Source organism: Colossoma macropomum, unplaced genomic scaffold (genome assembly GCF_904425465.1).
Source record: "Colossoma macropomum unplaced genomic scaffold, Colossoma_macropomum, whole genome shotgun sequence".
In the NCBI taxonomy this organism is placed as follows: Eukaryota; Metazoa; Chordata; class Actinopteri; order Characiformes; family Serrasalmidae; genus Colossoma; species Colossoma macropomum.
The window spans coordinates 230,959-375,137 of record NW_023495386.1 but is presented as its reverse complement, the minus strand read 5'-3'; the positions used below and the strand labels follow the sequence as shown (position 1 = coordinate 375,137).

General features: G+C 38.6%; 2 protein-coding genes and 1 long non-coding RNA gene across 6 annotated transcripts in view; 1 reads left to right on the top strand and 2 right to left on the bottom strand.

The window, feature by feature from the left end:
- The window catches only part of LOC118801963 (myosin-7-like), a 46,224-nt gene extending 9,593 nt beyond the window's left edge, over positions 1-36,631 (bottom strand). The window contains exons 1-28 of one of the 4 annotated variants that reach the window (XM_036562374.1): positions 36,611-36,631; positions 36,403-36,454; positions 36,035-36,242; positions 33,603-33,746; positions 33,360-33,516; positions 31,137-31,164; positions 16,950-17,055; positions 16,690-16,782; positions 16,507-16,570; positions 15,882-15,980; positions 15,690-15,793; positions 15,253-15,391; positions 15,028-15,146; positions 14,797-14,946; positions 14,235-14,405; positions 13,799-14,108; positions 6,234-6,313; positions 5,923-6,128; positions 5,719-5,842; positions 5,493-5,629; positions 5,148-5,403; positions 4,819-5,061; positions 4,559-4,735; positions 4,339-4,484; positions 4,166-4,256; positions 3,697-4,086; positions 2,197-2,323; positions 1,990-2,108 (exon numbers count right to left, since the gene is read on the bottom strand). In XM_036562374.1, coding sequence (XP_036418267.1) covers positions 1,990-2,108; positions 2,197-2,323; positions 3,697-4,086; positions 4,166-4,256; positions 4,339-4,484; positions 4,559-4,735; positions 4,819-5,061; positions 5,148-5,403; positions 5,493-5,629; positions 5,719-5,842; positions 5,923-6,128; positions 6,234-6,313; positions 13,799-14,108; positions 14,235-14,405; positions 14,797-14,946; positions 15,028-15,146; positions 15,253-15,391; positions 15,690-15,793; positions 15,882-15,980; positions 16,507-16,570; positions 16,690-16,782; positions 16,950-17,055; positions 31,137-31,164; positions 33,360-33,516; positions 33,603-33,746; positions 36,035-36,235 — 3,981 coding nt within the window. In that variant the 5' untranslated portion in view covers positions 36,236-36,242; positions 36,403-36,454; positions 36,611-36,631. Of the gene's footprint in view, positions 1-1,989; positions 2,109-2,196; positions 2,324-3,696; positions 4,087-4,165; positions 4,257-4,338; positions 4,485-4,558; positions 4,736-4,818; positions 5,062-5,147; positions 5,404-5,492; positions 5,630-5,718; positions 5,843-5,922; positions 6,129-6,233; positions 6,314-13,798; positions 14,109-14,234; positions 14,406-14,796; positions 14,947-15,027; positions 15,147-15,252; positions 15,392-15,689; positions 15,794-15,881; positions 15,981-16,506; positions 16,571-16,689; positions 16,783-16,949; positions 17,056-31,136; positions 31,165-33,359; positions 33,517-33,602; positions 33,747-36,034; positions 36,243-36,402; positions 36,455-36,610 lie in introns of those variants that run through there. The other 3 variants (XM_036562376.1, XM_036562377.1, XM_036562378.1) reach the window with 3 other exon arrangements.
- LOC118801964 lies at positions 19,104-20,996 on the top strand. The gene is made up of 3 exons (XR_005006600.1): positions 19,104-19,295; positions 20,715-20,818; positions 20,894-20,996. It is a non-coding gene; the product is annotated as an uncharacterized LOC118801964 (long non-coding RNA).
- A 53,629-nt stretch (positions 36,632-90,260) lies between the features above and the next one.
- gorasp1a (golgi reassembly stacking protein 1a) lies at positions 90,261-133,943 on the bottom strand. The gene is made up of 11 exons (XM_036562387.1): positions 133,881-133,943; positions 121,040-121,144; positions 108,140-108,343; positions 107,970-108,038; positions 103,308-103,318; positions 102,732-102,857; positions 102,508-102,583; positions 102,259-102,340; positions 101,682-101,828; positions 90,671-90,807; positions 90,261-90,290 (listed from the first exon to the last, which is right to left on the bottom strand). Exons 1-11 carry the CDS (start codon positions 133,941-133,943, stop codon positions 90,261-90,263), a joined length of 1,050 nt encoding a protein of 349 aa, XP_036418280.1.
- Between the last annotated feature and the right edge of the window lie 10,236 nt (positions 133,944-144,179).

The following is a 144,179-nucleotide window of genomic DNA, read 5'->3' as shown; positions in this document are numbered from 1 at the left end:
TGCCCTCATCCCAACTTTTTTGGAACATTTTTGGACATATATTTTTCAATAAACAATAAAATTTCTCAGTTTCAAGATCTGATATGTTGTCTTTGTACTATTTTCAATGAAATATAGGGTTTAAATGCTCTGGACATCATTGCATTTTTTTTTATTTACATTTTGCACAAATCCATTTCCTTTTTGGAAATGGGGTTGTATGCCAACTTAATGAATCGATTTGGCAAAAAATCTTTTTTTTTTTTTTTTATAGTATGATAAATTTGCATGTTCAAAATGTGGAATGATTGTTTGAGCACCCCCTATTACCATATGCCCACTAAACTTTGCATCTTGTTTCAATGTTAGGCATGGAGCAGGTGTACCAAGTTTGGTGTCAATTGGACAATACCTTATATTTTCATGACAGTAGTGCCATGATAATATCTAAAACACAGTGTTTGATTACTGGTACAATTTAGTCAAACATGTCTAAGAGCAAAGTGGTTCAGTCTGAAGACTTGAGTACCTTGTCAACATTTGCATTGTCTTTAATGTAAATTGGGTGAGAGATATAGTTATTTTACATAATTAATATATGATTACATGTTGTAGCCCCCCTGGAGGTCAGTGTAGACCACAATTGGCGTGCTTCCTCAAAGTATTATTCTATAGGTTTGTACCAATTTTGGTTTCAATCAGATGATGTATGTGTGAATTACAGATAATAGAGTCGTAAAAATTCCACCCAGATGGATTTATTGACAGGTTGCAGACATGCTTTGTGAAAACGTCAACATTTTTTAAAATAATTATTTACTTTCAGACTCCAATCTTTGGTTTATGACCAGACTTGAGATGATGAGTTGTAAACTGTAGGACTAGTTCACTATAGGACATATTCAAAAAATTTGTATCTGTAGAAAAATGGTAATAATTAGTAAATGACTTGCATTTGCAAAGTTGTCAGGTTCACTTTAGAGCATTATTTTAAACTGCATGTTTATAATCTGTACGGTATAAGACTTTTACTCATTTTAGTTTTTTTAAAACATGAGCAGGGTCCCCCCAGTGGCCAATACCTGTCATGCTTCAAAGGGTAGTAGAGAGTCCATACCTAGAGATAACTAGAGGTCAAGTTTCATGGTGATTGGCCAATTTTAAGGTTGTCAAATACCTGCTAAAATCTCATTGGCCGATGGCAGCCACGTTTTTTCAAAAATGACATCAGTGTCATAAATCCTGATCCAGGACAGCACATTGTAGCACCGCGCCAATTTTCATGTAAACCGGACAACCTTTGGTTGCGTAACACTTTTTTGCTTGTTACAGTGCCACCTAGCGATGCAGTTCCACCAAACGCTGAAGATTGTCTACGACTGCCATAGCGTACACGCCTATGAAGTTTCATAACAATCGGTCAAAGCATTTCTGAGTTAGAGCTATATATGCATGATTTTTTAAATTTGAGCTCCACCCACATTTTCGGGTGGGGCCTGGGTGATACACAGAGATGAAATTCCCACATTTTTTTGATAATTATTAAAGTTCAGCTTCTTAGGATTCCATTGATAACAGATTTGTGTGAATTACCTTAAAATTACCATAAAATCTAAAGAGATTTTTGATATGGGCAAAGTAGCTGTTTTGTGGGCCATTACATAACCAATCAGCTGAAAAAAGAACTTTGTTTCTATGACATACAGTACAGAATCGCCAGCCCTAAATGTGCAAAGCTTTGCTACGGCACCACCATCAGGCCGACTGGGCTGAGCTTGAGCACCTGAGTAGCGGGAGGGACTACTACCTACTGACCAAGTTTCATGTCTGTATGACTCATGGTTTGGTCTGCACGATTCATTTTAGTGCAGAAAAAGAAGAAGAACAAGAAGAAGAATCCTAACAATTACAATAGCACTTCGTGCTTGGACCCCTAATAATACCGTTTATAATAAACCACCGCAACACTGTCAGTTACTTGAAATGAATAAGAAATATGCAAAATTTTACCTTGACTTCTTCTTCAAGCTGCCTTTTCAAATCTTCAAGCTGTTGACTGTAGGAGTGTTTTCCCCTTGTAAGTTGAAAGATTAGGGATTCTTTTTCTTCTATCTGTCTTGAAAGTTCATCTGTGGTATTGAACAAATATATTCACATTTTATTGTTTTATGCTAATGTAACAGACTCAAAATAATAATCACAGAATTCTCAGCCTACCATTCTCAGCCTGAAGCTTTGCCTTCTGAGTTGCAAAATCATTGAGAGACCTTTGGTTTTCCTCACACTTGTTTCGAAATTCATTCAGCTGGTCCTCCAGAGTCCTGCTTACCTTCTCCAGGTTAGTCTATCAAAAGTTAATATTATGACGTGTTAATGGGTTGATTATGACATGGTAATGGGTTATGTGGATATAGTTTGTTTGATTAGGGGTCCAAGTGCAAAGATATTTTCTTTTTCTGTTCTTCTAAGAACTTTATCCCAAACGTAGTCAGTGCCCAAACTTTTATTTAGTGGATAACTACTAACCTGAGATGTTCTCTAGCATATACTTTCGTATGCTCTATTCAGCGGAAAGAAATAGGTTTATCTGTTTGATAAGGGCATTGTTTTCAATTCCTGAAAGCTAACTCTTTACAATAACCAAAAAGGATTTTTTGCACCATGCCACAGAAGAACCGCTTTTAGCTTGCTAAAGAACCTTTCAATGGATAGTTTTTAGTAGACAATTTTTGTAAATAGTAGTTCTTCTATGTTATAACTCAAACCTTTTTTAAAAGAGTGTATATGTGGATGAAATAGACACAGTTCAAATGCAATATATTGTGCTTTTTACACATATTCATATATGTTATAATATATGAATATATGTAAATATATGCATATATTTACAAATGTATTTATTTACAAAGCATGTGGGAAAATCACAACTAGTCGTATACAGATGTTAGCCTACGTGGTACAGCTATGATGATTTGGTAACTCTTCTGCAAAACAGTGACATAACCACGCCATAAACATGTCATGGCAAATGTTATATGCTGTCATGAGCTGTCAGACAGATGCCTAGATATATGTGTTATGTTATTACTGTTATTACTGTTAATTGTCAAATATGTCAATGTTTTATGTCATGACTGCTAATTATTAATGTTATGGCACCAGTAATGACAATTACCAGCAATGGTAGCATGACGCTGATACAGTACTGAACATCATCTATCATGACAATTTAAAACAGCATATGCCACCTGCATTGACATGTTTGGGATAGTTATGTCAGTGTTGTCTTGCAGGGTTCAAGTAAAGTGTTACCAGTGGTTCCTTCTGCGATGTGAAGTCTGTGTTTTTTTAAACACAATATTTACCACTTTGTGATTTTTATCTTAATTCCTGCTAAAAAGTTTAGGGATTTGATTTAAATTATATATTGTTTTTTTCAGCATCACACAAAATGCATCATAACTGTTTTGCACCGGCAATGAAATGTATAGACATTTGTGCACTTTAATGTAAATGCAGGGTTACGGCACCAAGATTTTTCAGTTTATGTCTGTATGCAGCCACCATTGTGCGATGTTACCTCACAATGTCATCTAAACCTTAGTCACGAATCCTGTACTTGAGTGAAAATCGAGATACCCTTGGAAAACTGACATTGACTGTCACTGACATGTGAATTTCAAAATTAATGTTGAATACTGTTTAAGGAAAACTTACTTTGGATTTGACAATCTGTTCCATACTGGAGACCACATCATCCAGTTCCAATTTAAGCTCACTCTTCTCTTTCTCCAGTTTTTGTTTGATTCTCTGAAGATTATCTATCTGCTCTCCCAGTTCAGCCACACTGTCAGCTTGTTTCTTTCTCAATGTGGCAGCTGTGGCTTCATGATGTAGAGTGGCCTCTTCAAGGTCTCTGCGTAGTTTCTGGAACTCAGCCTCCCTTTTTTTGTTCATCTCAATCTGAGCAGCAGTAGCTCCTCCAGCCTCTTCCAGTCTCTCACTTATCTCCTCCAGCTCTCTGGCCAAGTCTGCCCTCTGTTTCTCTACCTTGGCCCTGGCAGCTCTTTCTGCCTCAAGTTCTTCTTCAAGTTCTTCAACTCGTGCCTAACACAAAGCAGAATTTACATAGTGCTCTACAACAATACGCATGACATTTTTTCAAATAAAATTTCATTTAAACTACCTGTAGCTCCTTCATTTTTTTCTGTAGTTGGGCAATCACAGCTTGTTCATCCTCAATTTTACTGTTAAGCTGGGTGATTTCAAAGTCTTTCCTGATGAAAACAATTTGTTTCAGATAAGATACTATCAAAATGTACAGTAATATGTGTAGGATGGAGCAACTTTTGATCTTACTTCTTAAGACGTTCCTCCAGTTGTTGTTTGTCATTTTCGAGGTCCATTATACTTTCTTGGGTCAACTTTAAGTCACCTTCTAGTTTTCTCTTTGCCCTTTCAAGATCCATACGAACCTTCTTTTCTTGCTCAAGAGATCCTTCTAACTGTTGGAAAAAAAAACATAACTTACTAGTCTAAGAACCAGTCTAATCGGTAGCTTGCCATTTTATGCACTTACATCATCCACTTGCTGCTCTAATTTAACTTTGGCTTTAGTGAGGGTGTTGACTTTGTCCTCCTCACTCTGTAGGTCATCCAAGGTTTGTTGATGTGCTTCCTGCAGGGCTTTTTTCTCCTTTGTTAGCTTAGCTATGATTTCATCCAGAGCTGCCATTTCTTCAGTCAGATTCTTCACCTGTAATATCACACATATTGAGAAAATTGGCTTGCATTATTGATATCTGTAAACCAAAAACTTTATTTATAAAGTACAGAAACCTTATTTTCTGTAGCATGCTTCTCCTTCTCCACTTTAGCCAGAGTCAACTCAAGATCATCAATGTCTTTTTTGAGCTCAGAACACTCATCCTCCAGCTTTCTCTTTTTGGCTGTTAGCTCTGCATTAATCTCCTCCTCATCCTCCAGCCTCTCAGTTAGTTCTTTAATTTTGGCTTCCATTTGGATCTTGTTTTTTATCAGCCCTTCACACCTTTCCTCAGCATCACAGAGATTGTCTTGCTCCTGTTTACATAACAAGGGTATGTCAAGACATTAAATACAAATGTTTGGAAATAACAGATTTTTCTTGAAGCACGTTTCAAACATACCGCCTGAACTTGAAGCTGGAGATCATTCTTTTCTTGGAGAAGAGAGACCATTTTCTCCTCAAGTTCTTTCTTACGAGCTTCAGACTTTGCAAAAGCCTCTTTGAGTTTCAAAAACTCCTCTTTCATGTTAGCCATTTCCTTCTCTGCTTCAGCAGACCTCAATAATGGTTTAATCTTAAAAAACAGCTTCATCCATGGCCAATTCTTGACAGCCATGAATGCACGCACATTCCACTGGATAACAAGTAAGGCATCCCTTTTGGGATCAAAGAAACAGTAAATAAACAGGAAACCTTTTAAACAAACTGTAAAGTTTCATGGAAAATGTACTGAAAAAAGTCCTACCTGCGTTCCACCATCTTCTGGTATTCAATTCTTGAGAGAAGGCCACGAGACCTAGCTTGAATTCCTGTGATTATTTTAGATAGTCGCTCATCTCTCATTTCCTCTAACTGACCCAACAGACCTGCTTTGAAAAACACCTGAAAAAAAAACAATATGTGTAATATGCTATTTTTTATCATTTTTCTTTTGGAATGATACATTTCAAGTGACTCAACAAAACTCTTACCTTTGTATGCCCAAACCTATATTGTTGGATATCTATATCAAGTGAAGCCAACAGTTTCTCTGCCCCCTTCCTGCTATCTATGAATTGACCTTCTGGGATGGCAGATGGGTTCAGGATGCGATACCTGTGAAATTTGAGGTAAAAGATTAATAAATGTTCTAAGTAAATGTTATACATTAGTATGTCACTTTGGTGATCCTGTACCTCTGTTTGAAATCCCCATACAGGATTCTGTTGGGGAAACCCTTTCTGCAGATTCTGATGCCTTCCAGCACACCATTACAGCGTAGCTGATGCATAACCAGGGGGTTGTCCATTGCACCAGGAGTCTTGGTCTCATTGGGGATGATGCAGCGTACAAAGTGTGGATGGGTTGAGCGCAGGTTTGTCATTAGCTTATTGAGATTTTCCTGGCAGTTAACAATTTCAATATAATCAGTAAGGGCAGCATACCCATCAAGGAGACATACAATACTGTTTTTCTGTTAGCTTTGGACTTGTAGTCTTGAACATACCCTGTGAAGTGCAGACACTGTCTGGAAAGATGATCCTTTCTTCTTCTTTTCTTTTTTGCCACTAGTAGCATCAGACATAGCTGAAATAATAATGGTATGCATCAGAAATACTGTATATCACACTTTTTTTCAAACATACTTTTTGTTGCCAGCTGTAAACATTGTGGGTGATCCATTTATACATGGGCCAACATCCTGTGGGGGCCATAAGGTCCATATTTCTCCATTCTCCCAAAGATATCCCACTCTACAGATTTTCTATGACAGCATTCCACGAAAGGTATTCTTTTTGTCAGACGTGCTGCAGACAGTTCTCAAGATTTGCGTCCAACAACTTTAAAAGTATACCAAAAGCAGGAACTTGGGAGTACCAATGATTTGAGAGTTTGATGTAGTAACTGTGTGCATGGGCTTAATGACCAGTATTAATGACCTGTATTAATTTTTATTTAGTTCATTTCTGATAAAAGAAATATTAATGCAAAAGCAGTATTCTTTGACATATTCAACTTCAGTCTGTCTGTTAAGATAGGAGGAGAACCACAATGTCTCTTAAAGGATAAAAAACCAACAAGTCAATGTGAGATGCCACATAATTCATTAAGTTAAATTCATGCAAAATCCAACCACTATGGATGGCCTGTGGACAGCAGTTCTTTTAAATCATTAAAATATTTTAGGAAACTACGACATAGTAGTGTGCAGTTGTCCTCATGATTAGATGGCCCATGAAATGCTGATAAACACTACACTGTGTAAAAAAATCACCACAATGCCATGTGTACATTGCACATTTCATATCTTCTTTGTGTTTATAGTGTATATTTAATAGATGGATATTTTGTTTTATCTTTTCTACAATATTGTTCTTCTATTTGACTGCTGTTTCTTATTATCTTATTGCTTCATGTGAGTGGGCAGTTATCCAAGCATTTTACTGCTAATTGTACTGTGTAGGAATATCCATAATTTGTTGCGATTTTCCTCCTTTAAGTGAACATACAGCATAACCACAACAAAAACAGTTGCTAAACACAACAAAAACAGTTGCTAAACATCTATGTATGACATACATGCATGTGAGCAATTCTTTTGGACTGCCAGTTTATGACATTGTGGGTAGGTGATGAATATAAATCTCTAGGAACTATTTAACCTAAAATGTTCATTAGGTTGCGTCCTGATTCTCAGACAATCTCTGGGCCAACGTGGTGTAGCAATCTGGAGCGATGTTGACATTGTCAACAACCAATAGGTGAGGTCAGGGGTGTCTCCTGGCCGGGACTTGCCTTGAATATTTTTTAACCAGCCCTAAACTTTATAATTCTCATCATCCCTGATTTCATTCAGGGTTGCATTCACCCACTCCACAGAGACAAAGAGAGAGAGCGAGCGAGAGAGAGAGAGAGAGAGAGAGAGTGCAAAGGAGCGTTCTGTTAGACTGTGCATAAAGAGGAGAAACTGGTGGAACTGTGGCATGAGCAAGAGTGTCTTTTTGACGTGTCTTCCTATTTATACCACAATAGAGCAGAGAAGGTACAGGGTGGGACAGAAATTACAGTGTCTTGTCTTTTTCTTTTTGGCTGTTTTTTCAGAACACACCACTGCACACACAAGGGCAGCTGTGCCCAAAAGCTGTTTCTGTATCTGCTCTTTGGTTATACAGTATAACAGTTATTCAAATGGTCATGTAAACACCACACTCCGATCTAGAAATCCGATAAAGAGAGCTGGATTTTAGCTCAGTAATAAGATTTCTCAGTGCATGTAAACTCATTCTCCGATTTCAACAGGATTTCTCAGTCTACGCATGCACAAGAACAGACAATGGATGTTGTGACATGGCAGCAAAACACTGTTGGAGCGGTGCTGAAACCAAACACGAAATAAAGAATTTGAATATTTTTCATCTTCTAGATGACATAAGTTCATATCTTCAGGTAAAGTGGCATGATGTTTAAAAAAAAAAAGCCGCGGCATGAAGTTTGAGTTTCACATTATGTTTACGTCACATCTTTCTCTCTGAGTCTATTGGCTGGTTGCAAAGCAGGAATCTGATTTCTGCCTGACTCATGTAGACCCGGAGTTTCCCATTCTCTGATTACTCAAGTGCATGTAAACGTGTTGATCGCATTACTGACAAAATCTGATTTCTGCAGTTATCGGATTATTGAGTGCACGTATACGCACGCATTGTCTTTAGATGTGAGAGTGCCAGACTTCAGTGTTTCAGAGTATTTTCAGTCTTTTCAAGGTCTTCTAGCCTACAGTTAGCATAAGTGTGCCAGCTTTTAGGTCATGTATACAGAATACACATAAATGGTGTATTTACAATTACATTTCCCATGTGAGTATGCATTACTTAAGACATAATTCAAACTCAAAAGCACAACGTGTTTGCATTTGTATTTCTGAGTACAAAACAATTGCCAATTTGAAATTACATTTCTTCATCATCTTGCTCCAGCTCTGCCAAAATTATGCCAAAAAATGTATTCACATCTCTGTGTGCAACTGCATTTTTGCTGTCAACAAGGCACTCTTGTCAAGCAAACGCTGCAGAGGGGACACTGGGGAGGACCTTTTAGTTTGGGGCATACTCGTTTTAAAAGGAAGTGACAAAAAGTCTAAACTTTGGCAGTACTGGCAAATTTAACTCTCACCAATCAAGCTGAGCATGTCAAACGAATTTCCTGTTGGTTTGTGGGGAAGTGATTCTTGATGGATTAGGAGAGCTTATGGCTGCATAAGCAACAACTTTAGTGACAATGTGTTTTCAGTCTTGCGTCAAGTGAGTGACCTGCTTTGGGCAGAGGTTTACAGGACTGCTGGAGGACCTAGATGGCCAATTCCTATTAAGGAGATGCGGGGCCACTGTGGGTTAACCCAGTGTTTCCCAAGCCTGGTCCTGGAGGAACACTAAACTGCACATTTTAATGTTTTCACTGCTCCCAACATACCTGATTCAGCTATTCTGGACTGGGTTTCCTGAGAGCATCTTAGCACAGAGATTACTGTTAAATGGTAGCGTGAGCATCACAAAATGTACAGGCCAGTGTTCTGACAGTTCTGTGAGCTTCTGCCTGAAGGCTGTCAAGTTGTCACCAACGTTGGTGTTTGCAACAGCCACAAGCTTTCCTAATCAAGCATATATATTACAATATTACAAATGGGTGATTTTTTTTCTTTACATGTCATACCATTTAAGACAATGCATATATTGAAGGAACTTCTCCTTAATATGGAATAGCTTTCCATGTTAAATTTTTCCAGCCACTGCACAGAGAAATGCAAATGCAAACGGTTTTGCATTTGATTTTGAATTATGTCTTAAATAATGCACACTCGCATGGTTAATGCAATTGTAAATACACTATTTAAATAGCATTTTTAAATTTTCTTCTGCCTGTAGCTGGAAGGCCAGACCTCCCCTCATAGCTGGACTGATGTAGGACTGTGGAACAGGGAGAAGATGGGGTGGCAGTGAAGACTGAGAAAACTTCGTCCTGGAAACAGAAGGTGACGATGTGAATTTGTAGGCCATTAGATTGGAAGACAAGAGGGGTTTCAGACACTTTCCTCCCCCCAAACCTTGATTATTAAATAACTTCAGTTCAGACCGTGCCATCAGCATGTGGCACGCTTGAGGTAGTGGGGACAACTCTGAGAACTTGGGGGAGTTCCATGTGTCTTCTGCCTGTAGCTAGAAGGCCAGACCCCTATTTGAGCTAGGCGTAATGTGCTAAGCTTTGTATGGTTTGGTAGAGAAATTGAGCCTAGACAGAAAAGAGGCCTAGTTAAGTTGATCCTTTGTATGGTGCTTGGAGTGAGTAGTTTTGCTATTAAGGTAGTAAAATGAGAAAAAAAAGAGCAGATGAATTTGATTCACTATAATGTCTTGGTGGCATGGTGGTCTGCTGCTTAACAGACATCCAGTTCTGAACCCATTGAGTAAGCTGAGGTTGACAAGGAAAAACTACCAGTTAGAAAGAAACCTTGAGAGAAGCCAGAATTCGACAGAGAAACCCATCTTCCTCTGGTCGTCACTGGGTTGTGAAGATTCTCTTAAACATAGCAGGTAAAGGGATTTGATCAGAGTGAAGCAAAATTTATCCTCCTGGATGGAATTAACATGAAACAGGAATGGCTGTTAGAAGGTAGTTGCTGCGTATGGGAGTTGATGGTGTTATGACAGAGGCAGCTGGATGATGCTCTGGTCACTGCAGGAGGTAGTTTGGCATGGACTATCCTGTAGGCAACTACACGTTGTTCAGTTATGATGTTGGATGAGAAACACTAGCTTTAAATTTAGGCCCCCAAAAGGCCAGCAATGGCAAAAGGATATGGCTCCCTGGGATTGAGGGCTGAATGGGAGGAGAGAATGAAGTCAATAGCAAGAAGGAAGTCAAATCAGCAGTGGCAAAGGATCATCTGAAATGACTGAGAGAGAGGTAGGTACCTGGGGGCACAGGCAGCATTTTCACAAATTAACCAATATTAATCCAGTCTGAAGGAAAAAGGAAAAAATGGAGCTGAGTCAAGATGTAGCTGGTCCAAGTTGTAGATGATCCAAGGTGAAGCCAAGGTAAGACAGAATTGCAGTTGCAGAGTTGCAGAGCTAACTGTGTTGGAGCTGATCCGAGACGAAGCTGGTCTGAAATGAAGCTCATCTGACAAGAAGCAGAGTTAAGCAAGAAATGGGTAGCAGAACTGAGTTGTGTTGAAGCTGATCAGAGATGGAGCTGGTCTGAGATGGAGCTAAGTGGAGTCTGAAGTGAGTTGCAGAGCTCACTGTACTGGAGCTAATCCAAGATGGAGCTGATCCGAGATGGAGCTGACCTGAGATGGAGTAGATCCGAGATCCGAGATGGAGCTGAGTGGAATCATAACTGAGTTGCAGAGGCAAACTGGAGCTGAACCAAGATAGGAATGAGATGGAGGCATGAGGGTGAGGGAAGAAAGGGGTGGGAAGAAGGCAGGATGAAAGGGGCAGGGAAGGATGTGGGATGAAGAAGCAGAAGAGGACATGGGATGAAATGGGCAGTGGAGGATGCGGGATGAAAGAGGGGAGGATGAAGGAAGAAAAGGGTGCGAGAGAGATGAGCGATGAAAAGATGAAGAAAGGACTGGGATGAGAAGGGATGAGGTGGGATGAAAAAGGGCCAGGGTGGGATGAAAATGAGTGGAACTAGGAAGACAAAAGGGTCTGAGAGTAAGGGGGGTGTGGGGGTGGTGACGTTGCCATGTGGAATAAGCATCAGCGCAGTCATCTTGTAGGGCGAGCCTCAACGTGGTGGCATCATCAAGCGATTTGCACAGCAGCGTGAGCTGAGGCTCGAGCAATGGCCGCAGAGAGCAAGTTTTGTTTACCTTTGGTGGAGCTGAAAAAGAGTGAATTAAGTCAGCACAGGTGACGCGATTCATCCATCAGGTGCATGGTTGCAGTCCAGTCAGGGGTGCAGTTTGGACGAGACTTGCAGGGGGCCGAGGGTAGGAGCAGAGGAGCGTGATCCGCCGACGTTTGAGAATGCCGCAGCCACACTGGAAGAGCTGAAATTGGCACACAGTGGGAGGGTCCTACTGAGGCCACACTAGCCAGGGCAGCAGGTATGATGAAAAAGGATTTCAATGGGATCTTGATTTGTCTGTATGTGCAGAAGTAGCAGGCACGTGGCCGAGGGGAATTCAGGAGAGAGAGTCGAGGTCTGTGGCAGTGTGGCTCATAGCTGCACTGGCGTCTCACAACTGACTGCAAAAACTTTGTCACGAGAAAGGAAGGTGAAGGTGTGAATTTATAGGGTGTTAGATTGGAAGAAGGAGTTTCAGGGATGTTCCTCCCCTCAAACTACAGTTATTACATAACTACATTTCATTCAGAAATTGATTCCTGCAATACATTCCAAAAAAGTTGGGACAGGGCAATTCAAAATTAGAAATGTCTACAGTGCATAATATAATAAAAAATTAAGGGAATTTAGAGAAATCTCTGTGAGTAAAGCACAAGGCCAAAAAAACAAAAACAAAAAAAAGCAACCTAATGCCCGTAGCCTTTGGCCCCTTAGATGGCACTGCATTAACAACCAACACGTTGTGATGGATATAACCACATGGAACACGCTGTCAATAAATATTGTTCACTGTTGTATCCACAAATGCAAGTTAAGACTGCATTCTGCACACTGAAAGCCTTATGTCAACATTATCTAGAAATGTGCTCAAGCTCATTTGAAACTGATGCATAGTGGAAACATGCAATGTGGTCTGACAAGTCAACCTTTCAGATTGTTTCTGGAGATAACAGTTGTTTTTCCTGTGGCCAAAGAAAAAAATGACCATCCAGATTGTCACTAGCGTAAAGTTAAAAAGCCTGAGTCTGTCATGGCATGGAGGCTATTATTTTGGCGCAATATAATTTGCCTTTAGGCACTGTCTTTTTCAGGGACATCCATGCTTATTTCAACATGACCAAGCCAAGCTACATGTTACAACAGCATGGCTGCATAATCAGAGTGTGCACGTGCTAGACTGACCTGCCTGCAGTCCAGACCTGTCTCCAATTGAAAATGTATGTCTTATTAAGCTGTTGTAATGACAACAAAGACTGAAGAAAATTTTCACTTTCAAAACCGGATCATCTGTGCCTTTAGTCTCTAAATGATTTTTTGAAGTGCTGTTAAAAGGAAAGGTGATGTAACACAGTGTTACATGTAAACATGTTCCTGAATTTTTTGGAACAGGTTTCAGGCATGAAATTTGGAATGAGTGCATATTTTCAAAAAACAATGAAATTCATAAAACATCAAATACTGTGCTTTTAGTTCTGTTTTAATTTAATACAGATCAAACAAAATTTACAAATCACTACTTTCTGTTTTTATTAGCTTTTTATATGCTGTCCCAACATTTTTTTGAAATTGGGCTTTATATTAAAATTAATACATCTCTAATTTAGGTAAGATACTCATACTAAGGCCTATAAACTAGCCAAATAAACTGTTCCAAACAATGATGCCTCCCATCTGAAATCAATAACTTTTTGTTTTCTTTTATGCTTGGAGCAGCGGTCCCCAGTTGTCTCCTATTTATAAATGACTGATTCTCAGCAAGGCAGTGATATCAGCAGTGGTATGGTGCTGTGTGTTGTGTTGGTAAAGGCACAGCAGCATTACTCGTGTTGATTTAAGAGGCTTTTAAAACCTTTAAAATGTTTTATGTCTTTTTGTGCTGAAATTGTTGGCATTACTGCAGAATGACAAAAAACACTAAAAAATCACTTGATAGAATTACAAACTATTCTGAGGTTTGAATTTGGCAGAAAATGTCAATGTTTATGGAAGAAATACTATTATTATATAAAACGTTTATTATTAAATAAATGCTATTAACATAATTATTATTACTATCAAAATATTTAATATTATTAGAATTAAAACTAATAGGAAATTAACGTGCATAGTCATTTTGAATGTGGTTGGTTTTTCATGTGGTCAATTCTCCTAAAAAATAATTTATCAAAACCGGAAGAATCTTCTACTCAAAAATAAACATCTTTTTGTTTAACATACCTGAGTCTGCACCAATATAGTTTGCAAACAAGTAAGCCAGTAGCTTCAATGAAGATTTCTGGTATAGTCCAACCACAGTTTCATTTAGTGGATCCTTGTTCTTTACGAGCCAGTTGTTGATGTTGTAGTCTACAGTGCCAGCATAGTGAACCAGGGCAAAGTGAGCCTCTGCCTTGCCCTTTACGATCCTTGGTTTCTGGAAGTTGCTGGATTTCCCTAGGTGGTTGTCATAAAGCTTTGCTTTGAAGGTGGCATCTGTGGCTTTGGGGAACATGCATTCCTCTTCAAGGATGGACATGATACCCATGGGCTGAAAAAATATGAACTGGGTATGTCAGTGGTGATCTCAAACATAATATTTCTACACAAAATCATAGCACAAAGAGTAAAACTACAGTATGGATGCTTCAAGCCTCTGAAATTACTAATGACTCACCTTCTCAATCAGGTCAATACAGGCCTGCAAATCCATGCCAAAGTCAATGAATTCCCACTCTATACCTTCTTTCTTGTACTCCTCTTGTTCCAGCACAAACATGTGATGGTTGAAAAATTGTTGCAGTTTCTCATTCGTAAAGTTAATGCAGAGCTGCTCAAAGGTGTTAAACTGTAAATGAATTAATAAATTACATGATTTTAGAACTTCTTATATGTCATTTGAGTACACAATATGATAATTTACCTAGACAGTACATTTTAAACAGACTACATGAGAGTGACAGCCCAGAATTACAACCACCCTAAAATTTCCAAGCTTTTACTTCCTTTTTGCTCAAATTTAGTCTGGCTTTTCCAGCACAGTATATATTTCCACTATACTCATTTTACATAAATTAAACCTGTTAATTTTGTATTTGTAAGAGTTCAGGTAGCATGGCTGCAATATACAGAATGCTTAAATCATACATTATTACATGGCAACAACATACAATAGCTATACATGTAGCTAAATAACTATAAACATTTTTGAGAGCAAACTGTGTTTTCTAGGCACTCACATCAAAAATCTCAAAGCCAGCAATGTCCAGTACACCAATGAAGTACTGCCGTGGTTGCTTTGTTTCCAGGGACTGGTTGATTCTTGCTACCATCCAGACGAACATTTTCTCATACACGGCTTTGGACAGGGCGCCAACAGCATAATACACCTGAAAGAACCAACATATTCATAGTTAAAAGAGATTAACTATACAGGATTGTACATGTTGAATGATTGTAAAGTGTTTTACCTGTTGGACATTTTGTCCTTTGGTCACCCACTCATTTCCTACTTTCACCCGTGGATGACACAAACCCTTAAGAAGCTCAGCAGAGTTCAGGCCCATTAAATAGGCAGCTTTGTCTGCATCTGGAAAGTTGTGACTCAGTATTTAAAGATTACATATGACGGGTAAGATGGTCTGTTATTATTTGTCTGCTTAAATTTGTGCTCACTCTTGTGAAATGCTTTTTACCTTCAGTTCCATCAGGTTCCGCCTGCTCTTCACGCTGCTTCTGCTTGAATTTCATATTACCATAGTGCATAATAGCTCCAGTTAGTTTGTACACTGAATTTTTTTCCTCTTGTGTGAAGCCTAGTACATCAAAAGCATTCTGTAAATGAAACATTTGAAGGAAATATTAGTGGCCTTCTAGCCCTGAGCATTGAAAAAAGGTAAATAAAATAAATCCAATGTTAGCAAGATTTTTCATCCTATATAAGGTTGTGTCTTTCAAACGGACAGGCAGAGCCATAGTTTCTAAGGGGTTAAGATTAGGATTAGTGCAGATGAAGTAAAATATTTGAAGTACATTAAGGAAGAGAATACTTTTATGCAATTATTGTTAATTAATCTAGTTAGGTGCCTCCAACCCAGTTTCCATTCAGTTGTGCTCAAAACTAGAGACTTACATCTGTTGCCATTAACTCATCAGCATCATTGATAGAAGCAACTGTAGTTTCTCCCTGAGAGATGAATGCATAGTCATAGGGGTTTTGTGTCACCAGTAGCATCTCTATTGGACATAAAGAGGTGATTTATCTTCGTGTAAATAAATACATTGATTTCAATGTTGTGCATCTTTATTTAGTATATATACTAACCAAGTATCTCAGGTTTCTTGTTTGACAAGATTTGATAGAAAATGTGATAGTCTCTCTCTGCCTTGAGCTGAAAGATCACACGAGACTTTTCCAGAAGATCTTAACAATAAAAATAAAACAAACTATGTTGAATTTTCCAGTAAATGCTTCCAACTACATGATACATTTACACACTTTCTAATATTCACCAATTTCCCATCTTTATCCAATGTACGCAGTTTATTTGGTGAAGTACAGCAGCCAGCATGATTTGGTAATAAGCTGAAAAAGACTTGCTTTCTTTGAGATGCAACTATAGGCTACAGTTCATAGATTCATATATTCATACAGTTCATATTAGTCTATAGTTTCTGGCCCTGAATAAAACAAACCCCAAGTATCATTTAGAAAAATCACCTTCAGTATGAATACCACTTGTCTGATATACTGTGAATGAAATGTGAAGTCTATTGACTGTTTCTTATATACATTTTATATCAAAATGAGAGGAAAACACATTGAGTTTTTATACAAACTGTAAAATAAGATGACATTTTAAATAGGTCATCTGAATGCATTTAAGTCATAACAAAAATGAAACTAAAATAAGTATAATATAATTCTGGAGGGGTGAAAAATAACACACATGTTTCAATGTCAGCTGATGCCAGTTTCCCTCTGGTATCAAAGTGGATTCTGATGAACTTACCCTGAGGGGAAAGATTAACAACAGAAAAGCTTTAAGATTTTAAATTTAAACATTTGGATTAGTGCATGTATATTGGTTTATTGTAGACTAGTGCATGTATGTTGGTAAACACTCCCTCACAAATCTGGAAGAATTATCATTTCTGATAGTCTTGGCATTGCCAAAAGCCTCCAGTGCAGGGTTAGCTTGGATGATTTGATCTTCCAGAGTCCCCTAGAAAATGTAAGCATAGCCGTTAAATTGTACAAGAAATCATGAAATTATTATTTTGTACATGCACCTTTCTAGACAATAATAGGTTTTATATAATATTTAATATTTGTTAGTAGTAGTCAGTGTAACATAACTATCCTTTTGTGATTGTTATGATAAATGAAAACCTTATTTTGAGCAGCTGCATCCTTCTTTGTGCCACTTGCTGCAATGCTGGCAAAGTACTGAATGACTCTCTTGGTGTTTACGGTCTTCCCAGCACCAGATTCTCCACTGTAATCCAAGTAAAAAGGATGTTGGGAACAATTTATAAATAATGTTCGTTAATTAGCACTCACCTACACAGTAGCAAATATACTGTTGTTGTTACTGTTGTTGTTTCCTAGTTAAGAGTGTGTATATGTGTTTTGCTTGTGTTTATGTGTTGAGCTGTAGGTTCTTTGGTGTGGGCTCTTAGTCACCACAGGGAGTTCTATGGCTGGGGGTGACTTCCCCGCTACTTCATGCTTCTGTATGTGCCTTTTCTGCTAGTTCAAATAAAGATCACTTCTTGTAGTGGGAATCAATGCCTTTCTCATGTTTACTTCTTTGCCAAAATACTACAATATAACTGGTACATTGACTTTTTAACTGTATGCATATCAACTGAAATATTATAACATACAACAGTAAAGTTTTACAGTTTGTTATTCTCGCCATACGTCAAATACCCTAGTCAAGTGAGATTATTAATAAAGAAGAGTGTTTTGTGGAATGTTAGCTTATGTGAGTTACCGGCATTGTTCTAGAGCTTAAGCAAACTGGGCTATTAAATTTAATCAAGTATCTAAACACATCATACATGCCTACATGTGAAATCAGCTTAAAGCTCTACACCACAGCAAAATCATTCACCTACTTTCTTCTTGCCTCAGAGCAGGTCTATTTAAGACATGTAGGAAGTATATGTTAACAATGCTCCTTTTGTGCATAACCGCTATATAGCTCATGAGCGATACCAGGGGCGGGCTTACAGAGCTTAAGCCCTGAATGTTGCTAGCAAAAATCTTTTTTCACCAGTCACAAGGCATGCCCTTTGCACTCTCAATCAAACCCTTTGTCAAATAAAAATGTTCAGAACCCGATACGTTTTGTCCTATGAACATTCTTCTCTCGAATATCACTGGATCCTCTGAATTACTAGGTCGTTAAAGAGTTGAAATATGAGTATTGCTACTTGTAAGCTAATGCTACTGCACACTGAATTGACATCATTAGCCTGGCAGCCTCCTTAAGCACGCTTTGTCAGTGTACATTTCCATGTACAGACTGAGGGCAGATGAAAAGAATACAGAACAAAAGAAGCAGGTTCTTTGTTCTTCATCTGATACTCACTGAAACACGATAGCTCTTGCCGTTTTGTTTGTAGCTTGATTTGAAAAGCTTTACAAACTTACCTGCACTCAGGCTAATTCAGTACAGATTCAGCTTAATATTACTGCTGACCCCCTGGTAAGCTGATTTAGGCTCTCAAAATATCCTAATTATTATCCTAATCAACTTTTTTCGTTCCACCTTAAATGTGCGGCAGTTACATTCTGAACTGCTGCGGCATTTAAGGTGGAACGGGAAAAATCGAACAAACAGCCAGCAAAAAAGAAGCTTGGAGGGTTGAAAGGCATGGCATGAAAAAGGCATGGCATGGCATATTTCCGCTTGACAGCTAAGTAACATTAACTTATTTTTGCTGTTTCACAGAACCAACAGGTCAGTATTTTGTCTCGTTTGCTAATGTTTGTGATAGCTAGCTAGTCACAGCTGCTGCTCCAAGGTGGAACATTCAAACAAGAAGCTGGCGAGAAAGAAGCTAAATTCAAATTAGTATTTTTTGATGAGGAGTTTTAGCCTATCAAAATATTCTATCCAGAGGTTTTATTTATGGGTATACTTTAATTTATGGGTAAATGTGCGCTACAGTAGAACATTTCGATAAGGTAGCACAACTTGTCAGAGCACCGCCACAGCCTGCCTTAGTTTCTTGTAGCTTTGTGACATCACATTGATGCACAGTAGCTTTAGCTCACATGTAGCAATATTAGTATTAAGGCTCTTTAATAACCTTGTAATTCAGAGGATCCAGTGGTATTCAGGAGAAAAATGTATACAGGACAAAACGTATCGGGTTCTGAACATTTTTATTTAACACAGGGTGCGACAGAGACATTTTTCGAAAACCCTATTCATTCTGGCCATAGAGAAATGGAGCTTAGACCTGGAGTTCCTAACATGGGCATAACAAGGATTACAGAATGACACATGACTACAGTAGTCCATGGAAACAGTTTGCGAACACAGATGCTTTGAGCTACACAGATGGGGTTTCGGGTGTAGTTGCGTGCAAAAATGTGTCACAACGCATTTCATAACACAACATAAGCGCAAGCTGCATTCTAAGCATTACAGCAAAGGGTGGTATAACGACAGCCAAGACTGTCCAAGCGATCTTCTGCCGGTGTGCCGTGGTAGACCAGCAGGTGAGACTCACGCAAAGATGGCTTAAATAGACTTAAAAATATGATACATTATTGCCTTTCCATTACAGGAGACGAGGTAAATCAGCTCACTCTTCTCTACTTGTCCACGTTTAGCTGTTGAGGCTATTGGAATAACAGTAGATCCCTCTCTGATTTGTCCTCTATCTCACCCTTCAGTACTGCTTGTTTTAAACATCACAGTAACACAAGAACACAGGGCACGTTTGTTGAGAAGGACCGAGCGTTTGCAATGCACTGGTCGAGCGCTGTCATTTGCGTTTGTATGATTCTGGCCTTAGCTTTCACTTCTTGTCAGTGTAAGTTCCTTGTTGCTACCTCTAATTTGCTTGGCTGCAAACGATGAAACTGCCGCTCGCTTCCTGAACTAAGCATCAACACAATGAAAGCAGGCTTCATAATAAGAGTGTTTGTATAAACAAACACAGAAAATAACTGCAGCAGAATAGATAATCCAGAATAAACTGGATTAATTTTAAAATTAACTAATGCCTTCCGGGTTTCTCAAACGCCAGAGGGTGCTCCCGAGCGAGTCCAAAATGAATGTGTTAGATAGAGCATTAGAGCAAAATCATAGTTTATAAATGCTTAAACATTTTTAACGTGAAAGAATACAATCATTTCGTGAACACCGAATAGCACAAAACATTTAAACACCGCTATTATATTTTTGAACACTTTTAAACTCGAGTTATAGGAATTTAAAGCGGTGCCTATGTCCATGACGTCAGTGAGAGTGAAGAGCCAAGGAGCTGCTCCACTCGCCAACCAATCAGCGCTCAGTAGCAGTAATGCTAACGGCCTTGCTGCTCAAAACCCATTTGCTGTACAAAAAAAGGAAACATATAGGTAAGTTTTATTTGCTTTTTAGTACAGTAAATCCTTCTACTTTCTAAAATTAAAGGAAAGTCCTGGGCAAGTGATTAAAAAGCATTTTAACTTTTCGTTTTAGCGTTTTAGCTCTATTTACTCACATTCATTGAGGCCTTGCTCACGGGCGCCCTTTTTTGCAGTCATGTGCTGACCTCAGCCTTGTGACTTTTTAGTGTTTGACAGTTTCTCATTGCAGATTAAATGTATCTGGAATCCACCTCAGTGATTACATGCAAATAAGAAAATGTCTACAGTGGTGCTACGGATGCTGACGACCCAGCACGCCCCCCTGCTGGGATGTGCATGTGTTTAGCTTTTTGCCACTTCAACTAGTTTATTGTTATCAAGCTAACATGGCTTATCTATCATTTTGGTTATAGTTATTTTCACTTCCATCAATTTATCACTATATGGATGTTAGCTGATGTTACTGTACTTTGATAGCTGTAAAAGAGCTTTTCCATGAATCAATAATGTCCTTTATTTAGTTTGGACTCCCACATTGTTGTATGTTTGGCTCTCCAACAGCTCTGGACACATCCTCAAATTTCAATCTTGGCAACTATGACACAGATACAGTGACACACCTTTCTGTGGTGAGCTGAAGTGATAGGAATGGCAGTGTTTCTGAGGTTAGTAACTGTCTGTAAAGCAATAGCGGAACTTATTTTACCCAGCATTTATGCACTTCTGTTTCTTGTCAAAAGGGCCTGTTCTCCTCACTGCAAGTTCTCTGAAAAAACGCGTGGCAACGGCTTTGAAAACAGCTTGCAGTCTTAAGTTTCTCCAGCAGGGAGATCACAACGCAAATCACCATGATGATTGACATCTAGCTACAACCAGAAGAAGCTCATGAACGCGTGTGCACGTCTATTATAACGACAGGTAGTTTATTGGGTTATTCAGTATTGTATTGTTTAATATGTGGTTTTATTTAATATTTTCATGCAATAGTTAATGCGCAAAAAGCACATACAGTAAAAATACAACTGAAACTAGGTGAAAGCTAATTTCATTTGTTTCGCTGCAGCGGACTGACGTTACGTGTACTTGATGAGGGGGTTCGATGTTATGGACAATCACGATTTTTAACTAGAAAATATCGTGCTAATTATTTTTAGATTTCAACAAAACATACAGAAATCTGGCTATAACTTAACCTTGGGTAGCTGCTACAAGGCTGCAATTTTAGGTTCAGGAAAAGGATTTTGTTTAGAATCTCCCTCTTCAGGTTCATATAAGTAAGACTGCGTTGACTTAATCCGATTTCCAGCTTGCTCCATACTGAGGTGCCTACACCTTAGATTTCTGTTTGTTAGTTAATCAGAGGTTTTGCATTTCAACTATATCGTTAACGCAAAAGTGAAGTCAGCTTCTTGTTCAAAATTTCCCGTTCCACCTTAAATGGTCCAGCAGGTGTTATGACTGCTGCGCCATTTAAGGTGGAACAGGAACATTCGAACAAGAAGCTGGTGAATAGGAAGCAAACTTCAGCCTCATGACGTGATACTGTGAATTTGGAACTCCAAAATGATCTGAATTCGAGCTGGATGAACATTATAACGTTGCTGGCATGTTATCTCCATTTTTTGGAGGGTGCAGGTGCCCTACAGACAAGGCGGTTAGGGATCTCGGTTAACGTTAGCTAACGTTGACGTAAGATTAGCAAGCTAAATTAGATAACAAAATTAGCTAAAGTTAGCCTGCACATTTTTCTACATTCTCATTGCTAGCTACATTATTGAACAAACTGTCATACGAAAACCGTGAATGTTATTTAAAAATAAAGATTTACCGCCGTGTGATTCACACTGCCTCCAGCAAGCGTCAGGAAAGCTGTTCGTTTCAGCTCGAGTCGGCTGGCAAATCTGGAGCCGTATTAAGCCCTATTCTCAAAGGAGTCGGCAAAGCAATGCCTGCTACAAGCTCTGTGCTGGGTGTCACTTCAACCCCAGGCAGAAATTTGAGCCATTTTGGAATAGAATGTAGAGAGCAACCATTCTCCCTCTTGCATCCAAAAACTTCTGTTAATTCCTAAACGGTGGGTAGGGAGCAGTATGCAAAAAAGTTACAAATGTTGAGGTAATTTGGACTCCTTACGTTAAACTTTCATATGGGGGATGTTTCTAAGGTGGCGGAGTGAGTAGTAAAACTTTTCGCAGGCTCAGAAATCTTTCTAGTTTAAAGCAGTAATTGCAGTCAGAATTTGCGAAAGTTGTGCTAAACTATTACGATCACTTTTTATTCTCACGTTTAAAAGTTAAGACTATTTCCGCTTTAATCCGTTTTTTTTTAAGTTGGTCTAATCAGCATGGCTAAGCAGGCTAATTTAGCGGACACTGGGAAGATGTCCCCTACTCCCCTGACCAGCTTGAAAACACAGCTGACACCGTGCGTCGCTTGGGGAAAAATGGGAAAAGGAAGGCTACCGAAGCAAAGCATTTTCCAAATGCTTTTAAAACGGCCTTGGTGAAGCCTCTGCAAAAAAGAGTAGCATGGATCCTTCCATACTAAATTATTTTAGACCAATTTTAATCCTGCCTTTTTTAAGTAAAGTCTTAGAAAAAGTTGTTTTCAATTAAATGTGTATCTAATATCAAACAAGTTATATAAGAATTTTCAGTCAAGTTTCCGTTCTAACCATAGTACTGAGACAGCATTGGTTTGTGTTGTGAATGACCTCAGGCTCAGCGCTGGTGCGCAAAATCCTTTTATTCAGTTTTAGAATGGTTTAAATCATTTCATATTCACATTAAATCATAAATCAATGGGAAATCATTAATGAAAAAGATTTGGCATTTCTTGTGGAGTCCCTAAGGGTCAGTTTTAGGGCCTTTGTTTTTTTCTTTGTACATGCTATCACTAGGTGATGTCATTAGGAAACATAATACAAATTTTCATAGCTATGCTGATGACACCCAGTTATACATTTTTATTTCTTCTGATGATCAAGACGCTGTAAACAGACAGCTGTGTCAGATATTTCTCGTAAAATTAAATCACGAAAAAACGGAAATACTCGTCATTGGAACAAAAACTCAAAGAAAGCTGCTTTATGAGAAAATAAATGACCTTACATCACAGAGTGTCTGTTTATGTTCCAGCATGTGATCTTAAATCTGCAATACTGGCCTTCTGCTAATACCTTCTATAAAATACAGAAAACATGGAGAGGTCTTGTTCAGTTATTATGCTTCTAAACTGTGGAACTTGATTCCACCTTTTATTAGACAATGAAGCTTGGTGCACACTTTTAAGAAGCATCTAAAAACATATCTCTTTAACTTAGCATTTAAGTAAAACTCTACGTCTCATGGTATTTATTTTTTATTTTTATCTAAATTAATATTTAGGATTTCTTATATTACTGTATTACTGTTAAGCTTTATCACATAATGCTGTTTAAACCTGTTAAATCGTGAGATGATTTTGTTTTTCTTTGAAATATGACTGCATGATTATTTAGGTTAAACTACGAGGTTTAATGATTAACATGCCCTGCGTCTGGTTAGAGATACAGTTCTTTCTTAAATCACTAACTCTAATTCACTAATTTTTTTGTTATTTTTAGAAGCATAAGAAGTATTAGAAATTATGTTAAACGCAAAGCATTTTTTTCTTTGTAAGGAACAATCTAAAGTCAATTCTTTTTTTTTTTTTACTCATTTTACAGTCGCTGAGGTCAAATTTTGGAAGTCTTTTTGGAAGTGGTGTGCAGAAGCATAACTTTGTCATGGTTCGTCACGTTCAGCAGAGGTCACTTTTCCATGCAAGAACTTGGATGGTAAGATCATCAACTTCAAAAGTGATATCGAGGGTCACTGAATCATGGTTATTCTTGAATTTAGCCATGGTAACTCTGTGCTTGTAAATGTCAGTGGTCACACAAACAGGACCAATAATAGTAGATTGTTTCATGATCTGAGTTCCCTAATTGATGTTTGGAAAAACACTTATTGTGTAGATAAAATTATAGTTGGAGGGGATTTTAATGCATTTTAACTCACATTCCTTTAACCCTCTAATATCTAATTTTGCTATGGCCCTGAATTTAGTTGAGGTATGGCAATTTAATAACCCTCATAAAAAGCAGTTTACATGGGATCATTTCTCAGGGCATTCTCATCACTTTAGGCTGGATTTTTGGCTAACAACTAGTAATCTTGTTTCCTTTGTCTTTTGACTGTGGCATTTTTCCCTCTCCTTTAACTGATCACAGTGCTACTTTATCCATTAGAAGGTCCATTGGCTTTAAACCTTCCAGATTCCACTGGACATTTAATAGTAATGTGCTGTCTGTTACCCAACAGTGACCTCTAGTGGTTATTTTTATAGCAGTTTGCCTTAAGTTTGTACTTAAGTTTATTTTGTAAAAAACTTTGTAAGTTTGCCTTTGAGTACAATGCTACAGAGAAGCAACATTTTTCCAAGCTAAACTTCTATTGTTAGGTCGTGAAAGGCTTATGTCTGTGAGTAAATATCTTTATTTTCTTAACAAGATAGTTTTCTTACGTACCTCCTTGTGAAAAAATAGCGAAGTGTGTGAAGTAATCACTAAATTCATGTCGTAGAAAATGGCGCTAATTTGTTAGCATGTCTAGGAGAATTTCCATTCATATTAGCATCAAGCTAAATACTGTTATTTTGATGGCGATTCTTGTGCATTCTTACATCCTAGATCCTTTGTACAAAGTATAGAGTTATTTGGTAATATGTATTGCAAAGCGAACTCGACACATGGGTGTACTGTAATGCATATTTCATTTGTTTCAGTTTTACAGTGCTTCTTCTGAGTAAACATTCCTGTCGTTAAAATTTGGCCTCTTGGAATTCTTTGGAAGAACCTGTTATCTATCTGCCGAGCTAGCAGGCACGAACACTACAACATTTTAGCAGAGGCAGAATAAGTAATTTGTTTAAAAGTAGTTCCTTCTGTAATGATGTTTACTCTCTGATACATGAGGTGAAAAATACAAAAGAATTAGAAAAAAGAATGAAATCACCAGTCAGTAAATGCTAATGATTTAAATTTAAAGTGAAAAGACTGGCAATAAAAGAAGGTAAACTGCTAGCACTGGTGAGAAAAAGTGTATTTAGTGTATTTAGATGAGGAAGAAAATAAAGAGTTCTATCTTTACTTCTTCTCATCTTTCTTCCTCCTTTTGCAGACAGAAATGGACAAACTATACAGAGATAAGGCCTTCACATTATCCAAAGCATTATGGATGGAAGAGGGAGAGAAAAACACATCCTATTTTTATTAATTTAGAAAAACAAAGACAAACCAAGAAACCAAACAATACGTTATTCATAGAAAATTTGTGTAAGTGACAGTGGTGGACAAAGTACACAAACCATGTACTTGAGTTAAAATAGGGATACCCAAGGTAAAATATTACTCCAGTAAAAGTAGAAGTCCTCCCTTTAGACCTCCACTTGAGTAAAAGTACAAAAGTATTTGCTTTCAAATGTACTAAAGTATCGAAAGTAAAAGTACTATAAGATTAATTATGACTCTAATGTCCTATTACCATTTTTGTAAGAAGACTCTTGCTTCATTAACTCATTTTAGGTGAAAATACTCTAGTGTCACTCTTGGTAAACCAGTCTTTTAATAGAATGTCATTAATGAGTCTGTCACTGATGTCTGTTAAAATAATCATAAGCACAAAACACTGAAGGCAAACAATTTCCCTTAGGTAGAACCAAGTGGCTATGAAATAACTTGTTGCGAGCAAGCAAAGTTTCAGTTTAAGATCTCTCAGATCAGGTCTCTGTTCATAAACATAAACTAACAAAAACAAATTTACTATAAAATGAAATAATGTTTGAATAAATTCAGAAAAAAGACACATGGCAGTCACAGCTGCAAATGTGTACATATTTCTGTATTGTGGTCTATTTACACAAAGTTAGGTTAGTTCCATCATTTATGTTGATATAGGCACTCCCAAAATTTTACACTGCTGCACTGACATTGAACCGTATGCTTGCACTGGGTAGGTATGTCCAACAGGTCAAAACAAGCTCAAAACAAAGTGCATGCTGTACCCTGATTGGTGCGCTTGCTTCATGCTTCTTTCGTTTTGGCCTGTTATGGTTTTATACACACATAAGCCAAAAAGAACGACAGATTTCACATAATGTAGCGGAGTAAAAAGTAAGATATTTGGCTTTGAAATGTAGTGGAGTGAAGGTAAAAAGTTGCCCAAAATGAAAGTACTTCAGTAAAGTACAGATACACAAAAAAACTACCTAAGTACTGTAACGAATTACATTTACTTTGTTACTGTCCACCACTGGTATGTGAAGATCAGACAGAAATTGACAATTATATTTCTTCCTTTTATAGCAATTTATATGATTTCAACTATTCTGTGTTTGATTGTGACTTATTTTTTAATCCACTTAAAGATAATATTTTCAAAGTAGATGATCATGACAATCAGTTTTACTAAGGCAGACTTACTATTTCCAAACTTGACAATTCGATTTCCCTGATGTCCAGTGGTAAATCTCCTGGCCTTGATGGCCTTACAGTTAAATTTTATAAACATTTTAGGCCTGACATAAAACCTCTGAGGCTTTTAAAGATTGTTTAGGTAATTCTACCATGTCCCCTACCATGAACCATGGTTTAATCTCCTCCCAAAGCCAAATAAAGTACATCTTGCTAACTGGAGACCTATAACACTCCTGTCTTGTGACTATAAGTTTCTTTCACAGTTATATGCCAATAGACTGAAAACGGGGCTGAGTACGGTAAGTGATGAAACCCAGTTCATTAAAGGAAGAAATATTTACAATCATATTTGGCTGATTCTCAATGTGCTTGACATCAGAGTTTGATTTTGGTTTTTAACTTTTTTTTTTTTACCCCAATTTTCTCCCTAATTTAGTCGTCTCCAATTCCACCCCGCTAGTTAGGACTCCCCCAATCACACGATGCTATCAACGCTAGGAGGGTGAAAGCTAACACAGGCTTCCTCCGAGACCTGTGAAGCCAGCCACCGCTTTCTTTTCGAACTGCCGCTCACACAACGTCACTGGACAGCTGAACGCGCTCGGAGGAAAGCGCCAACCGCCAGATCTGTTACGTCAGCTAACAGACACCTGCGCTGACTAGCATCGCGCTGAGTGAATGATGGGGGGAGAAGGGCAGCCATCCTACCCACCCAGAGAGAGCGAGGCCAATTGTGCTCTCTCGGACTCCCGGCTCGCAATCTCCTGATGATAGGGCTAACGCTTAGACGGTTGCGCCACTTGGGAGCCCGGTTTTTAACTTTTTAAAAGCTTTGGATACATTAGAACACAAATTTCTGTTTAAAACCTTGGAAATATTAGGCTTTGGTCCTCATTTTTGTAAAGTGATAATGTTTTCCAATTATATTTATAGTAATATATCTCTTACCCAAGGTCCATCACCAAATTTTAAAATTAAAAGGGGAATTCACCAAGGATGTCCAATTGCACCTTTACTATTTGAGCTGTTGAGTTAATGGCTGTTATATTAAAAAGTCTGAGGTCATTCATGGCATAGACATCTTAGGTAGAGAATTTATTAGAAGTCAGTTTGCTGATGATACAGCCTTATTTTTGTAGAATAGTGATATTGTCTTTGTAGTAATTGATAAATTACTTTTTTTTTCAAAAGCTTCAGGTTTGACTTTAAACCTGAAAAAATGTGAACTATTTGCATATCCCTGTGAAGACAGGTAAAAATACATACATTTTCTAAGACATGTATCCTTCTGGGTCATGGGGGTGCTGGAGGTGGAGGAGGTTAAATATCTAGGTGTTTTTTTTTTTTTTGGAACTAAAAATGCAAGTAATAATGGGAAGCTAAATATAACTCCTAGGTTAAAGTGAAGAGTTTGCAGACTCAGTGGTTAACTAGAGACTTGTGTATTTTAGATTGTATTTTTTTTTTGTCTTAAACAGAGGTCGTATTGAGGCTTGTTTATCTATATCAGTCTATATATATTTCTCAGAAAGCAATTAAATCAGCCAACTCTATCATGTTTAATTTCTTGTAGAGGAGTGAAACACATTATTTATGGAAATCTTAAACAATTAAAGATTACGGGGGTTTAAAAGCCTTGGATTTTTAATCTCTTCTTGGGATGTTCAAGGTTAAATGGCTAAGTGTTACTAAACCACAGTCTCTATGGTAGTATATGCCTAACAAAAGAGTTGGTGGCTTTAAATACCTTGCTAAGTGTGACTATGAACTTTCAAGAATCCCTTTAAAATGATCACATTTCCACAAGCAGGTGCTCTTTTTCTGGAAGATGGTATTTACCCACAATTTCTCTCCCCACAAGTCTAATAATTTGGAAATAATTTCCTACTCCCTGCAACGTTGAGGCATCAGTGAGCGATCTTTTTATTTTTTAGTTATTGTGTGATGCTCCTTAGGTTAAAGAGACATATTCTAAAATTATATTTAACATCTATCCAGTTAGTGAGCTTTTCAGAAGAGATTTAAATTAGAGGCAGAACACTTTTGGAAAGATGTACACAGCTGGCTGTCTTACTTACTTAATTTGGAGCTTAATATTAGATTTAATAAATGTCATTATTCTTCTGGATAATTATCATATTCATATTTGTAAATGGAAGAAATGTAGACCCTTTTAAATTGTTTATTTGTGGTTCTGTTTTTTCCGAGGCCAACACTCACTTCAGTTCCATGAAACTACTGAAGAAGCAATATCAAGATGTTATTGTTGTGTATCATACCACACTGAGCTGCAACATCCACACTTTGGTTTCTGTGCACTATTACAACAGGGAGAATAAGAAGTGGATGGAAGCACTGATTTAACATTAAACAGAGCTGAAATGCTGTATTGGTGGTGTAGCCCTGTTTACTGCTGCTCCAATTGCTCACAGAAAGCAGTCTGTCTTTGTACAACATGCCAGCTATTTTCAAAATATATATGTTATAAAATAAAAGCAGAATTTTGTATACATAGGGTGAATTTTGATAGACTTCATTTATATTTAGCAAGATACACTAGCTAGAAGCCATTGCTAACTACAGCTTTATTCTCAAATAAGGGAGCTTCCATTAGCTGCCTAACATGGAGCTGCATGTGTCTGTGACACATTTACAACATGTCAGTTATTTCTGAAACATTATAATGAGGAAAGCAAAACTTTAATATGTAAAATCTATTTGATAGAGTTTGTTTAAGTTATCGTGTAACTAATGGTAGGCTAGTGGGCTACAGGTGCTGGATAGATAGCCCACAATTAGCAGTTTAAGGAAAACCAGCATCGTATGAGTAGCAAACATTAGCTAGCTGGCTAGCTATATTAGTGATCTGCCACACAGCATAATTATTTTAGTTTCATTACAATTTTTGAAGCAGTACATCGGTTTCACTGCCTCACAAATTGTAATGAAACTAAAATGATCCACGTTTCACTGCTCACTTTAAAATACGACTCCTGGCTTGTATCACAGTACTGTGGTTGTGCTATTACATTCTGATTTCCCTTTTACATAGTTGTTTGTGTTGAAGGAGAGCCATGCCTTGTCCCTGACATAATGTGCCAGCTAACATTACCTGTCCATACTAAGCTGATATAGGAGAAATTACATCGTTGATGGTGCATTGTCTGTAGTATTGGCTTTTTAAAGACATGAGTACAAAAATTGCTGGTAAATACGATGCAGAAAGCTGCTCTAAGTTAGCTGGATAACAGTTTGGGATAATAGTCACTGTTAGCAATGGCTTCTGGCTAGTGTAGCTATATCTAATGACAACGGCACAGTATTGGTGTTCCATAATGACGTGTAGATGAAACTTCCGGAGGTAGCAAGGGTAAGGGCTTTGAAGATGCTGTGTAACGAGAAACACTTTAGTGCTCAAAATTTTTCTTTAGTTGTTATCTTATTCATTTTGTATCTTACTCATCTTTGAACTTCGAGCTCTTAAAAACCTAGTTTAGGAGAGCCTGTGTTCTTTCTCGCTGTTTTACGCTGTTCTAAGTAAACTGGAATTAAATCTTTAGTTATGGACCTGGGGCCATTCTACAGAAACTTCTTATCTTTTTTGTCTTAAGATCTGACAGGTCAAGATAAGATTTTTCACAAATTTGTATTATAAATGCAATATGATGTAGGACCCAGATGCTGTCCTATGCGGACCTGGACCTATAACCAATAAACTATGGAAAATTATTTAATTTCGAAGGGGTGGTCCTATTTTAATCAGTGTAACTTTTCTAGCCTTTACGATACTGCTTTAGTGGCCGGGAAACTCACAGACCAATTGCATGCATTGTAACTGAGACTCGAGTGAGTGACACACACACAGTGGAGGGACGAGGCGAGACACAGCAGTCGGAGTGAGTCAGAGGGAAGTTCTTTCACATGGCATGCTCTAAAAAGAGAAAACTGACAATAAATTTTGTTGAAATTACTAATGTTATTAAGAATTACTGAATTGTACTTTGGATTGTATTTAATTTGACATTCAGTTGTTGACTACATAAGATGTTGATATAACTTCTAGGCTACTTCAGTATACAGTATGGCACTGAATCATGATGCAAGTTAGACATTATGATGTTCCGGACCTTTGCTTGAGGATATTTTCTCTAATTGGACCTTATTGAATTTTAATTAAAGACCCCTGATGTAGACATAAAAAATGTAAGTGTATGAGGCATTGTCATACTATATTGCAACTGGCAATGCTTAAAACGTGTGGTAAAAACATTTTTAATAGCATGTATAGTGAAACAAAAGCTTTCATTTAGATTCCTTTTTATTTATAATGCCATATACCATGAACAGGAAAAGAGTCAAAAGGCCATATAGGGTTGAAAGGCTTTGTCTCTTGCTTTCTTAAAAAGAGCAGATCTGTTATTCCTGTAAGTGGACAAATGATAGAAGATTTAGCTCTGAGAGATTATCGTGCTTTGTTAGTAACTTACGTGATCAGGATTGACTGGTTTTCACGGTCTAAAAGAAAGAACACATTGCAGTAAAGGCTTGTTAATAAATTGGTTATAGAAAATTGCATAGAGTAATATTAACAAATTAATAACTTTATTTGAGAGCAGGTAAAAGCAGTAAATATTGATGAATGGATGACTGACATATCCTTGATTATTTATTTGTTTTTTTGCTAATTTCTTTTCTATTTTTTAGAAAGAAATCCCAGTCAAAGGTGGTCATACCAGCAGATATTTATACTGAAAAGAGATACCCTAATGAAAGGTACCAATTTTCTCATAGTCATAGCAAGTTTGTAATATAATCCCACAGATTTGGACAATGCCGTAAATTTGGGGGTAGGCAAAATAATGAATGCACCACATTAAAAAAAAAAACTAAATAACAACTAATAGTGCAGTTGCGCAGATCGATCATATTAGGTTAAGGGCCTGTTAGCAGTCTGTGTGTGCTTGAAGTGGTTTGTCAATCAGTACTTTAAAATGGAAGATGAGGAACAATTAACAAAGGAGGCCAGATAGTGGACAAATGTGGCTAAACTACATTGGCAAAATAAACAGTGGATGCAAGTCAAACTTAAGCAAAAGAGATGGAGAGAGACAGGATAGTTGCTAAATACCACTAAACTACAGTTTTTTTTCCCTGAAGTGTGGTACCATTGTGGCTTGAACTGGTTTTGAATGGTGCCATTGTGGCTTATTCAACTCAACTAAGTAATCTGAACGAATAAAGTTTCATTCAAGAACTTTGTACTTCCTTGAGTTGGATAAAACCAGTTCAATTGCTTGCTACTACATGTAGTATTTTTTGTAGGTTGAATAGACAAAATATTTGCACAGTTTAAAGCTTATGCACTAGTGAATATGGTGTAGAAATTTGTCCTCTGAAGAAACATACTCAAAGAAAGCTTTGACTAAAACATTGGGACAGTTTAACAATTAAAATGCTTGTTCATAATGAGGTAGCCCAAGATGTAATTTTTATGGTATTATTCCTTATTAGGGATGTGCATTCCAACTTATTCTAATATTTGGGTTTATGTAAAAGTTAATAATTGGATACCCGATTAACCACAGGGAAGAAAAAAACAATAATAAAAAAGGAAATACATACTTATACCAAAATTAACACAAGGCTGCAGCCTTACTTTTTAGACGACAGCACTGAAGGTTAAAATATATTTTAGTATTTATTTATTTTTTCAGGTTTTCATGCCAGGTGAGTAACAGAGGATGCCTCTTCAAAGGAGCCAATAAGCTAATGTTGATGAGGAATACAAGTTACTTTATCACATAAATATGCTTGCATTGTTTCTGGACCATCATAATGAAGTGTAAATTAATACCCAAATAATGATTTCAGTATTTGAATACGGACACCTCAAATGGTTAAACGTACTTTAGCCGTAAAAGATAGGCTTCACTAAAGACAACTTGTTTGACCTTCAACAGCAATGTTTGGATTGCTCATATATACTGATAACAAATTAGTCAGGAACATCAAGTGGTTGTTGTAACACTGCTCTATTAAGTAACAGAAACAACTTGCTGTCTGACTTAAAAGTCAATGAACTATGTTTGTGACTTCACCTTGATATCAGTTAATAATTTATCCTGGGTGCTTGAGATCTCTGCAGTTTAAGTCAGTGTTTCTTAACCTTGGCTCTTTGACTTGCCTAGCTTTAGTTTTTCTTAGCATATCTACCTACAATTGGAGCACCTATATGCTACCTGCATTTGTGTAGTAGGTCTGTTGTTCATGGTGCTTTCTGACATATTTTGTCTTTCTATTACTATTTGTCCTTGTACATTGATCATTAAACCTTACTGCACTAGTGTCCATCCCTTGTCCAGTCCTGATTGTTACATACTGACTCATAAATGAGTCTGTGAGAACTGCACCTTTTACACACAACTGCCCTACAAAAACAAACTACCACAACTACTATAAAATATCTTGCTAATTATCTAAAGGCACAAACAAACAATAAATTCATAATGTATATTGAAATACATTTTCAAATGGTAAATTACATTTGTAATAAAAACTTTGAGATTTACAAGTCATCCGTTCATCATTCTTTTACTGTTTTCTGCTGTAGTTAATTTCTGTGCTTATAAGTGTAGTTATAAACATGTAAGAACAGTGCATAGTGCTTGCAAATGAAGTTACTTCATTGAAGATTATTGTTTAGCGTTTACCTGCTAACATATACTGATAGGCATTATCAGAAATGGAGAATATGTGAGGAGGAGCTTCACTCCTCTTCTTGCCCCTGTAGGCTATAACCACTTCCTGATTATACACTGGCAGCCATTTGTAGGGGTTGACAGTGACACAGAACAGCCCTGAATATGTCTTTGAGAGAAAGAAATGCTCATTGTTAGGTCTTTCAGATAATAATACAACTGTTTAGTTGATCTAAAGCAACTTCAAGTACTCACATAGATCATCCACGCCGCGTAACGCTCTTTGAGATTAAATAACACAGCTGGCTCATGAAGAAAAGTCAGCATGGCCATGTCTTCAATTTTGTCAAATTTGGGAGGATTCTGTTGCAGAATCTGGCTGTCCTTGAAACTTTGTGTCTGAAAAATGACAAAGCATTCAGTAGATTACTGAACTATAAATGTGAACTGCATTATTTGATATTTTGTATATATTTAGTAGTAAAGCTTTTAATGTTTTCAAATACAATTTGAATTTGTGTAAAAGACTTGTTCCTGTTCTAACCTTGTAATTGCTAAATATTGTGATTAGTCTGTGGTTAGGAGAACAAGCCTTGTCTTACTAATGAAATTAGGTGAATGTGACAGTGAAAAGAAGATAAAAGTTTGCAATGATAAGTTTGCAGTAATTTTGTACTCCAGAATGTCTTACCATTTTCATACTAAAGACTTGCACAACCAGTCTAGAAATGCTAGAAATTAAAAAATAATAATTATGATAATTAATCATTAAAATATCTGTAATTGTTATATAGACGAGTTAAATCAGGGTTTTTCTATTAATCCAGTTTCATCACATTTATAAGCTGTTATGTTCCTTGCAAAGTCTTGATCATGTCATGCAGTTCTGAGCATTCTTACTCCTGTTCCGCTTTCCTGGTTTTGACATTTTACTCTGGACTTTGGTTTTTGAGTTTTGGATGGTGTTATTGGCTTGAATGTTCTGATGGCTTACACACCTGTTTGTCTCCTGCTGTGAAGGTCGAATGTGAGTTTGTTTCAATAAACTTGCAGTTGACTCCAAACTATTGTTGTGAGTGTCAGAGTGACAACTTTATAAAGTGATGTTTTCTACATTAAACACATGTAACCAGTACTGTGCAACAGTCAGAGACCACCCTTTCATTTCTTTAATTTCCAGTCAAAACAGCCTTTATGTACAAGTTATCAAGATATAATGTTTTCTGCATCATGAAAGAGAAGGAAGCATGTATTTAACAGACAATTACACAGAAGCCTCAACAACTAAACATAATGCAACATTTATTTCAGTATTTAATGTGTCCTTCCTGTGCATTTATTACAGCTTCCATTCTTTTTGGGAGACTTGCTTTCACTTTTTCGAAGACATCTGCATGGATATTTTTCCATGCTTTTTGTAAACACTTCCAAAATTTTCTCTTACATCTAAAAGATGAAAGCTTTAAGTTCTGCATGTGTGATGGTGACAGTTTTAGAGGTCTAGCAGATTTTGAATGATTCATTACTTTAAAAACTAATTTTTTAATATTACATAACTTTATTATGCAAGAAGATTATTAAATTAAATTAGATTTAGATTTTATACTGCTTTTCACAGTGGACAGATGTTTGCAAAGCAGTGTGTGGATTGTTGCTTGTGTTAATATTACTGTAACTTTGAAGGGTAACAATGTCAGTGACATTGACAGTAAATAGAAAGTACATAGACAAAAATGTGGTTTCTGACGCTTGCACAGTACAATATAATAATGTAATGTGGGGCTGGTGCATGTTTGTGAATTTACAATTAATCTCAAAACTCAACATTTCAATTCAAATTACCAACGGGTTTTGTGTTTATTTTAAGCAGTCTTCTCAGGGTTAGCTAAGCCTGTCCTTGTCACTCCCTTGAAGGTTATAGATATTGGATTGTTAGAATGTCTGTTTTTTCTTTGCCTTTGAGGGCTGTTTTTATTGTAGCCCAATGCTTGTTTTCACTCCAAAAGGAAGAGGGGTGTATTAATAATGGTTAATCCTAAGAGTAATGCTGCTGTATCTACTTTGGTAAATTTATTGTGGCAAACTAATTACAAGTTACAGTTGAATCACAGATTAAGATTTTAGTTGCAGATTTGTTAAGAAATTGTGATTGCTGCAGCATATCTTAATTTAAAATAAAACCTAGATTAACAAATCCTTGATTAGTTGTATAGTTCCCTTAATTTAGACCTTATTGGAGTAACATACTCAAAATGTGTTAAAAGTCTGTTTACTGAATGCTTAACATTTGAAGCTATTATTCAGATAAAATGAGATTTTTTTTTTTTTGAAATCCATAACTTTTCTATACAGTTTTTAATATTCCTGGACATTGCTTTTGATACCACTTATACCTTGTTTTACTATGTAAAATAACGTTCAAATATTTACAAAATGCATCAATGACATAGCCCGTTTGGTTTAACAACAACTTAAAATATGAGGCATTAAGTTGAAACTACAGCAGGAAATTGTGTGATATGACTTACAACTGACTTGGACTTAAGATAAATATCCTCTGCTTTTATTTTTACTTTAGTTTAAAATTGCATTAAGCAATTAGGTAAGGCACATATGAATATTGTTTATACAAAAACATACATAAGAGGCACATTGCAATACACATAACATGCAGTTTTTGGACTGACCTTCCCTGTCTCTGTTTGCACAGTCACTTTGTCTCCTTCACGACTGGTGACGGTAGCCCTAACAAACTCCTCTACAGGATCAGGCACAAAACATTCCTTCTTCATGTCGAATGGACGAGTCTGTGCCTCCAAGCGCTCCTTTTCTGACTTCCGCAGATAAGGAGCTGCAGCCCCGAACACTGCCATTTCAGCGTCTCCCATAGCTATTCTTAGAGAATTTAAAGGATGTCATGTGATTTGAAAAGTGATGATAACTGAAATAAGTGTTTGTGCTACATTTATGAAATGTTACATTTATAAATATTTCACATTGTTTCAAATGTGTCTGTATTGCAGGTTTTATATAGAGTACAGATGTAGAAATATACCTATTTTTGCCTTACTGGAAGCAGAGAATGGTGAAAGCTTCAGTGCTTTAACCTGAAATAAAGAGACAGGAAAAGGTCACAAGCGCAAATCAGTTTACTGTTGCCATGTATCAGCACATTATAAACATATAGAGGCACTGTGGGATCAGAAGAGAGCAGGAAGAGTCATGAAACATAAGTAAAAGATATACATCCTGAGAAAACTCACCCAAGGTCAAATGTGGCAGCTCTAGTCTGTGGTTTTTTAAGAGTATATATCTAATACTTAGTCAGTACAACCCTAACCCTATAAGGTCACAACTATTCCGTGACTCCTCCCAGGGAACGTGCTCACTCACTCAACACATCAACCTGAGATTCTGTAGCATTCAGAGGTGCCATATTGAGTGTTTGGGCTGACAGCCAGGAATGCTGCATATCTGTTTTGTGTCTCTAGTCCTCCAGCCCTTCATCTACCACTCACTTATGGGTCATTCCACGCCAACTCATCAAGGGCCTGGTAGATCACACTACTGATTTCCATGAAAAAAATCAAGCAAGAACTTCAATTTAATTCATAGAACCAAGCAAAAATTAAAAACAAAAAGTGTGCAGTGTGTACAATGTACGTTGTACATTCAGATCCACAGTACAGTTCTGGAGCCTGTCAGAATTTTGCCGGAGCCTGTCAGTGCTCTGTATGCAAAGAGAGGGAAAACTAAAAACAACATGACGATGATGAGACAAAAAGAAGTTAACACCACCACACACTGGATGTGTTTGGTTGTGTCACACAGCATCCAAAAAATTAAAACCTTTGAATTTAAGGAAGGTATGCTCAGTGGCACCAGCACTTGCGTCAGCAGTGGTGCTCAGCAACTCCAGCAGCCAGTCTTCTAGGTAAACAGCTAATGGTAAGTCTCCTCAGCTAACGTTATCAGCCTTTTTCAGCTCATATCTTTCAGCTCAAGAACAGTGAGTTTGTGAAGACGTAGTAATGCCAAGCATGATAAGTGATGCTGAATGCTTTATTTCATTTAATTTTTATGAGTAGAGTATAAAAAAAGGAACTTGAACATTTATCAGTTTTCCGTGCCAGTGTTCTATACCACTGCTCTGCTACATGACTCGTGGCACATCCAGTGTGCGGTAGCCTATACAGTGTCCCCTCCTGCATTTCAGCTCCAAATTGATCCCCTATCTAGCTTTTTCTCTGCTTAAAATAGAGAAGGAAAAGGACTATCTATATCTATAGGCAAAATCAAGAGTTGTTTAAAGGGTTATGTTTTTATTTTTTTCTTAAATATATAGATACCAAAACCATACCAATACCATGGCCCAAAAACTGTGATACATACTGAACTATGGGCCCACTGTACATTTCCACCTTAGAAAATTCCAACTGTTAAAAGCAAGCCAAAATCAAATTACAAAAAACATCAGCTTTGTATTTGTCTCTGTGGTAAAGACCTATGTTTACTCAAAGGGGAGTCATTTCATTAATTTAAATGAAGTTTGCACCATGCTGATGTTTAGGCTATTTATATTAAATGTCACTTTGCTGCTATTATGGTTAACAAGTGTGCAACCTCTTGTGGTTTGCAATAATATGATAAATAGGAAATTGGATAGAGGAGGATAATAATGTTGATGATGATAAAGTTGAGTTGTGAATGCATCGTTGTGTAAAGTCAATTGAACATTCCCTCACTACATTTAACTAGTTTGGCCATGATCAGGCCACAGTGCCAGTTCTCTTCATTTCTCTGCTGGTATGAGGACTACTTCATATATTCTTATACTTAAAAGCTGAAAATTTAAAACTGGATATGTATTGCAGTCTGTATGCACATTGTTTATATGTCTTTTATGTTTTCTACCATAACATCATAATGGCTTGCCTTGTAATTGTTTGTGTCTCAGATTAAGGGTGCCTTGTGTCTGGTTTTACGAGTTGTGCTCTGAACCTCCAGCATTCTGTCATGTTTCTGTTCTTTTCTTAATAGATCAAGCCCTGGATAAGTGTTCTGTTGGGATGATGCAGTACAGCAGTGTTTATTTGTGTTCAACAGAACATGCACATGTATGATTCCATGGTTTGTCTATTACAACTTTGTTTTGCAGTGACAAGTTGAACAAATGGAGTAATGATTCACATTATGTTTTAGATGTATTTCTTTCTGCAATTTCTTAATAATATCTTAATTGTATCCAGAAATAGAACTGATATGTATTTATTTTTCTGTGCTGATAGCAGTGTGCATTTAAAATTGGAAGCTTCCAAAAAAGTCCATAGTGTGAGGCACGTGTGATGTAGTGGCATTTCAGAGCGTTGATGGTTCTCGTCAAGTTATCAGGAGATGTCTCCACTGCACTGAATGCAAAGCCAACATTAGCTCTTGACCAGAGAGGCTTTTCAGCACACTTCATGTGCCTGTATGTTGTGCTGTGCAGACAGATACTGTGTGCAATGTCTGAATGTCTGATTATGACTGATAAGCAGTCCCTTACTCTGGTAACATTAACTTGGCTTTAATCTCATAGTTCAAGCTAACTACTCAAAAATACAAATATCCATATATTTTCTACAGCTTGCTTACTTTTTTGTAAGTTTAATCACTATCGTCAAATCGTCAAAAAATAACACATACAAACACATTTGAATTGAAACACACTTGACTCCACTGCTATGCCACTTCCACTGCTATGCCAATGACACAAAGTTGTATATAGCAAGCAAACCAGATGATAAATTTCAACTTAGCAAGATTGAGGACTTTATAAAAGACATAAAAGACTGGATGTCGAGTAACTTTCTCCTACTTAACTCAGAAAAACAGAGGTTCTGCTTCTTGTCCAAAAGCTGCTAAAAACAAACTATCTACACTTAACACTTAATAGTTTCTCAGTTGCGTCAGGTTCATCTGTAAAAAATCCCAGTGTCACGATAGATCCTGATCTGTCCTTCAACGCACATGTATCAAATATTACTAGAATAGCCTTCCTCCATTTCCGCGATATTGCTAAACTAAGAAATGAATTGTCTCTACAGGATGCAGAAAAGCTAGTTCATGCATTTATTACCTCAAGGCTAGATTACTTTAATGCCCTGCTGTCTGGATTTTCCACCAAAAGCCTTAACAAGCTTCAGCTAGTCCAGAAAGCAGCAGCCAGAGTCCTCACAAAAACCAGAAAGTTTGACCGTATCAGCCCAGTTTTATCAAACCTATACTGGTTGCCAGTTAAATTTTGCATCGATTACAAAATTCTTTTACTGACATATAAAGCTCTAAACGGACTCGCCCCTCAGTACCTGAGTGAACTTCTCTCATGCTATGAACCATCATGCCTACTTAGATCACAAGGTGCTGGCGTACTATTAGTACCTAGAATTAATAAAGTTACATCAGGGGGGAGAGCCTTCTCATACAAAGCCCCCCAGCTTTGGAATAATCTTCCAGCCAGTGTTCAGGACTCAGACACAGCCTCAGTCTTTAAGTCTAGGCTAAAAACATACTTGTTTAGTCAAGCCTTTGGTAATTAGTTTTTCCTGTTAGATAAAAGGTGCAGATCTGGGGGTTCATGGACATAGAGTATTATGGTAAACTGGGAGTGTTGGTGCTGTTGTCCCGCTACTCTTATGCGTTCACTCAAGTTTGCTGACGGTGGAGCAGAGGGGTGCTGACATCTCAGGGAGCCCTCATGTCTCTTTTACCTTTCTGGTTTCTCCTTTTTAGTTAGGCTGTAATAACTAGACCTGCCGGAGTCTGCTGCACTCTGTTAACCCTGTCACTCTTCAAGAACTATCTCTGTGTGTTTTCTTTTTCTTTGCCGAGTTGAACAACTCCCCATCCTGTGCGGTCTGATGCTGTTGCTTCTTCTGCCTTAATCAGGTGCCCACTGCTTGCCAGCCTTCTGGACTGTTTCAGCCTTCTGGACCGTTTTGAACACTTTGGAGCATCACGCTGTACAACACTGTGCAAACCTCACCTGCATGAACTGACCCTGATGCTACTGCTGCTGATGCAAAAACTATTTAAGTAACCATTGCTCCACCTATTTTCCCCGTTTCGTATTCTTATATTTTATAGTAATGCTATTTCCTATCCAGTGTCGACCAGAGGAGGATGGGTTCCCCTTTTGAGTCTTGGTTCCTCTCAAGGTTTCTTCCTCTTGCTCTTAAGGAGTTCTTACTTGCCATTGTCGCCATTGGCTTGCTCATGGGGCCTTGGACCCGGATTTTTCTGTAAAGATGCTTTGTGACAACACCTGTTGTAAAAAGCGCTATATAAATAAACTTTGACTTGACTTGACTTGATACCTGAGACTACAAAATCCAAAGAAAGTGCATGTACATTCCTCCATTTAGCATAGGTGCAGGACACAAAAGAGATTACTGAAGAATGTGATTATTATTTTAGGATTACTGAAGAGGATGAATGTCCTTCATTTATTATAGCAATGTTTCTACCACTTTTTTTGCCTGACAAAGTCCATAGTGGTCGAAACTGTAATAAATGAGGGAGCTTTCTTAACACAGTGTGCAGACATTCATCTTTATTCTTCACACAGTTTCACTGCTCACTTGAATGTTAGCTTACATTAGCTAATAATGCTGTTTACTTTAATTTTTTAAAGCTTTGAAAACTGAACAGAGATGACAAATGGACCAAGCATGTTCTTAATGTGCACTCGTATCATCTCTGTTTCTCTCTTCCCCTATTTCTGTTGCCTCTGACACAGTTGCACTATTTGCACATATTCTCTCAGCACATTAGTTACCTGAAATTCAGCATTTTTGGAGCAGGGCACTGCTTTACTTTGATTGATTGGCTGTCAGAATAAAATCTTTTACCAGACTCTGTGTTTTTTATATAATTATTAATGGCTTTCTCTGTTTCTTTTTCCTGCACTGCTTATACACAGCCTTCATTTGTGGTCAATATTGATTTCACAATTTGTGCAGCCTTATTATATAGTCATGTGCAAACGTTTGGATACTCCTAGTTAAATTACATGTTTTGTTGAGACATGAAAATAACACATCCTCTTCAAGGAACAAACCTAAATATGACATTTTTCTGCAAATGTTAGTGCACAATTTCTGTTTATTTGCTGAGAAAAAAACTTGTGCACAGATCAAATTTTGTTTTGTTTTGTTTCAGTATGTTTAATTCAGCAAATAAACAGTAACTGTGCATTAAAAAGTGCAGAAGTATGTTCTCTGTAGAGAATGTGAACTTATTTTGACAAAACAATTAGACAACAATTTGACCAGGGGAACCCAAATGTTTGCAAACAACTGTATGTGTAATTTGAGACCATTATACACTATATGGACAAAAGCATTGAGACACCCCATCTAATTATTGAGTTCAAGTGTTTCAGCCACACCTATTGCTGACAGGTGGATAAAATTAAGATCATAGCTTTGCAATCTCAGTAGACACTGGCAGTAGAATGGGTCATACTGATGAGCTCAGAGGTGTGAAGTATGCTGCCACTGGACTCTGGAGCAGTGGAAAGATATTCTGTGGAGTGACCAATCACGCTTCTCTTTCTGGCAGCCTGATGGACGAGTCTGGGTTTGATAAATGTCAGGAGAATGTTACCTCCATGACTGCATTGTGCCAACTGTAAAGTTTGGTAGAGAAGGGATAATGCAATGGGGTTATTTTTCAGGGGCCCTTTGTTCCAGTGAAGGGAATCTTAATGTCTTGGTATGCTGAAGCATTTTGGACAATTATATGCTTCCAACTTTGTGGGAACAGTTTGGGGAAGGCCCTTTTCTGTTCCAGCTTGACTGTGCCCCAGTGCACAAAGCAAGGTCTATAAAAGCATGATTGGGTGTGTTTGGGGTGAAAGAACTTGACTCAACTGAATCTCATTCTTTACAAACATAGACTTGTCCCAGTGGTCACAGCTTATATTCCTAAACAAAGAATAACTGGGTAACAGGGCAAAGCTCCATCCCCACAGTGAAACACATTGGTGAAACATGCTATGCACTGTAAAAGATTTAACTGAAAAACTATGTTGGCCTATGTAACATGAATATTTTAACTGAATAAACTAAATTTTGGGTTAATATGTGAATTTTACTTCAGGTTAGTTTTAGTGTAGTCCAACATAATTTACCGCTTCCACAGTCAAAAACTTGAATATTGTAGTTAAAATACCAAAGCCCAAGCTGAATAGAAGCCCACCATTTTGGGAATACTGAGATAATGCTGCCCTTGCATTTTATCCCTGTTTTTAAATACTTTTAAATACACTGTGGGAAATGTTACTTGGGAAAAGGTAAGAATGTCCTATCTAGTGGTCAGAAATTGGCATTGAAAACATTAGGAAAAAATGAGATTGAAAAATAATGTGAACTTTTGGCTGAACTAAGAAGTTTGATATAGCTGAACCCCAGCACCCTCAGCTTGAATTAACTTGAACAAAATAAGTTGACCTTACTTTTAATTTTTTACAATATGAACAAAGCAAAATACTGGGTATTATTACAAGAAAATACAGATGAATGAAAACATAAAGCATCTTAGTAAGGTGCTGGGCCACTACGAGCCACCAGAACAGCTTCAGTGTGCTTTGGCATCAGAATCACTTTATTTCGCCAAGTATATTACACATACAAGGAATTTGTCTTGGTGAGTGCACACATGTATGACACGTAACATACTGAACAGACCACACAAACACACAGAATGTTAAATTGAGGGACAAATAAAATAAAAATACAATAAATAAAATAAAGAATAACAAAGAGCCATGTAAAAGGAGTTAAAAGATGCATGACTATCTGTACATGTGCAGATATCAGTATCTGTACATATGCAAGTCTGAGTAGACATTTTATAATGACTATTATACACCAATCAGGCATAACATAACACAGCAGCACTGCTGTGTCTGGTCCACTCAGACCAGCGCAACACACACTAACATACCACCACCACATCAGTCTTACTGCAGTGCTGAGAATGATCCACCACCCAAATAGTACCTGCTCTGTGAGGGTCCATGGGGGTCCTGACCACTGAAGAACAGGGTAAAAGGGGCCTAACAAAGTATGCAGAGAAACAGATGGACTACAGTCTGTAATTGTAGAACTACAAAGTGCACCTATATAGTAAGTGGAGCTGATAAAATGGACAATGAGCATAGAAACAAGGAGGTGGTTATAAAGTTGTGTCTGATCGGTGTACACAGAATAAATATACAGTAAAAATTAACATCTACACTGTTGTTCAAGTAGGCATTATGTTACAGAGGAGTTATACTGTAATTCAGTAAGGAGGTTCGTTAAGTTCAGTTTAAGTTTAAAGTGTGAGATATTCACTGTGGTTAATGAGCGCTACAGCCCTGAGGGAAAAAGTTAGCATGTCTGCTTGTGCTGGTTTTGATGGCCCTGAAATCTTCTCTCACAGGGATGTGCCTGGAAGAGATAATCTTTAGGATGAGGTCAGTCGGCTGTAATTCTACCAGTGAGCTTTATCACCTTGCTGTTGTAGATGTCCTGAACCATTGGCAGACTACATCCAATATTCCTCTCAGCTGTCCTGATTATGCACTGGAGTGTAGATCATTCTTTTAAGGTAGAGGAGCCAAACCAGAGGGTTATGGATATATATATAATTATATATTCAGAACCATCAGCCAACTGTGTTTGCACACTGTGGAATTAGACCTCTGCATTTAACCCATCCGTGCAGTGAAACACCCACATACATGCACATTAGTGAACACACACACTAGGGGGCAGTGAGCACATTTGCCCAGAGCAGTGGGCAGCCCTATCCATGGCGCCCAGGGAGCAACTGGGGGTTAGGTGCCTTGCTTAAGGGCACTTCAGTCATGGACTGTTAGCTGAGGGGATCGAACTGGCAACCTTCTTGTCATATGGCTGTTTCCTAACCTCCAGCCCACGACTGCCCCCATGATGGATGATGTGAGGATGGACTCGGTGACTGATCGTTGTATAATACTGGATTATCTGGCTCTGCAGCAGGTTGAATTTCTTCATCTGTCTCAGGAAGAACATTCTCTGCTGTGCTCTCTTGGCCATGGAGACCATATTTTTCCCCTACTTCAGGTCCCTGGATATTGTAGTGCCTAAGAACTTGAGTGACTCCACAGTGGAAACCACAGAAGCATTGATGTTAAAGGGAGTAGGGAGGGGGGTTGTGCCTAAAGTCCTCCACCATCTCCACAGTCTTTTGCATGTTCAGCAACAGTTGGTTGCTACTGCGCCAGGAAACCAGCTGCTTGACTTCCTTTTTGTAGGCAGACTTATCATCGTTGGCTATGAGGCCCACCATGGTTGTGTTTTCTGCAAACTTCAGGGTCTTTACAGCTGGTTCCTTAGAGACACAGTCATTGGTGTAGACACTGGGTAAGAGCACACAACCTTGTGATACCTTGTGGTATTTAGGATCCAAAGGTCTGGCACACCTGCAGTCTCCTGTTTATCAGGAAATCTGTGATTCACTGGCAGATGGGATCTGGCAAAGATAGCTGGGATAGTCTGACCTCCAGCAGCTCTGGCACTATGGTGTTGAATGCCGAGCTAAAGTCCACAAACAGAAACATACATTTTATAAGTCTGTGGAACTGGGCTGGACCAAAGGAACACCAAAAGACTTGATTTTGTTTTGATGATGGTGCTATAAAGCACTGTTTAACATGGTGGTCCAAAATATCTCATATGTGTTCACTTGGGCTGATATCTGGTGACTGCAAAGGCCATAGCATATGATTTACATAATTTTCAAACACATCAAACCTTTTAGTGACTCCTTTTGCCCTGTGAATAGGAGTACTGTAATCCTGGAGAAGACTCTCATCAGCATAGAAATGTTTATTCATTCCAGCAAAATTCCCACCACAGCATGATTCTGCTGGAGTCTCTCGCTGTAGGGGTCAAGCATTCAGGCCTGTACCGTTTTCTTGGTGTGCCCTACACATACACTTGCCTATTCAGGGAGAGTATGGCGAAGGATGGCTCATGTGACCATATCACTTTTTCCCCCACATCAGTGTTATGGTTTTTGCACCATGGAACTCTCAAGTGTGCACACTGTTCTTTCATTACACAGTCTGATCACATCCTGCATTCTCAGTCACCTGAGGAACAGCTGCTCTTCTGTTTTTCTTTACATATCATGCAAATGCATAAGCATCACGGTCACAGAATGTCACTTTAGTCACTTCCAGCGTTCAGCAGTCTTTGTGACTAAGGCTTCGGTCTACTAAGGTCGAGCGGTTCTGCTCTCCAGATCTAGAATTCGCTCTTCTGCGTTCAGCGTTATCCTCATCTGGGCTGTTTACATACCACTGCAAGCTGATGCTAAGCTAGCGCTAGCCAGGCTAGCTAATGCTATCAGCGCGCAGCAGTCCCGGCATCCCGAGGCAGCGCTCATCATCGCGGGTGATTTCAATCAGACTGATCTGAGAACAGTCTGCCCCAGGCTCCATCAGCACGTCTCCTGCTCAACACGAGGTGAAAACACTTTGGACCATGTTTACTCAAATGTTCAGAGTGGATACCAATCCATTCCTCTGCCTTCGTTTGGAAAAAGTGATCACATTTCACTTTTCCTGAAACCAACCTATCAGCAGCTTCTGAAACGGGTTAAATCCAGCGTGAGAACTGTCCATATATGGCCAGAAGGAGCGGAGTCAGCTCTGCAGGACTGCTTTGAGTGTACTGACTGGGATGTGTTTAAAGCAGCAGCCACCAGGGACTCTCTTGTTGATGTTAATGAATATGCATCATCTGTCACAGGGTTCATCAAGAAGTGTCTGGATGATGTGACTGAAACAAAGCAAATTCGCACACTTCCAAACCAAAAGCCATGGATGAACAGTGACGTCCGAGGTCTGCTGAAAGCTTGAGATGCAGCTTTTAAATCTGGCAACAGTGAAGAACTCAAAGTTGCCAGACACAACCTGAAGGCTGGCATCAGAGCTGCTAAACGCACCTACAGCACACAAATTGCAGCCTACTTCAACGTCAACTCGGACCCCAGGCGAATGTGGCAAGGAATCCAAGCTGTTACTGACTACAAGAGTCAAACTAACAGCTCTCCATGCACAGACGCATCCCTTCCCGCTGAACTCAACACCTTTTTTGCCCGCTTTGAGGACACTGCTCTAGAGCATCCAACCACCAGTGCCCTGCCCTCCACCACCACAGATGAGCCACTAACCCTGGCTACAGAAGAGGTGTGGAGAGCACTGTCGCGGGTTCCTACCCGGAAGGCAGCTGGTCCAGACGGTATCCCAGGCAGAGTAATAAAAGTGTGTGCCAACCAACTCACGACACCCTTCACAGACATTTATAATGTCCCACTGGCGCAGTCCATCGCCCCTGCCTGCTTTAGAACAACAACCATTGTCCCCATTCCAAAGAAAACCAACATCTCCTGCCTGAATGACTACTGTCCCATCGCTCTCACACCCATAGTGATGAAGTGTTTTGAGAGGCTGATCCTCCATCACATAAAGAACAGCCTCCCGAGCACCCTGGACCCACACCAGTTTGCATACCGGGCAAACAGATCTACGGACGATGCTGTCGCCTTGGCAATGCACACCGCACTCAACCATCTGGAGGGAACAAACACATACGTCAGAATGCTGTTTGTTGACTTCAGCTCCGCTTTCAACACCATCATCCCATCCAGACTGGTCTCCAAGCTCAACATCCTTGGAATAACTAACTCCCTCTGCAACTGGATCATGGACTTCCTCACTGGCAGACCACAGTCTGTCAGAATGGGTGACCACACCTCCCCCACCCTCACACTCAGCACCGGATGCCCACAAGGCTGCGTACTCTCACCACTGCTCTTCACCCTGTACACCCAAGACTGCTCTGCCAAGCACAGCACCAACACCATCATCAAGTTTGTGGACGACACTACAGTCATCGGCAACATCACCAACGATGATGAGGGAGCATACAGGGAAGAAGTGAAGCTCCTCGCTGAATGGTGCACTGCCAACAACCTCTCCCTCAATGTCAGCAAAACCAAGGAGCTGATTGTTGACTTCAGGCGGGGGAGCAGAGTGCATGCACCGCTGAGCATTGAGGGCACGACGGTGGAGAGAGTGAGCAGCTTCAAGTTCCTCGGGGTCCACATTTCTGAGGATCTCACCTGGTCACTGAACACATCCCACATCATCAGGAAAGCACAGCAACGGCTCCACTTCCTCCGACGGCTGAAGAGAGTCAACCTGCCACAACAGCTTCTCTGCAACTTCTACAGATCCACTGTGGAGAGCATTCTGAGAGAGTGGTGAAAACTGCCCAGAGCGCATCACCGCGGCTGCCCTCCCACCCATGCAGGACCTTTACAGCAAGAGATGTCTGAGGAAGGCCCTCTGCATCTCCTCCGACCCCACACACCCCAGCCATCCGCTGTTCCAGCCTCTGCCATCTGGAAGGAGGTACAGGAACATCAGAGCCAGAACCACCAGACTCAGAAACAGCTTTTTCCCCCGTGCTGTTAAACTGGTGTCACCAGCTACACTACCCTCAACCTGAACTCATACAGACTGACCTCTGTTCACACTACTTCACACCAACCTCAACCTGATTAACAGACTGACCTCTGTCCTCCCCCTACTATCCCTCAGATCGCCATCAACTCAGAGACTGTATGCACCATGCACTTTAACCCATAGTTTGTTGCTCCCTGGCCTCTACATACCCTATTGCACCTACTGTTATATTAACAGTGTTAAAGTACCAGCACACCTACTGCAGTGTATATACTTGTATTTATTTTCTGTATTTATTGTTCTATGTCCCTGCACTATGTCCTGTCTTGCACTATGTCCTGTCTTGCACTATGTTGTCTGTAATTGCACTGGAGATCTAGCCTAAAAGTGTTTCGTTGTACTGTACAACCCTGTTTCAGTATAATGACAATAAAGTTGAATTGAATTGAATTGAATTGTGCTGTTCTTGCCCCAATAATAAATCTTGTTGGCAGACTTGAAAACAGGGTTGAAAAAGTTTAACCAGGGCAGTGATACGAAGCATGAGATAATACACCTACACAACTACACCATGGGCCATTCACAGCCTAACCCTCTTCCACACAGCCATTAACACCTGTGACCATCAGCAACCACTGTCTGCAGTGGACTCCTCTCACCCACCCCCCACAACTGGAATGTCCAGTGATAATACATTCACTGCTAATCAGGTGAAGAAGGAACTGAAAAAATTCAAGCAGAGCAAAGCTGCAGGACCTGATGGCATTGAACCCAGGGCACTGAAACTGTGTGCACAGCAGCTGTGTGGAATTTCTTCAATCTGAGCTTCAGCCTGAAGAGAGTCCCAGTTATATGGAAAACATCTTATGTGGTTCCCGTCCCCAAGAAAAGGCAACCGATATCACTGAATGATTATCGACTGGTTGCACTGACCTCCCACTTAATGAAGACACCTGAAAGGCTCATCCTAGCTCATCTGAGACCTCTGGTCAGAACAGCTCTCAACCCTCTACAGTTTGCATATCAGGATGGCATTGGAGTGAATGATGTGGTTATCTACCTGCTGGACAGAATGTAATCTCACCTGGACACATCAGGCAGCATTAATTGGTGGTAGACTCATAACTCTGGAACCATTTGAGATTTCATGTGTAAAAAGTAGGAAAAATGATGGTTAATCCATGATCCAGAGTATTGAAAGACATAAAGCTTAGCTGTTCTTTAAAATAGGAAATCTACCATTAGTCCTTACTATGGTGATCTGCAATCGATTGGCTATGCCTTGATCCACACTTTAGGGGGCGATCAAGGCCTTTTCTTTATTCAAGATAAAGCCGTCTATAAGGAAACTGCACTTATGTTTTATCCGTGGTCTCTTACTCCCTCTATTTAGGTAGGAATCCAATAAAATACAATACCCACAACGTGTTTGAGTTCACCGGAAAAAGGGCACGTTCTTCGGCCACGGTCACATTTTTGGTTCGTGTACTCAGATTCTTTTAACTGTTCTCTGATACTGCAGCCTCAGTCTCCTTTGGCTGCATTTGGCCGTTCCGTTCGAAACCTCTTCGAACACGGAACGGTTGCGATGAGTCTCTTCTAATTTTCTGGTACAGAAACATCAGCCTAAATGTTTATGAGTCTCAGCAGCACGAAATTAAGGTGAATGTAGAGTTGGATTGACGTAGAAGTCACATCAATTCCGATTTGGCTGTTCAGATGGAGTCGCATTGCCGCAGATCGACGTATCGGATTTCAGTACCACATATGAAAGCGTATCAAGTCGGAATTGAAAATGTCAGATTCAATGCATTTTTTTGCTGTTCACACTGCCACACAAATGACATATCTGTGTCACAAATGAGGAAAAAGATCGGATTTGGGCCACTTTTACCTGCTGTGTAAACGTAGCCTTAGTGAATACTGGAACCCCAGATGAGCTACTGTTGGAACGATTAAATGTTGCCTGTGCAACAGAGGCAGAGAGAAGGAATAAAAAGAAAACTCATGCATCTCAGGCAGCTGCAGCCGTACACATGGTTCAGCCGGAGGACACACAATCCTGTAAGTGCTCCATCAAGGAGAACACACCAAAAGTGCCACCTGACATGCTGAAAGAGTTGAAAGAGCTGAGAGCAAGTGTAGCTTCCCTGAGTAGCTTGGGTTTAGAGATAGCTCAGATTAAAGAAAGAATACAGCAACAGCCAGTCTATGTGCAGCAACCCCATATTCCTCCTGTGCACAGAGAACCAGAGAGGGACGGTGTAAACAACCAGCCACGTGCTGCGTCACAACAGAACCACTCAGCCCAGAATTCCTTCAGTCAGCCTCAGAGTTATATGTCAATGCAACCTCAGTGTGAATCAAACTTGCAATTCAGAGGCTCTGTTCGTGCTCCAAGACGATGTTTTTCCTGCCAGCAGAGTGGAAATGATGAAAGATGCACACACTGCTATCACTGAGGAAAGTAATGACCACTTCCAAGCTAGCGGTAAGATCAGAGGATGTGGGTTGTCTAAACAACCACCTTCAATCAGATGAAATAACTCAACAGGGCAAGTGTTAGCAATATCTAGAAAAAAGTCCCATAGATCGCCAAATTGTCAAAGAGCGCCCTCATCTGGAAAACCTTTAAAATCATCTAGAAGAGACAGCACCCTGGCTCTACTGTCCTCCTCCTTGCCCTGTAAAGTAATGTCATTAGTTGGTCTAGTTGAATGCTACTTAAATGGCCACAGGACCCAAGCTCTGTGGGACGCTGGATCCCATTTCTGTATCATTGATGAAAAGGAAAGGAGGAGTATCTGCCAAATGCAGAGACGAGAGATGTGTCAGAGCTGATTGACACACCTGATAGTCTGACATTGACAACAGCGAATGGAACCAGCGTGCCATACCTGGGATGGATAGAAACTTCTTTCAGGCTCACATCTGCGTAAGGTCACACGAGTTAACCATTCCAGTGCTGGTGATGAAGGGTTGGCAACTGTCACATCCCATCATATGGTTCAATGTAATCGAGCACATTCTGAGTAACACTGAAAAGACAAAGCAGTTTAGTACGGCTTTCCCTGGTCTTAAGAAAAGCAAGGTCAGAGCACTAATACGGGCAGTTGGTGCTGGGCAGGCATGTGAGTATGTAGTGAAAACAAAGAGAATGGGAATAGTGATTCCAAAGCAAAGTGTTGTCCAAGCAGAGTGTTGTATAGTTTCTCAGCCACTGAAAGATGACACCATTATGATCTTTGAACCAGACCTAAACCCTCAGTAGCCAGAAGGGCTTAAACTTAGCGACACACTAATTTCACATCAGGAAGGGAGGCAATCCAGTCATCAAGATAGGTATTGCCAACTCTACTGACCGAGACATTACATTAGCGGGGCGCACACTGATAGGTACAGTGCAGCCTATAATGACAGTGTTACCATGGCAGGCCAGTGAAAATATGACAACCGCTGCAGAGAGCGAAGTTGAAACAATGACTTCTGGCAATGACAGCTCAAATAATGAAATGTGGGATCTGCCCATAGACTTGAGCCACCTGAGTGAAGACAAGAGACAAATTGTCAGACAGATGTTGAGGGAGGAGTGTCATTCCTTCTCACGCTAGGATAGTGACATTGGATGTATTGAAAGTTTACAAATGAATATATCCCTAAAAGACTTTGAGCCAGTTAAGCACACATATTTGTCAGTGCCAAAGCCACTATACCAGGAGATGAAGGGATATCTCCATGATTTAATTGTACAGGGTTGGATCAGAAAGTCAAACTCTTCCTACTCTTCACCTGTAGTATGTGTACAAAAGAAAGATGGCACTCTGCGCTTATGTGCCGACTACAGAGACTTGAACCTAAAGACCCATCCAGACTACCAGCCTATCCCACGAGTCCAGGACATACTGGACAGTCTAGGAGGAAACACCTGGTTTTCCCTCTTAGACCAGGGGAAAGCGTATCACCAAGGATTTATTGCTGAAAACAGTAGACCACTCACAGCCTTTTGTGACACCATAGGGCCTATATGAGTGGGTTTGTATTCCCTTTGGGCTGACAAACGCCCCCGCAGCATTCCAGCGCTGCATGGAACCGTGCTTGGAGGGGCTACGGGATGACATTTGCATCCCCTATCTAGGTGATACGCTAGTCTACAGTAAAACAGACATTGAGGAGGGCCCCATCATCTCCAACAAAAGGAGGACAAAAGCAAAACAGAGAAAGAACTGTGTGGTGCCATCAAGTCAGCCAATCTGCTGGAGTGATCTCCTTTAGCAGACTCTTAAACAGTTAATTGACTGCTTGCTAAATCCACCTGTTCTAGGCTTTCCTGATTTCACCCAACCCTTTATTTTGCACACGGACACATCACAGCAAGGGAGCTGTATTGTACCAGAAGCAGGACGGGAAATGGATCACGCACTTTGACAACAGCAGAGAAAAACTATCATCTGCATGCAGGTAAACTAAACTTGAGTTCCTCGCTTTAAAATGGGCCATCACAGAAAAGTTCAGTGACTATCTGTACTACGCCCCAACCTTTACTGTGTACAGTGATAATAACCCACTGACCTACGTCCTATCCACTGCAAAGTAAAATGTCACAACTTCAAGGTGGGTTGCGGAGTTAGCAGACTTTCATTTCACGATTAAGTATAGACCAGGAAAAGAGAACAGTGATGCAGATGCTTTGTCCAGAATGCCACTTGATGTAGAGTCAATGATGAAGGAATGCTTCGAGGATCTGTCTTCTGATGTCGTTATGGCTGCCATTTAGTCTGTTGAGGTCCAGAGGGAAGCCAGTGTCAGCTGGTCAGTCGCACTGGTAACTCAAGCTCCATCAGAACAAAGCGGAAAAACAACAGAGTCTGTTGTCCCCATATCAAAAGATGAGTTAAGAAAAGCACAAGAGTCTGATCCATCCACCAAGCCGGTGCTTGAGCGCAAATTGCAAGGTTGTAAACCATCAGCTCAAATTCTAAAAACATTTAGCTCAAAAACGCAATGTCTGATGCGTGAATGGGACAGACTAACAGTAGATGATGATGGCATTATGTATTGGATTACTGCAGCTTGCAAACAATTAGTGTTGCCTGAACAGTATAAGACTAAAGTGTTGCAAGAACTGCACAATAACATGGGACATCAGGGTGCTGAACGTACAGTGTCGCCTGTGCGTGACTGCTTCTTTTGGCCCTATCTACAGTCTGATGTTGAGCAGTATGTGACTAGAACCTTTGTCTGCTTGAAACAAAAAAAACCCAGTCATGAAAGCAGAGCACCCCTTACAAACATTCTGACTACACAACCCTTTGAATTGGTCTCCATTGATTTCCTTCACCTGGATCAATGCAAAGGTGGATATGAGTCCTTGTCATTATAGATCATTTTACCCACTTTGCACAGGCATATGCCACAACATCTAAGTCTGGTAAAGAAGCTGCAAACCTCATCTTCAATGATTATGCCTTGAAATTTGGGTTCCCAGCCCGAATACACTATGATCAAGGTAGAGCATTTGAAAACCAGCTGTTCTCCCAGCTGAAGAAGCTCAGTGGCGTCGCTGGGTCACGAACCACCCCTTACCATCCCATGAGAAAAGGCCAGGTGGAACACATGAACAGGATGTTGTTACAGATGTTGAAGACCCTAACGGAGACACAAATGTCAAACTGGAAGGAACACATGAATAAACTACTGTATGCCTACAATTGCACGTGTAGTGAAGTGACAGGGTGTGCTCCTTTTTATCTTCTTTATGGAAGATCACCTAGACTACCAGTCGACATGCTGTTTGGATTGCACCCGCAGTCAGATCCCAAAGAGCTACGAGACTTCGTACAGACCTGGAAGCAAGGTATGGAAGAAGCATACACTATTGCAAGGAAAAATGCCCAAAAAGCAGCTGAAAAGGGTAAACGGTGTTATGACACAAAGGTGAAGAGCTCAGTACTACAGCCTGGAGAGCGTGTGTGAAAAATCTCTCACCTAGAGAGGGGCCTGGCAAGCTACACAACTACTGGGAGGATAGTATTCATACTGTAGTGCGGCAAATGGAGTCAGATCTCCCGATCTATGAAGTGAGGCCAGAGAAAAGGAAAGGCCATTCCAGAGTTCTGCACAGGAATCTACTCATGCCACGTGACCAGCTCCCTCTTGAGAATTCAGACTCAGATCATACTGCCAAAAGGAAACAGGAAAAGAGGCAGAAGTCTGTACCTCAACATTTGGAAGTGGATACAGAGAGTGAGGACGAGTGTAACTACAGTTATGTGCTCTCTCAAGTACACATGAGACAGGAGAACAGATATCTTCATCCAGAAGCAAGGGTTGAGCCTAACGCTCAGGCAGAGGAGCAAAAGGATGAGGTGTTGGTAGAAGAGACATTAACAGTTCCTGCTGAGACTCGTGAACCCGCTGAAGATCATTCAACAGAGCACAGTGAACCACTTGAATATCCATCTGTTGAGCAGAGTGAAATGTCCCCGACCAGTATGGCTACCAAGTCAGTGGATTGAGTCTGCCAGCGACCACAAAGAGATAGGCATCCACCCAGGCGAACCACATATGATCAGTTAGGAGCTCCCTCATGCTACCAAGTTAAACAGACATGTAGTGGCCAGTCACTCTTACTACCTGTACCCCTCTACCCCTTACCAGGACTTATTGCACCTCAGTCCCCTTTTTACTGGTCTATATGTGTGTGTAACACCCAGCCAGTATAAACAAAGGTCATTGCCATGAACTTTACGAAGACAATTGGCTATAGACTATGCCTTTAAGCATTAAGTGGACATTACTATCATGCGGGTCTGTATTGGTCTTTGTGGGACTGTGAACAGTCAAAATATTTAAAATGTCAGGACGACATTTGTTTTGCAGGGGACCATGTGGCAAGTTAAAATTGTGGGACTTACTTAACATAGAGTAATACTTTAGTTGTACATTTCATTGCCCAGAAGCTTATAAATAATAAAAGATGAATCGGTGGTAAACTCATAACTCTGGAGCCATTCGAGATTTCATGTGTAAAAAGTAGGAAAAATTATGGTTAATTCACGATCCAGAGTGTTGAAAGACATAAAGCTTAGCTGTCCTAAAATAGGACATCTACCAGTAGTCCTTACTATGGTGATCACAGACCCATAGATTACACATAAACCCAGGTGCTCCTGTGCTCCTAGAACCCTACCAACTTGCCAAATGTAATTTAGAATGCCTGAACTGGCTAATAAAATCCTCCAGGAGCAACAGATATTACATATATTACAGCATATTACAGCAAAGCTTGTTAGATTAGGGTTGGATCTAAACATCCCAGTGTTGGACAACAACTGACCAGCTGATCTCCAGCAGTCAGGTTTGAACACCCATGCTCTTAGGTACTAATGTAATGTAATATCCACAGGTGGGAACAAGTCACTAAGTTGCAAGTAACAAGTAAGAGTCAAGTCTTGACACTCAAGTTCCAAGTCAAGATAGTCGACAGTTCAAGTCCAGAGTCAGTGAAGTTGAGTCCTAAACAAGCCAGCATACTGTTCTTCAGCTAAGCCCATTGCACTGAACACTGAACTGATGGTAACAGTACAATAGCCTTTCAATGGCAGCGTCATAGTAGTGTGTGGCTGTATTTTATTATTTACAATTTTTTTTTACCCTTCCAACTAAAATACCAAATATGTGTACGATAAAATACCAAAGATGTGTATGATAAAATACTGCAGTGTTTTAATTTTCTATCAATATTAGCCCATTTCACAATGCGCTACACTACAGTCCCCAGCATGCACTGCAACGTAATGTGCGCTCTGACTCTCCTACCCCAACAACAATCTGTGGGACAGCGGTTACACTTTAGTTCTACACAATTCTACGCAATTCCACACCAGTTATATCACCAAACACACCAGCTGTATTTCAGCTGCAGTTTAGCCAGTATAAACACTGAACATCAGCGCAGCAGCTTGGAAATTGAGCCTGTCACCATGTAGTTTTTCCTGGCACCTGCTGCTCACCCCCTACTGATGTGGTGTGTTAAGTCTAGATAAGTTCTCAGGGCCTGTGAAACAATCAGATAATACAACTGACTGGACAGTTTCTAAGCATATACAGGTTTGATCACTGAAAAGACTGACAGTAATCCTGGATTCTTGCCAAACACAGCTCTAACCTTTTCAACAACATAAATTGTCTTTCGGCAGGTAAGAACAGACTTGTAAAACTGTTTTTTAATCTTTTTGAAACAGACTATCATTCAAAATGAAATGTCCACATTGTGATGAAACGTAATTGAGATCAAGTAAATGTAGAGGAATAGCGGTTAAATCAGTATATATCTTTATTTATTTTTATTTTTGATCATTAATTATTAACATTTATTTTAAATTACATCATCTAATAACATTATTTATGAATGTAATGTAACTTCTATAGTTATTACATCAAGTGTGTATATCATGTTTAAAACTAAAACTTAAACTCCTTAAATGTGTCTGTGATTATCTATTGATTCAACACTTCAGTGACCGAGCCATAGACTCTGTGTGTGTGTGTGTGTGTGTGTGTGTGTGTGTGTGTGTGCATGCAAACCATTAGTTACACATAACTGTGATATGAATAAACAATAGAATGTTAACATATAGGTATAATATTTCAGTTGAGTAAACAAAGGTAAAACCAAGGCCTGAGGAGTAGCTGATTTGTTACAACCTAGCACATTCCTTGCACACACAAGAGAGAACAGAGCAAGTTCACTCTGAACTTATGAGTAACATATAACATTTATAGCATGCACAGATCATAAAGATACAAGTGGTATTGCTAGCTATATGAGTCAATGGTCATATGTGAACCTACTGCTTCCATAACCATAACATAAGAGTAAGATAAAGTGAAATAAGGTAGTATGACATATATATGAGAAAAAAAAGAAAGAAAGAAATACAAGTAGAATGACCACTTAACACACTATGAAAGATATTAAAGAAATGTGTCTATTTTACTGTTAAACCTAAAAAATGGTTCTATGGTGTCAGAGCAACTCAAGACAAACCACCATGCCCACCTTGGAGAGATTAAGCAATCTTGGGGGTTGATGACTGAGAGGCCTGGTCAATAGTGTCAGTATTTGGAAGACTTTCACAGGTGTACATCCAGTGCGTTTTTAAATTTAATAGTTTTCATGTCTTATCCTGTCCAACTGAAATTGAAAAACATGTGACAAGTAAGAGTCTTGCTGAGTTCAAAGTGGGCTCATCCATAGAGTTGAAAAACAACCACAGTTTGCTCATGTGATAACCGGACAAAGTTCATGTGACGTTCATATGATGCAATTGGTGTATCGTACCACACTCAAAATCACCCCAAAAATTCTAGCATGATTTCGCAATTACAAGTTGCATGTTTATATATTTCGCATACAATTTAGGAAAAAGAATGAATTACACATTCATACATGATATCATTAAACAACAAAACAACATATTACATATAAGATAAAATGTTGTGAATTTCCTGTGAAATTCCCATTTCAATTTTGTTAATGGAAAACAATTTTTTGCACAATAATGTTGTCTGTGGCTTCTCCATTAAATACTGTGTCTTTGCATTACATCTGTTGCAACACATGGTTTGGTCATAAACCAGAGTGTACCTTAGCATAGTTCAAGAAGGAGGAATAAGGGGAAGGGGTCCCTTTTAAGTGGTACCTTGTCCAGCATTGTTTTATGGATGCCTGAGGGAGTTAGGCCATTATTGTACCTGTAGAAAATAATTCAGAGCATTTCTACGCATGTTGGATGCTGTTATGTATAATATGTGAGATGGGAAGTAAGTAACAACTTCTGAATTACAGCATTTAAATCTTCCTTGGTTTAGGGCATGGGTCTCTTTCTGCTATCAAGATAGCAGAAGCTCTTTGTGGGCAGAATGCTTACTCTGCTTGGCAATCCTTAGAAAGCTGAGCAGACTTTAGTTTTAGAAGACATCTCGGCACAAATTGAAATGGGAATTTCACAGGAAATTCACAACATTTTGTCTTATATGTAATATGTTGTTTTGTTGTTTAATGATATCATGTATGAATATGTAATTCATTCTTTTTCCTAAATTGTATGCAAAATATATAAACATGCAACATGTCATTTTAAATTAATTGTGAAATCATGCTAGAATTTTTGGGTGATTTTCACTGCAGTCGATACACCGATTGCATCATATGGACATCATATGAACATATTATACCTATATGTTAACATTCTGTTGTTGTTATTCATATCACAGTTATGTGTAACCAATGTTTTGCATGCACACACACACACACACACACACACACACACACACACATACACATACACACACATACACAGAGTCTATGGCTCGGTCACTGAAGTGTTGAATCAATAGATAATCACAGACACGTTTAAGGATATCCAAGTTTTAGTTTTAAATATGATATACACACTTGATGTAATAACTATAGAAGTTATATTACATTCATAAATAATGTTATTAGATGATGTAACTTAAAATAAATGTTAATAATTAAATAATATTACTGCAGAGTAATGCTGGCAATTGTGAATCAAATCTAATGATCCTAAAATAAAAATAAATAAAGATATATACTGATTTAACCACTATTCCTCTACATTTACTTGATCTCAATTATGTTTCATCTCAATGTGAACATTTCATTTTGAATGAACACACCACATCAGTAGGGGGTGAGCAGCAGGTGCCAGGAAAAACTATATGATAACAGTCTGTTAAAAGCAATAAAACAGTTTATTTACCGAATGTATACTCATCTAAACTTTTAAACTTCAGCAGTAAAATATAGACAGTTGTAGTAGACCTTACATGAATACTTAAAATATTCAACATTTACCCAGCTGGTCATCAACGTCAAAAGACGTTGATATCTGGTTGAATGTTGGTCGTGATGTCGGATGACCAAAATTCAACATACACACAACGTCTAATTCCAACGTCAAATTGACGTAGAATAATGATGACAGCCGACGTTGATATTTTGTTGGTTTTAAGTTGTGATGTAAGGTAACCCAAATCCAATGTCTTCCAAACGTCACATGCCAACATCAGATTGACGTGGAATACTGACATGCAGTCGTAAGGTATGGTGACCAAAACCCAATATCTATTTAACGTCATAACCTTAACGTCAGATTGGCGTAACATTCTAACATCATTAGACGTTGATATTTTGTTGGTTTTAAGTTGTGATGTAAAGTAACCAAAATCCAACATCTTCCAAATGTCACATGCCAACGTCAGATTGACGTAGAATACTGACATGCAGTCGTGAGGTATGGTGACCAAAACCCAACGTCTGTTTAACGTCATAACCTTAACGTCAGATTGACGTAACATTCTAACATCATTAGACGTTGATATTTTGTTGGTTTTAAGTTGTGATGTATTGTAACCAAAATCTAAAGTTCTCGAAACATCACATCCCAACGTAATATGACGTAGAATACTGACATGTAGTCACGAGGTATAGTGACCAAAACCTGATGACTATTTAACGTCATAACCTTAATGTCAGATTGATGTAACATTCTAACATCTTTAGACGTTGATATTTTGTTGGTTTTAAGATATGATGTAAACTAAGCAAAATCCAACATCTTCCAAACGTCACATCCCAACATCATATTGACGTAGAATACTGAGATGTAGTCATGAGGTATGGTAACCAAAACCCAACGTCTATTTAACGTCATAACCTTAACGTCAGATTGCCGTAACATTCTAACATCATTAGATGTTGATATTTTGTTGGTTTTAAGTTGTGATGTAAGGTAACCAAGATCCAACGTCTTCCAAACGTCACATCCCAACATCATATTGACGTAGAAAACTGACATGCAGTCGTGAGGTATGGTGACCAAAACCTGATGTCTATTTAATGTCATAACCTTAACATCACATTGCCGTAACATTCTAACATCATTAGACGTTGATATTTTGTTGGTTTTAAGTTGTGATGTAAAGTAACCCAAATCCAACATCTTCCAAACATCACATCCCAACGTTATATTGACGTAGAATACTGACATGTAGGCGTGAGGTACGGTGACCAAAACCCAACGTCTATTTAACATCATAACCTTAACTTCAAATTGACGTTACATTCTAACATCATTAGATGTTGATATTTTGTTGGTTTTAAGGTGTGATGTTCACTAACCAAAATCCAACATCTTCTAAACGTCACATGCCAACATCATATTAACTTAGAATACTGACATGCAGTTGTGAGGTATGGTGACCAAAACCCAATGTCTTTTTAAAGTCATAACCTTAATGTCAAATTGATGTAACATTTTAACAACATTAGATGTTGATATTTTGTTGATTTAAAATCATGCTGTCAGGTAACCAAAATCCAACGTCACATCCCAACGTCTTATTGATGTAGAATGCTGACATGCAGTCGTGAGGTATGGTCTATTTAACGTCATAACCTTAACGTCATAACCTTAACATCAAATTGATGTAACATTCTAACATTGTTAGATGTTGATATTTTGTTGTTTTTAAGGTGTGATATTCACTAACCAAGATCCAACGTCTTCTAAACGTCACATCCCAACGTCATACAGACGTAGAATACTGACATGCAGTCGTGAGGTATGGTGACCAAAACCCAACGTCTATTTAATGTCATAACCTTAACGTCATAATGCCATAACATTCTAACATCATTAGACGTTGATATTTTGTTGGTTTTAAGGTGTGATGTTCACAAACCAAGATCCTACATCTTCCAAACGTCACATGCCAACATCATATTGATTTTGAATACTGACATGTAGTCATGAGGTATGGTGACCAAAACCCAACGTCTATTTAACGTTATAATGTTGGTTTTAAGTTGTGATGTATTGTAACCAAAATCTAACGTTTTCCAAACATCACATGCCAACGTCAGATTGACATAGAATACTGACATGCGGTCGTGAGGTATGGTGAACAAAACCCAATGTCTATTTAATGTCATAACCTTAACGTCAGCTTGACGTAACATTCTAACATCATTAGACGTTGATATTTTGTTGGTTTTAAGTTGTGATGTAAAGTAACCAAAATCCAACATCTTCCAAACATCACATGACAACCTCATATTGACGTAGAATACTGACATGCAGTCGTGAGGTATGGTGACCAAAACTGTTCTGGGCCGATTCTGGCTTACATCCATGAGTGTTCGTTGACTTCCAGATAGATATTAGCCAGATGCTGGACAGCTGTGTATGGTTTTAAGTCACATTTACGTTTAAGGGCCAATTCTAGCGTGAATGTTATGGCTGATCAATGTGGATGAAGAAAGAGGGCCACAGCACAATTAAGTTGGAGCAGATTTGTGCTCAGTTGATTTACACCTCAGTACTTTTGACCTATGTCTGACATGTCATAAGTAGCTCACCCAAATAGCAGACAGTTCAGTTGTTGTACAGTTTGACACAAAAACTATGTTATCTGGAAATCAGTTAAATAAGTAAATAATAGTTGAATGCATTTCCTCTTAGGCATCAGAAAGTGGACAGATTTTGATTTATCCAGCTTTGTATTTGTTTACTGTGGGAAAAAAATTCTCCAGTAATCATATGAATTATTGCAGACAGAATCAGAAAACATAGCTGTTTATCAAATTAAACCGCAAAACAGTGTCTCATACACAGTTGGCTTGATCTCATGTATGCCTGTATTTTATGAAGGTACATTGAATGGGTTGACACCTATACTTCAGGGACATACACAAATGTTTTTATTCCACAGACTGCTTAAGTATGATTTTTTTAGACATGTTTGCCATCTCTGATTTAAAATAAAATGTCTGTGAAATTACATTTGAACAGTGCTCCAAGGTAGATGTCAGATTTAGCCTGTATTTCAGTTGCCTCTCCACTTTGCTCAAGAACGACCTGTCACAAAGGTGAAGCCTTTGTTCCTTCATTCATTTACTGTTTTTATTTATTTAACCAGAATCAACATGGAGTTTTCATTCTAAAATGGCTTTTGACACCTATTGTTTATTAAGAAGAAATATTACTAATACTAATCACAGATATTACTAATATTTTGCATGATCTGCAATAAATGAATGTGGCATCCTGCAGGGCCACACCTGGCTGGGGACTAAAGTGGGTAGCCAAATCTGGCCCACACCTTTATATGTACTACAGTATATGGGCCAGAGCTGGACCAGAGCCCTTAGTTCTACCCACTTTACAGTATGTTGGCCAGATCTGGGCCACATTTATTAGTTCTACTCACTTTACAGTATATGGGCCAGAGTTGGGCTACATCTGTTAGTTGTACTAATTTTATAGTGTGTTGGTCTCATCTGGGCCACATCAATTACTTCTTCTTGTTTTACAGTATATGGACGAGATCTGGGCTGAGGACCCAGCCAGAACTGGGCCAAAACAAAACTAAAGATGAGATAAATTTTGCTAACTGGGAAGTCACAGTGTTAACTAACCAAAACCTAACATCTGCTAAACGTCACAGTGCTAAAGTCCTTCTAATGTGGGATACAGACCACTTTAGACCTTGGTATTTTGTGGGATGTCAGTTGTGGTGTTGGGTAAACAAAATCGGTCTGTCAAAATGTCTCATACCAACTTCATACACATACTGCTGTTCAAAAACTTAAATATATTTATACAAACATAAATATGGTTAAAATATGTCATACCAATAAACTGTGATGTTACTGCTCTTTTAATAAATTTATCTAATGTATTTTCCTGCTGCATGACACGCACACAACCACAGGATACGAATTTCGGTGACAGCACTACAGAACGACAGAGTGGCACGTTTTGACAGATTGGTCACTCAAAATTCAAGTCACAATAGTTGCAGGTGATTGGGTGAGGAGGAGGAGAAGAGCGGGGCGCCGTTTGAAAAACCGCGGACGAGACTTAAGATTGGAACCGAGAGCGATGGAGGCAGACACACTGACACACACACTGGGTAAGTATTCAGTAATTATAATTTATTTGGATTGTACAGAAATGTGTGCTTTACTAAAGTTTAGTCGAGCTAATAAGTTTAGATCGACTAACCTGAAGCTAGGTTTCTGTTACCAGCTAATGCTAGCGCCAAATTAGCCCGGCAGTCTTAGCTGGAATAGCTACCGCACTGTGCTGAGTCAGTGGAGGTAAACTGGGTTTTGAGGCTCAGTTGGGTTTGTTGTGTGAAGTCGGACCGTTTGTATGAAGCGCAGACAGGCAGGCGGTGCGTGTTGTTTGTGGCAGTGTAAGCTGAAGCTAGCTAGGTTAGGTTTCCGTTAGCGGCTAATGCTAGCGCCATATCAGCTTGTCAGTGTCAGCCTAGCCAGCATCCTGTATCGGAGCGCTGGAGGGAAAACTGGATTTGTGATGCGGGGTTTGTAGTGTGAAGCTGGTCCATTTGGATGGAGCGCAGCCAGTCAGGCAGGCAGGTTGTTTGCACCGTTTTTAAAAGTCACTGACGTGCCTGCAGCGTCTGACCCGTGTTTTACTGACCGGTCTGCTGTTTATTTCAGAGAGAGAGACACTCGCTCAGAGAGAGACCTCCGCTCTTTCTTGAGTAAGTTATTTTTGAGGGCATGTTTGCAAGGCGCGTTTATGTCTCAGGGAAAAGGTTCGTCTATCTTTTGGTCATTCGATTTTCATCTCAAATCCAGTTTTGAAGAACAGGAAAATGGGTCAGCTGTTGTTTTTGGTTCTGTTATTGTCAGTGGAAAATAAAGAAATAGTTTTGATTGACAGTTTCACAAACGTATCATAAAATAATAATGAAAAACAGAAGAGGAATAAGGGGTCGTATTTTATGTATTTAATTTGAACATTTTCTATCACTTAAACAATAAATAAATAAAATATATCCTATCAGGAAGAAATCTTAAGTGATCTGGGGGAGAGACTCTACAGAACTCCTGCCATTTAACAGCGAAATTAAAGAGAAAAAAAGAGTCACTCTGCCCAGTAATGATGAGAAAAATGAATACTGTGATGTCACATTGTCAGATGTAAACAGCTCCAGATTTAAGAATTAAAGCTGTGAGCTGTCCTGTGTGCAGATTGTTCTTATAATACAGTGGCAGCTGCCACTGGCTCTGGTTTTGGGAGGGAGCTTTAGAGGCGTTTTATGTAGAGCTGCGCAGTGGCTCCGCACCCGTAAAAAGGGGAGTTGTCGTGGTTTAATGATGTTAATGTTGTTCTGTTAGTCTAAAATGTATGTATGTGTTATTTGTGTTATTCTGTAGGCTCCCCTGTGTCTCCTTCTTTATCAAGACACCTTCATTACGACAGAAAGCCACTCAGTCCTCCGAGTGCAGCACCGACAACCAGCGCCTTCCTTACATTAAACTAAACTCTCACTGAGAGAGGAGACTCTGTGTTGGGCTTTAGGTCCTGTTGTGCTGCTTGTTGTGAAGAATTGTTGTTTGTTTGTTTTTTGATTTTATGATTAGTTTTTGAAACTGTAAAACGAAGCTAATTTTTGGTGTTTGCACTGACAATAACAAAGCCAAAAACGAGAATTGACCCAATTTCCCATTCAATGCTGGTTTTGAAATGACAATTGAATAACCAAAAGATACAAAGGCTGAAAAGGTTTCTCTTCTTTTTTATTTTTTTGTAGTAGTAATGATAATGCAGCCCACTTGTGTGCATTTCTGTGATCTATCCCCCCAGGAATGCCCCTCACGTGATGTCACGGGCAGGTGGGCTTGAAGTAAAAGCCACAGTAATGTTCCAGAGTGAACAGAACAGCACGAAAAAGATCAATAAGGTCAAGATTAATGAGTGCCTTCATTAGATTCTGATGTCGGTAAGTTTACTGTTACATTAACATTTTATCAGGTCCTTAAAACTTGTGGAAATTAAGCACATGGTTGCTTGAAAGTGAACAACACTCAACTTTCAGTTATGTTGTGCAAGCTGGCAGCACAACAATAACCCCTGCTGAATAAAGACCATTAGAACCATTAAGATTAAAACCTAATGGTTTTTGCCCCCTAATGGGAATTAGCTTAATGGTTACCAATAGAGACCAACATTTTCCAAGTGAAGAATTAGAAATGTGTCTGGAATCTGTCACTAGATCACCTGTTAAACCGTTAGGATCCTTTACATTATCAACCCATCAAGAAAAGCCAAAACACATTACAAACCCCGCAAGAACCAACAGAAACTCTTAATGGTTTTGATGGGTTTTTTTTCATCAGGGACATTATAATCCACATTATAATCCATTATTGCACATTAAATAATGCTTGGTGTGGAGCAGATTGTGTAGTACTGCTGAAAACGCTGCTGATAGCTACCATTAGCAATAATAGGCATTCAGACTGCAAGTTCATGTCGGGGATCACAAAGCTGCAAGACAGTACTCTGTACAACTCATAAAAATCTGTACATTTGTGCATATTTTTAAATGCTCATTAAGTAAACATGTAAAAACAGTATTAATTTAGAATGCGTAACGTCTTTACAAATACTGGTGTATTTTCACCATTGAGTCATATCAATCAATGAGAGAAGCCATTCTGCAGACATATCAGCCAATGAAAGTTAAGGGGGTGTTCCTGATGTGGGCGTTCTCATTTTATGGAAACGCCTTTCATTGCCGTTCGACACTTTTGTTTGGATTAGCTTAGAAGTGAGCTGACATCCAAAAGTTGTGATTATCAGTATCAGCTGTATTTGTTTTCATTTGTAACATTACAGATATGGTTACAAGTTGCATGTTCTGAGTTCTGATGCACAGTGGGGTTTCTTATTATCATAAGGCATGAATTCTAGTTCTGTTTGATGGCTATTTAAACAATAGAACACTCAATGTCATGTGTTATTGCATAATAATGCCACGGCTATGATTTGAAATACAATTAGATTATCACAGCTGTGATGTTATTCGCTATAACACACAACCTTGAGTGTTCCATTGCTTTTATACAACGGTTTCTACAAAATAAACAAACAAAATAAATCAAAGAGTTTCATACTGAATATGCTCTTAATACTGATAATACCTTCTGCCAAAAAGTAGTTCTACAACAAATGAGTTGTTGCTATGCAATGGTAATAATTCCCTAGACCAGGGGTTGGCAACGTGGCTCTTTTACTGCCCTGTTGCAACCCCACAGCAGAATTAGATTTTTAGGTAAAAAAAAATAATACTCATTTGCAGGAAAATAAAGCTCTGCTGATCATTCAACACAGTTTAACAATAAATGGTCTTAAACACTAGAGTTAATATATAACTGCTAATTTACCCTTTCACTCTGAAGATTGGCACGCAGACTGCTGTTCACCATATCAACACACAACAACCTCACCTAGCTAGTAGCTAACAAAACAGCAGAGAGAGAGATTTAAGACAAACATTGATAATTCAAATCAAATCAAATCAGATTTATTGTCACATCACAAGAGTACAGGGACACAGGTGAGTGAAAAACTTGAGTGCGAGTTCCACAAATTATGCAGAGAACAGTATTTACACATAGATAAACAAAACTATAGATAGGATAGAAGAATAGATAAAACCAATTTAACTAAAATATATACATATAATCTTACACAATAACTTAAAAATAATAATATTGCACCGAGACATATAATATTGCACTGGGAATGTAGAGTGAGTGTAATCAACTATATACTATATATAGTAATGGATATTACAATGCTATGTAGATGTGCAAATAATCACACTAGGTGTGGAGGTAGAAGATGGTACAGTAGGTGGCAGAGTATTTAGTAAAGTGCAAGGTACAGGAAGTTAAGTGGAAGCGCAGGGGGAGAGTATTGTCTTTGGATAGGTATTCACAGTCCAGCTATGCAAGTAAAGTGCGGGAGTACAGTGGGTGCACGTACGTGTAATGGGAAGGGTTGGGCTGGGCAGAGCAGTGATTACTGGCTGTTCAATAGCCTGGTTGCATGGGGGAAGAAGCTGTCTTTGAGCCGACTGGTTCTGGCTTTTAAGCTTCTGAGCCTCCTACCACTCGGCAGCTGAGAGAACAGACAGTGACTAGGATGGGAGGGGTCCTTCATAATCCTTCTGGATTTCCTCAGGCAGCGACTGGTGTATAAATCCAATAGGTTAGGGAGCTGAACCCCGGTGATGGACTGTGCTGTCCGCACCACCCTCTGCAGAGATTTCCTCTCACGAACAGTACAGTTCCCGTACCAGGTGGTGATGCTGCCCGTCAGGATGCTTTCCACAGTGCAGGTGTAGAAGGTCTTAAGGATGCTGGGGTTCAGGCCAAACCTCCTCAGCCTTCTGAGGAAGTAGAGGCGCTGGTGGGCCTTCTTCACCACCTGTGAGGTGTGCACTGCCCATGTCAGGTCCTCGCTGATGTGAACACCGAGAAACTTAAAGCTGCTGACCCTCTCTACCGCAGTCCCATTGATGGAAATCGATGGGTGTACTCTCTCCTGCTTCCTGAAGTCCACGATCAGCTCCTTGGTCTTACTGACGTTTAGAGAGAGGTTATTCTCCTGGCACCAGTTTTCCAGGATTTTAACCTCCTCTCTGTAGGCCGATTCATTGTTGTTGGAGATCAGGCCCACAACTGTTGTGTCGTCAGCAAACTTTATGATGACGTTGGAGCTGTGTCTAGCAGTGCAGTCATGGGTGTACAGGGAGTACAGGAGCGGGCTGAGCACACAACCCTGGGGGGCTCCGATGTTGAGGGTCAAAGAGGAGGATGTGATACTTCCCATCCTTACCACCTGCCGTCCGTCCGTCAGGAAGTTCAGGATCCAGCTGCACAGTGTGCTGTTCAGACCCAGATCCCGGAGCTTGCAGTCGAGCCTTGAAGGAACGATTGTGTTGAATGCTGAACTGTAGTCTACAAACAGCATTCTCACATACGTGTCCTTCTTTTCCAGGTGGGAGAGGGCAGTGTGCAGGGTCAGGGCGATTGCATCGTCGGTGGATCTATTCCGCCTATATGCAAATTGCAGTGGGTCCAGGGTGGCAGGCAGTGAGGAACAGATGATATCCCTGACCAGCCTCTCAAAGCATTTGCTTACGATGGAGGTCAGGGCAACAGGTCGCCAGTCGTTCAGACAGGTAATACTAGCTGTCTTTGGAACTGGCACAATGGTGGCTAGTTTGAAACTAGCTGGCACGACCGAGAGAGACAGTGAGGTGTTATAGATGTCTGCAAAAACTCCTGCTAGTTCCCTGTAGCAGGCTTTAAGCACTCTCCCGGGAATGCCATCTGGTCCTGCTGACTTGCGTGGGTTCACCCTCTTGAAGGCTTTGCACACATCAGCTACGGAGACGGAGGGGGGGTTGGGATCAGCGGTGAGCGGGGCGCTCTCCAGTGGTGCTGCGGGAATTCCGTCGAAGCGAGCGTAGAAGTTATTAAGCTCGTCCGGCAGATCAGCGCTGGTACTGGGCAGAGTGCGAGAGGCAGTTTTATAGTCAGAGATTGTATTTAACCCCTGCCATAAGCTTCGTGTGTTGGCTGTGTTGAACTGTGCTTCCACTTTCATTCTGTACGCACGTTTAGCTGCTCTGATGGATTTACGGAGAGCGTAGTTGGATTGCTTGTCCTCCTCCGTATTTCCCGCTCTGAATGCAGCGCTGCGTGCGCTGAGGGCGGAGCGAACCTCACAGTTCAGCCAGGGCTTCTGATTGGGGTAAACGCGGACTTGTCTGCAGGGCACTACGTCATCCACACACTTGTGTATGAAGGCGGTGACTGTGTCTGCGTACTCGTCCACGCTGCCCGACGAATCACGGAACATTTCCCAGTCCACATGATCAAAACAATCCTGCAGCATAGCGTCTGATTGGTCAGACCAGCGGCGCACCTCCCTGGTAGTGACCGGCCCCCGTTTCAGCTTCTGCCTATAGGTGGGCAGGAGCAGGATGGAGGAGTGATCTGATTTGCCGAACGGGGGTCGGGGGAGGGATTTGTAACAGTTCCGGATGCTGGAGTAAACATGGTCTAAAATCCTGTCTTTCCGAGTGAAACACGTTACGTGCTGGAATAATGTCGGACAGTAGGTTCGCAGGTTATTCCGATTAAAGTCCCCCGCAACAATAAGTGCAGCCTCCGGGCGCGCGGTCATCTGCTTGCTGATAGCCTCGTGTAGCTTCCCGAGATGAATGGACTTATTTGCGATTATAAACACTCCAGCTGGTTTCCTGATACGTTTAATCTGTAACAAGAAACTGCCAAACACTAAAGTTGCATAGCTGAAGTCAGTTTCTCATTCAAATTTTCCCGTTCCACCTTAAATGATGCAGCAATTCTGGTACCTCAGGTATCATTTAAGGTGGAATATGAAAATTTGAACATGAAGCTGGAGAATGAGAAGCGACTCCAGCCTCATTAAAAAATCTAATATTTAGAGACATTTTTCAAAAACTATTCCTTTTGAGGAAAACTTTCCTGCTAGAGATGTGAGAAAAGCGGCTATAGCTGAGCTAAAGCTTAAAGCAGAGCAAATTAAGCATATGTTTTCGCTTATATTTTTTAGCCTATACTAGGACATCAGCACATACTGAGACATATTTACAGCCAAGATGGTAAAATTGACAAATTGTTGTGGCTCCCAAGGTAGTTTGATTTTCGTCGAAAGGCCAAAATGGCTTTTCTCAGCATTTGGGTTGCCGACCCCTGCCCTAGCTTGTTGTGTGTAAAGCTCACCTTTTGTGGTACAGATAGAGCCATAGAACTGTAGAAATATCAAGGTTCAGAATTTGATGTGCGTCTGCAGTCACACTCTTCTGTCCTAACGGGTTGCAGGTCAAATGTTATCTTAAAATCATCCATCTTATCAATGTCTCATTTTGTATGAGCACAAATACAAAACAACTAAGGTTTGCATGCATAAAGCCTGTAAACTTGTTACTTGGCAACACGTCAGCGGAGTGATAGTTTTGGTGTGGAAAAAACAGTGCTGTTGTCACAAATATCAGCACGATTACAACACTTCTCAACCAATCAGCTTGTTAGGTCGGAACCAAATGTTGTATAGTTATTAGTAGTATATGGAACAAATGAGACTGTCTAATATAGTCTAATACATAAACGGTGTATACTGATAAATCAGTGTGATGAGTCAGTTATTAATCTCAGTGTTACTGAACTGCTTTGAGGTATGATTAAACTGAACAGTCTTCTGAGTAGTTTAAATGTTCACAAGTGATAAGCGATAGTGTTGTACTGGACTTCTGCATGCATTTGGCCATGTTACATATAACATTATTAACTAAAAATCATACAGCTACCCACGTTGCTGTCAAATTAGCAATACAATAGATTTTGTTATTGGGATATGGCAAAATTTTGGTAAAAGGGTAGTATGATTATAAGAGCGATAGTGGACTGAAACCGGCCATGAGAGCCAAAATAATGTTGGGAATTTTGTAATCATTTTTGCATTCATTTGAATAATTAAATTTTTTCATGAAACATTAACATAAGAATTACATTTACTGCCAACCAGTAAGAGTAAGGAACAGTGTGAAATAAAAATTATTGCAGAGGTTTTCTCAGATACTCTAATGTATATGTATTTCAAATGTTTTCTGAATACATTACTTTCTTAAGTATTGTAATGCGGGGATTCTCAACCTTGTCCACCTCAAGGCCCACCTGTTTATCACTAGAAAGCAGGAAGGCCCACAAGATAACAAAACTGAACAGTTTTGCTTAAAAATGTCATTTTTGGGAAATTTTCAATACAGTGATATGTGAGGGGCTGCTCTTGCAATATGTGATGTATATCAGTGAACATGAAATATATAAATATATGTATATATTTTAGCTGGTGATATAAATATATAAATTAGCTGGTAAAGGAGTGACATGCACAGTTACACAGACATACAGTCCATCTCTTGCTCAAATGTTAGGCGAAACTTCAGGAAAAAGATGTCAAGTTATTTTCTTTTGCTTTTGTCATGAAAGTCTAACAAAAGCGAGAGCAAAATGGATGCTAACAGGCTAGCCTGCTACCTAGCATTTCGCCTCATCTATGTATTTGAAAGAAAAAAAAACCTTAAAGCTTTCAGCAGTTAATGAATCATATTTCAGAAATGACAACAGTTTCCCCACAGTTATTTCCCACCCAAGTAGTCTGTTTCACTCGGAAATATGTCACGTTAAGAACAAAAAAATGCGTTTTGATTTCCAATTCAACCTTAAGAGCATTTGAGTGTGTAGTTACGGGCACCTGCATTGCATATAAGCAGCCCTAATTACTTACCTGCACCCTATGTCATGGTCCATTACAATGTTTTTTTTTGTTTTTTTTTTTTTTAAATTGGCTCCTCTGATTGTAGTCTATAATCATCATTAGACAAAGACTGATTATTTTTTCTTTGTCATTGCAGCTTCTGTCAAAAAGTGGTACAGCAAGGATCAGAACATATTTCCTCTGTCGTGGCAGACCACCTTTAACAAGCCCCTGGACAGTTTGGCAGTGGAGGCTACACGTCCAATCCAAAACAGTTAGGAGCACAATATTTATCCAATTTAACAATCTTTTTTTTCTGTCTCTTTGAAATAAATAAGCAAATGTTTCATTGGTACTTTTTTGTCAGCTGTCTTATTTTGAGAACAATTATGAATATATGATATAATGAATATAATATGTAAGCATGAATTCATGGTTGAAATTAGGTTGAATTCAAGTCGCTGAAGAATGTTGGGTTTTGATGTCAGTCCGAACAGCTTGAAAAAGACGTGTTTTCGAGGAGTCGTTGCTTTGTGTTTTTGTTTTTGTTGTTGTTGTTTGTTTGTGTGTGTGTGTGTGTGTGTGTGTGTGTGTGTGTGTGTGTGTGTGTGTGTGTGTGTGTGCGTCAGCCCGATTTTCATTTTCAACTAAAATTCAACATCAGTCCAACATTGGAGGGTTGACGTCAAGCCAATGTTGGGTTTTGGCGTCAGCCCGATTTTAATTTTCAACCAAAATTCAACGTCTGTCCAACGTTGGAGTCCAACGTCTGTCTGATGGCAAATTGACGTCCTGTGCCTGCAGGGTAAATGTCCCTGGAAGCTCAGTCTTTTAAACCTACCTATTAGCTTAAACTAAACACCTGGCATCTTTTCTTTGCTGCAAGTTTATTAATGCTTGGGCTTAATTTCTGTGCTGCTGTGCTGACATTAAGTGTTTATACTGGCTAAACTGCAGCTGAAATTCAGCTTGTGTGTTTGGTGATATGACTGGTGTGGAATTGCATAGAATTGTGTAGAACTAAGGTGTAACCGCTGTCCCACAGATTGTTGTTGGGGTAGGAAAGTCAGAGCGCACACTACAATGCAGTGCATGCTGGGGACTGTAGTGTAGCGCATTGTGAAATGGGCTAATATTAATAGAAAATTAAAACACTTCTGCGGGCCGGATAGGGTTGTGTCGTGTGCCTGATATGGCCCGTGGCCAAGCTAACGCATCAAAAAAGAAAACTGAATAAAACTGTAACTTTATCTAATGATGAATTTAGTTTTCATTTGTATTGAAAGCAATTACAAATATTTCATTTACAAATTTGTAAATTTGCAAGAATGTAGGCTACACTTATTGTTTCATCACAGTGAACGATCCATCAATTTTAACGTGTTTTTCATTCATCTTTTGAAAGTCTTTCCATTTGAAAACAATTTCAGTCTTTTTCTTTAGTTTCATTTTCAAATGCAAAGCACCTTTGAATGTAAATCACTTTAAGACAGACATCAAATACTCCTTCGCTCCTTTTCGGACAGAGACTGAAAGTACGCAAAGACTTAAGTACACACCTTAAGTACACAAGAATTTAGCATTGCACAGTGTCTCTTGAAACCGTTCCAATCATTCCTATGCAGGGAAAATCAATCTGACATGTCCATGAAACTCTCTGTCGAACTGCTGAAGAGGGTAACGGCGTCATTTTATTAATCAAAAATGAACCCAAAGTAGCTCCCGTTCGATAGTTGCCGTACATGAAACTTGTCTGACTCACTGAGTCGTAAAGTCGATCTAGACAAAACTGTCGCTGGCTTTTTTGGTGTATCCAGAATGTTCGCCATTGCTTCTTAGCGTCTTAGCTTCCTAGCTTCATCTACATCTCTCGAAACACTAACTCTTAAATACTCACAGTCTCATGGATAGAGGGGAGGAGTTTGATCCTACATATAGTTATGAATACATATTAGCGTCATAGCATCTCAAAATGGCTGAACAAAAACGTATGAGGGGTGGGGATTTCTAGATGAAAAAAACAAATTAAGAGTAAGTTGTTATCTGTTCAAAACGGCTTTTTAGAAACCGTTGAATATTTGCGGTTTCTAGATAAAAAAAAAAAACTGTTGAGGGTGCGGTTGAGTAAGCTGTTATCAGTTCAGAATGGCTGTTTAAAAACGGTTAAAGGCTTGCAGTTTCCAGGAAAAAGTGTTGACCAATGAAAGAGTGCAGTTTCTAGATTAAAAAACTGTTGAGGTTGCGGTTGAGTCAGTTGTTGTCTGTTCAAAATGGCTGGTTAAAAACGTTGAAGGCTTGCGGTTTCCAGGAAAACGGTAGATCAACGAAAGGGTGGGGTTTCCAGGAAAAATGTTAGAAATCAGGGCTGTGACTAACATTAACCCACTTCTTTCTTTCACTTTCGTTGCTCGAGAATGCAGTAATACTAAAATATGACGGTTTGGCGCTGTAACACGGCACTGCAGACGTGATTTAACACCGCTGAAGTTGTTAGGATGCACGGAAAGAGGTGAGTTCACCGTAGGACAGTACAGTTACGTCACTTATCTCTTTACTTGGTCACAGGAGAACAGATCGTCGGTCCACTCAAACAGGGACTGTATAACTCCACGTTTCAGATGTAGCTAAAGTATATTTGGCGACCCTTTTACTCGTGGCCTCCTCCCTCTCTAATGAAGTCGAAAAACTCTGAAGTGCGCCCTCTCCTGGCGGCAGCAGAGTAGTGTCGCTTTATTCCTTTATAGTCTTAACAAAACGCCACCAGGGCTTTCGCTAAACGTGGAAGTGTGAGAACGGTGTATTATATCGAAAATTTATCGAACCTGTCTTATCGCTCTATCGAGGAAAAGTTATATCGGGATACTTATTGTTAGCGTTTTATCGCCCAGCCCTACTTCGACCTGTCAAAATTTGACATGCGAAAAGCGCCCCATATATTTCTCTCTTACCAAATCCATGGTACACTTATAACCATGACAGACATACTGTATACACAAAATATAGTGCACATATAAAGAATTTGAAAAAGTACCATTTAACTTGGCTCCTTTGGGTCATGCTGTATAGGTTTTTCACTTAATTATAGTAAACAATGTCGTTTTCTTTCATACATTTGGTTGCCGTTCAGCATAATATTTTTCTCTGGTGTAGTTGAGGGGTCACAAACACCAAACTACAATTTTTTAGAAGGTTGAATATCAAAAGCTTTCTTAACAGTACTGCCTGCTGTTTGGATATGTACCTTATCTGTTTGCTCTTAGGAATTTGAGTGAATTGAGGGGTTTCAGTTGCTATGCAGTGGCAGTTCTACAGGGTGGAAAAGAAGAATAGTGCTCGCCACCCAAGTTTCTGCAGCCCCTTAAATATGAGGCAAAATTAGATTAAGCACAATGTTTATACATTCCCAAAACTATTAGAATGGACAAGAACATTGTGTGGAAAAAAAAACTGTATCTGTAGTGTTGTACCATTATTGACACAACCATTATTTACACAACCATTCCATCAGATGCAAGAATTTGTGACATGCCTGTGCACAAGATGCTTTCCAGCTCTAAACACTCCATCTCTAAATAAAGCTGCACTGCAGAACTGTTGCTGGAGGACAGTGAGTACAGATAGAAACAGCAAACTTTCTCTATAAGGTTCCACCTGAAAAAGGTGAGTAATTAATGTATAGTGGATTTGGTTTATTAATCTAAACAGGAATGCCCTGTAAACTCTGACCCTGGTAGTATTCCACCATAGAGAGTTTAAATCCAATACATCTGGCTCTAATATTTAGATAAGGCTGAAGGACTTAATAAACTGGATTAGGTGTTAGATGAAGGTTGGAGCTAAATTCTGCGGGGTGATGCATCACCAGGACCAGGTTTGGGTACCCTCTGTCACGACTCCCTTTGGCTCTGAACGCTCTTTGGGCTCAATCTCCCAGAATCCCCTGGGAGATCCCGTGACACCAGCCTCACTCTCGCGCTCCAATCAGCGCTCCAGTTCCCCAGAGTACTGATCTGTAACACCTGTTCTTCTCTGATTAGCTTAGTTTAAAGCCCGGGCTTGTAGATAGATTCATTGCGAGGTATTACTTCTTTCCCTACAGAGCTACTGTTCGTTATTTCTGATTTTTTATTCCTGATTGTTTATTCCTGTTCTGCCTTGTTTTTTGACCTGCCTTTTGCCTTATCCCCTTTGGACTGTTCGCCTGGTTATGTTTGTGTTTTACGAGGCTGAAGTTAGTTACTTATTCGAAGCTCCCGATTCGTTTGGCTCCTTATTCGCAGCGTCTTATTCGCGGCTTCTCTTTTAGCGAATGACGGTAAAACAAAGGGAGTGTTCACAAACGCCATATGCTGCGCAGTTTCCCATTTTAACAGACTCAGAGAGACTAATGATGGAGACATACTAATGAAGGAGTTGGGAATGTGTTCTGTGTTTGTCTTACCATTGTGAACATGAAGATTATGACTATAAAGGAATAAAATATTTAATTCTGTAATTCATTTCCGATGTTGTTTTTTTTTCATTGCAAGTTTAAAGTATGAGACTGGAGAAAAAAATAAGGGTGAGGTTGTGATTTAAAGCTAATCCAGATCTAAATTTAATGCGATTAAATTGAATAGTTTTTTTTTCCAATTGCAGATGTACTTGGCAATATGGCACAATGAGTAAATGTGCGTAAAAGGAAATAGACAAGAAACAAGAAATTTCAGAGGGGAGTGTTTGCATGGAATAAAACCAATAACAGATTCCAAACACAGAAAAAACACTGTCTCTGTAAGGAAAAATAGGTTTTAGCCTGGCCCAAGCTGATTTAATACATTGAAATACCTGGCAACATGCAGTAATGCACACAATGAAATGAATAGAAAGCTGAAATTCCAGGTGGATACTGAAGGCCTTATTCACTTTGGGCCAGGATAATTACATATCCTACATAGAGGTCCAGTCTCCCCCTGTAAGGAAAACCTGGTTTTAGCCTGGCCCAAGCTGATTTAGTACATTAAAATACCTGGCAACATAGCACATAGAGCAGTAATGCACACAATGAAATGAATAGGAAGCTGAAATTCCAGGTGGATACTGAAAGTCTTATTCACTTCGGGCCAAGATAATTGCATATCCCAGAAAGAGATCCAATCTCCCCCTGTAAGGACAACCTGGTTTTAGCCTGGCCCAAGCTGATTTAATACATTAAAGTACCTGGCAACATGCATTAATGCACACAATGAAATGAATAGGAAGCTGAAATTCCAGGTGGATGCTGAAGGCCTTATTCACTTCGGGCCAGGACAATTGCATATCCCAGACAGAGATCCAGTCTCCTCCTGTAAGGAAAATCTGGTTTTAGCCTGGCCCAAGGTGATTTAATACATTAAAATACCTGGCAACATGGCACATTATGCAGTAATGCACACAATGAAATAAATAGGAAGCTGAAATTCCAGGTGGTACTGAAGGCCTTATTCACTTCGGGCCAGGATAATTGCATATCCTACATAGAGATCCAGTCTCCCCCTGTAAGGACAACCTGGTTTTAGCCTGGCCCAAGCTGATTTAATACATTAAAATACCTGGCAACATGGCACATTATGCAGTAATGCACACAATGAAATGAATAGGAAGCTGAAATTCCAGGTGGATACTGAAGGCCTTATTCACTTTGGGCCAGGATAATTACATATCCTACATAGAGGTCCAGTCTCCCCCTGTAAGGAAAACCTGGTTTTAGCCTGGCCCAAGCTGATTTAATACATTAAAATACCTGGCAACATAGCACATAGAGCAGTAATGCACACAATGAAATGAATAGGAAGCTGAAATTCCAGGTGGATACTGAAAGTCTTATTCACTTCGGGCCAAGATAATTGCATATCCCAGAAAGAGATCCAATCTCCCCCTGTAAGGACAACCTGGTTTTAGCCTGGCCCAAGCTGATTTAATACATTAAAGTACCTGGCAACATGCATTAATGCACACAATGAAATGAATAGGAAGCTGAAATTCCAGGTGGATGCTGAAGGCCTTATTCACTTCGGGCCAGGACAATTGCATATCCCAGACAGAGATCCAGTCTCCTCCTGTAAGGAAAATCTGGTTTTAGCCTGGCCCAAGGTGATTTAATACATTAAAATACCTGGCAACATGGCACATTATGCAGTAATGCACACAATGAAATAAATAGGAAGCTGAAATTCCAGGTGGTACTGAAGGCCTTATTCACTTCGGGCCAGGATAATTGCATATCCTACATAGAGATCCAGTCTCCCCCTGTAAGGACAACCTGGTTTTAGCCTGGCCCAAGCTGATTTAATACATTAAAATACCTGGCAACATGGCACATTATGCAGTAATGCACACAATGAAATGAATAGGAAGCTGAAATTCCAGGTGGATACTGAAGGCCTTATTCACTTTGGGCCAGGATAATTACATATCCTACATAGAGGTCCAGTCTCCCCCTGTAAGGAAAACCTGGTTTTAGCCTGGCCCAAGCTGATTTAATACATTAAAATACCTGGCAACATAGCACATAGAGCAGTAATGCACACAATGAAATGAATAGGAAGCTGAAATTCCAGGTGGATACTGAAAGTCTTATTCACTTCGGGCCAAGATAATTGCATATCCCAGAAAGAGATCCAATCTCCCCCTGTAAGGACAACCTGGTTTTAGCCTGGCCCAAGCTGATTTAATACATTAAAGTACCTGGCAACATGCATTAATGCACACAATGAAATGAATAGGAAGCTGAAATTCCAGGTGGATGCTGAAGGCCTTATTCACTTCGGGCCAGGACAATTGCATATCCCAGACAGAGATCCAGTCTCCTCCTGTAAGGAAAATCTGGTTTTAGCCTGGCCCAAGGTGATTTAATACATTAAAATACCTGGCAACATGGCACATTATGCAGTAATGCACACAATGAAATAAATAGGAAGCTGAAATTCCAGGTGGTACTGAAGGCCTTATTCACTTCGGGCCAGGATAATTGCATATCCTACATAGAGATCCAGTCTCCCCCTGTAAGGACAACCTGGTTTTAGCCTGGCCCAAGCTGATTTAATACATTAAAATACCTGGCAACATGGCACATTATGCAGTAATGCACACAATGAAATGAATAGGAAGCTGAAATTCCAGATGGATACTGAAGGTATTATTCACTTTGGACCAGGACAATTACATATCCTACATAGAGGTCCAGTCTCCCCCTGTAAGGAAAACCTGGTTTTAGCCTGGCCCAAGCTGATTTAATACATTAAAATACCTGGCAACATAGCACATAGAGCAGTAATGCACACAATGAAATGAATAGGAAGCTGAAATTCCAGGTGGATACTGAAAGTCTTATTCACTTCGGGCCAAGATAATTGCATATCCCAGAAAGAGATCCAATCTCCCCCTGTAAGGACAACCTGGTTTTAGCCTGGCCCAAGCTGATTTAATACATTAAAGTACCTGGCAACATGCATTAATGCACACAATGAAATGAATAGGAAGCTGAAATTCCAGGTGGATGCTGAAGGCCTTATTCACTTCGGGCCAGGACAATTGCATATCCCAGACAGAGATCCAGTCTCCTCCTGTAAGGAAAATCTGGTTTTAGCCTGGCCCAAGCTGATTTAATACATTAAAATACCTGGCAACATGGCACATTATGCAGTAATGCACACAATGAAATGAATAGGAAGCTGAAATTCCAGATGGATACTGAAGGTATTATTCACTTTGGACCAGGACAATTACATATCCCACACATAGAGATCCAGTCTCCCCCTGTAAAGAAAACCTGGTTTTGGCCTGGCCCAAGCTGATTTAATACATTAAAATACCTGGCAACATGGCACATTATGCAGTAATGCACACAATGAAATGAATAGGAAGCTGAAATTCCAGGTGGATACTGAAGGTATTATTCACTTTGGGCCAGGATAATTACATATCCTACATAGAGATCCAGCCTACCCCTGTAAGGACAACCTGGTTTTAGCCTGGCCCAAGCTGATTTAATACATTAAAATCCTGGCAACATTGCACATTATGCAGTAATGCATACAATGAAATGAATAGGAAGCTGAAATTCCAGGGGGATACTGAAGGCCTTATTCATGTTGGGCCAGAATAATTACATATCCAAGATAGAGAACCAATGTCCCCCTGTAAGTAACACTTGGTTTTAGCCTGGCCCAAGCTGATTTAATACATTAAAATACCTGGCAATATGGCACATAGAGCAGTAATGTACACAATGAAATTAATAGGAAGCTGAAATTCCAGGTGGATACTGAAGGCATTATTCACTTCGGGCCAGGATAATTACATATCCTTCATAGAGATCCAGTCTCCCCCTGTAAGGAAAACTTGATTTTAGCCTGAACCAAGCTGTCTTAATACATTAAAATACCTGGCAACATGGCGCATAGAGCAGTGGTACCCACAGAGAGATCAATAGGAAGCTGAAATTCTAGGGGGATATTGAAGATGTTATTTATAGTGTGCCAGAGAAATTACATATCATACATATTGTCTCACTGTAAGGAAAAACATATTTTAGTCAGCCCCCAGATGATGTTTTAATAATAAAATAACTGGCAACATGGCATTTACTGCAGTAATGCACACACATGCTTAATAAAAAGCTTAAGTTCTTCAGGGTTGTTGAAGGCCTTATTTTTGTCAGGCCATGTCATAGAGAAGGGAGAACAGTTCCTCCTGTACAAAATATTTGGATAAAATTTTCAATCAGAAGTAGGTGCTGACATGATACATAAAGCAATAGTTCATTAAAGTAAATTTTAGTAAGCTAAAATTGCAGATGGATCTTGAGGTCCTTAATTATCATGGGACAAACAAATAATATATATTCAAAGGAGAACCAGTGTCCCCCTTAAAAATGGCCTGGTCCATGGTGATTTCATATCTCACTGCTGGTAACATGGCACATTGAGCAACATTGCACACCACTAAATTAATAAGAAGCTGAAATTTTAGATATACTTTGAAGGACTAATTAGATTAGTTCCTCATGGTCCAATAAGCTTATATAATTTTAGTTGTGAAGCTGTTTTAAACTCATGGCACAACTTTAAATATTGCATACAGAAATGATTAACTCATCTTTTTGCTGTACATGAAAGAATAGTACATAAAATCTAAAATAAAACTTTTTCTTTTTTTGATGGAATAAATAATTTCAGTGATGATGTATAATCTGACATAAAAATAACATCAACCCATAAATTAACTGTTGTGGAAATGTATTAACATATACAAACCAGTTGAATAAAAGTGAAATATTATTTTAGTTGTATTCATACTCAATTAATATTTTATTTCAGTTCAGTATTTCTGTAAAACTTTAAATTCAGAATTAAAAACTACTTGGAACACAATGAAATTTTGGCTTGCCTTTTTTCTTCATGAAAATCACTTACATGACCAGACCAGTTCCTAGGTGATTTGGCTTAGAATGACTCAGCTAGCAACATGGCACATTGACCAATAGTCTAAAGTGGTTAGAAGTTTAAATGTATATTTTGCTGATTGTGGCTTCCCTTTTTCTTATGTTTATCTGCCTTTTGAAAACAACAGAACAAGCCAAACCTGTTATTTTATCCTGTTATTAAATGAGTATTATTTCAACAAAGGCAACATCTAAACCAATAACCCTCTAATCTAACTCTCGTTCCAAGTTGAGTGTATGCAGTGTGCAACATAATATGAAGAGCCAAAACATTATATAAAGAAACATTTTTTATCAAACACTGATCTCACCATAACATGAACAATTTTTGTCTACTTTTCTAGAAAAAGTGCTACACACATGGAACAATCACTCTATCAATCAAAAACTAACAATGAATGGATGAATAAATAAATAAATAAATAAACCGGTGAGCAACAACCAATAAACCAATAAACAAAAAATAAGTTATTGAAGTAAATATTACTAAAGTAAAAATGCTGTTTAATCAAAAAATAGTAATGGCATAACTGATAAAACAATCAGTTATAGCAATAAAAATAAATCTAAACCTTTGAGGTTACCCTTTAAGGAGCCTAAATCACTATCAATTTCAGCAAAAACAAATAACTGTGTAAGTATAATTGCTTTTACGTTTACCCTTTAAAGGATAAAAATAAAATGTCTTTTCTCCAAAAATGAATTTACATGTTTACAAGTTTCAAACACAGCAACAAACAAACACAAGCAAACTTGTGAATAAATAAATAATGTTAGTGTTAAACTAACAATCTGCTAACTAACTACTAAACTAACAAAAGTTACAGGAGTAACTAATCAGTCTAATCATAAAAATAGCAATTTACCCTTGTAAGAGTTTAAATCACAAACATTCTGAGTCTTGGCTTAATAAGGGTGAATGGCCTAATAAGCGAGCATGAATCTAAATTTTTTGGCAACAAACTCTACGCTTCATTTTGTCCCTTACATTTTCTAGAAAGAATTGCATATCTTTCATTTCTGTGAAGAAAAATGAAAAATTTACAAGAATGTCAGCTTTTTCATCTTCACTGACAATCTCAGACAGTAAGTCCAATTTGCGCAGGGCCGATTTTTCATCACTGGTCATATACAGCAGTGGTGGTGGTGCAACCTCTCCCTTGAAATTGGCTTTGTTTTTTTAGTGCACCACTTGTTTGCTTTCAAAATCTGTTGGCATATGTTGTGCTTCTGTAATGGGAAAAAAAACATTCAAATGTGTGAAACTGTTCTATAACAGAAAAACAGAAAATCCACAAAGCCATCATTATAATACTGAGACACAATTTTACCAAATGTGGGCCTTGTGGCTCATCTGTGTCAGTTGTCTGCAGATTCTCCATATCAGCCTGTTAGAGTTGAAAGAATAAAAAAAAGAAATAAATATTTAAAATAAATAACAACTTGTCTTTGTAGTCAATTACTATTTTAATCAAAGAGTTAATAGCTTATGTAAAATAATAATGACTGAAAAATCATTAGGAAATAGGTATAACTAAAAAAATGATACTTTTTCACATTCACTAACAAGCATTCTTCAGTACCAAGTTCACATTTTCAAAAGTCCCCCCTCAGCCTTCTGCAGAAACACACGGCTTTGCTAGCACAACAGTTATGCTATGATGTTTACTGTACTTGCTTTTGTATTTTAATTAGTTCATTACTGTTGCTTATTACTATTACTTATTTGATAATGTATGTGTATAGATTTTTATTTTTTTTAAAACTTAGTACATCAGAAAAACATTACAAAACAGAATGGTCTAACTTTATTGTATAGCAACAAAAGAAGTGAGAGGAATTATTATGAACAAAATAACTCCAAATGTGACTACTATTTATAGATGTCAAAACCTGAGTACAATCTCAGCTGAGATGGAAACTGTGATTAACTTATTTACATACAATCGGTACAATAACACAATTTTCATGATTTTCGTTAAACATAGGAATAGCAAATCGATATCCTGTTTATTCTCATGTTTTTTTCAGTGTATCAGTTTTGTTAGATGTAGTTAAGTGTTTTTAGTTGTATATGAAAGCATTTGCAGTTTGGGCTGTTGAAATACACAGATTTACCAATGGCTGAGACTTTTAATTAATGTATTTTGGAGATTATGTTCACAGAGCATAAACTGTGTTCAAAACGAGAAGCAAAAAGTATGGGACGATGAGGTGATATTTTTTTACATATAATATAATATAACATATAATATAAAAAGTTTATTTCACATTAAAAGTTTTAGTTTTGAGGAATGTTTTCTATACAACATAAACCATACTGTTTTTGTTTATTTGTCATTTGTGAACTCACATTTCATATCAGCATATGGGACAATTAGAAGTGATTCTGATTGCTGAAGTCTTTCATGTTCCCTTAATTGTAAACACAAAGAAGAGCTTTAAATGCTTATGATGATACATAAACATTTATAAAATGGAAATTGGAACTATATCCACCATGATTAGCATCACAAAGAAATATAACATTATTTATTTAGGGCTACAAATGCAGTAAAATGAATAAAATACAGATATTGTCACACTGTATCCCAGCATTGTGCACAAATCGTTGTGCATACCTAGCAAAAATCTAATAAAATATTCAAGCAACATAAACTTATAAGAAAGTCACGACATTCACTGTTTTTTTTATTAAGCTCAACACTATTTTGTAGACCTCACAAAGAAGCAGTAACTTTTGACTAAATTACTTTGAATAAACAGCTGTGCAGAATGTTGACTTACAATTTGACCTAAAAAGTTTACATAACCTTGAAATTCTTACAATGCAGAGCATTTTAATATGTATATGAGTGCATTTTAAGTACAGGGCGGGATGTTATGCTGGGATTACATTAGGAATGTTATTTTATGTACTAATGTGGCTACTAGATGGACCTCCAGGGCGAAATGGACAACATAGTCTATTTAAAGCTACTTCCAGCTACCTGCAAATTTTACTTGACAAAAAAAAATGTAGACAGTTGTGATATGTTTTGGGAACTGCTGTGAAAAAGAATACTGGTGTGAATGCATATGATCAACCTGAAAATGTCATAACCTCTCAATAATGTAAAAAGAATTATATTACCTGTAATATAAACATTATTCAATTATTGGTCAAGATAATATATTATTAGAGAGTTTATTACTGTGAGATGTATGTACTGTATTGTTATTTACATTGTAAATTTAAATTACATTCTGAATTATTCTGAATTGCTAATGGCACTGTGTGACAAAGTTGTATCTGGGTTGCAAGATCAACCTGAGAAGGAGAATAAATTATGACCAAGTAATATGCTGAAACTAAAATCTAGAGGAATTGTTTTCATTATTAGATGATTCACAGCTCTTTACTTAGGAAGTGGCATTACAGAAGAAAGTTTGCTTACTCGAATGCACAAAAGCTGGCCTAACTGGATGGCATTGGAGAATGTTCTTTGCACAACCAAAGGTGTTGCTTTCACTTCGCCATGGCCCCGGTCTATGCTGCTCTTCAGTGCCATCAAAAAAATACCACTCGTTGTCTTGATGAAGACGATGAAAGCAAATTAAATGAATCTTATTGCTGAGGTAGTACGTCACTGCTGCAGGCTGGTACCTTTATAAATTGAAAACCATTACAATTTTAAAATAAAATAAAACTGACCTCTCTCCTAGGACTATTACTAACGATGGCAATGACATTGGATGAAGCTCAGATGGCAAAGGTCCTGATGTAGTTGTTTCCATGGAGATAACCATTAAACATGGCGCACCATGAATGAAACATCTAGAATGTGTTGTTCTCACACCCTTACACTGCTCCTTCTTGTTGCTACAATAGATTAACAGATTTGTAAGGACATAGTAATTATTAATGTGATATAAACGATATTTATGAATTCAGTAACAAATATATTAGAGCTACTGTTAACATTAGAAATATTAGGGTAATTCATAACTGCAGCAATAGTGCAAAAAAATCTCTAATTTTTTCCGCCCACATACTGTTTGGGAATCTTCTGCCCAGGAATCAGTTGAACTCTGCAGTGCTGTGAAATCATTGCATCTATGGATAAAGAATGTTAAATGTTAACTTAATCTGAGTAACATAGGAAATGTTTTCACATTTTTGTCCTATGGTTAAAAATTCCACATACTTTTTATGTGTTACAATAATTGCATTTTAAAAGAGCATTTACTGCAGAAAGGTATACAAAAAAAGAAATTGTTATAAAAAAAAGAAATTATAGACAAATTGTTTTAGTTTTTAGGAATTATTTATATGTAAAAATATTAAGCAATTACAGAATAAAATTCAGTATACTTAAGAAACTTCAAGTAGATTTGATGTTCTTCTCAGTGATGGCAGTGGACAGCTCTGAGAAGAGCAGGTTATCTCGCAATGTGTTGCCTGGAGGTAATCGAGACGGCACGATATGAAATCCTCTTCTGAACTAAAGTAATCCCAGTATTTCTTTCCTTGAAATCTTGGAAAGTTACTAAGCCACAAAATCTTCCCCTCTGTCCACTGCCTGTTTGTGAAATGGCAATGGATAAGAAGGGAGTCAATCCACTGGTCTTCAATCTTCAGAGACTCTAGTTCCTCTACAATTTTGGGAAATTTCTTCATCGACAAGTGGATGGTATATAAGAGGTTATCCACTGTGCATGTATTGGTCAACTGAATTGTCTTATTATCAAATCTACCTCTCCCTGACCAAGGAGGGCAATTTTTATTTGTCTCAGTTGCAGTTTTTGACAGTGGAGCAGTAAAGTATTTTGGCTTTTTCCTGGGCAATCTCTTTTGCCATTTTTCTTCTTGAATGAAAGGCTCTTGTTGGGAGTGATCTTCTTCAGTCATAGTGGTGTCCTTCAGTCCTTTCATTTCTGATCTGCTGATTTTCTTTTGTCTTTTAGGACTCATCAGTGTCATCCCCTGTACTCTACCCGCAACAAACTCACGCATTATCTGTAAGAAATCTCCAAGTCGGTGGTGTAGCTGGTTTCTTAGAAAAATTGTTTTGTTGTTCGGAACCATTTTTCTACTGGAGCATTTGTATCCTGAGTTTTGTTAAATTGTTTTAACATCACTCCTGACCAAAGGGGTATGCTGCCCATGTAAAGTTCCAACAAATCCACCAGCTCAGGGCAGAAGTTTGAATTTTCAGTACATGTTCCATCATCGTCATCAGCTTCAAACTTCGATCTCTCATGTGCATGCTGAAAAACGCTGGCCAAAACATCTGCAAAAGGTGAGCTTTTCTTTACCCCCAACTCAACTTGCTCATGTGATTGTGCATCAGGGCAAGTGTCCACCTCACTAGTACCCAGCAAGTCTGTTGATTGGATGTCAATGACTTTCTTCAGAGCTCTTAAACTCTGCTTGCAATCATTTGTCTCCTTTTTTGCCATGAAAACACACACAATTCTTCTGAAAAGAATCTTCATTTGGGTCAGTGAGGCTGTATTTAACAGAAGACCAAAGGAGTAGAGGAATAGATCCTTTATTGATTTCTTTGCCTTAACCTTGGCAATCTTTACAGACATGAGTTTCATCATGTGAGCAGAGCATATATGGATTACTGTGAAGTCGCACTGCTCTTTCTGCCGGCAAACTAAGAAGCACCTTCTTAAGTAATCTTGAATGTTGCATTTGTTGAAAACCTGTGTAACTGCATGTATCATGGCCTAACTAAAATGAATTTCCACCTTTTGTGGTTGCAGCTGAATCTTAAATCCATTGAAAAAATCTCTGCCCAAACAGGCTAGCCAGTGCTGGATTGTTGGAGTGCTCTGGTCAGAGCTAAGCATATCTGCAACTGGAAGAGTGGTTCTGGTTGTGGACTGTGTTGATATGCACAGTGCATAATACAGAATATTATGCTGGCAGTAACTTGGCTTTGATACAAGTCAGATATTCTCAAATCAATGCTTTGGGGAAAAAAACGGTGTGTAGTAACGCAAAGGAAAAAAAAACGAACAGCGACACCCTTTGGTTTTGATTTTTCATAACATAGCTGTCGCGCATAGTATAAGTGCACATATATGAGTGTCAGGAGGTTTTTGGTTGTACCATTGTTTATTGTTTGAAAGGTTATATAGGTTACAAGTCATGTTGTTATGGCATGCGTGGCATCTAAAGGCTGTTTTTTTTCCGTGCTGGCGTAACTACCTTTGTATAAAAATTGTCTGCCAGATGATAAACTGTATAATATGAGTAAAAATAAGTAATTTGTAGTTTATGGTTCTTAAATAACTGAAAAGTAAAGAACTTAAAAAAATGGGTGCTAAAGCCTTATATGGCTTTTTACAAAAACAAAGAAAAGTAAACATTTTCTGAGTAGAAAAGGAATACAAGAAAACAAAATTACTCTTATTAAAAGCATTGGTTTAGGATGCTTTCTGTGATGTGGAGGAAGAATTTTTTGTGCTAGTATTGTAATGTTTCTATTTTAAGAGAATTGTAGGTAAACTACATAAACACAAAACACATAAAAATAAATAGACACAAAAAATTAATAGTAAAAACGTGCCTCCAATTTTTGTATTGCTTTAAATCTTTTCCCCTCTATATTCATGATGGGCCAATAGCATACACTTTTCAGAGTGGCTCATAATGGCTTGCTTCCACTACAAGTATTTCTCCCAGATAAAGTGAAACGATCATCAAAGACAGTCACTCAGTATGCCATGTTGTGAGTTGGCGCTAGCTCATTATCATCAATGCCTTCACAGTCTATCTAGAATTTTTTTCTTTTACTAATCTACAGAGACTGTGGCTCAAAATACCAGCATTTTATTGGCCCATAGACATTAGAACTAACAAAGCCTATATAGAATTTCAGCTTCCTGTTTATTTTCCCGTGTGGAATATTGCTCTGGAAACAAATTACCAGGTATTTTATTTTATTAAATCAGCTTGGGCCAGGCTAAAACCAGGTTTTCCTTACAGTGGGAGACTGCATCTCTATCTAGGATATGTAATTATCCTGGCCCGAAGTGAATAAGGTCTTCAGTATCCACCTGGAATTTCAGCTTCCGATTCATTGTGTGCATTACTACATAATGTGCCATGTTGCCAGGTATTTTAATGTACTAAATCAGCTTGGGCCAGGCTAAAACCAGGTTTTCCTTACAGGGGGAGACTGGATCTCTATATATGGTATAAAATTGTCCTGGCCTGAAGTGAATAATACCTTCAGTAGCCACCTGGAATTTCAGCTTCCTATTCATTTCATTTTGTGCATTACTGCATGTTGCCAGGTATTTTAATGTATTAAATCAGCTTGTGCCAGGCTAAAACCAGGTTTTCCTTACAGGGAGAAACTGGACCTCTATGTGTAGGATATGTAATTATCCTGGCCCGAAGTGAATAATACCTTCAGTATCCACCTGGAATTTCAGCTTCCTATTCATTTCATTGTGTGCATTACTGCATAATGTGCCATGTTGCCAGGTATTTTAATGTATTAAATCAGCTTGGGCCAGGCTAGTAGAGGTCCAGACTCCCCCTGTAAGGAAAACCTGGTTTTAGCCTGGCCCAAGCTGATTTAATACATTAAAATACCTGGCAACATGCAGTAATGCACACAATGAAATGAATAGGAAGCTGAAGTTCCAGGTGGATACTGAAGGTATTATTCACTTTGGGCCAGGATAATTACGTATCGCAGACAGAGATCCAATCTCCCCCTGTAAGGAAAACCTGGTTTTAGCCTGGCCCAAGCTGATTTAATACATTAAAATACCTGGCAACATGCGGTAATGCACACAATGAAATGAATAGGAAGCTGAAATTCCAGGTGCATACTGAAGGTATTATTCACTTCAGGCCAGGATAATTCCATATCATACATAGAGATCCAGTCTCCCCCTTTAAGGAAAACCTGGTTTTAGCCTGGCACAAGCTAATTAATACATTAAAATACCTGGTAACATAGCTCATAGAGCAGTAATGCACAAAATGAAATGAATAGGAAGCTGAAATTCCAGGTGGATACTGAAGGTATTATTCACTTTGGGCCAGAATAATTCCATATCCAACATAGAGATCCAGTCTCCCCCTGTAAGGAAAACCTGGTTTTAACCTGGCCCAAGCTGATTTAATACATTAAAATACCTGGCAACATGGCACACTATGCAGTAATGCACAAAATGAAATGAATAGGAAGCTGAAATTCCAGGTGGTACTGAAGGCCTTATTCACTTCGGGCCAGGATAATTGCATAACGTAGATAGAGATCGAGTCTTCCCCTGTAAGGAAAACCTGGTTTTAGACTGGCCCAAGCTGATTTAATACATTAAAATACCTGGCAACATAGCTCATAGAGCAGTAATGCACACAATGAAATGAATAGGAAGCTGAAATTCCAGATGGATACTGAAGGTATTATTCACTTCAGGCCAGGATAATTCCATATCGTACATAGAGATCCAGTCTCCCCCTGTAAGGAAAACCTGATTTTAGCCTGGCCCAAGCTGACTTAATACATTAAAATACCTGGTAACATGCAGTAATGCACACAAAGAAATGAATAGGAAGCTGAAATTCCAGGTGGATACTGAAGGTATTATTCACTTTGGGCCAGGACAGTTACATATCCTGCATAGAGATCCAGTCTCCACCTATAAGGAAAACCTGGTTTTAGCCTGGCCCAAGCTGATTTAATACATTAAAATACCTGGCAACATAGCTCATAGAGCAGTAATGCACACAATGAAATGAATAGGAAGCTGAAATTCCAGATGGATACTGAAGGCCTTATTCACTTCAGGCCAGGATAGTTACATATCCTACATAGAAATCCAGTCTCCTCCTGTAAGGAAAACCTGGTTTTAGCCTGGCCCAAGCTGATTTAGTACATTAAAATACCTGGTAACATGCAGTAATGCACACAAAGAAATGAATAGGAAGCTGAAATTCCAGGTGGATACTGAAGGTATTATTCACTTCAGGCCAGGATAATTCCATATCATACATAGAGATCCAGTCTCCCCCTGTAAGGAAAACCTGGTTTTAGCCTGGCCCAAGCTGAAGTGAATAAGGCCTTCAGTATCCATCTGGAATTTTAGCTTCCTATTCATTTTATTGTGTGCATTCCTGCTCTATGATCTATGTTGCCAGGTATTTTAATATATTAAATCAGCTTGGGCCAGGCTAAAACCAGGTTTTCTTTACAGGGGGAGACTGGATCTCTGTCTGCGATATGTAATTACCCTGGCCCGAAGTGAATAATACCTTCAGTATCCACCTGGAATTTCAGCTTCCAATTCATTTCTTTGTGTGCATTACTGCATAATGTGCTGTGTTGCCAGGTATTTTAATGTATTAAATCAGCTTGGGCCAGGCTAAAACCAGGTTTTCCTTACAGGGGGAGACTAGATCTCTATGTATGATATGGAATTATCCTGGCCCGAAGTGAATAATACCTTCAGTATCCACCTGGAATTTCAGCTTCATTTCATTGTGTGCATTACTGCATGTTGCCAGGTATTTTAATGTATTAAATCAGCTTGGGCCAGGCTAAAACCAGTTTTTCCTTACAGAGACAGTTTTTTTTTCTCTGTTTCGAATCTGTCATTGGTTTTATTCCATGCAAATACTCCCCTCTGAAATTTCTTGTTTCTTGTCTATTTCCTTTTACGCACATTTACTCATTGTCCCATACTGCCAGGTACATCTGCAATTGGAAAAAAACTATTCAATTTAATCACATTAAATTTAGATTTGGATTAGCTTTAAATCTAATGCATAAACTTACCCTTATTTTTTTCTCCAGTCTCATACTTTAAACTTGCAATGAAAAAACATTGGAAATGAATTGAAGGAACATCATATATTTACAGAATTAAATATTTTATTCCTTTATAGTCATAATCTTCATGTTCACAATGGTAAGACAAACACAGTACCCATTCCTAACTCCTTTATTAGTATGTCTCCATCATTAGTCTCTCTAAGTCTTTTAAAATGGGAAGCGTTTGTGAGCATCCCCTTTGTTTTACCGTCATTCGCTAAAAGAGAAGCCGCGAATAAGGGAGGAGGGTCGAATTGCCGCACCATATGAGGGAGTTTCTGTGATGCAGACACGTCTCCCCAGGAACGCCCCTCACGTGACGTCAGGGGCAGGTGGGCTTTAGAGTAAACGGCACAGTAACGTTGCTGAGTACACAGAACTATGACCGTGTTTAGGGCCGCTGTTAATAAAAATAAAAATAGGAGACTTTGAGAATAAAGTCGTAATATTTTCGATATTTCGAGGATTAAGTGCTAACTGTAAGGGGCTGCCATGGGGTCTCGGTTGCTGTACTGGCGACGGTGAGGACGCAGAGCGCGCCGGATTTCCTTACACTCCTGTCTCTTTGTGGATCGATCATTTCGATTATCATTCTCATTGTCTGTGAAACTTCATGCCCTCTTTGAATGGCGCGGAGATGTAGCCCCCGATAGCCGTGTAGACGACCCTGCCTGCGATTCTCCTTCAACAAAACAGACAAAGTTTCCTCCGAGTCCGTCTGGCTCTTTATTCTAGATAAACACAGTTTCCTGCTCAGCCGTTTCTTATACTAATAACAGGCTGGTGCTGATGTGCAGGAGAGACAGGGAGATTGAGTGTTTCTTTATGGGTCAATACAACTGAATAAGTTTGATTGTAGCTTAGCTTAGATGTAAACTGCCCTTACGTTCACGTTTAAGAACTATTCAAATTTAAATGGTTGCACCAAGCAACATAGCTTTAAATTGAAACTTAAAACTTACACCTTAACACCTACTATACCTACCATAGGTGCAATGTTTACTGTAAAGTTCACAGCAGTAAAGAGTTTGAGATTTTGATAAGTTTGACAACTTTGATTTTTATTTGTGCTTCCTTTTTCACCAATTGGGGATACAGAAGAACTAATACCCAAAGGTTTACAACACAGACGGCATCGTAGCTCTCAGTCCTAGTTTACAAGTGTGTCTGTTATTGACATATTTTGCTACAGGGTCATTCTAAAACAGAGCTGGTGACTCAAGAGTACAAGCCAGCTATGTGCAGAGTGATAAGAGTAGCTGAGTCATTTTATGGAAACGTCTATTTTTATGTCCCTAGCGTTTACAGATATATTACACTTGAAAAACATGTTCGGGTTACAATTTATTTATATTTTAAAATAAAACAATGTTATTTTAAAAGTTACACCTTCTTGAGCCATCAATTCAGCAATATTGGCCAATTGTATAGAATTCCAGGCACCACGGAAGTGCTCGTCCTCGCAGTCATGTGTAAAGGGCGAGTGCCATATTTTGAGGTAAAAAAACATGTTTTTCTGCAATTTTAACTACAATAATCTAAACATGACTATGCAATATATAATTTAAATGACATATAGAAAACAAATGCCAAATATATACAAAGAAAATATATAATGAAAGTTGTGGCCCCCAGGAGTCATGTCACTGGTATTACTGCATAACAAAGAATCTCTTATTTTGAAATAAAAATCACACTGATGACATCACTTGACTTCCTTTTACCTATTTTCTGAGAATCTGTGAAGAAAAGCACATGGTATGTCCACTGTCTTTTTCAATTTTCTCATTTGGCTAATGATTTCAGATGAAGCTTTCAGCTGAAGTCACTGGTATGACCTACTTTATTGTTAGGTAATTGTAAAAAATAGAATACAAATGGATTAAATTACATATTTTTGTAGATATTCCATGATTGACAACATGTGGTTTGATGCTCTGTACAGCAGCCATTTTGTAAAATGCATTTTTCATTAAAAATGTCACTGGTGTTACTGTCTCTGGTGTTACCTTTCTTATGTGTAAAACCAATGATGATCAGTAACACCTGTGACTCGTATGGATAGATTAAAAAGTGGACATTTCTGTAGAATGACCCAGCCTCACTGTTATTATGTAGACATATAAACACTTATGTTCAATTCCCAGCTGGGCATGTACACAGATACACTCTGACGGGGCTTGAGCGCTGCCCTTTTGCCCTAAGTGCCCTCTTCGTCAGTGTGTACATTAATTGAATGGCCTTTTTTCAAGATCTGTTTCAGTGAGGTGAGGCGTAGCCTGGAAATAAAAACTTGTGGATGCTTGAGAAGATTTTCCCCCATTAAGTCTGACCTGTCACTGATGCGCACATCATCACAGCTCTAGAAGTCCCTCGAATAAAGCACTGATAAACTCTTTAGGAAAACGTCACATTCCATCATGTGGTTATTACGAACAGCCAAAATAATGGCAAAAAAGGGCAAATTATAATTTACTAATCTGAGTTTATGTTGTTATAAATTGTCTTTGCAATTCATTTCAATATTTCAGTACAGTTATAACTCCTGGTTTTCAGTAATTATGAAGAATAATGGGTAAAATTACAGTCTTCTACTATAAAAAGGGGGATTCAAAGTTGAACACTTACAGTTGCCATGGAAAAAACCTTCAATGCTTTGCTTTCATCTGAAACACGATTACATTTTCTATCTTATGCAATCTGCAATATGCTGTTATGCATGGCACACATTTTAGAAGCAAGACAAGGGTCATGATTATGAGTAAACCAACAGGAAAGTTTATCATTCCATCAGTGCTCAGATGGTGTGTGATGCTTTATTATCATTAACTGTGTAAACAAATGGCCTGGATGCAGACATGACAGCCACATTATCAGGCCATCTAGGCTTTGGAGTGACTTTGAATAAGGAAAAAAATAACCCTGGGAAGTTTGGAGATTCAGACTGTCCCCTCAGAATGTGGCTTATGTTACCATACTTGAGCCTATAATTTATGTTATAGATGTTTAGATCTTGCAGATAGTGGTCTTCTGCAAATACCTTCTGTAAAATACAAAAGAAAATGTGGGGAGGCCTTTTTCGTTTATTAAGCTTCTAATAAATTCCACGTCTTATTAGACAGTCAAGCTCAGTGCACTTTTTTAAGAAACATTTTAAAGCGTATCACTTTGATTTAGTGTTTAATTATAATTCTATCTATTTTTGGGATTTATCTTTTTAATTTGATCTGTCTGCCTTATATGATATTAATTGAATGCTCATAATTTCTTCTATTACTGTTGTGCTTTAACACCTGTCTGAAAAGCACTTTGGGCTGCCACCTGATGATGTATGAGAAGTGCTCTATAAATAAAAGTTATTATTATTAATACAGTGCTTGAAAGGCAAAGAAGAATTGCAAAAAGCAAAGATAGGTCTGGCTGCAGACATGCACTCTTTACCTACCTGCACTGCCTGCCTGTAATGACATCACATGCCCTGCCATGGAACCAGAAGGACTGACAAGAGCTGTGTTCCAAAAGCTAGGCTTCAACCAAGAAATTTTTAGGTAATTGGTAGCACTGCACTGTGAAGGTGCCACATTTGTAATACAGTGCCCTCCACAAATATTGGCACCCCTGTTAAACATGAGCAAAACAGGTTGTAAAAAACATTCTTTATTGCTTATCCTTTTGATCTTTTATTTAAAATATTAACACAATTCTAACCTTTATTTAAAGCACGAAAGAACAAAACAAAATCTTACCATTAAATAAATGTTTTTTTGTTTTTTTTTCAAATCTATGCATGTCGCAATTGTTGGCACCCCTAAAAATTTTCTTGAATGAAATCTAACTGAAGCATATTCCCTTTGAAATTTTGTTTTAACGTTCACCTGAGCGATTAGGGGCACTTAAAAGGTCAGCCATGATTTTCCCTTTGATTGGGAAATAAATATGAGGTGACACACAGGCCAAATTTGCTGTACAAATCAGGAAATGACCACAAGAAAATGGCTAAACAGTTGAAAATGCCAATTTCCACTGTCTGGGCAATCATTAAGAAGCAGCTGCAGAATGTTAAAAATCTGCTGGGAAAAGGACATATGTCATTGATCCCGCTCACAGTGAGGAGGTTGGTTCAAGTGGCAAAAGAATCTAGAAGCTGGGAAATTGCAGACATAAGTTAGGTCTTGGCGTCAGAATGTCTCCCAAACTACAATCAGACACTACATACATAACCACAACAAACTCAAGCACCAACAGTTTTCCAGACATTACTGGAACTGGCATTCTGTAGTCAGATGAAACCAAAACAGAGCTTTTTGGCAACAAACACCAGATATGAGTTTGGTGTAGAAACAAAGATAGCAGAAAAGTATTGTGGGGCTGTTTTTCTTCCAAAGGCCCTGGACAACTTGTTCAGATACATGGTATCATGGACTCCATCATGTACCAGCAGATATTAAATAAAAATCTGACTACCTCAGCTAGGAAACAAAAACAGGACCATAGTTGGATCTTTCAGGATGACAATAAACCAAAACCTTAAAATCAACACAAAAATGGTTCATGGTGACCACAGAATCAAGGTTTTACCTGTCAATCATTGTACTTCAAATAAAGGTTAGATTTTTGTTAATATTTTGAATCCCAGATTAAAAAGATAATCAAAAATGTTTACTGCTCATGTTTGCCAGCGGTGCAAATATTTGTGGAGGGCTTTATACATAGTACAAAAGGAACTTCCTAGCAAATCTTAGGGACAACATACTGTTGATGTGAATGATAATAAGCTGGCAAGCAAATAATTGATGCAAACAATATAATGGGTCAGGCAAAACATTCATTTGTTTGTTGCGTCAGATGTGTGCACAAAAGTTTATGGGAGACAGAAGACCGAGAAGGATACTCCGGTACCATCCTCCAAAATTGTCAGAGTTTAGGCCGCATTTTTTGGCTGTATTTGAAGGGTCCTTCTGGATGGAACAGTCTTTGATAATGTAGCAGGCTAGAAATGCAATGCATCTAGACTGCAGCCTAGCTTTTGGAATGCAGGTGAAGAAGAAAATGGAGGATTTTGCTGCTTTGTAATAAACAAATAAATGACTAACGAAACAGTGAACTGCATATTTTAAATAATGAGTAATAGTTGGTATGGGAGCATATGTTTTTGTTAAAAGGTCAGGATTATCAATCTCCCAAAAACACACCCCAGCTTAGACCCACTTTCTGTGCTCTCTTTGGCTTATATGCTTTTTTTTTTAACATGATTTAATTTTATGAAATTCTTTAATGAAAATCACATACTAAAAAATATTAAGGACTACATTCATTACAAAAATTGTTGACACATTGTATAATGTCTATGTGTGTGAATTATGACAGATTTCAATACAGTTTAAAAAAGCAGGGGCAGCATGGCTTCTGTACTTTTGTTCAGTCATAAGAGAAAACCACTGATAGTGGGTAAGTGCATCTAATTAACTAGTCTATGTGGCTGTGAGCCCAGGAAAGCCAAATAATGTTAGGCCACACACTGAAAAACAGAACGTCCCATGGAAGACAGGACAGTGATGGTGAGTACAGGGTAGAGACATACAACAGAACAGCGGCCCGAGTGCCGAGACACACAGCAGAACAGTGGCCTGAGTGCTGAGACACAAAATACAACAGCGGCTTATGCATCGGTACACACACAGCAGAACAGCGGCAATCATGGGCAATATTATACAATTTATTTAAAAACAGTTTTATCTTCATAGGATGTACACAACTTGGAATGTTCTTATAGCAACCTTTTAAAGCGACATGGCCTGCTCAGCTGACCTGAACAGTCTTTAAGAAGTTTAATCCTTAATGTTTTTCCAATGTCCGCTATTCGTAATCTAAATACTAATACTGTAACTTTCTAACCTCTAATCAATGTTGCATAATTTAGCACCCATTCATAATTTATCTGATATGATGTATTCCAAAAAGTAAAATGACTACAAATTGTATCTCAAATTTTAAAAAAAAATGTAGGATTTTATAGAAAACACACTTGTCATGGTTACAGGAGCATAAAAGGAATTAACATAATTACAATTATGGATATTTTAAGATTTTAATAATAATGGATCGAATTATCAGACCAAAGGCCATTGAAAATAAAAAATGACAACACTTGAACATTTTAACCCACATAACCACACATCTCTAAGTAAAGGTTTACTTTTATTTATCTAACAAGTGTTTTACCTAATATACTGCTAAAATCCCTGATGTTGAATTAGCTTGACCATTTTCGTAAATCATTTAACCTAGGAGTTTATAAGCAAGTACAACTTATTTAATATCAAACAAAATAGGAGTCCCTGGTTCACAGCTAAAATATCAGCATTGCTCAAAGTGAGAAATAAAGCTTGGGTTTTAGCCAGACAGACTGGTGATCCTGGTCATTTGCTTGCCTTCATTGCAACTTAGAAACAAAGACACTTCTGCAATAAGAAAAGCTAAATCTAAATGTTATCTGTTTTTATTTCCAAAATCACATTCATATCCAGCAAAATTCTGCAATGCAGTGAATTCTCTGAAGCTTCCTTCATGCCCCCCTCCCCCCTCTTGCTACAGCCAATGGGTGTTCAATATCAGATCAGAATGAGATTTGTATAGATTTTAATAATCATTTTGCAACAGCTGGCAACTTATTTTATGAAGTTCATGCAGGCCCTGCTTTGTCCATTACTGATCCACATGTCCAAGTAATGCCAAGGCCTCGCTTCACTTTACAGTTGTTCTCCTCTAGTGGCATGGTTAATGCATTACTGGCAATAAATTCAGTGAAACTGGTTGGCGAAGATACACTTGATCCCTATCTTTTAAGGTTTGCTGCTCCAGTTATAGTCAGCTACATAAGTATATTTTTAATCTTTCAGTTTTAACTGGGATAGTTCCTAAGGTCTGGAAGGTTGCTTATGTAATCCCTCTACATAAAGGGGCTGGAGGATCTGACCTCAACAGTTATAGATAGGAAACTGATAATTCAGATGATGAATTTATGAATGGTACATTCATTTAGTCACTGACAAACGTAACAATGGGACCAGACAAGGATGCTCTTGTAGATGATGCCTGCATTGTGCTAAAACTTGGCAATGTAAAGTGTCTGTAGTCGAGAAGGATCATGGTGATGATGGGGATGACATACAAATTCCCAGGCTATAATCTACCAGTGGAGGCTGCCACTTTCTGTGCATATTTTTGTAACATCCTCCTTTGGATGAACAGACTTAAAAAGTCACAATAAAAAATCCCACATTTATTTGAAAAACAGAAAAAGATATGAAACAATTGAACAAGTTAAACAACTATAAATATATGATATTATATCAAGGTAAAAAATGACTAAAGACAAAAGAACAAAATTATACAAACAGATCATTTGTTTCAAAAATATAATTAAAAAAAATATTTGATTACTGCATTTGATTTTCAAGTGTGTATCTCCTTGTACTCTTGTAATTTAAATGTCAAATTTAATTTCTCAATTAAATTCTCTGCTCTTCTTAAAGTTTTCTCTTTTACCTTAACACAAATTTGTTCTTGCATCTCACTGTTTCTGTTTCTACTCTCTCTTCACTAGATGGTATTGTATTTCCTGTAGGCTGATGATGGGTGACTAACTGGATCGTCTTGATGTAATTCTTGGGCATTGACATTTGCATCCATGGCTGAGAGGGTTAGTATGACTTCAGGTGGAGCTAAGGCTTCAGAGAGTGTTTGTGTGGCTGGAGCTGAGAAATTTGATATGGCTGCACTGCAGGTAGAGCTGAGTGGCATGTCAGAGATGGAGCCAAAAAAGGTGATGGAGCTTCCACTGCCTTGCCACTCTCAAACCCACCTTTTGAAACAGAGACAGGGAATCCTCCTCAACTATGCAAAGGACTAAAGCTGAGCAAGGCCCCATATCTGTGTTTGGTCCACCTCCAATTATAGAGTTCTCTGCTGCCTGCATTTTTAAATTGCATTTATAAGCTTTGTAATTTCCTCCCATATTTGTTGATTTATTTTGTTTAAGAGGGACAAGCAAGGATAAACTAATGTTACAAAATTAATTAAAAGTAGCTTTATTGCAGCTAGCTAACATATGTAAGCAGCTAACATAAATGGGCCTCGTTTACCAACCATTTTTAAGAAGAAATTTCTTCTTAAAACCCACTTAAAACGCAATTTTCATGAACATTCTGACATTTACCAATGTTTTCTTATTTGGAATTTCTTCTTAGGTAAGAACAGAATCTACACACACAGTGCAGTTTAAGAAAACATAATGAATCTGATGTAGACTTTTTCTTAGGACCTTTCTCGAGAACAAATTTAAGGAAAAACTTTAAACCTAAAAGATATTGGTGAACGCCCAATGTTATTTAAGCAATAGAACACAAGAGGGAGTCTGTTACCTGTTACACAAGAGGGAGTCTTATAACACTGCAGCTGTGATTTGGTCACAGATTGTACCAAAATATGCTTAAGCATGGCATGTTCCAGTAAGTTTATGAACTTTGTCTTTTTGACATAAAATCACAAAAAAAAGCTACATATTTCACTGTATAGCAGTATTTGAAGCCTTTACTTTGTAAAAAGAGGATAATAATGCAAATTTCTGCTAACATCTCTATGGGTGAGGTACACTCCCTTTTCAACACAGGGCTTAACTTATGGCAGTCTAGCTTAACACTGACATTTGAAGCTTGTAAGATATTAACATGTTCTTTACTCTGTATGTTGCAGTAAATATTTGATGTAATTTCCACCCTGTGCTACACTTTAGGATTAAAAAGTAGACTGATGCGCTCATGAAAATGTGGTACATTGGATTTCATGCCCACACAGCAAAATTGGAAGAAAAACAAACAAACAAACAAAAAAAAACAGAGAACAGAGAAAACACAAAACATTTGTTTTAAGGCCTTTTTGAGGACATTGGAAGGTGAACTGAAATGTACAAAATTATGAAATTGTTTGCTGAAATCTTTATTTCTTCATTAGTTAAAAAGCATTTGTCCTGAGTCTTTAACAAAATGTGTTGCTTACTCAAGTGATCCACCAAGTAATTGCCTTCTGCACTCATTACCTTCACTGTGGCCTAGTTTTCCCCTTTAATGCCCCTTTACTTAAGAATAGTGACCCCTGCTGACGTTTCTGCCATTGCACAGCCATATATTTTTTTAATCCCTGGTGATTCCAAAAAATGTATATAGAGAGAATTTGGTTTTAAAAGACATTTTTTTTTCTTTTGTTAAAATGTAAAATTATATGTATCCACCCAGACAAGGACCAAAAAGCCCCATTTAGCACAGCCCCCAAAATATAATTAAATCACACAGTTAACTTTTACAAATCTGCTGCCTTACAAAGCCAAACCAGATCCAGTGTAAATACTGCAAAGATGCTGGAATCATTCACCCTACTTCAACAGATGGAGCTAGTAAAAATTATTTCTCAAATCTTTTCTCAAATGTTCTCTGTATAGCAACGATTTTGGAGAAAGCTGAGGTGCAACAACTATGTTACTACTTGCATAGGAATTGTATACATGAACATTTTCAGTTTTGAGCCTCAGTAACAGCAAACAATCTCTTATTATCATCTGACCAAGGTAATGCACCTTATAGGAGTAATAGAAATAGCTCCATCCTGGTGTAGATCTTACCTAACTGATCGATATCTGTTTGTTAATGCAAACAGCAAATCATCTGCCCATACAAAAGTAAAGTACGGTGTCCCACAAGGGTCTGTTTTAGGACCTCTATTAATCACATTATATATGCTACCATTGGTTACTGTTCTCAGTAAATATGGCATCAACTTCCAACGTTACACCAGTGAGACAAATTGTGTATGTCAGATGATAACCTTCAACTTAATAAGATTGAGGACTGTGTAAAAGACTGGATGTCAAATAACTTATTCCTATTCAACTCTGACAAAACAGGTTCTTTTTCTTGCTGTCTGATTTAATGCTAAATCTTGGCTTCTCAGTTGTATCAGGTACATTTGTGGAAAAACCCTTGGTGTCACGATCAATTCCGGTTTGTCCTCTGATGCACATACTGTTGTATGCAAAATTTGAAACACCCTTGGTCAAGGTTTAATTGATGTTTTAGGTGAAAATAAGGTAACACATCTACTACAGGGAGCAAAGTTAAATATGACATTTTCTGCAAATTGCAGTGCACAATTTCTATTTATTTGCTGAGTGTAACATATTGGAAAAAAAATAAAACATAAAACAAAATGTGCCATAACTCGCACAGGCCACAGTTAGTTTTTTTTTCAATATGTTAAATTCAGCAAATAAAAAGTAATAGTGAACTAAAAATCTTTTTATCAAGGGTGGATTTTAGCAGGGATGGCACTTTGCATACAACTACGTAAGTAATATTAGTAGAATAGTTTTCCCTTATCTTTCCCTTATCCCTTATATTACAATATTTATAAGTTAAGAAATGCACTATCCTTACAGGATGCAGAAAAAGTAGTTCATACATTTATTTACTGTACTACCCTTGATATCCGGATGTTCCAGTAAAAGCATAAACAAGCTTCAGTTAGGCCAGAATGCTGCAGCCGGAGTCTTTACAAAAACTAGGAAGTTTGACATATCAGCCACGTTTTATCAACACTACATTGACTGCCAGTCAAATTCTGTATTGAATACGAAGTCTGCTATTGACATATAAAGCTCTAAAAGGCCTCATTGGTAATTTATTTTCCTGTTAGATAAAAGGTGCAGATCTAGAGGTTCATAAAGTAGTATGGCAAGTTTTTTTTGCGAACTACCAAAATTAGGTTTCATTATGGAAATCTAGATGAGACACAATCTCTGCAGAGGCTTGTGAGATCTCACAGAGGCCAAAGGAGAGAGCTTACTGTGTAGGGAAGATTTCAGAAGGAGAAAGGGACTCAACAGATGAGACTGATGCAGCATTAGTGTAGAGTATGCTGTTTTCAAATGGCACAGTTAAACTGTCAGAAGGAATAACTTTTGGGTCCAAGTGAAGTGGGAGACTAGTTGAAGAGGAAACTTCTTTAGATGGTGTCGACTGCATCAGCGATGAGCAGGAAATTAGGTCTGTAACTTTGTCTTCTGCTCTAAACAGCTTCTTAGATCCATCAATTTGCTAAAATAATGTCAGAGGCTCCTTAACGTCTTCTGCTAATAGGAAGCATTAGAATCATTTTATATTGTTGCCTTTCATATGTCAACATACTTTCAACAATCCATGAAAATTAGCCAAGCAAACTCACCCAAATCCATGAATTCATTGTCTTTGTAATCTTGAATGGCCAGTGAAGTGTCTTCCATGTTAGTGGATGAAACTGAAAGATTCATCTTCCCCTCAGGCATGTCAGACACCTCAAAGTTCATTATTACCTCTAAATCATCTGAGAAACCTGAGAAAAGGGCACACACAAAAATTCTTTTTCAGTAAGACATCTTGCTCCTTTTTCTTGGTTGGAAAATGCTAAGAACTGGTAATCCTCTAAAAAGATGCTTGAGAGAATACAGAATTTCCATTATAAGATCTTTTTTGGTATGCCCTACATTAAGTAACAGTCACTGACATTTGTTACTGTTACTATCCTGCTGCAAAACCATCATATTAAAAAGTCCACCCTGGCATTGCCAGCAAATTTAAGAAAAACTTAACAGAAAGGAAATTGTGGTGCTCACTTGTTCCCTCTCAAAAAAGATATGTATGTAAATAAAAAAAAAGTCACAAAAAATAAAACACAAATCACAAAAAGAAAATCTGAAAGTCAACTGCCTTGTGTTTTTTTCCTGACACATGTAAATCTCTTCACTTCTCAGTATTTCCTCTACCTGGATCCATGACTCTGTGGACAGGTGGTGGTAATGGGGTGTTCAAATTCAGTGACTGATCTGGGCTTGCTATTAAGGAGACCTGAAAAGAGGCACTACAGTTATTTTAACCAAAGACACTCCCATGTCAAATAATTGTTTAATAATGTTTTATGTTCATCTCAAACATTTACTACTCACTTGCTTGGTGTTTTCATTGGTTGGCAGTTTCCCAGCTTGACTTTCTTCTATACAAGAGGTATGACAAACGTTCTTAAACTTTGAGCTGTCAGGGCAAGCTGGAATTCGATGCAAGTAGCCATATCCTATTCCACAACCAAGACTTTAAAGCATAGGAAAAAAGATATTTTACTGGATATTTCATAGGATAGATCATTGAAAACTGTAATGTATTATTTAATTAGCATATGATGTAATTAAATAATATATAATTATTTGTTTGATTGTTTGTTGGTTTGTTTTGCTATTATCTGCCTTCTCCTCCCCATGCTCCATTGGGTGTAACTACCACCTCTCTGCATGCATCTGTTTCTGTGTTGTAGACTAAAAGCTTCAGTGACTTCCCTTCATTGGCTTCTGAGGTATATTTAGAAGAGTAACTTTATAAAAGAAGGCAACAACACTCTTAACGTTGAGTATAAGTATCTAGGAGTTCCCTGTGTGCTCTGTTTTGCAGGTATGTTTTTGCAGGTTTCAGAATGTTTAGGTTAAGGGGGCCCTCTGGTCCAAAAGGCCCCATAAGGAGTGGGCCTCTCACTTTCTCCCTTCTTCTCTTAGTTCCACATAGATTAGATCATTTTAAAAAGGACCATATGTTCTGTCTCCTGTTTCAACAACAAGTCCACTATATAAGCAGCTGGAATATTCTGTTCGAGAGAGGACATTTAGAATTGGCACGGATCCTCTCTCAGGTACTTTATAGTGCTTGATATGATGCTGTTTTACTTTGTAATAAACATTTTACTAGCAACACAGTGTCAAAGGAGTTGTCCTTCACAACATCTACACATCATTGCTACTTAATAAACAACACTTCAATCAAGGATAACAAATCCTCTGTCTGTTGAAATATGCATATTTAGCACACAACCTTATGCAGAATTAGTTTGAAAAGGACATTTTATATGCTCTTCATAACCACCATTTAGATTTTTTCTTGAAACTAATATATATATATATATATACATACATACATACATACATATATATATATATATATACACACACACACACACACATATATATATATATATATACACACACACACACTGGGAGATTCACTCGAAAGAGGCCCCGAATATTCTGTAATAACTCTCACTAGGACGAAGCAATCTGAATGAAACAAGGTGCAATGTGCTCCTCAGTATATGGAGCTTCAAACAAGTTGGGATGCCCCTGCATCGGAGCGATGAGGTAGGCACTGGACAGCTGTCGCAACGTTTAACCTCCGTTTGCAACTTCCGGGTGCATACCTCTGTACCCCTTCAAGTGTCTGGCAGAAATGCAATCGATTACACATATTCCAAGGTATGTAGCGATTTTTTTTTTTTGGCTCAGATTGCTGAATAACGGAATATTCGAGGCCTCTTTCGAATGAATCTTCCTGTACACACACACACACACACACACAAACTGTTCCCACAAAGTTGGAAGAATACAATTGTGCAAAATGTTTTGCTATGCTGAAGCTTTATTAAGATTAATATTATCTCCACAGAAACTAAGGGGCCTAGGCCAACCTCTGAAAAACAACCCCAGATCATTATCCCTCCTCCACCAAACTTTACAGTTAGCACAATGCAGTCAAGGCAGGTTCAGTAGGACAACAGGAGGGTAAGTGCCCGGTCCAGTTTCCCTGTCCGCAGCTGAAGACACTACTCAAGTCTTCCTGACCGCAACTGAAGACTCTTCTGCAGCCCGCTGAGGACATCACCGCTGCCCCTACTGTGGGAACATCGCTGCAGCCCTACCAGCAGCTGAGGACATCTGTGCCGTACTGCCCACCATGCTAAAGTTTGTGGCTGCAGTCCTGTCTGCAGCTGCTCTTGTGTCTTATGTCATTAGACAATGACATGCTATGTTTATCCTTTGGCTCCTAAGTGTTTTTTTTCTTTCTTATTTTTTTAAAGATTTACTGATTTTAAAGGTTTTACACTTATTCATACAATGACAAAATTGAGCACATAACACAGACTATGATTAAATATCAAGGATGGATGTAAATAAACAAAAGAGGATCAATTAGATCTTGATTAGATAACTATTCTTGAAATATATGCTTATGTATGCTACATATAAACCATATTCCATTAGCCACTGTAAAAGAGATAAGAAAAAGAAAAGAATACAACATGCAAACATGCCCATTGGGGAGGGGGGGTGGTTAGAAAGAAAGGAAAAAAAAAGAATGAATGAATGAATGAATGAATGAAAAATAAAAAGGTCCCTTGGCGCATTAGTCTTCTTACTAAATAATCATGGTCAAAGTACAACAAGTAAGTAACAAGTACCGATTTACAAAGTAGCAGAGGGGAACCGAATGAATTTTAAATACTCAAGAAGAAGAAGACACCATATCTTATAAAATTTACAAGTGGAACCTCGTAGTGTAGCTCTCATTTTCTCAAACTTAGCAAAATGTAAGAGATCTCTCAGCCAATCCGCTTTCAGCCAATTCACTTTGTAGCTTGATATTTATAAAGTAGACGGCAACACTCCAAACAAGATAGTTACAGGGTTAGGATCAACTGGTACTTTCAGAATCCTAGAAAGAAATTGGAATATATCAGACCAAAATTTATGAAGGGAAGGACAAAATAAAAATATATGGATTGAAAAGGCTGGGGCTTGCTGACATCTATCACACAGGGGACTTGAACACGATGCAAAATTGCTTCCCATATATCATCAGCCAATTCCTTGCCAAGATCCTTTTCCCACTAGCTCTCTAGTACAGAGAGGGTAATTATAAACTGAAAAAAATTCTAGCATATCGGATATCATAACTTTCTTGCTTACAGCGACTTTAGAAAGACATCAATGGTGGAGCTTTCTGGTTGATTGGGAAAATGGGGCGTTATCATACAAAGCTGCAGACTTGTAGATACTGAAAAAATGTGTTATTAGGCAGCTGAAATTTACTGCTGAAAGTTGTTGAAATGACAAATTTCCCATCAATGTACATGTTACTAAAATGTGCACTACCTAGATCTGAGCATAATGAAAATGCTCCACCCATTATAGATGGAAGAAAAGTGTGATTGCAATGTACAGGGGCATGTAACGACAATGTTTAAAGCCCAAAGTAGCGTTTAAACTGCGTCCAAATCTTGAGTGTGGATCTGACTATTACATTTTTAGTGTAGGGAACAGTAGAATAATTTACTGAGTATACAAGTGCTGATAAAGAGGATGGTCTACAAGAAAAGGACTCAATCTTTATCCAAGAAATATCTGTTTTTGGATCAGTATTATTGCAGTGCTGAGAATGATCCAGCACCCAAATAGTACCTGCTCTGTGAGGGTCCATGGGGGTCCTGACCACTGAAGAACAGGGTAAAAGGGGCCTAACAAAGTATGCAGAGAAACAGATGGACTACAGTCTGTAATTGTAGAACTACAAAGTGCACCTATTTAGTGAGTGGAGCTGATGAAGTGGACAATGAGCGTAGAAACATGCAAGTTGTCATAATGTTATGCCTGATCGGTTTATGTATGAGGAAATTATGGGTGGCTAAATTCAAAGGAAATAACTCACTTTTGTCCAAATTTAATTTATAGCCAGAAAGTGCTCCAAAAATATCTAATGTTGATAAAACCAGGGGTAATGATGTCTTAAAGTTTGAAATAAAATGCAAAAGATTGTCTGCATAAAGTGACACTTTCTGTTCAATACCGTCTCTGCAAACTCCATAAATATTAGGATTAAAACGTAAAGCTATGGAAAGGGGCTCAATGGCAATGGCAAAAAGCTGAGGTGACAAGGAGCAGCTTTGCCTGGTGCCTCGCAAGAGAGGAAAATAACCAGAATGTGTATTGTTAGTTCTAACAGATGCACATGAGGAAGAGTCTCACACATGAGATAAAGTTTTGACCAAATCCAAACTCTATTGTATAGAAAAGGTACTCCCACACTCCAGACGGTCAAATGCCTTCTCTGCATTTAAAGATATAAGGACCTCTGGAGGAGTTGAAGATGAAGGATTACAGACTATATTAAGTAAACATATAATATTTAAAAAAAGGAATATTTTTAACAAAACCTGTTTGATCATTTGAAATAATTGTGGGAAAAACATTACAAATGCATAGATAACACTTTAGCTGCCAATTTTGCATCTACATTAAATCAAAGATATTGGCCGATATGAACCGCAGACAAGGGGATCTTTATTTTTCTTTCAAATTAAGGTGATAGATGTTTGTGTCAATGACTGAGGCAAGCATTTAGATGAATATGATTCAATGAGCATATCAATTAAAAGCAAAGATAATTTATCCAGAAATTTCTTATAAAATTCTATGGGGTATCCATCTGGCCCAGGGCATTTGCCACTCTGCATACTATGAGCTGCCCTTTCTATTTCCTCCACTGCAATAGGCTTTTCCAGCTCTGAAGCTGAGACTGCATTTACACATGGTATAGGAAGATTATTAAAAAATGCTTCAAAGTCTGAAGAAACAACTGATAGCTCTGAAGTGTATAAAGAGTTATAATTATCTTTAAACTGATCATTTATCAACATCATCAGTTGTAGCATTTTAATTTGTAAAATTTGAAGCACAGAGGATTTCTGATGTAGTTGATGAGCTAATAGTTTACTCACCTCATCACTTTGTTCGTACTGAGTGTACTTACTTTTAATTAAAATGTCCTCAGCTTGAGCTGTGGGCAACAGATCAAACTCAGCTTGTAGTAAAAGCTTATCTTTTAATATATCTGGGAAAGGTGAGGAGGCATAAATATTATCTAGTTGTGAAATTCGAGCTGCCAGTTCAGTTAACTTTTTAATCTCTCATCTTTTTTTCAAAGCTTATGTATGAAATAATTTGCCCCCTGATGTAAATGTGAATGTTTCCCAAAGAATAGAGGGAGAAACATCATCTGTCTTATTAATTTTAATAAATGCATCAATCTGATCAGAGAAAAATGTAAGAAACTTGTCATCAGAAAGTAATCGGGTATTAAAGCGCCAAGGTGGGTGCGCTGCAGTGCCCCTTTCCCAGCTCAAATCCATTGAAATGGGTCCATGATCAGATATAACAATAGGGTGACAAGAGCGTACTGAAGGAAGGAGTCTATTGTCTAGAAGGAAATAATCAACGCATGTAAAGGTATGGTGCAAATGTGAAAAAAAGAGTATGCTCTACTAGTAAGATTGAGAAATTCTCTGCTATCTCTATTTCCCTCTTTCAGTTACATGGCATAAATGGGAAGGGCAAATGTCATCAAGCCAACTAATCAAAAACAAGATCCGTTGCCAACATTTGTTTATTATCAATGTTATTGATAACATTGATTACTTGTTGCAGCTCTAATTATTGATAATCAGCTTCACAAGTGAAACAGCAAACTTCTACTAGAATAACTAGTAGAAACACAGTTCCCTCATTAACTAGCAGAATAACTAGTAGAAACACATTCTTATTGGGCTTCTGACTGGAAAATCACAGTTGCTGAATGTGCACACACAAATGTTGAAGTTACTTACATTTTGCAAGACCTGGTCTGCTCCAACAACAAGTCCAGCCACTGCAGCTGGTGAATTTACCTCCACTACCTCAGAGAAAAGAGAAATAAAAAAAGTAAACATCTGATTTACCAGAGCTCTATAATATATAGTTATAAAGTTTTGCAGTTGGTATAAAAGAACAGTCTCACAAGGACATGCCAGACATGTTCATTTGCTCCCTGAAAGCTGCAGAAACTAACACTGGCTCCCAGTAATCCTTGACCTCCCCACATGTTGCTTGGGACAACCTGCAACTCCCGTATTCTCATGCTCTTTATGTTGAACACTTCCATCTTCACTGGCTTCTCCACATTAGCCTTCAGCAGGTTCTTAAGTATATCATTCTCTTGGTTCTGTTTGGCAAGTGGCATCATTTAACATTAGTATTTGTGTTTGGTTTTTAATCTTTACTTTCACATTTTACATATCATCAAAGTTTGCATGAAGGACAAAGTTGATAAGTGAATTACATTTTTAAATAAAATGGGAAATCAAAAGGTAAGTTTATTCTTACACTCTATGCAGTTAGAAACATGGTTTCAAGATAATGTTAGGAAACAATTAGTTGACAATTTGTCAACTATTGTTTTCTGATGAGGGACCATGGTTACTATAAATGTAAGTATCACAGACACTAAGACATCCCCTAACAGCAAGAAAGGGTAAAACACATTTCCTCTTTTAAAAAAAAGGATACAGACTTGCAGGCATGTTAATTTGAAAATCACGTTTTACTATTTCTTTTTATCGCGATGGTTAATTAAATGACTCTTTTTCCAAAAAAAAAAAAAAACATGTTGGTTTAGGAATCTTGTCATAATTATTTACGACATTAAAATTTTAATTACATATTCATAGCGTCACTTCTCTCTTATTTAAGAAATAGGCCATAGCATGAAAGCGGACACATGCTTTTGTTATTTCACACCTACACTATTTTTAATACATTGTTTACAGGACTACCTACAACTACAGACTGCAACTCTAACATAATGCCACAGCCAGAGTATTGACACATACAAGAAAGAGAACATGTTACACTTGTTTTAGCATCATTGCCATGCCACAGCAAACATACCCCAGTTGGCCCACTGTGGGCAATGCAGACCTGAACAAACTCACAGGAACCCCAAGTGGAGTAGCCACAGTGCCTAGAACCACAATTTTGGCATTTTGTCACTGAGCTGCAAACTTGGACAAACCCACAAACAGCCTACACTGGACTCTCAGTGTGAGGTTACACATTTCAGTATGTTAAAATCCCCTAAGATTTATTAGATGCACAGAGCAGCTCTGACTTCTCAAGGTACCACTATGGTGTCATATTCTGACCAGGTTAGGCTTGGGCGATAGCATGATAGCATGAACTGATTTAATGAAAACTCACATATTAAGTAATATAATAAGAGGCGCTGCTACACCAGTTTTGGGAGGCCAAATGTTCTTTATATCTCCAAATAAATGCATTTAGTTTGTTTAAATTATTGTTATTATTTTTTTTTCTCATTCATTCCACCATTCCATTGCCACAATTCCTGCCTGACTGATGTGTTCGCTGAGTTGTGACAGAATGTTTGCCAAAAGCTTACTAAGATAAAACAATCTGGCCTTTTTCAAAATACATTACATGCAGAGTGAAACAGTAAGCATACTTTTAATAGTGCTTATAGACTACATTAAAAAGCGCATTATTCCATACCGGACCATTAGGCTGTATTCACAAGGGCAGTGTGGTATCCAAAAAAAAGAACGTTTTGCCATTGATTTTGAAAAAAGTAATGTGTTAATGAGCTGCAGGTATCATCACATGGCAAGGCGCAAAAATCACAATTTGTCCGTTTGTCCATTACAAAAGTTAACGAGAGTTCAACTTTTGACCGAGTGTCCTCTGATATACTCATGTGCCAGCCGATAGAAGATGGTGTGGGTCGGGCCTTCAGTCAGTCCAGTTTGATTAAAACTAGCATGCCCTTTTGCTTCGTTCTATGAAAAAAACAGCAAGTTTTCATAAGAAGCTTTCATGTTTACATGAGTTTCCTACTCATGGATCTCCACCCACAACAACAATAAACCAGTAACATTTATCAGTGCGGTTTATTTTTGACAGATATCAAAAGGTTCTTTTGAATGCAGCCTTAGAGTTCAAGAGGGACTTGTCACAGACTTGTTATTAAGTTGAAAAAACTGTGCTGTCCTAGGTGTGGCTTCTTCTTGACTAGTTGTTTTATTTTATAAATAATAATAGTATTAAGGATGGAAAAGTTATTCAGCTATAGATTGGAATCAGTCAATATTGGGCCTGAACATGAGATCCTGTGTTACTACCAGAGGTGGCAATTCCACAGAGTGTACAGTAGGGGTGCAATGATTATTCGACTTAGTCGTCTAAAATCGACGACCAAATTAGTTGGCAACTAATTTAGTAGTCGATTGGTTGGTGACGTCATTACTCGTCTTTCTAGCGCTCTCTAGGAACGTTTTGACATTTCCGCTTACTGGAGACTTAACAACAGCGTGGGAGCTAAACTCAGAAAAAAAGGCTGTCAGTTATGCCGTTTGTAAAGCCTAGCTTAGCTGACATGGGAGCACATCCTCCATGATGGAGCATCTGAAGAGGAAACGTCGGCTCACTGGGTGAAGACGATTCATCTCGGTATATATATGTATACGCCGCGTCCCAAACTGCATACTAGCAACCCAAAGTGTGTGTAAAAGTTGAGCATTTACCATTAGAAGTGCACTCATTAGTGTAGTATGTGAAGTACAGAAGTGTGTGGTTTGGGGCGCGGCGATAAAAGCCGTCCTACTTCATGTTATGAGCTGAGCTGTAACATTTGTATTTTGAAATGCGTGTTCTCCGGTATCGTTAGTGGAGTTGTAACAGAGAAGCAAGTAACTATTATTCACAGCGACCCTGTTCACTTTCCAGATAACGTTTACACTTTTAAACACTGCATCGTCGTCTTAACGTCGAGGCCACCGGTGCGTTCAGATTCGGCGAACACAGAAGAGCGTTTTTTCTCCGCGAACGCTTGGCCCCACTCGCTAACAGTTTAGGTAGCTGGACAAAGCGTTACCGTTGAAATGAAGCGTTTATACAAAATCGTTCAAATTTAACTGTTCATAGAGAAGTTTGCCACAAACATTCGCCACGTTATCATCCGCTCTATCAGAGCGCATCTCCTCTGCTAAGGCGAATATCCGCTCTCAGAGGACAGCGAGTCTCTTACAGGAGCACGGAGAGACACTCACTTTCCTCCGTTTCAATAAAGACCTGTGATTGTAGAATTTAGTTGCATTTTGTTTAGACAGACAGCAGAATGGACAGATCACAGATTGCACTGCTTAAATTTAACATTTAGATTTAGATTGATTTTTTTTATTTACTTGATTAAAGAAAAACTGATTTAGTTTTATTTTATTGCTGCTACTTTGCACATCCTTGGTTATACATTTTGACAGGAAAAATACACTGGAATTTTATTTTTAGTGTTAGCAGTAAAGTTCATCAAAACAGAGATTTCTTAAATGTTATTCATCTTTATTATGTTCATTGTTAGTTAGCAAATGCATAAAACAACCTCAAGCTAAATTTAAAAGCCAATAGCTACATAGAAGTTATTTGGTAATGTAGTTATTCATAATCCGAATAATTGATTATTTGTTTCAGTAATCGATAGATTATTCGACTATTAAATTAGTCGTTTGTTGCAGCACTAGTGTACAAACATGGAATTACTGGCAGAGCAATGAGGGCTTTCCTACTTTCAACAAAGCTGCTCAAGTCTACCTCTGTCCCTTTTATATATTAGATGTAAACAAAGTCATTAAGAGTTTTTGATGTGGAATGGTTCACTGTAGACAAACTTACTAACACAGATTTCTTTACAGTAGTGGTGATGGAAACTAAGGGTCACAATGTCTACAATGTAAATATAGCCAGTTTATTTAAATAAAACCAGCACGCCAGTGTGGTAACATATTTTCTATGTACAGACTGACGGCAGAAGAAATCAGAACAAAAGAAACAGGTTTCCCTGTTAAGTTGTGATGCAGTTCTCTGTTCTTCAAAGTAGGGAGAGAGTTGAGCAACCTGACAGCCTGGTGGATGAAGCTGTCCCCCAGTCTCCCTGATGGCAGCAGGCTGAAGAAGCTGTGTAGTGGGTGAGTGGGATCACCTGCCATGCAGAGGGCTTTCCGGGTGAGACTGGAGCTGTATATCTCTTGGAGGGAGAGGAGGGAGGTGCCAACGATCTTCTCAGCTGCTCTCACGATGCGCTGGAGTGTCTTGCGGCAGTACACGGTGCAGGCGCCGTACCACACGGTGATGCAGCTGGTCAGGATGCTCTCGATGGTACCTCTGTAGAAGATGCACATAAATGGGGCCGGGGCTCTGGCTCTTCTCAGGTTGCGGAGGGAGTAAAGGCGCTGATGAGCCTTCTGGCCAGTGATGCTGTGTTGTTCGCCCAGGAGAGTCCTCTGTGACATGCCCTCCAAGAACTTTTCACCCTCTCCACAGCAGCACCGTTGATGGTCAGAGGAGCATGCTGGGTGCACGTGCGACAGTGTGCAGTCGTGGGACATCAGAGTGAATAGGAGGGGGCTCAGTACACATCCTTGCGGGCCTGCCTGTCCAGTTTGAGAATGAGCTGCTTGGGGATAATGGTGTTAAATGCAGAGCTGAAATCTATGAAAAGCATTCTGACGTAAGAGTCTTTTGTGTCCAGGTGCGTCAGGGCTGAGTTTGCTTGTTAAAGGTACAGACAGCTGCAGCTCGCTACTTCCAAAGATTCCACCGCTCTGCTTAGGCTACATAAGTCAATTTCATGAAATGATACAGCGTATTTTCAAGAGCCTGTCAGAATACATCTGATACATTCAGCATGTCCAGCTACTACTCATGAATTACATTTGTGGTTGATTATTTTAAAAAACAAAATGAGAAGAGAGAAGAGGAGGCTGGTGGAGAGCAGCATATGTGAGCAAAATGGAGCGGCAGACATTTCTGCTCCTCACTCAAAGTGTTTCTGGAATTGCTCTGCTCTGGGTTTTCTATTTTTCACTGTCCCTCACACATCAGTCAATCAATCAACCTCTACTTTCACTCAGAAACACATTGAAGGTGACTCTCATTTTTAATTTTCTTGCTTTAAGCAATGAGAAAAATTCACTAGTACACCAGGGACTCGATCTTCATAGCTTTTTTATGGGGGGCGTGTTTGTTTACCACTGCACAGAATAATTGAAAGTGGAAAGTGAATTTCACTCATTGCTAGGTCAGAAAGAAAAGACTGCTCATTAAAATTTTAAACATGTCTTCTAACCACTACAAAAAGCCTGTTTTTTTCCTGGAACTGTTTCTAATGCATATGATCAGGCAAAGTTCACCAAAACCCAAATCAAAAACTCCTGAGGCAGTAACTTTGTCCATTCTATTAGATAAAATTACATCAATCAGGGTAGACTTGGTGGGGTCCTTTATGTTTGGGCGAGTTTATAAAGTGATTAAATGTGTGAGGATAAGGTTGCCACATATTTCTTTTAAATGATTGGAGGCATTAGACAACCAAGTGAGATTACAATCCCTTAGGACCAGCATTTGTAAAGCAGAATGGTTCGACAGATCAGCTATTTTGTCGGTTGCAGAAGATGGAGTAGAAGGAGGCCTATAAATCCCTACTAAAAGAAAAGTCAATTTTCTTTTAGCGACACCTTCAAAGCTAGGAACTCAAAACATCTTTCTTTCAAAACTGCGATTAGTGATTTAGCTTGGGTATCTGCTCTTAAAAATAGCTACTCCGCCTCCTCCTGATTCTGTCAATTCTATACAGAGTGAAATTATTTAGAGCTACATCTGCATCACCTATGTTGAGTCTAAGACAGGTCTCAGTTAGAAATACAATATCTGGTTCAGACTGTGCTATCAGAATTTTCAACTGATCCTTTTGAGGCAAGCTTCTAATATTTAAAGGAATAATTGCTAGACCTTTTCGTCTTATAAAACTAGTACAATCTTTTATAGGGTTTACAGGGGGTTTTGGCTGAGAGTTCAAAGGTTCAGTGCAGATTATTTTGTTGTTATTTATACATTTCTTTCGTGCTAACATAAAAAGCTGGTCTTAGGTCTACTTAGTCGACTAAAATCGACGACCAAATTAGTCATCGACTCATCAACTAATTTAATGGTCGATTAGTTGGTGACATCACATGACTTTTTTATGATAACTAGGAATGTTTTGACATTACTGCTTACTGGAATGTTAACAAAAGCGTGATGGCAGCCTCAAGAACAAAAAATTTGTGAGAATTTCACGGTTAACTCCGAATAAAAGGAAAGGTTGTCAGTTGTGCTATTTGTAAAGCCAAACTTAGTTGGCATGGGAGCACGTCCTCCATGTTGGAGCATCTGAAGAGGAAACACGTTGGCTCACTGGCTTAAAAACAATCATCTCAGTAAGATAACTGTACTAGCTAGCTAGCTAGTTGGCTAATGTTAATGTTAAAAGCCGTCCTACTTTATGTTATGATCTGTAGCATCAATTTTGAAATGAGTGCTCTCTTGAATTGTTAATGGAGTTGGAACGGAGAAGCAAGTAACTATTATTCACAACGACCCTGTTCACATTCCAAATAACATTTACAGTTTAAAACATTGCATCATTGTCTTAACGTCGAGGCCACCGATGCGTTCAAATTCGGTGAACATAGGAGAACTTTTGCAAACAGTTTTCTGTTTGCCCTGAGTTCTCCATGAACGTTTGCAACCACTCACAAACAGTTTCAGAAGGTAGTTCTCTGCAAACATACAGGGCAGTTGGGCGAAGGGTTATGTTTATACAAAATGGAATGTTTATACAAAATAGGTCAAATTTAACAGCTCATAGAGAACAAGTTTGCTACAAACATTCACCAGTGCTTGCTGAATTTGAGTGATCTTTATTGTTTGATGTTTATGTGTAGATATGGCCAGGTGGTTGGTGAAGCACAGAGAACCTGTTGGTGTGATTAGGGGAAAACTGATTTAGTTCTGTTATATATATTTTATTGCTGCTACTTTGCACATCTTTGATTTTAAATTTTGACCATAAAATGATATTGTTGTTTGATTTAACTTTTGTATTAGCAGGAAAGGTCATTAAAACAGCACATTTTTGAACAAGGTATTCATCATTATTGTCTTCAATGTAAGCTAGCAAATGCATAAAACAACCTCAAGCTAAATTTAAAAGCTAATAGCTACCTAAGAGTTATTTGGTAATAATCCGAATAATCGATTATTTGTTTCAATAACTGACAGATTATTTGACTATTAAAATAGTCGTTTGTTGCAGAGTAAAGTATGTTGTGTCCTAAAATCTGTGAACCAAGCCTGTTCTGATAAATTTCGTCGAATCTGAAGAATGATGGTCGGTTCCAGAAAAGGTTTTAAAGCCAGCTATGATTTAAAATGTGACTAAAACATTCTGCATCTCTACCCAGGGGTGGGATTGGGCCAGAAAACAGGTTTCTTACAGTTGTTTATGAAACACAATAAGGTTGTGAAGTCTTTTTTGACAGTTCTGACATCTTTGCATCCAACATGAATGAGTATATTCAGTACAGAATGGTATATATGTGGTAAAAATTGTGAAGCTGCAGTGTAATGCCCAAGATTTTTGCACCAGACACTGAGTGAACAACGACTGAACAGAGAATGTTTCTGATAATACAGTAGTTGGTGGGGAGTGGCGGGTTGGTTGTCCAAGAGGATCCTGAAACATGAATGGCCGAAAAGTCAGTCACTGGGCGTTCCGAAAAGTCAGTCACTGGGCGTTCTGCAGTGAGGGGTCAAGAGAGGACTGTGCAGCAGTATCCAGAGGCCGCCTCCAGCTAAAGGTGCAGTTGTGGTTCCTCTGCCAAAATCCTCTGAGCCAAATCACATCGCTCTGCTCCCACTCCACATTGGTTACATGCTTTGGTGGAGAGGGAGAGCCAACAAGGGGTCCCAACTCCTGTTGATGAGGGTGCAGGCAGGGAGACACTGACTGAGCCAGGGAAGAAGAAAAACTATCACTTTGGACAACAATGGCTGAGGAGGCCCAACTATAAGAAATGACCCCCTGAGTTGAATTGCAGAAGGTTAGCTAAATTAACCTAAAAAGTAAAAACAGAGCGCATGTAGAAACACACATGCAGTTATGCTTTGCTTTTATTTGATAACATTTTGGTTGTGTTTTCTTTTAAAATATATGTAATAGATGACCTACTTTGTCAGCTTGTGGCAGAGAAACAATGTTCAGATTAAAATATTTCACAAATATCAAGTCTCAAGTCAATCCGTCAATCTTTATATCAATGCAAAACTAGGGCATGCGAATGAAAACAACTATTCATCAGCATGCAAGGAGTAATACCTGTACCAAAAAAAGGATGCTGGTGCGACATATCTGTTGTATATAAAAATTGTGCAAAGAAAATATATTTGCATAATTTATTTAAGGTTTTTGAACTCCTTTTTTGAGCTAAATTTTTCTTATAAATGTCACCGACTATTAAAACATCATTTAAGTTATTTGTTTTGTCTACTTATTGTTTTAAAGATAACTTTAAAATGTGTAAATTACTGTTTTTGCAGCCTATAGTGTCTAAAGCAACTGTTCTAATGTTAAGGAGAACTTGTTGGTCCACCTCCCTGTCACAGCCCCTGCTCCGTGACTCAGCCACCGGGATTGAATGTGAGGCTTTGCCCAGACCGGAGGCAATGCCCAAGAGGCGGGACTCAGAACTCATGCGCCATCCACCGACCCCTTGCGGTTATTATCCTGTCATCACAGGTTTTCGTTTGCTCTTGGATTTTGGGCCCTCCCTTCCTGCCAGCTCTCAAAGGCATCATCAGGGATCTGGGGAACGGGCACGTGGCACACAGCCCCAAACACTGGTTATCGGTATCCTTTAATTACTAATAACCAATATTGGCCCTGAAAAAAAACATAACAGTCAGCACCTATTAATTATATAGAAATTCTGTAAAATTGGTGGACAAAGAATCTCCAAAGATCATAGATGGGAAATTGCAGAAATTAGTTAGGTATTGAGGTCAGAATGTCTCCCAAACCACAATCAAACACCCGCTATATAACCACAATTTGTTTGGGGGGTTGCCAGAAAGAGGCCTCTGCAGTCAAGGACCAACAAACTACCTGCCAAAGTGCGTGCAGTTTGCCAGAGGTTACTGGATCTTTAAATGGGACGGTGTTCTATGGTCAGATAAGGTGAAAATAGAGGTTTTTGGCAACAAACACCAGAGGTGAGTTTGACGTAGATATAAAGATGGCCATGTAGAAAAGTACCTCATCCCCAGTGTAAAGTATTGTGGTGAGTCTGTGATGCTGAGTGTTTGTTTTTCTCCCAAAGACCCTGGACAATTTATTCAGATACATGGCATCACAAACTCCATCAAGTACAAGCAGATATAAAAACCAAAAGCTGACTGCCAGGAAGCTTAAAGCAGGGGATAGTTTGGATCTTCCAGCATAACAATGATTCAAATCATGCCACAATGTCATCATAAAAAAGGTTCACAGACCACAGAATTAAGGTTTTGCAATTACCACCCCAGTCTCCTAACCTAAACACCATAGAAAACCTGTGGGATGAGCTGAAGAGGAGAGTCCACAATGTGGACCTCAGAATCTGAAGTATCTGGAGAGGTTCTGTATAAAGGAGATGGTTGTTGACTTCCGTAGAGTGCGAGGTGACCACCCCCCCACTGAACATCACTGGTTCTGCTGTGGAAATCGCCAGGAGCACCAAGTTCCTCGGTGTCCACATCACAAAGAACCTCACCTGGTCCCTCAACACCAACTCCATAGCCAAGAGAGCCCAGCAGCGCCTCTCTTTCCCACAGAGACTGAAGAAAGCTAATCTCCCCCCTCCCATTCTCACCATGTTCTACAGGGGGACTGTGGAGAGCATCTTGAGCAGCTGCATCATCGCCTGGTTTGGGAACTGCACCACCTCCGACCGCAAGATCCTACAGCGAATAGTGAGGACAGCTGAGAAGATCATCGGGGTCTCTCTCCCCTTCATCATGGACATCTACACCACACGCTGCATCTTTAAAGCCACCAGCATTGTGGACGACCCCATGCATCCCTCACACAGACTTTTTTCACTGCTGCCATCTGGCAGAATGTACCGGAGCATCCGTGCCATCACTTTCAGACTCTGCAACAGCTTTGTTGCTTAAGCAATCAGGTTTTTAAACTCACAAGGACTGAACTGAATACCCCCCTCACACACATACTCTACACTAGAGCTGGGCGATATGGCCAAAAACGTTATCACGATAAACAAAATTCATATCGTTCGATATCGATACATATCGCGATAAATGTCAAATCATGATTTCTTTCACGTTTGAAGGCTGATTTTGCTCCTGGGTGGTTAATTGTGGTTTTAAACTATCACTTATGGTCCGATCATGACAAACACTCAGCAAACAGTGGAACATTTCACTAATCTGTCATGGAAGAGTGGGAGAAAGTTTCTGAGCTGTTTTTTTCAGCTTGAAAAGCACAGCTGCAATTTTTGTAATAGTCATAATTTAAGAAAGAAAACAGATTATTTTTAGCTGTCTGGTGACGAGCACTTGGCTACTCCGTTACAAATGCTAAACAAGTGGCCAACAACAGTGCTAAACTCTTTAGTTTCTCAACATCGTCAACTCGGTTCGGTAGGTCACTGCTGTCACTCCTACCACATCCATGTCAGAGCACATCACAGTATTCAGACACCAGCTAGCGACGACTGGATTTCTCTATGATATCGTAGTAGTTTAGGGGGTGAACCGCAGTATATCTGACGTTCGCTTTGTAAAAGCATTATCTGCAGCGTGAATCTCTCACACCAGTCAAACAGAGTCCTCCTTTTAGGTATGTTTAAACTGAAAGCGGTGATTTTGTGTCTTGTTTGATCTACTGTATCATCAATTCACCGTGTTGTGCCGGAGCGCTGCTTCAAGTTAAAAACAGCTAGCCTGGAAAGACAGCACTCTCCCGCTCTCCAATGCCTCACAGCTTCCTCAGTTTACTTTCATTTAAATCAGGGCTGTAACAAACGTGAACCCACTTCTTTCTTTCACTTTCGTTGCTCGAGAATGCACTAATACTAAAATATGACGGTTTGGCGCTGTAACACGGAGCTGTAGACGTGATTTAACACCACTAAAGTTGTTAGGACGCACGGAAAGAGGTGAGTTCGCTGTAGGACAGTACAGTTACACCACTGATCTCGTCACTCACACTCAGTCACAGAAGAACAGATCGCCGGTCACTCCACTCAAACAGGGACTGTATAACTCTGCGTTTCAGCCGTTGCTGTATATTTGGTATATTTGGCGACCCTTTTTTTACTCGTGGCCCCCTCCCTCTCTAATCAAGTCGAAAAACTCGGAAGTGCACCCTCTCCTGGCGACAGCAGAGTAGTGTCGCTTTCCTTGCAGTAGAAAACGCCACCAGGGCCTTCGCTAAAACGTGGAAGTGTGAGAATGGTGTATTATATCGAAAATTTATCGAACCTGTCATCGCTCTATCGAGGAAAAGTTATATCGCGATACTTATCGTTATCGTTTTATCGCCCAGCCCTACTCTACACTCACTCACACACACACACACACACACACACACACACACACACGCACATACACCCACACACTCCTCTTTTGTTACTTGCATCTGGAACATTGCTGCTAACACTATGTTTACACTTTGTTTACTCAAGTACTGTGTATATCCTACCTCAGTAACTGCTGTGCTCACGTATGTTATAATCTGACTGCGTATATCTACATATCACAGCATGTTAAATCATCTTCGCACCTTATTCCACTACCTCATGCCCAGAAATGAGTGTTGTGTCGGTGCTGCACTGTCCTGTCTGTTTACTGTGTCTAATGTCTGTTTTATTTATTGTATTTATTGTATTGTTTCTAGTCTAAATTTTTTGCACACTTACATCTGCAAGTTTGCACTTTGTACTGTCTATTTTGTTACATGTTGCACCTTGTTCCTGGAGAAACATAATTTCATAATAATAAAAGCCTCTTGACTTGAATGGTCTCAGATCTCTTGCCATGTCTTCTCCAGTCTCATTAAGCATTATGGGAGAAGTCTTCGCAAAGGGAGGCTGCAGCAAAGTATTAATTGAAGAGGTGCCAACAATTGTGGTACACATATATCTGAGAAAAATATTTATTTCCTGATAAGATTTAGCATCCAATCCATACTGCCTCCAACTCAAGCATGTCCTATAAACACTTCTGTTTTCTTCTTCGAAAACACAGTTACAAGTTTTCACCCCTGTTTTTATCAAATAAAAGCCTCATCACAACCATAGTCTCCACAAACTGTAGGGACAATGCAGGAGTTGCTTGACAACTACTAGACCAACAAGATCATCACATTTTAGTGAATTATTAAGTCTGACGGTCGTAAGATGTACATCTAAAACTGATTACAATGGCATCACATCTGTTCTGTCAGATGGAGAGCTACAAAAATCTCCAGAAACACATCCGGTGTAAACTGGCGGTGAGTTCTGAGTCACAGACATACGCTTATGGCACTTTGTTCTGTGTTATTTATTTTTTATTTTTAAGTTGTCAGATCACAATTATGAGTTCATTGCAAGGATTGCATTGCATCTGGCCCCAGCCCCTGAACTGAATTAGCATCAGCTAATCATGCTAATGGACAATCAGTAATTGGCTCTGGCCTCACAAAACAATGATCAGTCTATCTTTATCTTTAACACACCTGAATGTAGTAAAAACAACAGTAGTACGTATAGAAACACCAAATATAAAGATTCTAAAGGGTTCTGTAACAGATTTGTTCAAAATGAAAACCCAAATGTGGAGGGTAGCAACACTGAACATACAGTTGTTCAATTTAATCATACAGTTTGAACAAATATTGGCCTTTAAGGGCATAGAAAGTGCCTTGCGTCAAACTACCTGGTATGAAGAAATATAGTTTTTGTTTTGAAAAATGGTTTAATTGTGTACTTACAAGACAAGAATTACCAATGGATATGATGAAATCAAAAAATGGCTCCAAACCAGCCTTTTCTGCAGGTGATTCCTCTTGAATATATTGGACAACAATCAAACAATACTAAACATTTAGCATGCATCTGTATGGCAAACATCAGATTAACATACACAGAGAACGAATTTGGCTAAAAGAAAGAGTTCCACTTTTCTAAAAATCAACACAACCAAACCCTGCTATAGGTGTTGAGCTACACCAGATACAGACTGCACTTTGTGTTAAGGTTTATAGAAACAGTCACATTCTTAGTTTTCAATGATTTTCATGTCAATCTTACATGTTGTCAGGGGAAGCAAATCAGGGCTCAAATGAAATGCAAAATTCTCTAGTGTGTGCCCAGCTATATATATAGCCTTATCTACACTACTGTTTAAAAATTTGAAATCACTGTTCAAAGGTTTGGAATATATGCTTTCAATACTACAAAAAATCCTAAAAAGTTGGGACAGTATATGAAATGCTAATAAAAACAGAATGCAGAGATTAGTAAATTCTGATTGACCAGTAATTAAAATTAAAATTAAAATTGCTGTTTTACCTTATGAACTTTTCTGTTTGTTTGTTTTTTTGTAGAAATATGCTCATTCCAAATTTGATGCCTACAAAGTTGGGACAGGAGCATGTTTACCAAAGGTGTTACATTATCTTTCATTTTAACAGCACTCAATAATTGTTTGGGTACTGAAGACTCAAAGTGATCCAGTTTTGAAAGTAGAATTTTTTGTTATCCTTTAGTTATACAAGTCTTCAGCTGTGAAATCGTACAGGGCTTTGTTGGTGTATTTTGCACTTCATAATGAGCCACTCGTTTTCAATAGGAGGCAGGCAGGCCAGTCTAGCACCCACACTCTCTGATTACGCAGTCATACTATTGTAGCGCATACAGAATGTGGCTTGATGTTGTCATGTTGAAATAAGGCTTGGTTGTCACTGAAAAAGGCAGAGCCTAAACAGCAGCAAATGTTATTCAAAATGTGTTCAGCGCTAATGATGCTTTCACAGATCTCCAATTTCTTTGGGCAAAGTGGCAAGCCTTGACCCATCTTTGCTGATAAAGCACTAGGCCTTTCATGGATGCTACTTTAATACTTACTTCACCTTTTAAAAAGTTTTCTGTACATTTAGCAACATTCCTTGTCCTAAATTGCCTAATTAACCTAATAGGAAATTAAGGCTGAAGGTTTCTGAGCAGATCTAATGCTGCTCAATTATACACTAAACTGCCAGAATATTAAATATACCTTCCTTGTATCATTTACCATTTTACTGACCACAGCAGTTTGGTAGGCATGCAATTCACTCTATCACGAATAATTCATGAAAAGTAAAAGATTTAAAAAAAAAAAAACTGTATTAGGGGCTGCATTTACATAATCTTTGGCTGTCTTTGTTGGTAGTAATTAAGTTGGCTTGAAAAAGCCAACTTACTGTTCTTCGTAATCTTCTTCTTATTAATATTATTATTATTAAGTTGGCTTGAAAAAGCCAACTTACTGTTCTTCGTAATCTTATTATTAAGTTGGCTTGAAAAAGCCAACTTACTGTTCTTCGTAATCTTCTTCTTATTATTATTAAGTTGGCTTGAAAAAGCCAACTTACTGTTCTTCATAATCTTATTATTAATATTATTATTATTCTACGCTCAAAATATAAAATGTTTCTCGTCCCACAGTTTTCGAGCTAGAACCATGAAACTTGGCAGGATTGTAGATCCTATACCCGATTAGGTTGCTCGTGCTTTTCTAAGCGATCCGACGTACGATTTTCGGAAAATTAACGTTCAAAGTCGATATTTTTTCCCATAGGGAATGAATGGGCGGAATGTTGGCAGCATGCCAGACATGATGTCACAATGGCCTTTTAACTCACACACCCATCGAAACTCACGCACGGAGCCCAATGTCTCACCCACTCACAGCCTAATGCTCAGCAATGTCAGCACACAATGATTTTTTAAGGTGGAACGGCTTTTAAGGTGGAATTGCACTAAGGTAGCACTGAATTTTAAGGTGGAACTTCTTTTAAGGTAGCACTGAATTTTAAGGTGGAACTTCTTTTAAGGTAGCACTGAGTTTACACTGACACTGAAATTAAGGTGGAACTGCATTTAAGTTAGCAATGAGTTTAAGGTGGAACTTCAATTAGCATAATAAGTTTAAGGTGGAAATTCAATTAACATAACACTAAATTTAAGGTGGAACTGGTAGTAACATAGCAATAAATTTAAGATGGCACAGAATTTAAGGTGGAATTTCAATTAACATAGCATTAAATTTTAGGTGGAACCGCTATTAACATATCACTAAATTTAAGATGGCACAGAATTTAAGGTGGAATTTCAATTCACATAGCATTAAGTTTGAGTTGGAACCACTATTAACATATTACTAAATTTAAGGCGGAACAGAATTTAAGGCAGAAATGAAACTGACATAGCATTAAATTTAAGGTGGAACTGCTATTAACATAGCACATAAATTTAAGGTGGAATAGAATTTTAGGTGGGACTTCAATTAACATAGCACTAAATTTAAGATGGCACAGAATTTAAGGTGGAACCTCAATTAACATAGCATTGTATTTAAGGGGGATCTACTATTTACATATCACTAAATTTATGATGGCACAGAATTTAAGGTGGAACTTCAATTACCATAGCATTAAATTTAAGGTGGAACCGCTATTACCATAACACTCAATTTAAGGTGGAACTTCAATTAACATATCATTAAATTTAAGGTGGAACTGCTATTAATAGTCACTACATTTCAGTTGGAACAGAACTCAAGGTGGAATTATCATTACCTAGCATTAAATTTAAGGTGGCACTTCAATCAACATAGCTCTAAATTTAAGGTGGCACAGAATTTAAGGTGGAGCAGAATTTAAGGTGGCACTCCATTTAAGGTAGCATGAAAATTAATTTGGCACGCAATTTAAGGTGGAACTGAAATTAACATAGCACTAAATTTAAGGCATTACAGAATTTAAGGAGGAACAGATTTTAACGTAGAACTAAATTTAAGGTGGCACAGACTTTAAGGTGGAACTTCATTCACGCTAGCATCTAGCAACGAATTTGAATCCACCACAGATACCGCAGCTTCTGCTTAGCAAAATTTTACCAATATTTTAACAACTTTCAACAGTCTTCAATCATTTTAACGTTTTAACGTAATTAACTGGCTTTTTCAAGCCAACTTAAAGTTCATTCACGAACTTTCCCTTTCTAGTTAAGTTGGCTTGAAAAAGCCAACATACTGTTCTTCGTAATCTTATTAAGTTGGCTTGAAAAAGCCAACTTACTGTTCCTCGTAATCTTCTTCTTCTTCTTATTATTATTATTCTACGCTCAAAATATAAAATGCTACTCCTCCTACAGTTTTCGAGCTAGAACCACGAAACTTGGCAGGATCGTAGGACCCATACCCACGGGGTGTGATTGTGCTTTTCTAAGCAATCCGACGTACGGTTTTCCCAAAATTAACGTTCAAAGTCGAAATTTTTTCCCATAGGGAATGAATGGGCGGAATATTGGCAGCATGCCACACATGATGTCACAATGGCCCATTAACTCACACACCCATCCAAACTCACGCACGGAGCCTAATATCTCACCCACTCCCAGCCTAATGCTCAGCAGTGTCAGCACACATAATGATTTGTTAAGGTGGAACTGCTTTTAAGGTGGAATTGCACTTAGGTAGCACTGAATTTTGAGGTGGAACTTCTTTTAAGGTAGCACTGAATTTTAAGGTGGAACTCCTTTTAAGGTAGCACTGAGTTTACACTGACACTGAAATTAAGGTGGAACTGCATTTAAGTTAGCAATGAATTAAAGGTGGAACTTCAATTAACATTGGACTAACTTTAAGGAGGCACAGAATTTAAGGTGGAACTCTCTTTAAGGTAAAACTAAAATTAAGGTGGCACAAAATTTAAGGTGGGACTCCAGTTAACATTGCATTGAATTTAAAGTGGCACAGAATTTAAGGTGGAACTTAAATTAACCTAGCGCTAAAATTAAGGTGGAACAGAATTTAAGGTGGAACTCTTTAAGGTAGTGCTAAAATTAAGGTGGCACAGAATTTAAGGTGGGACTTCAATTAACATAGTACTAAACTTAAGGTGGAACTTCTTTTAAGGCGACATAGAATTTAAGGTGGAACTCTCTTTAAGGCAGCACTAAAATTAAGGTGGCACAAAGTTTAAGGTGGAACTTGATTCACAGTAGCAACTAGCAAAGAATTAAAATCCACCACGGATACTACAGCTTCTGCTTAGAAACATTTTGGCAACATTTCAACAGCTATCAACAGCCTTCAACCATTTTAACTTTGTTCATTTTAACCATTTTAACTCCTTTTAAGGTGGCACTGAGTTTCCATTGACACTGACATTAAGGTGGAACTGCTTTTAAATTAGCATTGAATTTAAGGTGGAACTTCAATTAACATAGCATTAACTTTAAGAAGGCACAGAATTTAAGGTGGAACTTCAATTAGCATAGTACTAAATTTAAGGTGGCACAGAATTTAAGGTGGAACTTCATTCACGGTAGCAACTAGCAATGAATTACCATCCACGACAGATACTGCAGCTTCTGCTTAACAAAATTTTGGCAACATTATAACTATCAACAGTGTTCAACCATTTTAACGTTTTAACGTAATTAACTGGCTTTTTCAAGCCAACTTAAAGTTTGTTCACGAACTTTCCCTTTCTAGTTATTATTATTATTCTATACTCAAAAAACTAAATGCTACTCCTCCTACAGTTTTCGAGCTAGAGCCACGAAACTTTGCAGGATCGTAGATCCTATACCCGCGGGGTGCGCTTGTGCTTTTCTAAGCGATCCGACGCACGGTTTTCCAAAAATTAACATTCAAAGTCGATATTTTTTCCTATAGGGAATGAATGGGCGGAATGTTGGCAGCATGCCACACGTGATGTCACAATGGCCACCTCTCTCACTCACACATACAAACTGACGCACGGAGCGCTTAGTCTCACATGCTCCTAATGCAGCCTAATGCTCAGCAGTGTCAGCACACATAATGAGTTTTTTAAGGTGGAATTGCACTAAGGTAGCAATGAATTTTAAGGTGGAACTTCTTTTAAGGTAGCACTGAGTTTACACTGACACTGCTATTACGGTGGAACTGCTATTAACAATCACTAAATTTAAGGTGGAACAGAATTTAAGGTGGAATTATCATTACATAGCCTTAAATTTAAGGTGGAACTTCAATTAACATAGGACTAAATTTAAGGTGGCACAGAATTTAAGGTGGAACTCTCTTTAAGGTAGCATTAAAATTAAGGTGGCACATTAGTTAAGGTGGAACTTCAATTAACATTGCAATAAAATTAAAGTGCCACAGCAATTAACATAGCATTAAATTTAAGGTGGAACCGCTATTAACATAACACAAAATTCAATGTGGAACAAAATTTAAGGTGGAACTTCAATTAACATAGCATTAAATTTAAGGTGGAACCACTATTAACATAGCACTAAATTTAAGATGGCACAGAATTTAAGGTGGAACTTCAATTAACACAGCATTAAATTTAAGATGGCACGGAATTTAATGTAGAACTTCAATTAACATAGCATTAAATTTAAGATGGTACAGAATATAAGGTGGAACTTCAATTACCATAGCACGAAATTTAAGGTGGCACAGAATTTAAGGTTGAACTTCAAGTAACATAGCACTAAATTTACTTAATTTAAAATTAAGGTGGCACAGAATTTAACACACAACACACACTCAACACACCCCACACCACACAAACTCAACACACCCCACACCACGCACAATAAACACACCTCACACTACACACAATAAACACAACACACACTCAACACATCCCAGACATAAACACACAACATACACACAACACACCCCACACCACACAAAATAAACCCACAACAATAACACACAATAAGCACACCACACACACTAAACACACCCCACACCACACACACACAACACACCCCACACCACACAAAATAAACCCACAACAATAAACACACAATAAGCACACCACACACACTAAACAAACCCCACACCACACACAATAAACACGCAACACACACTCAATACATGCCACAACACACACAATACACACACAACACACCACACACAATAATCACACAATAAGCACACCACACACACTCAACACACCCCACACCACACACAATAAACACACCACACACCCCACACAATAAACCCACAACAGACTCAACACACCCCACACCACACAAAATAAACACACAAGCACACCCCACAACACAGACAACACACCCCACACCACACACATAAACACAACACACACTCAACACACCCCACACCCCACACAATAAACCCACAACAGACTCAACACACCCCACACCACACACAATAAACACACAATAAGCACACCACACACACTCAACACACCCCACACCACACACAATAAACACACAACACACACTAAACACCCCACACCACACATTCAACAAACCCACACATACACTCATCACACCCATACACACACACAATTAAAACACCACACACACTTGACACAATGAACACACAGCACATACTCAACAAACCACACACACTCAACACACTCACGCCATACACACTCAATACACCCCACACCACACACAATAAAAACAGCACACACTCAACATACCCCTCACCATACACACTCAACACACCCAACACACCACACACAATAAACACACCACACACACTAAACACACCACACAAAATAAACACACCACACACAATTAACACACCCCACACCACACACTCAACACATCCACACACACACAATTAACACACCACACACTCCACACTATTAACACACAGCATATACTCAACATACCCCACCCCACACACACTCAACACAATCAACAGACAGAACTTCTTTTAAGGTGGCACTACAATTAACATAGAACTAAATTTAAGGTGCCATAGACTTTAAGGTGGAACTTTATTTAAGGTAGAACAAAAATTAAGATAGCACTAAATTTAAGGTGAAACTTCAATTAACATAGCACTAAATTTAAGGAGGCACAGAATTTAAGGTGGAATGTCAGTCAAGGTGGCACTGCAATTTAAATAGCAATAAATTTAAGGTGGCACAGATTTTGAGGTGGAACTCTCTTTAATGGAGAACTAAAATAAAGGTGGCAAAGAATTTAAGGTGGAACTCTGTTTAAGGTAGCACTAAAATTAACATGGCACAGAATTAAGGTGGAATTTCATTCACGGTAGAACCTAGCAACAAATGAATTTTTTAAGGTGGAACTTCAAATAACATAGCACTAAATTTAACGTGGCACAGACTTTAAGGTTGAACTTCATTCATGGAAGCACCTAGCAATGAATTACCATACACGACAGATACTGCAGCTTCTGCTTAACAAAATTTTTGGCAATATTTTAACAACTATCAGCAGTCTTCAACCATTTTAACGTTTTAACGTAATTAACTAGCTTTTTCAAGCCAACTTAAAGTTCGTTCACAAACTTTCCCTTTCCAGTTATTATTATTATTCTACGCTCAAATTTTGTAAACTTTTCACGGCCCACAGTTTTTGACGTACAACCACCAAATAACGTTCCTCATATACGGGGATAGTGTGCTTGTGCTTTTTGGACCGATCCGACGTGCGGTTTTCGGAAAATTAACGTTCAAAGCCGATTTTTTTCCCATTGGAAATGAATGGGCAGACTGTTGGCAGCATTCCAAACATGATGTCACAATGGCCACCTCTCTCACACACCCATCCAAACTGACGCACGGAGCCCAATGTCTCACCCACTCCCAGCCTAATGCTCAGCAGTGTCACCACACATAATGATTTGTTAAGGTGGAACTGCTTTTAAGGTGGAATTGCACTTAGGTAGCACTGAATTTTAAGGTGGAACTTCTTCTAAGGTAGCACTGAATTTTAAGGTGGAACTTCTTTTAAGGTAGCACTGAGTTTACACTGACACTGAAATTAAGGTGGAACTGCATTTAAGTTAGCAATGAATTAAAGGTTGAACTTCAATTAACATTGGACTAACTTCACGGAGGCACAGAATTTAAGGTGGAAATTTAAGGTGGAACTCTTTAAAGTAGCACAAAAATTAAGATGGCACAGAATTTAAGGTGGAACTTCTTTCAAGGTGGCACTGCAATTAACATAGCACTAAATTTGAGGTGCCACAGAACTTAAGGTGGAACAGAATTTAAGGTGGAACTTACATTAACCTAGCACTAAAATTAAGGTGGAACAGAATTTATGGTGGAACTTCAAATAACATAGCACTACACTTAAGGTGGTGCAAAATTTAAAGTGGAAATTCATTCACAGTAGCAACTGGCAGAGAATTGCTATCCTCCACGGATACTGCAGCTTCTGCTTAAGAACATTTTGGCAGTATTTTAACAGCTACCAACAGCCTTCAACCATTTTAACTTTAACCATTTTGACCATTTTAACTTCTTTTAAGGTGCACTGAGTTCACACTGACACTGAAATTAAGGTGGAACTGCATTAAGTTAGCACTGAATTTAAGATGGAACTTCAATTAACAGCACTAAAATTAAGGTGGCACAGAATTTACCGTTCTTCGTAATCCTCTTCTTCTTATTATTATTCTATACTCAAAAACGTAAATGCTACTCCTCCTACAGTTTTCCTGCTAGAACCATGAAACTTTGCAGGATCGTAGGACCTATACCCGCAGAGTGTGCTTATGCTTTTCTAAGGGATCCGATGTACAGATTTCGGAATATCATCGTTCAAAGACAAGATTTTTTCCCATAGGGAATGAATGGGTGGAATGTTGGCGACATGCCACACGTGATATCACAATGGGCACCTCTCTCACACACAAATACTAACTCACGCACGGAGCACAAAGTCTCACATGCTCACAGCCTAATGCTCAGCAGTATCAGCACACGTAATGATTTTTTTAAGGTGTAACTGTGTTTAAGGTAGCACTGAGTTTACACTGACACTGAAATTAAGGTGGAACTGCATTTATGTTAGCACTGAATTTAAGATGGAACTTCAATTAACATAGTACTAAATTTAAGGAGGCACAGAATTTAAGGTGGAACTCTCTTTAAGGTAGCACTAAAATTAAGATGGCACAGAATTTAAGGTGGAACTTCAATTAACAAATAAACATACAGCACACAACACACACTCAACACACCCCACACCACACACAATAAACACACCTCACCCCACACACAATAAGCACACCACACACAATAAACACCCCTCAACCCAAACACAATAAGCACACCACACACAATAAGCACACCACACACACTCAACACACCACACATAATAAACACACCTCACGCCTCACACAATAAGCACACCACACACACTCAACACACCCCACACCACACACAATACACCCTCAATACACTCCACACCACACAGAATAATCACACCACACACATTCAACACAGACAACACCACACACACTCAACACACCACACACAATAAACACACAACACACACAATACACATCCCACACCACACACAATAAACACACCACACACACTTAACACACCCCACACCAAACACAATTAACACACCACACGGTCCACACAACTAACAAACAGCACATGATCAACATACCCCACACCACACACACTTAACACACCCAACAGACAACACACACACCACACGCTCCACTACACACAATTAACAAACCACACAGACTCAACACATCCACACACACACACACAATTAACACACCACACGCTCCACACAATTAACACACAGCACATACTCAACATACCGCACACCACACACACTTAACACACCCAACAGACAACACACACTCAACACACCCCACACCACACAATTAACAGCACACTCAACACACCTAACACCACACACAATTAACTCACCTCATAAACTCAACACACCACACACTATAAACACACAGCACACACTCAACACACCCCCCAACACACACAATCCACATAATAAACAAACAGCACACACTCAACACAACACACACAATTAACACACAGCACACACTTAACACACCCCAAACTACACACAATTACCACACAGCACACACTCAACACACCCCACAACACACATACTCACACACTTCTTCTTGTTTTAACGTAATTAACTGACTTTTTCAAGCCAACTTAAAGTTCATTCACGAACTTTCCCTTTCTAGTTATGAATTTGCTTGTATGTCCAGATTTAAGGTCTATTATTTGGCAGATACCTGCCAATGATTTTGCTTTTACAATAGTTGTTTGGAGTTGATTATACCAAAAAACTGCTTAACCAGATGCATGCATGGGTCTTTGTCTGTGTCTATTGACATAATAATACAACTAATAATTAATAATTAATAACATAACTAATAATTATACAACAGTTAGTTCCGGCCATGCAAGCTGATTGGTGGAGAAGCATTCTAACCTGCTGTTATTTCCAATTTTTCACAAACACAATATCACTCCGCTGAGACGCCGCTGCTAAGCAACAAATTTGACGCCATTTAAACGTTTTTACTTCTTACTTTGTGCACAAACAGAACATGGATACTTTTAAGATTACATTTGACCTACAGCCGATTTATTCAGACTCTGATGATGAGACTACACTAAATTCCGAAATTGTCATTACCACTGAGCAAGCTTTTCAGTTGGCAGCTCTGACAGAAGAACACCTAAACAACCTGGAATTAGCCAGAAATGAAACAAATACCATTCGCCAAACAAAATGGGCTGTAAGATGTTTTACAGACTGGCTGGAACAAAACAAAATTAATATTGACATAGCAAAAATCGACAAAACTGAGCTAAACTTTATATTGTGGCAGTTTTATGGCTCAGTCCGTACTTCAGAAGGTGAGGCTTACAGCATGCTGTGCAGCGAGTGAGCGGAGTTTGTTACTCTGACGAAGCAACAAGCTGCTTGTTAAGGAACTATCATTTGGCGGAAGGAACTGCTAACATTAAAACACATTAAATGCCACATTCACGGCCCAATTTATTTATTTCTTATTTTATTTATTTAAATGTTGTATAAAAGCAATAGAACACCTACGACCAAATCACAGCCGTGATGTTATTTAAGCCATAGAACATGAGAGGGAGTGTGTTGCCGTGATGTTATTCGCGATAACATGCAACCTTGAGTGCTCTATTACTTTTACACAACAGTTAAATAAATAAAGTAAGAAATTGGGCCGTGAACATGTCATTTAATATGTTTTAACGTTAGCAATTCCTTCCGCCAAAATATAGTTCCTTAACAAGCAGCTTGTTGCTACGTCACAGTAACGAGCTCTGCTCACTCGCTGCACAGCTGGCAGTACATTCCCCAGCTCCTTACACTAAATTCCGAAACCGTCATCACCACTGAGCAAGCGTTTTTGTTTTTTATTGTGGCAGTTTGATGGTTCAGTCCGATTTGGTCAGACTCTGAAGAGGAGACTACACGTTTGGCGAATGGTATTCGGTTCATGTCTGGCTAATTCCAGGTTGTTTAGGTTTTCTTTTGTCACAGCTGCCGACTGAAAAGCTTGCTCAGTGGTGATGACAGTTTGGAAATTCAGTATAGTCTCATCTTCAGAGTCTGACCAAATCGGCTGTAGGTCAAATGTAATCTTAAAAGTATCCATTTTCTGTTTGCGCACAAAGTAAGAAGTAAAAACTTTCAAATGGCTTGAGCGTCTCCTACAGCTGTCAAACTCTTAGCGGAGTGATACAATGTTTGTGAAAAACCCGTGATGTTATGGCGAAATATCAGCACGGTTAAAACGCCTCTCAACCAACCAGCTTGCGTGGCCGGAACTAACTGTTGTATAATTAAGCAATAGAACACGAGAGGGAGTGTGTTATCGCGAAAGAGCAACGTATCAAAATCCCATAGAGTTCCTTTCACAACATAATGGAACTTGTGAGGATTCTAGGAGGTTGTCAGAACTTTCTGATTACATTTCAACATTGCTGTGGGCACCAAAATAATAGGTTGTCACAACTTTGTCACAACGTAACTGTTTGCTGGGATCAGAGGTGTGGTGGATCTCCCAGCAAACATAAAACACTGTCACATCGCTGTGTACTTTTTACAACGCTACTACAATGCCGTCTAAAGGCAGTGCTGTTTTAAGTTTTCTATATAAGGCTGCCACTAGGTTGTCACAATCTCATTAAACAGTAACATTGCCTTATGTTACTATAATACCTATTGACAGCTTGGCAAAATTCCATGGGGCTCCATGCACAACATAATGGAACTCATGAGGATAGATTGTGACAACTTACTGACAACGTTATCAGATAACGCTGTCACAACTTTCTGTGGAATTATTTCAACGTTGCAGCAGCGTTGTGGGCACCAAAACAATAGGTGGTCTCAACGTAACTGTGCTTGCTGGGCTCCAGCACCAGGACTGGACAGCCCAGGTTTAGGTCGCCACGAAGTTTGGTGAAACTGTCGAAACTGATCAGCTGTCAAGTTTCGCCAATTACTGATCATTCTCATCTGTTTCGGTTCTCCCCTCGACACCGCCAAGTTCTTCCGGGTTACGAGAGGAGCAGTAGCAAAAGTTTCTGGACGCAATCTAGACGTCTGTATGCTACCTGGGTAGCAGCAGCTCTGAATAACTGCAGTCAGTTGTGGAGTCGAATCTCCTAGACAGATAACTTCCTTCAATCATGTTTAGCAAACTAACAATATCAATGTAGTTACCATCACCATAAAAACAGTAAGAATAATTCATTTCATTATTAATAACAAAATACTTACCCCATGAACATGATAGCCACGAATTCCTCCTTCTGGGACGGCACCACTCTGCGTTAAACCCATTGCTATCGACTTGTTTCTTCAATGTTCTGGGGTTGTTTTTTCCAATCGACTTACCGAGCTTGGTTACTTTGTAATCTATAATTAAATATCCAAGTTTCGGAACCCAGGGGTAAGACTCGTCATTGTTCAGAAGCCATGTTGTCCAGCTGAATATGACAGAGGAAAGCAATCGAAGGCGATGAAAATGATCGAATCATGGAGAAGAGTGCATCAAAAAGATTTGGACTAAACTTTTATCCCTGGCTTGGCATGTGGCACCTTTTTTTCACGGTTGAATCAACGTCACAGATCATGGTTCAAACAACGTTGGATTATGTTTCGATTTTGAAAGATGAATCAACGTTGATATCGCAATGTTGTTTCAACATCTTACCTTTCAACGTTGAGTCTCCCAGATAGCAAAAATCAGTTGGGCCACATCCCGGCCGAATACTGCATACCGAGCTTAAACCTCGTTGGCCGAGACTTTGGTTTGTATCTTGGCCCAATTCTGGCCTAAATGCTCGGCTCACATCCAGATACGTTGTGCTATTAACACTCCCAGCTAGCAAAACATACTCAATTTACTTCTATACAGTTCCTGCATAAATATGAATCTCTATAACTACATGTACCTCAACCAAAAGCATAGCATTTGCTCAGATGTAGACTAACATTCACTTTTATTCTGAAATAGCATAACAGAATCCAGACAATAAAAAGAAAACCAATACCCAATGAACACAATAAAGCACAGGTGAACACAGCTGAATAATCAATAGTTTGCCACAGTTTTAATATGCATCATCATCTATTAAGCTAGTATGCACTGTATCATGCCTTGTAAAGTAACATTCTTAAAGCTCACCTGTTTTCACCTGTATGCATGCATGAATTTCAATGACAACACTATAAATCATTTTGAAACAACTGCTTTAATTGTCTTACATAAATATACAGTACATGCATACAACACTAACAAAATAGAATAGTCAGTACATAAAGGTAAACAGTTGTCTAATAGAGTGGACAGTGAGTGGACAGTGTTTAACTCCAGCAGCACTGCTGTGTCTGATTTACTCACCAGAACAACACACACTAACACACCACCATCATGTCAGTGTTACTGCAGTGCTGAAAATGATCCAACCACCCAAATAATACATGTCCTGGGGGGGTCCTATGGGGACTTGACCATTGAAGAACAGGGTAAAAGGGTAAACAAATGCAGAGAAACAGATGGACTACAATCTCTAAAGTCACATGGTTTGAATGACATGCAAATTCCAGAGGGAGGGCAGGAAGTGTAAAGTGGAAAACAAGATGGAGGCAAGCTCATACTATGCTAGTTTAGACTATATTACGAGAGAAATGTTGGACAGATGTTCCTTACGTTTTCAAAATGAGTGTTTTTTTTTCCCCTACTGAACTGAAAGACTTCCCTGCTATTGAGGCGGCAGATATCAGCAACTTGTTTGTTCACCCATCTTTTGTTTAACTGTTAACCCTGATTTAACTGTAAGTGGTGTTGCTTGTACCTTTCAAATCTATCACCTGTGCACAGATGAACTGTGCAAAACATATTTTTTGCTGGTGTTTTTGGACAATTTCTTGCATTTTCCCCCAATGAACAAGCTTTGGTACCTGATAAAAGAACCTTGTAGTTTCTCAGTTAGAACTAATTTAGCAACCATAAACAATGTAAACCATAGGCATTTCGAGAACCTGTGACAGTGCCTTCTATGAAAATCACTTCCTGCCCTCCAGTATGTGCCACAGCAACGCAGTGATGTAATGTAATTTGCAAACAGGCTTAAGTAAGGTGTACATAAAGCGGTCAGTGAATGTATATATAGAGCATGTGTGGAAGAGAGAGAGAGAGGCAGACAGAATCTGACCCCTACCCAATAATGTTAAATATACTCGGCTCTTAACAGATGTGGAGATCTCTGGTCGATTTCTTTGTCACCTGCAGCGTGACTGTTACTGTGGATTCTTCATGGCTGCATCTAAAATAAAGAAAAAAAAGTCAGCAAGATCAGTAAAACCCTCACCAGATAGCAGACAGCAGGCATTATGAGAAAAAAAAATCTACAAAGAAACATGAAAAAAACAGTTGTGGGTGCAACAGCATAGAAGAAGGAGAGTGTTTCTGTAAATAACAATGTGCTGGTTTTCGCAATGACACTTAACATTCCTATTGCAAGTCCTATTGCATTTAAATTAATATATATTGCACTATGATTTCCAATTCACAACTTAAAAACAAGTACTTTTGTACTTTAACTCAAGCAAAAAAACAAAATATTTGTACTTTATTAATTTAAGAATTTCTACTTTTACTCAGGTTCAGAAGTTTTGTACTTAGCTCACTCCTGGTGAGAAGGCTTCCGTAGCTTAAAATATGGTGGGTTAATAGGGAGCATAGAAGTAAAAGAGGACACTAGAGACACTAAAACAGGACTTAAAAAAAAAAAAAAGTCACAAAACTGTTATTTCCCAATCGTTATTACAGTCAATCATGAGAAAGGGAAAGACGTGCTTGTGTTGACGTATGGTTAAGATATAAAATAGTCAAACACAGACAGACATACATGTTTTGGGTGATTACACAGACAGAAAAATGAGTGAAATCAAACCAGTAACCCAGCAGAAAAAGAAAGGTAAATTAACATTGCTTCCATACCTGAAAGATGCTGCTGGTGTACGAAGGATGTGCAGGTGACTGCAACAAGAAAACAAAGAGATTTCAGAAACATCACTCTGAATAACCTCCGGTCAGTGACGCAGTGATTTCTTGTACTAGCATTAAATGGTTTTATTCCACTTACCACACACAAATTAATATTCTCATAAAGTGGATGCTCAAACTTCAGTTTATACAACAGATACTGAATTTCCAAAAGCTGAACACTGACCTAATGTTGATTGTTTTAGATATTCGAATTCAAGCAAGTAAAACTATCGGACAGAAAGTAACCGAGTTATAGCTCAGTTCAGTTAGGATAACTCTTATCCAGTTAGGATAAAGTTTTACCAGTTCAAAATTCCTGAATAGTTCAGTCTAATGTAAACATGTAAACGATGTAAACATGTGGCTGCAGAGTCATTCAGAGTGGTTTGATATAAAATGGTTTATTGTAAATAAGTGTACCGTTTCTTTACAGTGGTGATAGGAACCAGGGATCACCATGACTACAACGCAAATATAGACATATTATTTACTATCTGAAACCACCAGTGAACCTACATGTGTTTTTGTGTAATGGTGGGAAAAATAGTCTGGAACAAAAGAGCTTTCTTTGGAGATTGCATGCACCCTCCGGCATTAATGAATTGAAAAAAAAAAAAAACCCAGGAGGTTAAAGTTTTAATCACAAAACTACCATAAAACAAAGTTTCAGGCATCACACAGTATATATCTAACCACTTCATATAATAACTTTCTAAGAGGGAGTTTTCAGAGGCACTGAATTCTTCGGACGTCTGGTTCCACTTTGGACATTTCCTCAATCGTAGGTTTCACTACAGCAGGGCATTTCACGCCAAACCCCTGTGAATGACTGTCAACACCGCAACCATTTAATTATGCAGAATTTTTGAAAATCTGTGGGGTTCCCCTTTAAGTTTTAACTCCGGCTCCAGTCACTTGACGCGTCTCTCCCTCTATAGATTTCTGCTTCATCTCCTCTGAGTGAAGCATCAGACTTGGTCCGTGCTGTGAAGTCGTTACCTGCTAGCTAGCAAACTAACAGCCCCACACACCACAAACCCTGATTAGTTTCTGCTTATTGGACACTCCAGCACCGTTCACTCCACTTCACTCGCTCAAATCAGAGTTATTTTTCTTGAAATTCGTCACAGTTTAGCACAAGTTAGCCGGAATCGAACCTGTCATCCAGCAGAGCTGTTAGACAGCCTGCTAACGATAGCTAAACTTGAGCTAACTTAGATAGCAACTCAGTTTATTAGTAGACTTAGAACATGAATTCGAAACGTGGTTCCCATTTAAAATAGTAATTGGAACAATTACCTTTTAACTGCCTTCATAAAGTCTCACACTGTGAGAGAAAACAATCAGAGGTGACTAGCCCAGCTAGCTCACCCTAGCAGACCACCGGCTAACTTAGCAAGTGATGCTAATGTTTGATTTATTGTATAGAGTTCAACATTACCAGATTTTAAGATTAAATCTAAGTAAATGTTCGGTTAAAACTGTTGGTACGTCAAATAAACCAAGTATTACGCACCAAACACGTTTTGAAGTCTTCCGAAGTTCTTTCTTCCAGAAGCCGCTCTAAACGCTGTTCCCGCTCAGTTGAACGTTGGTGAATCGCGCACTCGGGCAGCCTCAAAACGGGTGTACTCAGCCCGCCTCAGAAGAGGTGCTGATTGTCAGTGTACATAGTTCTTCATGCTGTTTCAATGGGCGGCAAACAAGGTTTTTTTCGCAAACTTAATTTGCCTGTTACTATAATTGTAGCTGTTGTTTGCTATTTTTAACATATAAATTTAGCTTTTTGAAGTGCTCTTATGATCAAAATATAAAAAAAGGCAATAAAATAATAATAATAATGATCATATTTGTAAAGCAAGATGATTAAGACATTATGTTGATTTAAAGTTGAAATTTCAATGTTGATTTATGAGTATTTTGTTAACCATTTCACAACCATTTAACATTAACAACAACTGACATTATTTCAACCACATTTCAACGTTGAAGGTCGGTCATGTGCCAGCTGGGTTGTGAAGAAATGTGCTGTGTCAACATTTCAACAGTCTGTAGCCACTGACACATAATTAAATGTAAGTTAATGCAAGACTTCTTTTTGTCGGTTGTGATTTTATTTATTTTATATATTAAAAAATAATAGAATAAATCTACAAAACACTTAGTTAAGTTACCCTTACTAGTCCCACAACAGGGAAATTTCACCTCCACATTTTGACCCATCCATGCAGTAAAACACCACATACACACTAGTGAACACACACACACACACTAGGGGGCAGTGAAAAAATAAATCGATTAAACTCTCTTATGATTAGACCTCATCATGTCAAAACGATTTTGAAATATAGTTGTATATTTCTTACATACTGCAAGACATATTTTGGTAAGTAGTGAACTAATGAAAGAATGTTTTTGATAATGATTAGAATCATCAAATAAGTATTCTCAAATTGTGACTTTATGGCATCAAACCAACTTTAAAATATATAGATATTTTTCCCTTACATAATACAGTGCTTCTTTTTATAAACAGTAAATTCACTTATTTTATTATAATTTTAATAACCAAATAGATCTGTTACAGTTGTTTACTAACCACCTAACAAGTTCACACCCTCTCTTCACACCCTTCTCTGCAGAAACATGCAGCATGCAGTTCATTTTATGCCCAAAATCTCTAAAGCTATAAAAACACTGAAAAAACATCTTAAAATAAACTAATTCCACCAAGCACGTCAACAAGTGTTCTTACAACAAGAATACTTGACCAGTCACAGACTAATAACCTCAGAAACACTTACATAGGCATTAATATAGATCACATATGTTTGTGTATATCTATGAAGTAGTAAAGAATGATTTATTCTGTATTTGCTTGTATTGTAATTAGTTTATTATTATTTTGCTGATCCTGTAAACAATGTATTTCAAGAATTCATTACATCACATGAACATTACAAAGCGGAATGGTATATTTTCTTGTATATGAACAAATTCATTTTTAGAAAGTTAAAAAAACCCAGTACTTTACTTAATCTAGCAAAGAAAAATATATAAGTCACAGATACAATAAATACAAACCCAATTCCAAAAAAGTTGAGAGTAAAAAAGTTAAAAAGTAGGTAAAATCCAAAAGAAGAAAAAAACAGTGATAAATAAATCTGACGCGACTTGTGTCTGAACAAAAACAGTACAAATATATGTAATGTTTTACCTAATCAACTTTTTCTGTAAATATATATTCACTCTGAAATTGATGCTTGCAACCTGTAAAAAAAATATTTTGAAGACTTGAAACATTGAGAAATGTTTAAAAAATATCACAAACAGGTGATGCAATCATGTTCGGAAATAGAAGGAGCATCCAGGAAAGGCCTAGTCTGTCATGAGCACGGGTAGGTAGCTGCTTGCCACTTTGCCAAAAACACATTAGTAAAAAATCCAACAGTTAAAAAAATAACATTCCTTAGCAAGTGATTACAAGGATTTTAGGTATTTCACCCTCTACAGCGAAATAAAATATTCAGAGAACCTGGAGAAATCTCTGTGTGCAAGAAGCTGAATACCCATGTCCTTCGACCCCTCACATGGCACTGCATTAAAAGCAGGGATGTTTGAGTTATGAGTAAACATTGTCCTGTGCAGGTGCTAGAAAGGCCTGACTGCAGTCCAGAACTGTTTCCTATTTAAAATGTGTGACTTATTAAGCTCAAAATTTGGCAATGAAGGTCCTGTATGGTTGCACAGCTGAAGACTTGTATATGTGGCTGTATCTAGCTATAAAGACAAAGAGATCCAGACCCTGGTAGTTTCAAAAAAAGTTTTTTTCACATATCTCCATTCATGAGATTTAATGTGGAAACAACACTATTCTGATGCAGTATCATACTCAGCGACATAGCCCTCACAGATGTACCCAAACATTTTTTCAGACAGTGACATTTGATTGAGTGCTGTCACTGCGTTATGGCCAGTCAAAATTTTTACACTCTAAGCCAAACTCCCTGGGGCACTTTAAGCGGCTTGTGGGCCCTGGTGGTTTAGGGCCCTTTTGGTCTGTTTACATACAGCATCCAAAAACTGGTCCGTACTTGTTATTAATGAAAGTACACACACTGTCAGTGATTAGTACTGCCATTCATCATCTTTCCATTACTGCAAAAACTTAAACAAAGCAGAAGTTAGCTTTTCATCGGCCAGGTTCTTTTTTAAAATTTCCATTGTACATTAAATGGTGCTGCCGTTGCTTTCTGACACAACTGCTGCACCATTTAAGGTGAAAAGGAAATTTCGAATAAGAAGCTGGCAAATAGGATGCCAATATCAGCCTCATCAAACTTGAAACCAGAAGCAAATCACTAAAAGCCAGAATTGTTCAAGGTTTATAATTTGCTCTAAACTTCAGATGAATTTCAACTTGAGCTCATATGTGCTAGTTTCACTCTATACAGTCTGCTGCACGATGCTTCTCCAGCGGTGTGTGGTATGCTTAATTCTGTAAAACCATCAACATCACCATAACAACTGAGGTCTATGACAAGCTATAATTTATTATTTGGTCTAGTGGTATAGGTAGAAATAAAGTATTGGGTAGGCATGTGGAAAAACTGGGTAGGCTAACATAGTAGACACAATTTCCAAATGCACTGAGCCAGAGGAGAACAACACAGCAAGCAACACAGCAAACTTAAAAACCTAAACTTCATCATTGTAGGTATAGCATACTGCCACAGGGGAATGAAAAATGTTCACAGTCCATTCATGTCTTACCTTTGATGCACTGAAGTAACATTAGTTGTTTGCTTTGACATTTCAACCCATTTCAGCCTTTGTGGGAAAAGGTGTTGTAAGTACCAAATTTGCAGAAAATCGACAATAATGGTAGAAATCGGCATACGTCATGGGACAGAATCTCAGTTTTTCACATACTCAGTTAACCTACTGAATATGTGTAAAACTGAGATGGAGCATCAGATTCAAACGCTGGTGTGCTGATAATGAACTGAGCTCGTGGCAATGGCAGACAGCAATGGTTGCTGTGCAGTGATGGAGGGATTACAAAAGAAGGTGGAGCTTGGCGAAGGGCATAATAATTTGATAATTTAATAATACAAGTGGCAATCACAGAAAACAAATCAAATTTCACTACCTTAAAATGTTGGCTTAATAAATTTGATTGGGTAGGCCTGGGTAGGGGAATATATAAATCTCATCTCTATTCAGAGGCCCTGAAAGTTTCAACATTCAGTAAGCCTATGCATTAAGTCACCCCTGCTCACTCTACCTTACTTTGTTTGTAATTTGCATGTGGGCATAGAGGTCCTCTGTAGTTCTGGAAAAGGTGAGATTCAGTGTGGAAATAGCAATGAGACAATCAGCAGTGACTGTTTTTCACACCTCAGAACAGCTGTGGTTTGGCCCACGTTGGCTGGCTACTCTAAACACCACCGCACACTGGACATGCTGCATTGTTTTAATGGAGGTACTGGCGCTACATCATCTTTAGTGCTGTTCATCTCACGTCACAGCACGCAGTGAAACATTTTGCCATCACTACATTAAAATAAAGCCAAATCAAGACCACAAAAAGCCACATTACATTACATGGCTTTAAATTTACACAGAGGAATGCAGCCAGTCTTTTAGATAAACAAGTTGCCTCAGCTGTTGTTACTATCCTAGCCTTTTTCAGCTTGTATCTTTCAGCTCAAAAATAGCCAGTTTGTGAAAAGGTAGTAAATTGATACCAAGTGTGTTAAGTGATGTTGAGCACTTTATTTAGTTAAATTTATATGATTATAGTGTAAAAATAAACTTAAACCTTGTGCTTATCAGCTCACCATGCTGCCTTTCTATAAAGATAATTTGTCAAATGTTTTGTTTTTCTGTAATCTGTGTTTATAATATGCTCTTTTATTTTTGTAATTTATATACTTATGCTAGTTTTAAAAATTATTTATTTTGAAATACAACTAAGAAAAATTTGTCTGTCACTTAAATTTTTGTTTTGGGTTTAAATCTTATAAATGCCACTGACCCCCAGGACTGCACCATGTACCAGAACTGCACCATGTGCTTTGCAGACTTCCAGGACAGCACTGTGTGCTTTGCAGACCTCCAGGACATCACTTCGTATTTTGCAGACTTCCAGAACAGTGTGGTGTACCTGCACAGCACTATATGCTTTGCAGACTTCCAGAACAGCATCTTGATTTACAGACTTCCAGAACAGCACTGCATGGTTTGCAGACTTCCAGAACAGCACCATGTGCTTTGCAAACTTGCAGGCTGCCACCTCAAGAGTGTTTAATGTTTAGTTTTAGCTCTACTCTCCTGAAGTTTGCGGAAAACACCACTGTGGTGGGCCTCATAGCCAGCAGTGATGAAACTGCCTACAGAAAGGAGGCAGCTGTTCTCCTGGTGCAGCAGTAACCACCTGCTGCTGAACAAGCAAAAGGCTATAGAGATGGTGGGGGACTTCAGGCGCAACCCCCCTCCCTACCCCTTTTAACTTCAATGGCTTTTTGGTTTCCACTGTGGAGTCACTCAAGTTCCTGGACACCCCCAAAACCAGGGACCTGAAGTATTAGAGGAATACGGTCTCCATAGACAAGTGAGCACAGCAGAGTTCTTCCTGAGACAGATGAAGAAATTCAACCTGCTGCAGAGCCTGATGATCCAGTTTATACAACGATCATTGAGTCCATCCTGATATCATCCATAACCATCTGGTTTAGTTCCTCCATCTCACAAGAACGATCTAAACTCCAGTGCACATTACAGCTGAGAGGATCATTGGATGTAGACCTCCAATACTTAAGGACATCTACACCAACAGGGTGATGAAGCTCAGTGTACAGCTGCATAATTTGTTACTGCATCTTTAAGGACAAAAGCGGATGTTGTGCCACAGCAGCGCGGATAGACTAGTAGCTTTGCTTTCAATTAAATGACATTTCTCCTTAGCTCCTTTAGAGAACTTGTAGAGAGGAGAATTACCAATCTGTAATGTCTACCAGGTTGTCTTCCGAGCGAGTCCAAAATTAATGGGTTAAGATGGAGCATTTGAGCAAAATTATAGTTAATAATTGCTTAAACATTTTTAATGTAAAAGGATACATTCAGTTCCTGAACACTGAATGGCATAAAACATTTTAATACTGCTGTTATATTTTTAAGAGCTTTTAAACTCAAGTTATAGGAGTTTAAAATTACACTGTGACGTCTGTGAGCATGAACAGCCATGAGCTTTTCAGCACACGAACCAATCAGCACTCAGTAGCAGTAACGCCAGCGTTCTGTTGCCCAAAACCCGTTTGCTGTAGAAAAAGGAAACATATAGGTAAGTTTTCTTAGCTTTTTTAGTGTTGAAGCTCTTAGGATTGTAACCCCTTTTTGTGTTTGCATGTGTTAGTTCTATAAATGCTTTTCTCTATAGATAAGTCGGGTTACCTTGCCATATTTACACTGCTTGCATTCATGTAGAAAAAGGCTGAAGTAAAACCAAAAGGAGAAATACT

Excerpts from the sequence above, each read along its gene's own strand:
- gorasp1a (XM_036562387.1), bottom strand. The coding sequence starts at position 133,943 with ATGGGTTTAACGCAGAGTGGTGCCGTCCCAGAAGGAGGAATTCGTGGC. Across the intron at positions 108,344-121,039 it reads CCATTGGTAATTCTTGTCTT|AACCAAGAGAATGATATACT; the intron begins GTAAGTACACAA and ends CTTGCCAAACAG. Across the intron at positions 90,808-101,681 it reads CAATGAATTCATGGATTTGG|CGGCCCTAAACACGGTCATA; the intron begins GTGAGTTTGCTT and ends TTTTATTAACAG.